A 144179-nucleotide genomic window follows, 5' to 3' on the forward strand; every position below is an offset into this window, starting at 1 on the left:
TAATTTTTACTAGTCTGACTACAAATGGGAATTAAGTCGTGTGTGGTTAAAAGCAACAGTGACAACTTGAGCCAAGTTAAAATGAATAACTTCCACAGAAAGCTTCTCCTTAGAAATATTTCTTGGGCTTATCCAGAATTCTAGGTAAAACCAATTTATTTTCTGGGAAGTTACTATATGAAGAATAGTTATCTGGTTCAGTGATTCCCAAACCCTAAATCCAGGATTAGCACAGGGTAGTTGACGTTTGAATCTCAAAAGGAGATTTTCACAAATTCCCAAACCCCACCCAGATCCATACTGATTTGATGTGTCTGGGGAGAGTCTGGAAGGCTGTATTTTGCAAAGCCCCAACTGATTTTGACGCAAAGCTGGGTCTGGGGTCCACCCTCACCCCCCCTTACCTTGCACAGATATAACTTAAGGTCGCACCTTCGTAATTCTTTAAGTGGCAGCTGTGTCATCGACCCAGAATGTGTGTGGCAATACCCTGCCTGTTGGGGTTCCATAGCAAGAGCCACAGACTCAATGAAAATGTGTTTGTCATTCAGAGAGCTGGAGTTTGGTGTTCATGGTTCAGTCAACAGCCTCTTCATATGTAAGTGATTTGTCACAGATTACTCTGGAGTTATTCTGTTGTGCAAGAGAACTGGAATGGCCAAAGTAAAACCACTCCTCAGCAGCCTCTGCTCTCACGGATCCTGAAGTTTTTCTCAGATCAGAGTGGGAAGGATCAAGGTTTTCAAGCTAGACTCTTCTCTTCATCTGGTACAGATCTGGCCCACGCATCTAAATGCAAGGGCCTATTCTACAAGGCCAGCAGAAACCAGAGACCTCAGCCCATTCTCCATGCTGCAGGACAGAGCCTGCCTGATGGATAAACTCACTTGGGAAGCTCCTCAGGGGTGAATGGGGGTACAGTTACTGTAGAACACCCAGTAAGGGCTGGACCCTTTTATACTGAAAGCTGGATGAAGCAGAAACATAGCAAGTTACTGGAGGATGGCTCAAGTCCAGGGCAGCAGGTGACCACTGGACATCAAATCATGTCCTTCACTATGAATCATGGAGCATTTTAGAAGTCCTTCTTTGTCATCAGATATGCATAACAGATTTTAAAGAATACTTTAAATATTTAAATTATCCACACAAAAAAAATGGAGAAAAAAATGGTTTTAAAAAAATCATTTTGACTGAATGTACTATTCCCATCTAGGCAGAGAAAGTAATCTAATTTTGGAAAAAGATAGCTTAATCTTTATCTTCATCTTTCTTTTAGAGATAAGTTGGAATGAGTAGACAGAGATTTGTATTTTTGCTTTGAAATTTTTTTAAATGTTTCTTTCTATTTGAGAGAGAAAGGAGCATGAGTGGGGGAGGGGCAGAGAGGGTGGGAGACACAGAATCCGAAGCAGGCTCCAGGCTCCAAGCTTCCAGCGCAGAGCCCGATGCGGGACTCGAACTCACATATTTGGAGATCATGACCTGAGCTGAAGTCAGAGGCTTGAGTGACTGAGCCCCCCAGGGGCCCCTATTACTACTTTTTAATAGCCCCTTGATTTCTTATTATGAAATGCATTTCTCCGGAGAAAAGACAATTATAGAACTTGAAGTAGCACGAATCCAAGTTTTCAGCAGACTTACTCTAGTAGCAGAGACCATTGCAAAACCTCAACAAATTTTACAAGCTTCACCCTTGACCCAGGTATTTATTATATCTAGAGTTGTTTAGAGACAATTCTGAGAAGCATTGGTCTTCAAGGTGAAATGAACCTCAGCAAGGCCCTTATCCAGTCTGAACCTCAGATGAGGTACCAGAGCCCCGAGTGGCTGTGTCCCGTCTCACGCCACAGGGGTGCTGGTGGCTGTCTGGCTCTGAAGTCTGGGATCAGGATAACGCGCTCATTGCATGGCCCTTCCTTTTCAACCGTGAACAGTTAACCCTGCAGTGACAGCTTAAGACCCTTCTACCAAAGGAAACGATTGTGCTGCTTACATGTGTTTCCTTAATGCTGACAATTAACTCTGTCGTTGTATAGTCTAGTTTCAGGATCTCCTGTTTCTGCCCAATCTCGAGAAATAGGCAATTTTTAAAAGAAGCCCTTTGGGGCGCCTGGGTGGTGCAGTCGGTTAAGCGTCCGACTTCAGCTCAGGTCACCATCTCGCAGTCGTGAGTTCGAGCCCCGCGTCGGGCTCTGGGCTGATGGCTCAGAGCCTGGAGCCTGCTTCCGATTCTGTGTCTCCCTCTCTCTCTGCCCCTCCCCATTCATGCTCTGTCTCTCTCTGTCTCAAAAATAAGTAAACATTAAAATAAATAAATAAATAAATAAATAAATAAATAAAAGAAGCCCTTTTCCTGTACCATGTTTAAGGCAAAGGAAGTATCTGAACGGCCAGCACATGCTCCATGTTTCTGTTTGGTAGATGTCAAGAACAGTGCCTGCGAGGGTTCACCCTCTTTATCTGGTCACCACCTTGTTCTCTGCTTGTCCTTCAGATCGGAGAACAGCTCAGAGTACTATCTTTTCACTCTGAGGAGACCCCATGGGCTCCCGCCCCGAGCAGCTGTCATGGATGGAGTGTAGGCAGTCACTGTCTTTCTTGTTTCCCTCTCCCTTCCTTCCTACTCTTTCCCTCTTTCTTTCTGAGAATTTGCCCCACCCCCACCCCCTGGGCCAGATATCTGCAGCCTAAGGTGTATTGAGTGAATCCCACACCATGTGTGGGCGGCTGGAGGCTCCCCTCACACTTCTCCCCACTTCACCTCATATTGGGGACATTTGCAGTACAGCCTGCCACCAACGGGTAGCTTTTGCCATCTGAGTTTCCTTTCGCTGCTGATTTGGTATGCATTCTGCTAACAGCGCATCTCCTGTTTTTTAAAGAACTTAGTCTCTTTCAGTGGCTGCATTAGTACAATTTTCCTCAAGGCTGGGGTACTATCTTCTTTCCCTTTCCTCCTTAGCAGTTTTTCTGTGACGGTGGCTCTGATGGGCCGATGCCCTGGCTCCGGGGTCCAAGCTGAGACAACCACCCCATCCCCAAAGGGAATTCACTTCACGAACAAGCTTTCGAAACAGTTCTTGTCGGTGGCACTCACTGGTTATTGTTACAAATGTGTCTGAGTTCTTTTTTAGGGTGGAGAATTTCAAAAACCTTTTTGCATACAAAGAGCTATTCCCTGACATCCACTGGCCTCACCAACAAGCCCCGAGTTAGGGGAGAGATGCTGAAAGTAAATCCCGTGTACCGATGCGATGCGTGTGCTCAACCACTGCTGGAGGCGCTCAGACGCTGCAAGAGGAATATATGTCCAAACACACTCTCCCATCCGCGTTTGAAATATGGTAGATCTGACCCAGAAACACAAAAATGCTCAGATGCTATTGTGAGAATCTGGTCGCCCAGAGTCCTCCAGGAGGCAGTGGGCTTCTGAGAGCTGGCTGCGTGGAGAGGTCAGGGCTCCATCTATCACCTTCACGGCCGCATCCTGAGCTGGGGTGCTTCCCGGGTGGGGGGTGGGCTCTGCTGGGCAAACAGGCATCCCATTTGCATTTCTTTGTTGCGCTGTTTGCATTTTGCACTTTACCACCTGTCTACCTAAAGGTAGAAGTTCATTAAAATGTTCTCCAGCCTGCGCAGTCCTCCTTCCCAGGAGATAGGGTTTCCCTTTTCCCACAGGAATCTCCCCCTGGGCTCAGTCCTTACTTCAGGGAAGCCCAGGCAGCTCTTTTTCTTCCAGAAAACAGAACTTTCCACTCAGAAGCTTCTCCTTTGTTTTCTGAGCCCCTTCTCCTTCTTCTCATTTATATCTGTAGTTTATGTCTCCCTGGACATGCCTATCCCCACTCTGAGAAGCCTCCCTTGATAAACTTTGTGGATTAGAGTTAAGCTCTCGGCTCTATTCATATAAACTCTTGGATGGACAGTGGGTCTGACTGGATGCACAGCCAACACATCTCTACATTTGAAAGCTGAGCATCTTTGTTTCCAGAGACTTCTACCTGGAGGCAATGCACACTAACTCCCATAGAGAGGAGTACTTTCTTCTGTGTCCTCTCCAGATGCTTCTGGACCTATCTACAGATGACACCCTGTGAAGGGGAGCCCCTCACATAGTTCACCCTGTGTCTGGATGAGCTTTTGAAACTTTTCTTAAAAGTTTACTTGGTGGTCTGTATCAAGTTATATCTATCTGCCACCCCAAACTAGTATAAAGGTGTAACAGTTAGAAACCATGATCACTGTTTCATAATGATACTTTGGACCTTTAATATATCTTGAGTGGAAACACTTTTTTATAGGAATGGTAACTGGGGTGCCTGGGTGGTTCAATCAGTTGAGCGTCCAACTTTGTCTCAGGTCATGATCTTATGGTTCGTGGGTTCAAGCCCTGCATCGGGCTCTGTGCCGACAGCTCAGAGCCTAGAACCTGCTTCTGATTCTGTGTCTCCCTCTCTCTCTGCCCCTCCCCCACTTGTGCTCTGTCTCTCTGTCTCTCCTTCATTCTCTCTCTCTCAAAAGTAAAAAACCATTAGAAAAAAGGAATGGTAACTATTTTTTGAAAAGCATCAGGACGCATACTCTGTCAATTAGTCAAGGTACTTGAAAATGGTTCTGCCAGAGAATATCCGAGATGTGTGCAGTTACCACACAAATGTATGTTCTCACAACAGATATTTTAACCTGTCTCTGTCCCAACTCCACAAAAACAAAAACAGCATTCCTAACTTTTTCATTGTTTTTGGGATGCCTGGATGGCCCACTTGGTTAAGTGTCTGGCTATTTGTTTTGGCTCAGGTCATGATCTCATGGTTTTGTGAGTTTGAGCCCCACACTGGGCTCTGCTTTAATACCACAGAGCCTGCTTGGGATTCTCTGTCTCCCTCTTTCTCTGCCCCTCTCCTGCTCACCCTATCTCTGTCTCTCTCAAAATAAATAAATAAACTCAAAAAATTTTTTTCTTTTTTTTTTTTGAAGTTAATTTTAAAGTTGCCATTTAATTTAGTAGAAAGTTAAGTCCTCTCTAAAACTCTCAGGCATACTACTTAAACTCTGAGTCTCAGCTTCTCCCTCTGTAATTTGGGGATAATGATGACACCTGCTTCACAGAGTCTTGGGGACTAAATAAGGTAATAAGTGAAAGTGCTCTGAAATGCAAATGTTGGTTGTGAGTGATTTATTTCCTTTCACTGGGAGCAAGAAGATCCCCATAATCACCATTTGCCTCTGCCCACAAGCAAAATATTCATGCCATGAGTCAAGCTTTTACTGGAGTTGTACTTTTCCTAAGGAAGTCTGGTGATATGTATGTAAAGAAAGAGACATTCACATTTTACAGGCACAGAAACGAGGCTGAGTCTGAGTGTTTTTATGCCTTGGAGAATTTGATTTTGTATTCTTAGAGCACTAAGTCTTGGGAACCAACGGAAAGCTCACTAACTGTGTTGCTTGGACAAGCCATTGAATCTCTCTGGTCTTAGTTTCCTTACCTGTAGAAAGACTTTGGGCTAAATGTGGACCTTCCCAACTCCACTATAGGTTGACTTTTGCTGACCCGTTATAGGAAGGAGAGTAATAACAGTAAAAGCTACGTTACTGACCCTTTCCGCATGCCATTCTGTCGGCTCATCTATCCGCACAACATCCTCACAATAACTACTATTACGTTTGTATCAAGGATAAGGACACTAAGGCAAGACAGGTTATATGACTTGGCTCAATCCATACCGAGAAAGCCATGGAGCCGGGGTATGTACCCAGGCTGTGTGCGTTTTCACCAGGAGTCTCAACCACATTCTATGCCGAGATAAATTTTATCTATGTTAAATTTGTATTCATTTAACTTACCCATTTAAACAAATCTATGGACACGTTCTTAAAAGAAATGAAAACTTTCCTGATAAAACTTGAGTGCCATTTGACAACCCACGCCTATGCCAACCTCTTCTCCATAGGTAACCAGTGATAGACATTTGGCGTGAGTCTACGTCTTTTTCTATACGTTTAACATGATGCGTGTGCACTAGGCACATATATGGCATGTTGGTGCGTGTGCCTTAATCTACATGGCATTGTGCTTCATGTATTGTTTTTGAATAGCTTTCTTCACTTAACATTATGTTTAAGAACATATTGTTTCCCCTCTTCCTGGTACATGGAAAGGAGTCAGTAGGTGTGGTTTATTCTCCGTAGAGCTACACAAATGTATATTTAACTAGTATTGATGGCATCATGTCATTGTGAGTCTGCACTGTCGTGATTACTAGTGAGAATGGGGATCTTTTCGTATACAGACTGAACTGGCCTTTTGTATTTATTCTTCTGCGAATTACTATTCATATTATTTGTCCAATTTTCTATTGGCTTGCTTTTTTCTTACTGAGTTCTAGGAGCTCTCTATATATTCTGGATGCTGATGCCTTGTCACATATATTGCAAATATTGTCTCCTAGTCTTCCGGATGAATATATTTTTTAAATTCCATCTATTCAAATGCTTACCATGTTCTAGGCTTTGACGTGCATTGACCATAATCCTTGTAATGCTGCAGATTATTTGTTACTCTCCCGCAGGTTCAGAGAACAACATGAGCTGCAAAAGATAAGCATCTTGCCACAAGTCACACATAAATGGCAACACCAGTATTTGAGGCCTGCCTGTCTGAGTCCAGACCCAGTCTTACTACCACTCTTGATTTTATCTATTCAAACAGTTTCATGTGGCCAAACACAAGGATCATTTTTTAATTTTTTTTTTTAACGTTTATTTTTTTTGAGATAGAGAGAGACAGAGCATGAATGGGGGAGGGTCAGAGAGAGGGAGACACAGAATCTGAAACAGGCTCCAGGCTCTGAGCTGTCAGCACAGAGCCCGACGCGGGGCTCGAACTCACGGACCGCGAGATCGTGACCCGAGCCGAAGTCGGCCGCTTAATCGACTGAGCCACCCAGGTGCCCCAAGGATCATTTTTTAAATATCAGGTCATTCTTAGAACACAACGAATTTAAACGTTTAAATTCAACTAGTAAGTTCCCCTATTTTCCGTTAAGGTCATTTGGTGTGGCAATATGCAAGCAGGCCCCGGAAGTATAAATGCAACCACGAAAGCTTTGTGGGTTGAAGCCAAGTCTTACTCATATGGTGCTATTGCTGCAGTGCCTGGCTTGCGGGGGCTCTCGATGAAATGAAAGGTTCTGACCACAGCAGGCAGAATTCTACTTGCCTGGTGTTGCTGCCATGGAGGGACTTGCGTTCTTCAGTGACCCTGGGAACGTGTTTCCACCCTGGATCCTGGGCTGAGATCTGTGGGTGGAGATCCACCTGCAGGGAGCTTCCTCTTCTGTTCACTCGCTGCTCCTCCTGCATTCCAGAAGAGCAGCTTGTGGCTTTCAGTCCACTCGCCAGCCTGGCACACTTGAGAAGCCTTCATCAAAACCAGTGTATCAGGGTCACAGAGCAAAGGACAAGTAGACTGTTGTACTGAGTTTCTCTTCAAGAGCCTCTCTCCCAAAACATGCCCCACCTTCCTCCTCACAAGGTCCATTAGCATTTCAGAGGAGAGTTGGGTAGCCATCATTTTTATTGGCTGTCGTCGATGCCTGGCCACCTTTCCGTGCTTTTCCAAATCAGTCTTCGAGGCTCTACAGGCACGTTCCGCTTTGCTTATATACACTTAGGATCTACCCTTGCCTGATGGACAGATGTTTTCCTCCTGAGGCTGATCCCGGGTACTCTGGGTTTTCTCTTCTTGCTTATATCTGCACTTTGTTTTTTTGTTTTTTTTTTCCCTAGAAGCTACTGTGCTAGAAGGAGTCTGTATGAGGCTAAGTAAGATTCTGGGCTCTGGACATACCTCTGAATGCTCTGTGAGCCATGCAGCAAGTAAAAAAAAAAAAAAAATGCCTGATATGTAGATGGCTACATAATAAAATCAGAATGTTCTCACTCTCTGGTCCCTGCCCTTTATTCACCCTTCTAAAATCCTCTGTGGAAGCAGGGAGGTATTTAAAAAACTCCAATGTCACCTACTCTATAAAATTCTCCCCACCGCCCTCCCCCCAAACTCATTCTAGCTCCTGCTCACCTATCAAAATTGACCACTTCCCTCCTCTGCCTTCTCACTGCAGTTTTTCTTCTTCCTGGTACGGCACTTATCCTATGACATTAGTGTGAGTGATTTATTTCTCTATCTTCCACCTTAGAAGGTGGGCTTCAGAGGACCAGCTCCTCCCACCCTCTAGGTGTTCCCAGAACCTAGTACAGCGCCTAGCTCTCAGGCAAGGAGCAGTCATCCTGCTGAAAGTATCAAGGAAGGACAGAAGGAAAAGGGAAGTCGGGGAAGCAGGGCTGAGTTCAGGCAGAGGGAGCAGGGGCCAGAGGAGCTAGGAACAATAGCCGTCGGGTCAGCCAGGGCTAGTGGAGGAGACAGTGGAGGGAGGACAGCGGTAATGGAGATGTGTGGCTGGGCAGAGGCCGGCAGGTGAGGGCCCCGACAGACACTCTACCTGCTCACCTGGAAGGAGACGGGTCCCCGGATCCTGTGCTGCCACTTGTGATTTCTTCTCCAATCTCAACGCCATCAACGAAACAGGGTTGGCCAAGCCCCTCATTCATAGTGGGTAGTGCTGGGACTGAAGTGGAGCGTTGCCGATGAGGAGGCTGGCCGGCTGAGGGCAGGGCGCCAGCACACGGCCGAGACCAGAGCCCGGGTGCCTGGCCTGCGAGTCAGGGCCCTCCAGCCTCAGGGGGCTGCCCCTCGGGCTCCAGAGCAGGAACCATGACCTCAGGACCTCAGAAGATTCCACGCATATGCTCGCACACAAAGCCGGACTCACGGCCAGCTACGAGGCAGGCCAACTGAATTGGATGCTGAGAAACAGGAAACAACCAAGCCATGAAGTAAGCTGATCCGAGTGTTGAAAAGATAATTTGTCCAGAAACAGACCCCTGGTGAAGCTTCCCTGTGTTATTTATTAGCTAAGGGCAGAAGGCTGTGGAAGTGACGGTTGCTGGGACCATTACTGGGAGATCTTTAAGGCCATTACTGACTCAAGTATCAGGAACGAAGACGCTTTCGTCTCTAGAATTTCCAGCTCCTTTTCTGGGACGGTTTTTCAGATCTGAAATCGGTCAGCTTTGGGAAAAACAATCCCTATGCGTAAATTTGGGGTGCCACAAAGGATGGGAAGAGGAGGGAAAGAGGCAGGACCCACAGCAGAGCTCGAGTCTTCCTGGGTGCTGGGGAGAGGCAGGTTTTACTTGTCAAGTTTCCCTCCGGGGAAGCGCTGGGATCCCCACAGTCTTCTCCCAGCACCCCTGAAGCCATGGCCGGGAGTTGGGCCTCTAGTGCAAGAGAAGCCCTTCCTGGCCTGGCTCCATGCTCGGGGAGAACTCAGCTCTCCTGTCTACCCAAGACGCACCAGAGCCCTCCCGTCCTGACAGCAGTGGCCGTGAGCAAGACAAGGACACCAGCAAAGGCCAAGCATGGAAGTAAGAGCACCGTGTACGAGAGCCTGTCATTGCCCTACTGCTCCGTGAGGCGTGATGTTTTGCTGTGTCTAAGCCTCAGTTCCCTCATCTGCAGGGTAAGGAGGCTCTGGAGTAGACCCCCGTCCCCCCAACGCCTGTCTCGAGACGAGCTGCGCCACAGTCACTTGGGCCACATGTTAACAATGTCCATGGCATCTTGGGAAAGATACCAAGAAACCGATAAGGGGTGTGCTTCTGGAAAGAGGGCTGGGGACTACCAGGACAAGGCTTTGGAAGGAAATCTTCCAATACACAAATCCTCTTTCTTTTTCGTGTGTGATTAACGTTTGAGCTTTAAACCGAACACATGCAAACAGCTGTTCAGTAATAACCTGAAGCGATTCACGTTTAAAGCAAGACAAACCACACATACAGATTTCCAGGCCAAACCTCAGTCCCACTGAATCAAAATAGCCACAGAGGAAATGGAGCAGTGTTTTTAACCAATTCTCCAAAGTGAGTCTGATGCCAGGTTCAAGGACCCCTGCCTCTCCCCACCCACGACCCGTAATTTACAGATAGAAAACTAAGCTCTGAGAGGGGCCAGGATGGGGCCAAGTCACACTGTTGCTCAGAAGCAGAAACAGCAAGAAAATCAGATCTCCACACCATGACACCCTCACCCTCACCCTGCTGCGGCCCCCGGCGTGTTTCCCTCTTCATTCTACTTCTCTATGCAAGAAAGACTTTCCTCATCTCAGCTCCCTCGCCCTTCAAACCCTGCTTTCTTTAAGCTGATCTGGGAAACTGAGTGATGATGTGTTTAGTGGGTACTAATGGGCTAATGTGTTCTATTAAAAAACTCTGCTTGAACCCTTCTGGAAACATTTGCAATTAATGGCTATGTTTTACTTCTGTAAAGTAAGATTGGGGATTCAGTATAACAAGTTTCCAAAAATTCTATCCCAGGTGGTAGAGGAGAAAAAGCATCGGACTGAAGTTCTGGGCTGAAAGGTTTATTTACCGTGTGGAAGTCATTTCTCTCTTTGGCTCATTTTCTACATCTGTCAAATGAAGGTATTAGACTGGATAATCTCAAAGGTCCCCTTTAACTCTTAAAATCCCATTACATAACCCTGTCTAAATCTTCCCTTTCTGGCTAAATCTGTATCTTCAACGATAGGCACTAGAAAATACAACTTCCCCTTTGGAAAACAGTTGCCGGTGACCAGATTTTAATGAGGGTGAGAGGACCATATGTGGCAGGTTGGGGCATTGAGGACCAACTGCAAACTTCAGGTTTTTTCACAGGCTTTCCTTGGATGAATCCTCTGCCCTCAGCCCTTCAGATCTGTTCACACCTTGGCATCCACCCACCAGTGAACCTTCCCTAGTGAGTAGCTGTGTCCAACACCCCCGGGCTCTCCTTCCTGACCATGGAGAGCCCTGGCCCTGCACAGTTTGGTGGCTGCGGGGACCTTCCTGTCTTCCTCAGCTGAGGACATGGATGTGTGACTCAAACTCACGTATAAGCACATCTTCCAAAGTCTTAACGACCTTCAAAATAGGAAAGAATTTAATTGGAGGGTATGGGAACTTCTCTCCTAGAGTAGGGCTTTAAAGGTTACCAAAACATTTCTGAACAATGTGTTGAATAGACAAGACTAAAACTGTGGTTTAGTTTCCTGAAAAGAATTCCTGACAAGCTAATTTGTTACAAAGTCCTTGATATCGCTGAGGGTAAGTGGAAAAACATAAAGGACAAGTGTTTCCAATATGTATGTGGCTTTGCGCATTAGTTTATCTTTGAGCGCGAAATGAAAAAAAAGAAAAAAAAAAGCCAAATCAGAATCCTGGGTCACCATGGCCCTTGGGATTGAGTGAATTTCCAGGGTGGTTTTATTTTCCTTAAGTTTTTTAAGGTTATCTATTCTTCTTGTGGGCAAGCCTTGTAACTAGTTGGGAAGAATAACAGTTTCTTGTGGGAATGAAACAGACAAACAGAAGAAAGTGTTCTGGGCAGTTTTCAGTTTTGTTTTCTGCGGTCCTTTAGGCTTAGCTGATTGTACCAAGGCCTCTGCTTGGGAGAGCGTTCTTGTTTTCAACATCTGGGCCAAAGCAGCCCCCGCTCCTCTCCTCCGAAAGGGCCTAGAATTTCAGAGTCACATTTTGTAGCTCTGGGGAGAGGTGAGGCCTTCCCACAGTTAATGACCTTCCAGGGGTGTTACCATCGCCTTCCTGAGAACCTGGGCTTCAGTTTAAGTGTTCAAACAGGCAGGTGACTCCCTCTAGCACACCTAGGCAAAACCCCTACCCCAATGTTATTGGAAGCAAGGATAACAACAACAATAATGTTGTAATAATAACCTCAACATAGCAAACACTTAGCACAAGGCAGCAAAAGCCTCTTCTGAGTTAGTAATTGCCTCCTTCACCAACACGGCCCCACTTGCTACCTGTTCTTTTAAACAAATGGGAACTGGAACATCTTCTGTGGGACACAATCTCTAGATCTTGGTGACAGGGCATGCAGAATAGAACTGACTGGTCACAGACATGTGATTTTAAATGATTCTATCCTGCCATCCTTCCAGCATTCACCAGAGTGGTTCCAATGCCACTATTTAAGGCCACCAGAGTACAGGTGTCCTCCTGCCTGGCTTCTGCATGGGAGCCCAAAGCCATGGATGTGCTAGACTGAACCTAAGGGACTGTGAAATTTATGACCTCTATGGGACTAGAGCTCTCCTGACTATGGATTTGTTTATTCATCTTTATTCATCGCTGCCATTTTTTTGAGCCCTTACAGTGGACCTAAGTAAGCATTTTACACACATCTCTTATTCCACTCTCATGACAACTGTGTGAGGTAGGTAATTTTATTACCCCCATTTTCCAGGTGAGGAAACTGAGAGCTTGGATAGTTAACAAATTTTCCAAAGCACACAGCTAGTGAGAGGTGGAACACTCTAGAATTTTGCTGCTTTGCCCGCTGGGAATCTCTTTATGTTACTAGCATAACTGTTACTAACAGTTACTAACTCCAATTCCTGGAATCAGAGTATGTCAGATCTGAACTTAAAAGAGTAGTCATGTGGTGGGTGGATATCATGTACACACACACACACACACACACACACACACACACACCCGTGGTCCCCAGCCTTTGTCTGACAAGCTCCTGTCCCCACCTCTCTTTGGCAAGGCACACACAATTAAGGGCTGGGAGTGGACATTGCAGCAGCCTCCGAGAGTGTTTGTGGCCATCACACCTCCCTCAGGGCCACTAGGGAACATGAGCTAATTGTATTCCCAAGTGGCATCTGGAATTTATCCAATTTTACTCGAATTCTGTGTTGCTTATGAATGAACCTAACTTGGGAAATGGAGACTGAGATCTCAGCTGTTTAACCAACAAAACTTCCCTTGGGTTTGCCAAACTCTGGCAAACTTAAGAAGCACGATGGGTGCTTGTTCATTGCTGCTTGGCTCTCATGGGAATCTCTGAAAGTTCTCCCTCTAGGTCACCAACCAAGAGGAACTGGGAAACGTTCTACATTATCCTTCCATAAATTGGATGTATCTGCTTGGAATTAGAAGAGGTCTTCTCAGAGCCCTGGAATCACTGTGTTTGGCTCCAGATGGGATGGCGCCTGGAGGAGTCTCTATTCTTTGCAGCTCACGAGTGCTTGGGCTTACAGTACTTTTTATCCTGCTCATAACATAAAATAGGAAGCCTATGGCACATCTCTGAAGCAGACTGGGGAAACCGCTTCATAAAATAAAAATAATAAATAATAAAATTCGGCAACTCGAGCCCACTTGATAATAACATCTATTTTGGGAGAAGGAGAGGAGGGACAGGGACCTGCTCTTGAGAAACAAACCAAAAAAGCAAGGCTCAAAGACCTTAAAACCATGAAGAGGCGCTCATGCTCCAGCAGGAAGGGGGCCCAGGCTGGGCTGGTTTCAGGTTCCTCCTTGCTACATAGATAAATGGCCAAAGGAAACATTATCTAAGCAGTTTCACATCAAAGGCTACATGGCAAGCTGATCTTCCTGTTAATCTGGCCAATAACCAAGTGAGAATTAGACCATGTACGTGTTTAGGAAGAGGGCTCATGCCGTTCTGGACTGGACTTTCCCATGCTCTCACTCCCAGCCAGCACCACTGAGGAGCAGTTGTTGTGTGACACATTCGGGGAGGCACCGGCAGTCCAGCCAGAGCCTGCAGGCCTCGTCATCACCCCACGCGGCGTCTGAACAATGTGTCGAATACACAGGACCGAAATCTGGGGAATGGCCGGAGCTACGTGCATCCCCCTCAGTCCTAGCTGGCTCGAGGGCTGCACGTGTGGCCCAACTCCAGGCAAGGCGGCCTCCCCGGAGACCCGAGGAATCCCACTCTAGAGAGTCAGGGTCTGGGTGGTGGCCTTAAAGCTGAGTGAGAAATGACAAATTCTGGTGTCCTACAGATTGGTCAGCAAAGCAACAGGGTCACTTTGTTATTACTTTTCGTAGCTTAGAGCTGTGTGTGTGCATGATGCTTCAGAGCAACCAAAGAAACTGGCCATTCATGATGTTTCATCCCCGCACAGCATGGGGCGAGGCCCACCTAAGTGAAGGGACTTCCCCAAAGACACACACAACTTCCTGTAAAGGGACTACAAAGGAGGGCTGCTGATCACTTTTCTGACCCTCTCATGCAACGTGCTTTCCCCCACACCGCGTTGCTAGTTGGCCGTCACTCTGGATTACCAACAAGACGATGTGAGAAAGGGTCTGTGTGATCCGTCCATAAACTGGATGTATGTGCCCGGCAAGGAGTTACAGTGAGAGAGCAAAGCAGATGTCCCACAGTTATGGTTATCCTGTTAGACTGGAAGCTTCACAAGGTAGGAGCTGTGCCTGGCTGGCTTTGCGCCCCAGCATCCATGCCAATGCCTGGCGTCATAAACATTTGTGGAGGGAAGGTGATGGAGGACAGGGGAGTGGTTTCTTAGGGTCAGTGGTCTGCAGTGTTAACTCTTTCCTGATCGGATTAACAGCGACCCCTACAAACAGTGAGTGCACCTTGTAGAATGTGTTATTTTCCAGCCTCATTCTGGCTGCACTTGTTTCCCACTGTTGTTTTCTTTTCATCCCATTTTTTAATTCATGTGATTTTGTAATTGTTTCTATTATTCCTAGTGTATTTCAAGCACTGTGATTGACTTTAAATATCTTGGGGATATTTGTCAACAGCCCTCTCCCAAAAAATACCCTAGAAAAACTAATAATTACATAAATACACGTAACTAGCAATGGACATTTGTTCTGCCCTCAGCTGCAGAGAATGCAGCCAGGATGGCACTAAAACTGTGAGGAGACTTTCCCCAACAGTCCCGCTATGCCTCCTCTCTAGGCCTTCCTCAGCTCTACCCACTTTTGGACACTTGTTCCAAGGCCATTCTCCCCCTCCTGACCTCAGCCAGCTAATCCAGCTCTAGTTTCTTCTAATCAAAGGGGGCAAGTATCGAATGGGAGCTCACATCCTCTGTTTCCAGGGGGCTCTAGGGCAGACAAGAGCGCGGAGCAGGATGGAGCAGAGCAGGGCAGGGCAGGCATAGACAGACACTGGCTGCTTGGTTACGAGCCCGCACCACGGCTCAGGAGAGGCGGGGGCTCTGCTGGCTGCTGAGCACCGTGGACCTCTGAGAGGCCTCCCGGCTCACGGCATGAAGCGTGTGCGTGGCAGTGGCTGCTTATCACATCTCTCAACTGACGGCCACCACCAGCCTCCACTTTGTAAATGAAGAGATAAATTCAGAATCCCTTAACGTGGGGCTCCTCAAACCATCAGGCTCTCAAGCTTTTGGCTGCCTGCCCTCCTTGAACTCTCTCTCCCCTGGGTTTCTGGGGACAACAAGGTTTCCTCCCAGTTCTCTGACTGCTGCCTCCATTTTTTTTCACTCGGCTCCTCCTTGGCCCTGGTTGTTTCTATTCTTGCATTCTCAGAACCATCGCTTTCATAGTCATGCCCCAGTTCAGTCTCCCGGGCCAGGTTCCAATCTCTTATCTCCACCTGCCTGCTCCTCTGGCTGGATATTCCTTCATCACCTTCAAAATTACATGTCCAAAGCCTGATGTCAAGATCTTTCCCTAAAACTTTGTTCCATGTTTCAACTTCTGCACTGATGGCACTGCCATTTCCTTGTCATCCGGGCTTGAAGATGTACTCATTTACTTTTCCCTCTTTCCTATTCATTCACTGAGTTCTTGTGACTTCTGCACTGATTTGTTTCCTCCCTTTCCATCCCCTGACCAAGCTGGGATAACACCACACTCATCCTGTAACCAGTCTGCTTCTCTGCCATCCTCTCTGTTCCAGACCAGCATGTTCTAACCACCGCTCTGTCATTCTCCAGCCCCCATACCACCAGGGACCCCATTTTCTACTACAGTACCTGGAGCTCTGGCTGACCCTCAGGGCCCTCCACAATCTCAATGACTCCCATCTCCTCACAATCACAAGAGCATACCTCTGCCTCACCTCTGCGCCTGTGCAGATTACTGCTTTTACCAAGGACTCCTTCTTCTCACTCCCCTGCCTACTGGAATTGCACTCCTTCCTCAAGCCCAGATCAAAGCCCACCTCTTCCGCTAGCTTCTCCTGGAGTGTCCTCTTTTCTTGGGCATCTTCTTGTTTTACTGTAGTCTAGTGTACTTACTCTTTCTGTTCTTTAGTCCCTACCTCATGATTTTCTTGCCCTTTAGGGTCTAAGTCATGAAAAAGAATGAGATCATCAATACGAAGGCGCTAAGAGTGTTTTGGAGGAAAAGGTATAATGGAAAGCTCAGGGATTAACAGTAAAAAAACATACAGTGGTGATGACAAGGATCGAGTGTCTCTGTATTAGTTTCATTACTGACATTTGTAATGCTGTCTTTATTTGCCTTTATATTGATACCATAAAGGGATGAGGTTTGAGGATCTTTATGCTTTGAAGAACCACCAAATTATGTCTATCTTATTCTGGATTCCCGTTATCTAGAAGCTCTACAGTGCCAGCTTCCAAAGGACTTTTCAATGATGACTCTATGCCCATCTGGTTCTCATTTTCTTCCTGGTGACTGAAAGTAATGAACATGAAGTAGATTCATAGGGAGCCTGCATCTTATATTTCCGAATACACCCCAGTGCCCTGGGGACTGTGCTCCCCAGGTTCAGTTTCCTCCTCTGAGGGACGAGATCTCAGCAGTCAGAGAGCAGCACGACTCTCCACCCAGTCTGATCCCCTTTGTGGCCAAGTCATCAGTTTTTGTTTTGTCTCACATGACTAGGGCTCAGGTGAAGATTCCAAGCATTGGAAGGAGGGGACGTGCAGGTCTGAAGAGTGGAAAGCACTCCCCCAAAGCTCAACTCTGAGAATGCAGAGCAAACAAACTCTAGCCGGTAACACAGTCACCATTCACAGCTTCCTTCTTACAGCTGCCAAAATACTGCGTCGGGTTGTCAGCTTTTGACTTCATTTCACCACAGTAAATAAAAATAAAACCACTGCCAAATACCATCAGCAACGCAAGCTCTGTCATGTAGCTGTGACGGCGAGGACGAGGCCCCGAGGCTCCTTTGCGTTTTAGCTTTCGTGGGGGCTCTTTTGAATGAAGTCATTTCCTAGGCTTCATAAATGATTATACTTGTTTGCCACACAGAACTGTATGTATACACCAATTCTGAATTGTGTCAGAAAACAAGGGTCTTGTTCACTTTACTGCATTCTGTAAAAATACTCGCCCAGACTTCTGGTCAGTAACCAGAGAAAACAGCCCAGCTGAAAGCCCCAGCCACTGAGAGAAGGACCCAAGTGTACTCAGTATGACACAAAGATTTATAAACACAGCCAAATAACCCCAAGGAGTACACAATATAAATGCTTTATTGCTAGCACAGAGGTTTCTTTTTAAGTAAATTAAAAGAAATAAATCTTCATTTTCACATTCTATACTGCAGTTGAAAGGTAACTAGCTGGTTAATGGATATGTTCACTTGGACACAAGCTATAAGGAGAGCATGACAGTCACATGGAAGGGCTCAGAGATGTGGCGTCTCTCAAGGCATCGGGCCACTGAATGCACTGCCGTTCGTAAATAACAGCGAGGAGGGATTTCTTTTAAACATCATGAATAGACAAGACTTATAAATAGAAACCCGGGATGGTTAGAAAGCAGAAACCCATTAAATACAGAAGGCTATATATGTGTTGGCCATATTCCATGTACTCTAGGCTATGTTTGGTACTTTTAAATAAGTGATCTCCATCTACGTTACAGACCGGACTGACTTCGGCAGCCAGGAAAGCGGAAGGAGGAAAGGAAGGTGATGCTGTCCATCAACCGGTGGATGCGGTGGATGCGTTGGAAAGCAGGAGAGGAGGGTGTGACTGGAGGGGAGGGAGGGGCACCGCTTGGTGCCTCCCCCTCGGGAGGCTCCTGGGGAGGCTGGGAGGGAAAATGCTGCGTGGACGTGGACGAGCCGCTGGATGAGTCGGCGGAGGTCTGGTGGAGCGTGGCAATCGTGGCACGCTGCAAGTCTGCGAGTGACACGGAATCTGCAGGCTTGCTCAGGTTCTCCAGGGTTACTGCCAGTGGATTTAGGGCACGATAGGCCAAAGTGACAGCCAGAGCACTGGGAGTAGCAGTGCTGGGGCAATGGGGGGCGGGGGACAGAGGCTGAAGAGTCCAACTGCAGAGATAATTCACTTAGTAAGAATTGTCAGCCAGTACTGAAAATGAAATTATTTCTGCAAGGCCCCCAGCATTACCTTTTACCAAATTCTTGAGCCCAGCCATTCGTTTCTGGGTTGTTAAGATAAGCTTTGGAAAAAGATCTTATCAATCTATGAAAAACAACCCCCCCTGCCCCCACCTTATTCCAGAATCACCCAGAAGGAAGTAAACACACGCGCACCCACACGCCCTAAAGCCAAGCAGCCAGATCAGAAGTTGTCAACTACATAGGATGATCTCCAGATCTCCATCTTCCTGCTCTTTTGCTCGTGTTATTTATGGATGTAAGAAAGCCAGATTGGGTCAGGAACGTCCCCAAGTTCTTGCTTCTTGGTACATCTGCAGTGTACCAGCTCCTGGCATTTTCAGTCTGGTCTGGCTCTAACTAAAACCATTTCATGTTTTGCTTTGAAGAAGTGGATAACATGAAATGGTAATTTGGCTGCAAAACCTTGGAAAATTGTTCCCGGCCCAAACATCTGCCCCAAATGAGCTCAGCTGAGATCTCCTTGGAGGGGTGGGTGAGCAGAGAGAGGCTGGAAAGGGGAAAATGAAGACAATGGAAAGACAACCTTTCCTCAGGAGGAAAGTTCTTTGTGACAAAAGGTGCCAGCCCATCCCTCTGGAGAGATCGAAGTCCCTGACAGCTACTCCTCTGCTCTCCGTCCCCTTTCCCCAGTATTTGGTATTATTCAGGTGAACCCTTACAGAGTGCCAGGAAATGGTGCCCACATGGTCTGCTTTCATTACCCACTGACTGGCCTGGCCTACGTGTCATTATTTCACTTTAAATAAGGACCAAGTATGGACTTTGGATTCCTGAGAGCCGGGCCCCCCAGGGAGAGCAGAGAGGGAGAGTCCTGCGGGATGGCCTCCACCTTCCCCCTTGGCCTTCTTAGGAGTTCTTCTGAGGGATCTTTACTGTCACCGTCTTCACCTCCGAGTACTCTCGCAAGCCAAACTCCCCCCTAAAAGGCAGAAATAGGCAGTATCAGACACCAGAGGGCTGGGCGGCCCGGCCTGAGGGACGGCAAGAGTCCCGAGAAGGGGAGGTTTATCACCTGCTAACAGCAGGCCCTGGGTTTCCATGTAGAAATGTCTGATGAGTGGACAGCCCAGCTCTCCTCTGAGGAGCACAGAGAACTGTCATATCCCGAGCAGTAACCGTTTCTTGAAGGCAAAGACTGATTGTCTCCACAACATTGCACAGAAGGGTGCAGCACTGCCACCTACTCAGAGAAACAGGCATGTGGATTAGCCTGGGTCAGCGGTCACACAGGCCCTGAACTGGGCCCCTGGGTGGGCACCGTGGACAGCAGCGGACCAGGCCCAGGTCTCTGCCGCCGCGTCTCTACCGCAGGCAGCAATGGCTCCTGGGGACGATGGTGTGCCTTCCTCCTCTAAAACCTGCTCTTGCCACTGGACACCCCCTCATATGTGTTTTCCAGTTGCTCCCCTATAGATCTAGTCTACTTTGGCTGAAAGAAAAGCATGAGATTTCCGGGCTGGGATCCCCTCTGTCTGATGTTCTAAATTCCTTTTCACTGGACCTTAGACTTAACAAATGGAAAGGAAGACCTAAAGGCTCACCAGGGAAGAGCACGGATCACCTGCAACGCTTAAAAACAATCCTGATACAAGCTGCCCACATGCCCACAGAGTAAGGGCAAAGAGGCAGGAAATCAAAATAACTGACAGAAAAGGAAGTGGTAGTCAGCTGGTCCCCCAAGACTCCGGGGAAACGTTTACTGACTGGGAACTGGGTCACCTGCCTCGGTGGGGACAGGAGATACAGCCCTTCCCAGCCCTCCAGTCACTCAACTTGGGTCTCCAACCACTGTCTTCAGGATGCTGGGGTGTGGCCACGTCTCCTGGCCACAACGTTCCTTTTTTCACCTGTCTGTATTCCCTTCTCATTTCACTTCATTGTCACTGCCCTTTCCCCGCTTTTCTCATTGTAAAATCAAGCACATTCTATTTTTTTTCCGTAAAAAAAGTTCAACTTTTTTTCTTCTATTCTTTTTAAAGTCACTTCTCTGTGATGCTTCTCCTGGCTCTCTCCTAAGAGCTCCTCCCTCCTCCGTGTTCACAGCCTCTACCACAGCCCCGTCACCTGCAACGGGGCTGCCTGAGCATCTGTCCCCTCCCATGGAGCTGTATCTTACTGATCCTGCTTTCTGCCCCCCCCCGCCCCCCCCCTCCACTGCCAAGCCTAGAGTACAGCCTACAGCTCAGGCTCAAATACAGCACTTGTGGAAGGAAGGAAGGGAGGAAGGGAGGAAGGCTTCTCCCCACCCCCTCTATCCTGGTGGAAAAAATAAAAGAACACTTAGAGATGTATTTGAATAAGAAAATATTAATAAAGGCTGTCTTTAAGAAACAGTCATGTGTACAAGATACATTACAGTAACTGGGCTTAACAACCAAGAAACGATTCATTCTGCTTCCTTCCAGGAATTCCCATGCCCTCACAAGGCTCCAATCGCTTTGCCAGCAGCAACTCCCAGCACCAAGGTCACCTGAGTTGTTACGGCCACCCCCTCCCCACCAGGACATCAGAGGCAGCCAAGGAGAGACCAGGACATGTGCGCTATTCTCTTATCTGCATTGGCCATCTTGCTTACAGGAATGAGAATAAATTTGGGACTGTCCCGTGCCATTCAGTATAAGATTCCCTCATTAGCTCTTTTCAGGCCCTGAGTCTTTATTACCAGCTCAGCTCTGGCTCTTTCTGGACTTTTTCCTGCCCTTGGGCAATTCCGAAAGTGTCTCTTCATCACAGACATCATCTGCCTCCTGTTTGAAGTGAGGTTACTCCCTTCTTGTTTTCTGACTTGTGCACGCACATGGGGCAGACCCTGAACCACTGTCCTCCCCCTCAGACCTCTAAGTAGGTTGTGACAAATGTAAGAAAGTCTAGAGTCAGAAGCGTGCTGGTATGGTCGCCTTCGAGTGTGGCTCTTGGGTCCCATAATCTTTGGGTGCGTGATGCCATGGAAAACCGTCCCGGACTGGAGGAGCTCTTCCCCTGGGTCCTGGGGCAGCCGTCTGCCACCATGGTCCACACACAGCCCACTCTGAGAATGAGGAGTGGGCTCGAATCTGCCAGAACACCTGGAGCTGGGGAATGCCAGCTCAGCTCTGCCATTAAGTGGCTGTATGACTCCAGGCGAGCCACCACTCCCACCCTTCTGGTGCCCTGTCACCTCACGGGCAGCAGTTCCCGAACCCCAGCAAACGTAAGGATCACCTTTGGAGCTTGCTTCGTTGTAGATTCCTGACCATCCCACCAAAGCTTCTGTCTCAGTAGGTCTGGGGAGGAACCCAAGAGATTGTGCTGCAGGTTATTATTTGAGCCTCCCTTTGAGAAACACTGCTGTAAAGTCTCTGAGAGCCCCCAAGCTTCTCAGAGCTATTTGACCACCTCATTCCAGGGTTTTTCTCTCAAATTTGCTTAATCCAGTTAAATTCTGTGGCACACAGGGTTCCAGGGTGAAGGAAGCTTCAACCACACAACAGGGCAAAGGCAGACACATTGTCATTGATCTCTCTGTGTGGTCGCCTTCATGGCTCCACAGTGTGTCGGGGCTCAGGCACACTGAGATGCCTGTATCCCTACTTCTGAGCCAGACTAGGCTATATTCCCTAACATGAACCAAACTTGGCCTACCTACAGGTAAGGTAAGATGTTACATTTTGGGGTCTCTCAGCCAGACATTTTAGAAAATCACTCCTAAAACAAAAAGGGATTTCTGTTTAGGATGTATCTTTCCCTGCTCTTTTCCCTCCTACAGCAGCATCGTTCAGAGCAGGGTCTCCAGATCGCCTGCATCAGAATCATTCCAGAAGCCTGTTAACACTGCAGCCCCTCAGCCCTCGCCCAGACTTACTAGAGAGGGGGTTCCCATATAGGCATGCCCAGCAAGCCCCTTCTCTGACTGCAGGTGACTTTTGGTGCACATGCATGCTGTGATGCAAACTTGGGAAGCCCCGATTTAGAATACCCTAATAATGCTTCTCATCTTCAAAGCTGTGTCCTTAGTTTTTAAAATGTTGAGGCTCACAGCTTTCCTTCCACCCCCTTAGTTTGTGACATGTATTTTATAGCTTGTCTCAGGGAAGCTTAAATGAGGAGTAAGGGAGAGGACAGGAAGAATGAAAGGGGGGGGAGGGGTAGCTGCAGGCCAGAATTGAGGTGAGCTCGGCCCTCTCTCCAGCCCTGGGAATCAGTGGCCAGCCTATCAGGTAACCTGTAGAGGGCAGTCCTCCACAGCTCTCTGTGTGGGGGGTGGTGGGAACCCTCAGGGGTTCCCACAGCTCTCCTTGGAGTTTGTCTCTAGAAGGTGCTACTTCTCTTCTCTGTGTCTCTTACAAGTGGGCAAGGAGGAGCCAGGAACCAGAGCCACATGAAGTTTGCAAGGCCATGAGATAAACACTACTGTCCAGAAGAAGGTAAGTGGAGTTTTAAGTGAGAAGCAAGAATGGGGGACCATGAGAGGCCGGGTTCGTTGACTTGAAACCTTTGTGACCACTCTACGTCATTTAAAGAAGGAAAAAAAACCCCATGTTTTGGGAGCAAGTAGGGACAAAGAATCATATAATTTAGACAAGATGAAGGGAGTCTCATCAAAGGGCACTGTTTCCTAATTATTTTTTAACTGCACTGGGAAGGCCAAATCATTATAGCACCAGGAAGACAAGTTGAGAAAGGCTGCTTTTCAGTCTCCTGGGCCACTGTCCTCTGTGTGGTTCTGACACAGCCAAACCATTCTCTGGACCATCTTTCCAGGGGAGGGGAAGGTTTCTAATGGGGACAGACTAGACCTGGACAATGTCACCAGCCTTCATCCTGCCCATGCTGAGGGCCAGGGCTAGCCTGGGACAGGCTCCATCAACCAGTGATTATTTATTATACTTTATGCTCATGATTCACTCTCTCAATGATCTGTAGCAAAACAGCGTGAGCAGCATTCCCAGAGCCAGTGACTGCCCCAACATTTCGGAGGCGTGGAAAGCACAAACACAGAAGCAGTACATGAAAGGACAGGCTGAATACATCTTGAGAAGTGGAAGCAGAACGTTAAGGCCATAAGCAAGTTAAGAAGAGATACCTGGAGCACATGAAGACTTTATAAAAGCTGAAAAAATACCAATAACTGAGCAAACAATTCTGGTTCTGGCTGTAAAGCAAGTGGGAAGTACTGAAGGCCAGAAGCAAGGTTCGGGCAGGAGCCACCTCTCCCTGGCATTTCCAGAGATAGAGCGTAAGCTGATGATACTAGCTGGAACTCAGGAAAAGTTCTGCCACACTTCCGAGCTAAGACATGTATTAAGAAAAAGAAGGATCGCCTCCATAGCACTCATCTACTTGACCAACAGTGATGACAGCAGCTAACATTTCAGAAGGTCTGGATGTCTGGGATACTCAGTCCTACCATTTAATCTTCACAGAAACCTTTTGGGGTAGGTGCGGTGATTACTCCCATTTTATAGATGAGGAAACAGAGGTTTAGTGAGATTAAGTGATTTGTCCAAGGTTGCACAGGTGTTAAGTGGTAGAGCCAGCATCCATCTCTGAAGCAATGTGATACCAGAAACTCTACTCTTCGTCTCAAAGCTATGCCTGACTTACAGTGGAATGGCCAAGGGCTAGAAATGACCAGCTAAAGTATGTGAAGCATGTAAATCCTCTGCACTGGTCTTATGGGTTCACTGTACTTGGTCGCAAAAACCACACTTCTTTCTCCCCCAATGCCTCTACTCACTCTTTCCCCACTGTACCTTGCTTGACCCCTTAACCCTGCAAACATACTTCCCTCTCTCTGTCTAGTCAAATGTTCCTCTCCTTTATAGGTCAATTCAAGTCTTCATATTTGATCATATCTAAAGGTTTTCCAGACTTCTACAGTTCACAAGGATCGCCCCCCATCCCTAAACTCCACTATAAATTTACAGTCTTTTCTGGAATTCTTTGGATTCTTTCAATATTGTAGATTAAATTTATCCAGCAAAATTTCTAGTGCCTTAATGAGCCACATCTTCCCCCACAGGTCAAGCACAACGCTTTGCACATGGTATATGGCTCAATACTTTTAGTAGACTGATTATGGACTAAGCATTTACTCACACAAGGATGCATTTAAGAGTGGCAGAGGGAAACGGACATGGAAGAGGTCTCCTCTTGTGAATCACAGGATTTTAAAAACATGGAACCAGCTGCTTTCAAAAGGAGGGAAAAATTTTTTTTGGATGGGGGGAGGGGGTGCATCAGCTTAGAACAACCCTGGCTATCATTTACCCTTGGAATGCTGCTCAAAAAATCCATTTATAAGGGCACCTGGGTGGTTTAGTCAGTTGAGTGTCCGACTTCAGATCAGGTCACCATCTCAGAGCTCGTGGGTTTGAGCTCCACATCAGGCTCACTGCTGTCAACACAGAGCCTGCTTTGGGGATCCTCTGTCCCCTTCCCACTCTGTCCCTCCCCTGCTCACTCTCTCAAAAATAAATAAATCTTAAGAAAATCCATTTATATATGAAGGCTGCAAATAAAATCCCCTTGAGTGTAGGTCTTCTTTGTTACAGTCCCATTTTTCAGGTCCTTTGCTTTTCAGGAGGACTCTTCCCCACTCTGATCTGATCCCTGAAGACTGTCTGTACTTGGCCTGCCTGCTTCCTTGGCTGGATATCATGGGAGCCACTTGAAACCTACGTTCAAACCTCATGTCTGCCACTTACTGGCTGGGTGAGCTGGACAAGCTGCTTAACTACTGTAAGCCTCAGTTCCCCGTCCAGACCATGTGGATGTGAGGGTTTAAGTGTATCACTTCCATTTCATCATCGTGAAAGTCGAATGAGACAATGTTAGGAAAGAAGCTAACATAAAACCAAATACAGAGCAGGCATTTAATTAATGATATCTATCATGGCTATTGTAAAATACTTGTAACCGGTCTTCCTCCTCTAGTCTTTGCCAGAACATCCTCTATATGCCAGAAATTTTGGCCTGAAGTCCTTTGATATCTCCTCAGCTCCCATAGAACACTTAAGCCCTCTGTGACTGGGTTCCAGCCACCCTTCCCACTTGTGTCTTCAGCAAGCCCCTTCTGGTCATCTTATGTCCAAACCTGTGGTCCCAGACTCAGAGAATCTACAGAGGCCAAGCAGGTGACATGAGCCAGTGGACTGGGTATGTGTAAAATGACTGACCACCAATATTCAGCCCCCAGAAGCCACAGGAGTGGTGGGGAAAGAAACAGATTCCAGAGCTCACAGCTGTAGTGATTTTGCTATGGGGGAATGAAAATAAGCAAGAAATCTAGATTTTATGGAGAGCCTCTTCATTTTTGAATGCCAGTTAAAGATTTTAAAATGTTGTGAGGCAAAACAAAACATTTCTGCAGGCCAGATTTGCCCTTGGCCTGCCAGTTGGTGACCTTTGTTTCAAACACACCAAACTCTGGGACGCTCTGAATTTGCTGTGTCTTCATGCCTGTGTTCCTGCTACTCCCTCTGCATGGGAGGACTGCCCCCCACCCTCCAAAACTGAAATGTTATTTGTTCTGTGAAAAAATTAATGGATTCTTTCCTCAGTACTTGCAAGATGTGTGACACGCTTCTATTAATAAAATAGACCTTATTATATGAAATAGATGGTGCATTAATTTTTCTCCATTGCCACTTAAGGTAAGGGAGCTGTGTTCTAGTCATCTTTGTAGCATGTAGTACAATGCTTAGCCTATAGAAGTATGTGTTCAACAAAATGTTTGTTTAATGAATGGATGAGGGTAAGAGAAATCAACAATTGTGTGACTACTCCTCTATGCTGGTATCTGCAATCCCTATTTCTCTGCAGGCACCAGCAACTTTGGACACTTACATTTCTCTCCCATTTCCAGACATCTTGAATCCCCCAAAGGGGCTCTGGGCATTTAAGGCATTGTAACAATTGATCCTAAGGGAAGAAAACATAGTACCGTTAGTGCTGAATTCCACTTGCACAGAAATAGTACCACTGGCATAGTATTTCCTTTAAAAGTTTTATTTTTTTTAATTCCTTTTTTTTTTTCTTTTTACATACGAAACATCTTTAATCTAAAATTTGCTTTGATTTCCCGATCTGGCCAGGAATGGGTGTATATCCATTCTCGGGGGGGGGGGGGGGGGGCTCTTTTCCTTTGTTATTCCCATCCCCCCAGAGAATGTGCTTACTTCACCCAGGTTCTGGAGATTATGAGGTCCCCACACAGCCACTGGCATGTGTTACGGCTAGAACAATGACGCTGACTCTGATCTTACCAAACAGTCCCCGCCTGCATTGCAGAAGACACCGTGAGGGCCTTGTTGATGTCATTAGTGAAGACAGCTGCCACAAGTCCAAAGTCTGAGTTATTGGCTCTTTCGATCACTTCATCCATTGTCTTAAACCTCAGAATCTCTTGAACAGGGCCAAAGATCTGCAACAAAATCATTTGACCCAACACAGGGCTGCTTTGCCAGCACCTTTACAACTGCTTTCCACATTGCAAAACAAGTTTGTTCTGCTTTCATTATTTAAACTTCATTTCAGCTTAGCAGCACAGAACTGTAAAATAACCTTTGGCAGAATAGGATTGTACACGTGTCTAACCTTAGAGTTTGTTCAGGACCCTGACTCCTCCACCCTCCCTGGAATCACTCGATTCTACTGTTAAAGCTGCCTTCTCCATGATTCTCCAGACACTGCTCCAGATCTCAGAACTGCTGGTCTGGACTGTTGGCTGATGTGCTCCTGGTTCCTCTCTCGCACGAACGTGAGGATACTTGGGTGTCTTCTCCTTCCTGGGGAACAGCTTAGTAACCTACATCTGAAGGAACAGACCTGTTGCAAGTGTATTACTAAGGCCAATGATTGGCTATGGTGACTGTCCTCTGGGCTAATAATAATTGCAATCATTTAGCAGGTCACCTGGCCTCCATCTAGCTTGCTTGCCTTTTGATTTAACATTTTCTTGAAAGTGAGATTTTACATAGTGATGTTTATAGCTGTTACAGAATATATATAAAATATAAAGAGCTAAAGCTAGAATATCATGTACTAGAAGTGCTCTGGAAACCATTCCAGAAAGATGTGGCTTTTGTCAGAACCCCATATTGGATACCTCCTCCTTGGCAATCCGCATATCATCGGTGACATTGGAAAACACCGTGGGCTCTATGAAGAATCCCTTTCGGCCCAGTCCTTTGCCTCCACATTCCAGCTTGGCACCCTCTGCCACACCACTCTGGATGAGTTCCAGGATCTTGTTGTACTGTTTCTTGTCAATCTACAAAAGAAATTTCCTAATGACTCCATGTAAAGTAAGTGGGTTCTCAAGAATCTCTCATCTGCGATTTTGTTTCAAAGCTCCATGATATCTAGTCATATCACATGGGACTGTTGTCACTTACCCATTCTTCACCAACAAAACATGTGGTTTTTTTATGGTTCCACCCAGCATGTTGGGAACTTCAGTACTGAACTTACTGCACTGATGACAGACAGTGTGAGAGTGCCAAATCAGAACTATCAGACATAGGCCATGTTTTCAGATGATAGAGAACTTGGCTAATTGATTAGTCATTGTTTACAAATGGGGGAAAACTGACCTCTACATCCAAATGAACAGTTCAGCAAGTTGTACTGATACTAAAAAGATGAAAACAATAGGTGAGCTATATGGCACCACACATCAAATCCTATTGGGAAATATTTTTAATTGGACCTCCTATTACACCCGTAGAGGAAAAGATCAAGTCCAAAGAATGAGGACTAACTTTCTATTCCATAAAATAAAGTCAACCTTGCTCCCCAAAAGTCATAAGTATCACTCAATTACTATGGTTTAAAACCTAAATTCACTTGGGTTTAACTGCTCATCAGTCATCTTTCAAATGGTCCCCCAACCTAGGTGATGTTGTTGCTTATCGGGAAGACCCACACGCTAGAGATCTAGATGCAATCTGGTCCAAATAGCCTTTACAAATTCTCGGGCTCTATCTACAGTTTAAAACCAGAATTCTATCTGGAAATATGCCTTCATGATTGTGGAGAACCTGCAGAGCCAAACAGTGTGGACTGCAGGGACTTTTGTGGCCCTCCCCACCCCATCCCACCACATGAAGCATTCAGGGTAAGAGAGAAACATAGAGCAGAGTGGGAAGGAGATAGCCCTCATTTCCTACACATTTACAAGCCACAAGGGACCTCCCCAAAGTAGGTCAGGTTGGTGGAGAGATTCCTCAGCCACTGAAGAAGGATAAGTGGCTTCCGGGAAAAAGAGATGTCCACTCTCCCTGACAAAGGCATTTGTAGACGGGTCTTGAAGGCCAGTGATTACCACTGGGTGTCAGTTCTCAAGGTCAACATCCATCTTGTCATGCACAGGTCTTTTTTAGAGCTGAGACACTCCAATTTACCCCCAAGGTTCAAAGTATCCTTAAGGCAACTCTAATCCCTTAGTGTTTCAGAGATAAAATTTAGAAAGGAAAAGAGAAGCATGAGAAATAAGAATGCCTCACCAGCTACATTTCTAGCCATGAAGACAAGGTGGAAGAGTAAGGAGGAAGCAGAAAAAAGAAGTTGTTTCTGGGGTCCCACTAGAGTGTCCAGTGTTCGCCAAGGATTAAGAAAGCGGATGTTTATTATTTCTCTACCTGGGGTCCCTGCTCAGTGGTGGGATCAAAGGGACTCCCCACTATGCGCCTCTTGGCCCGCTCCACACTTCTTCTCACAAACTCCTCATAGATGGACTCCTCCACAAAGATGCGAGACCCCGCGGTGCAGCACTGGCCTTGGTTGAAGAACACCCCCTGGTGAGCCTGCTCCACAGCATAGTCCACTGCAAGAGGAAAACAGCCACGTCCTCAGCACTAGTTCTCCTGCGGAGGGGTGTGTCTACAGAGTCACCTCCCATCCCTCTCCCCAGAGCCCTAGGTATAAATGCCACGCTCACCGCAGAGCGTATGGTGAGTAGGCAGCACCGGGGAGAGCACTGGATTGAGAACGCAGCTTAGGTGGAAGTTCTAACTAGACCCTGATGTTACTTGCTATGTGAACATGGACAACTTCACTTCTTTGAGCCTCTTTCTTCTTCTGTAAAAAGAAGGACTAGACCACGTCATCTAGAACAGGGGTCTCAAACTCCAGGATGCCAAGGGGCTAGGCAGATAATGTAATGGTAGGAATCTGTCAGCTACTGAAACAATCTGATGGAGGCTCAGAAGGAAAGACACTACATTTGGCTGTTGCTCTGCGTGAATGTAAACCAATGGCTGCCAGATGGCCAATTTTAAGAAAAAACAGAAGTCAGTATTTTTAATGTGCAGTTTTTCTTTTTTCAAGTGCTGTGTGACATTTAGACAGGTAAACATATGTATGCCTGCATCTTGTCTATGGACTGCCAACGTGCAACCTTACCCTACAGAACCTTGTAGCTGTATGCTCAATTTGTATTTTGTCGAATTAATAAGCTAGAACAGAAACTGATCTTCTTGAAAGTCACCAAGTTTCCTCTATATTTACATGGGATGGTGTAATGGCATAAAACTTTTTCATGTCGTAGCGTATCCTTCAAGATAGGACTAGTAAGTATGGTGTGTTAGTTGCTAAATGACTGACTCCCATCAGTCAACCAGTGGTGTGAGTGGAGGGCCTACTCCCCAAGAGAAATTTAGGTGTGAGAGTTCTGATCCCTCAGACAGCCAGCATGAAGCCGATGCTGAACTCTCTGCGGACTCCAAGCTGGGGCTGAGAGTCAGACAAACTGCTTTCTGCTTTCTGATCTCTCCAGTGATGAAAGGGAAAGCAGCTGCGCCTGGCAGGATGGGAAGAAGAAAAAGAAAGAATGAAAGAGACTTTGGAATTGCATTCCCTGGAAAGCTTTTCTAAACAGAAAGGCCACACCTAGGCAGGATGGACTGCATGGCATCCTGCCTGGAGACATGGGATTTCCTAGGTTTGCTGCTCCATGCTGCCACAGAATCCTACCTCCAAGGTGTAATCACCTGATTGAGGTCCATTCATACGGGACTTACCAAAGTAGGTTGTCATTCTGGCTGAAAGTCATGGAAGCAGCAGAGGATGGGGGCACTAAACAGAGAAGGGGTTGGGGGTTTGGGGAAATGTTGGCAGGCCTAGTGAACTAGTATTTTTTTAATGATCTACAAAGCCACCAGGCACAGTTGAGAAGTTTCAGATTTCTTGCATCTCGGCAGAGAGAGGGTATTTCAGCCGTTCGGAGGCTTAGGCCACACCCCTTTGCACTGCACAGCCCTGAGCAAGCCTTCATCTCTTCTACCCTGCTCTATAGCATCACAGAGTCAAAGAAGCTCATTAGTGTCCAGAAAACAAACTCTGTTCAGCTGTCCACTGACAAGCGTTCTTTCCCAACATTAGTCTATCTGCTCCTTAGAAGGAAAGGTCCACATTCTTCTACTTAAGTACCCCTTAGTCTCCCAGATCTTCTTCTTAGTGTCCTGTCAAAGTGGAGATACAAAGAGGGCACCGGAAGGCAGTGTGCTGGCACATGTATGAGATCTGTGGGTGACTTACAATCAGCATCGGCAAAAATAATATTGGGGCTCTTCCCTCCAAGTTCCAGAGTTACTCTCTTCAAGTTACTTCTTCCAGCTGCTTCTTGGATAAGCTTTCCAACCTGAAAGGAAAGGAAATGGAGGAAGGTTTTGCACACCTTGCAGCTGAGACAGTCAGTGGCCAAGCCAATTCTGGGCAACAGTAATTGATCCTGCAAGGCAAACTAACCCAGTGGAGGCGGGAGGAATAACTCCTGTGTCGGGTTGGGCGGACAAGATACAAGTCAGCTGGGATGCAGTTTAATGTCTGTGTGAAGTGAGTTGGAAGACTGCTTTAGTTTCATGATGGAAGGAGCATGGAAAGAGGGTTTAATCTGGAATCTTAATCACTGGTCTCCAAAAAAGCCAACTGGCTCCACATGAAAGACATGATACATGATGAATGTACAACAAAATCTTCATGTATTTAAAAAAAATGCCACATATGACTTTAATCACAGGGCTCAAAGAAAATATAGATGTTACACCTTTGCCTCTGCCTAGGTCTAGAGTAGAACGATTCCTGATGGCTGAAGAACTGTCTATACTGTGCAATGCCTATTTACCTAGAAGCCAAACAAACAATAGGCTGAGTTAGAGATAGCATTTACCATGGTGTAAACTCACACTTCCAATGGAACTGAAAGTGTCAAGATGGAAACAGAAGAACACACTGCCTCAGTGATAGAAATGCTGTCCACTCTTTCAGAGTCTGCCTCAGCTGAACAGTGTTTCCTTGCCCAAGGGAATACCCTCCCATGGGTGGCCTATCCACAGATGGCAGCAGGGGTGTAGAGGCCCTTGCTCTCAGCTCACCACAGGACAGCTCTGCAGGCCCATGGATGCTCCACCATGCTGCATGTGGTTGGCGGACGTTGTCAGGCCTGCACTGCAGTTCAGCTTCCCCTGTGCCCACTCCCCTTCAGCAGCGATCCCTAATACATAACCTGCCTGGCAAACTCCATCTCAGCAGCTGCTTCCGGAGAACCTGACTCATACCAGGGTGCTACTCTACTATCAGGGTAGAGGTCACATTATGGGAAATACCAAGTCCCCAAATCGCCCATATGGGCACTTTGCTCTTGTTGGGATCAAAAATGCTACTGAATTCTACTGAAAATAAAATATTTTAAAAGCCTGGAGAAAAGAAATGCTAATTTTTTTTTTTTTTAATTTTTTTTTTTCAACGTTTTTTATTTTTGGGACAGAGAGAGACAGAGCATGAACGGGGGAGGAGCAGAGAGAGAGGGAGACACAGAATCGGAAACAGGCTCCAGGCTCCGAGCCATCAGCCCAGAGCCTGACGTGGGGCTCGAACTCAGGGACCGCGAGATCGTGACCTGGCTGAAGTCGGACGCTTAACCGACTGCGCCACCCAGGCGCCCCAAGAAATGCTAAATTTGAGTCCCTCCAGCCTCTTGTTGAGATCTTCAAGTAGGACTAACAATTCCTCAGGCAGGGTAGTCATGGTTAAGAGAAAATGTTCTGGAACCTGGAAGTTTTCTACTGATTTTATTGCTTACCAACTGGTTGACCTTGGAAAATTTATTTTACTTCTTGGCGCCTCGGTTTCCTCCTCTGTACCTGGGGCTAAACATAGTATCTACCTCAGAATTCAGTTGTCCTGAGGATTAAGTGAAGATATTTCGTCCTTAAAACCCTCCTCGTACACAGTGTGCCCACTCATGGTAGCTACGTGAATGCGGGAGAAGCCAGGTCACTCTCTTTCCATGTTCAGTGCAGAGCAATGGAGGTGATCGTAAGAGGAGTTACTGATAAGACTTTCCAAAGCAGGGCTCCCCCCTCCCTGCCCCCACTTCCCCCAAACTGCTTACACTTATCAGTTGCTTCAGGAAAATACTGGGGAAACTCTCTGACTTCCTTCAGTTGCCAGTATTACTCATTCACTGGATTAAATGCTTTTATGTTTTTATTATTACTCTACCTTATGGCAAAAAATTTAGAAAATGTACTTTCACTCCGAGGAAACCTAACCATGGGGGAAAAATAGTGATGTCTCTGGAAGAGCCAGAAGTGGTGTTTCTTAGTTTACAGGACAATGCTAGTTTCCAAGAGGTTAAGAAATATTGACATCCAGCCCTAAGATTAACGGGCAGGCATCAGCCCACCAGCCAGATGGTGCCTCTCCTGCCGTGCCAGTTTGTCTGTCTTCTACCTCAAGGCAAACTCCCTAGAAGACAGACTAATAAAGGCCCTGTTCTCAGGAAAACATGCTTCCTCTTCTTCAGGAAGAAAATGTATGTACACAATGGAAAGGAGAATCTGGCGCTCTGTTCTGGCAAGAGGACAGAGGTCAGGTGAAAACTGTGACTGAAGCCTGAGATCCCTAGCTTGAGAGGGGAAGCCTTCAGAGGAGGACAGCTGGGACAAGAGCACCATGGGGAGTCCCTGACGGCTGTCCTCTGTGACTGATGCTTCTCCTGAGGAATTCTAGGGTTCTTGGCTCTCTCTGCCCTGAGGAATCCATATTGATGATGACTCATCTTTAAGTCCAGGAAGATAAACAGACGAGTGCTTTCTCAAAGAAGGCAATCACTGGAATTCCCGCACTTATTATTAATTGTATTAGAAAATGAACGTTTACTGAGCTGATCTATGTCAGACATTTACATGTAATTAGCTCATTTAAGTCGCTCAAACACCCTACATAGTAGATACTATCTCATTTTAAAGGTGACCAAACTTACGAGCTGGAAGTCAATGGATGGTACCATGTTACCCAGCAGGTGGGCTGGCAGAGCCTGTCAGACCCCAGGTAGACTGATGCCAGGGCACGAGCGCGGATCACTCCCTCTATGCGCCTCCCTCTCAACTTTCCGCCTTCCTTTCTGTATTCCCTGAGCACCTCATGTGTGCCACTCACCACCAAAACCTTGTCCCTGAACTCCTAATTGTATCCAGGTGAGTAGGAATATCACCTTTTATAGATACAAATGATGATCACAAACCATCAGTTGCAAAACTTACATTTTTGCCTTCAGAATGACATTAAAAAACAAGCAAAAGCAAGGGGAAATCATGGATTTCACACACAGTAAGATGCTGAATAAATGTTTGGGGTTGGTAAAGGGAGTGCGGGCCCAGCTGGCATTGCATTTCTGTTAGCCCTACTCATGACATTAATCAAAAAGTTCTAGGGGCTGGTATTTTTTGCCACTAGGAATGTTGTCCAGTGATTATTTTCATGGCTACGGTAACTATACAAAAACCTTGCTCAGTCTATGGTCATCAGAGAATACCTAAGAATAATTTTTCCTGTGTCAGTGCTTTGCCAGCCTTTCCTTAGAAACCAAATTTGTGCTAAACATTGTGAGGCAAATCTCAGATGAATAATGCCTTTCCTCTTCATCTTTGGAAGAAGGTCAAGTTGCAGCTCAGAGTCGAGAAACAACTGAATGTGTTAGGCCACGGGAGAACCATTCCCATCTGGAGGGGCCTCAGGAAAAGACACTTAGGAAATGCAGTTTTCACTGATCCCCTTCATTCAACACACATATTCCTGGTTCTCCAACTTCGTGCCGGGTGCAATGCTGTACCAGGAAGGACCTCACAGCTAAGAGGACTTCCACATAAACCTAGCAGCTGCTCACTAAGTGTAGCTTTACAGTCCACTGGGACAAAAATCTGGGTCAGATTTAATATTAGATAAGAGTGGACAGAATTATGGCTCTGAGGTACTTTGTTATAAGCCAGAGTCAGAGCTCTCCCTCCGGTCTTTGTCCACAGATTAGGGCTTTGGAGAACACATTATTACTCATGAATTCTCTCCGCGAGTGGACACAGGTTAAATGACCGCAAATGGGAGGCACTCCTCATTATCATTACCAAGAAGGGGAAAGAAGTGATGGAAAGGAAAACAGATGCAAGTCCAAAGCAAGAGATTTTTTTTTTAGCAAGATTTTCTTAATAGGGAAAAGTAATATTTAAAAATCAAGTGTTCAAGTGAGAATTGACTCCATGTCTGCTTATAAAATTTGACAGGTCCCGTGCAAACCGACCAAAAATACTACCTGTACAAAGCCCATACAAGGGTTCCCAAAATTAGAATCTACGGAGTTGGACAATGTCAGAAAGAACAAAATGCAGACACCACACAAGGGCCTGGGAGAGGCAGTGAGTAGTACTCCTTGGGAGTATGTGTGACCCCGGTCACGGCGAATCCCTGTATGCAGGATCAGAAGGCAGAAGTGCACAGAGAGGTAAATGGGGCCGCAAGACACACAGGTCTTGTGAGTGGTTAAAAGTCAAGTCAGTAGGGATAGATTTATAAAACCAAGTCCTATTCTGATCAAATAGGCAACACCTCCCGCCCCATCACTGACAAGCTGGCTAACTGCAACCATATTCAGGTTTATGGATTACCCACAGGTGTCAAGAGACCCAGGTACTACACACTGGCGTGGTGCCCAACTCCTCCTTCAATTTGGGAGTGACACTTTGGCTCCTTAAACCTCAGTTTCTTCCTGTGCAGAATGAAGGCAGAAGCCAAGTAGTTACTCTATTCTTAGTACTCGAGTTGGCTGGAAGGGTTTTAAAAGACACATAGGGCTCCCGGAGCCCCTGTCTGTATTTAGAATCTGTCCACTGTTCTTCTGCATTTTTCTTGCTTATGGAGCAGAAGTAGCTTTTCATCAAAGCATGCAGCTGCACAGAATGATAGAAAAACCTGATTTTTTTTTTTAAGTTTCCTGGACAGAGGTCATTATGAAAGAGTAAGTGATGGTGTTCCAGCCACGTGGTTTCTTAACTTTGCATTCCCTGTAGTCAGCTGTATCTGTGTACCCCAAACAGGCAAGAGCGGGAAGTGGGGGCTCCCCCACACATATTGGAACTGGGCTCATTCTCAGCAGGAATGTTGGCACAGATCGACTCTGACTCCCATCCATGTTTTGAAAGGCTTCAGGATTGATATGAGGAGTATCCCTGGAAGAGCCACAATGTACCAGAACACGTTCACGGCAATGTGGCAGGGTAGGGAAAAGCAATTTGGTGCTTTGCAAGGGAAAGGATTCCTCATACAGGACAAAAAAGAACACAAAAGGCCTTTCCATGCCCTCTTTTTTTTTTCCTTAACATTTATTTATTTTTGAGACAGAGAGAGACAGAGCATGAACGGGGGAGGGCCACAGAGAAGAGACACAGAATCTGAAACAGGCTCCAGGCTCTGAGCTGTCAGCACAGAGCCTGACGCGGGGCTCGAACCCACGGACCGTGAGATCATGACCTGAGCTGAGGTCGGACGCTTAACCGACTGAGCCACCCAGGCGCCCCCCATGCCCTCTTTATTTAATGCTGTTGCTCCCTGAACAGTGTTCCTGAAGCTGAGTAAACTTTTTATTAATTAGTGAATTACATCTATTAATAAGGGTGGATTCTTTCTCAGAGACATGCCTCCTTAAAACAAAACAAATATCTCTAGTACAGAGTTCAGTAAGCTGGCTGAAGGATGCCTGCTTTTTGGAATATATTTTCATTTCTTAAACCTCTAACAGATTGACTCTATGGCTTCTTCCCTCCCCTTATTTTTCACTGTTGTGTTTACTGGCTAACTATGATGGAGACAGGAATGACAAAAATATATGTCATTGGATATTTCTTGCCTTTCTGAAATACCTAGAAAGAACAGGCCAAATCAGTCTGTTCAGATTTCTACCTGAAAGTAAAAAGACCAAAACAGTTAAGCAGTTCCTTTAATTTCAGTGATAACAGCAATTTCAAAACTGTCAAATTCCAATTATGAAAACCAACATGGCCGCTAACAACCAGTCCTATCACACCTGTCCCTCCAGTCACATGAAACCATATGCCCTTCCTGGAACATGCCTCTATGTGTTTGTCCAGGCGGTTTCATCTGCTTAAAATGCCTTTCCTCCCCTTGCTTACTTGATAAAATCATTTTTCCTATTTCTGCCACTTCCTCTGTGAAGCTAGCTTTCCAGACCCACCCTCCCCACAGGTCTGGTCTCTGATCCAACAAAACTCTCACACTGTTCTTAATAGTTGTCTTCTAGCCTGAATTCGTGAACAGAGAGACTCTACTTTCCTACCTACCTACCGGACATACATATGGAAGATTTTCCTCATTTGTTGGGTCACTGCACCAGAATATGACACCTGTTCTAGGAGGTCTCTTGGAATCAGAGACCATGTTAGAGAAACAAGTGAGAGAATACAGGATGCTTGTGTCCAAGGTAGTCGTACTTTGCCATAACTAGCAGAATAATCTTGGGCTTCCCTTTCACTTATCTTTGGCTTAAATTTCCTCATTTTTAATGAAGGGAATGACTTCATCTAACATTGGCTGTACTGCTCCTGGAGCACTTAAACACTTTTTCTATGTCTGGGCTCTACCTCAAGAGATTCTGATTATTTTACTCTGGATTATTTGTAAAAGTTCCCAAGAACGTTCTAATTTGCTGCTAGGGTTAAGAACTATGAGATGAAAGAAACTTTAAAGGCACTGCTCCCATACTTGTCTCTAACCTTGCATCATTGGTTCTATTTTGCAATTGTACAACATTACTGTTTATTGAACACATACTCTGTGCTGCTTGTTCTCACAAACATTACTTAATCTTCATCCATTTCTGTGAGGCAAAATTACCCCCATTTTATAGCCGGGAAAAAAAAAATGTGACTCAGAGAGGTCAAGAAATGACTTGCTGACAGGCATCCACTGAGAGGCGGAGCCAGGACTGGACTCAGAGTGGCCGTACCAAGCCTAGGGTTCTTTCTGCTCCACTACGGCTTCTCTCTGTGGTTCTTACTTCTCTTCTCCGATGCTCTCCTGGGGATTAGGTCCCCTTTGCTCAGAGTAGAATTCTGACAGCTAAACACTCTATCCACAGCTAACAGATATTCCAGATCAACTGTCTGGGATACTTAGCCATCCTTCTGTTAACTACATAGGACTCTCCCTTTGTATTTCAGATAACTAAAAAAGTCAAGATTCTGGTTGTTTTGGTTTGCTTTGATAGGAAGAATCGTGGAGTACTCAAGTCCATGGTACTACATTTCCCACTAACCAGGTGAACTGAATGAAGGGATGGGCATCATAGGACCTGCTCATTATCACCCAGAGCTCCAAGGAGAGAAACCCCTTGCAGAATAAATAATCTCGGTGAGCAGGCAGAGGCCACAGCATACTTTTTCTTATTCTTCAGTACTCAAGTTTTGATTTAAGAATTAAGAAAAGGAAAAGAAGATACTTTAAAGCCTGTACATCCAGGTGCTTTTTGACACATTCAACTGGTATTTTTGATTCAAATGCTGGATGGTTTACTAGTGGACCCCTACAATCTTAGAAAGAGGCTCATGAGCTTTTTTTTAAAAAATAGACAAAACGATAGCAGGGCAACTCCCCCACCTACAAAGAGGGGTGAGGCTACAAGTGGAAAGAGCTGACCCAATTCATTACTCAAGCCACAGCGAGGGTGTCTACACCATGCATTATGACATTCATCTCACTTAGGAAGTGAAGGAGAACCCCGGCTGCGTAAATTAGAATCAGTGATAATACAGCTGTTAGCCACAAACATTTGTTTGGCACGAATCAATCTGGACTCTCCTGTAGTTTGCTTTGATGGTCTCTCTACTATCTTGTTGACTAATGATGAAATCATGGTTTGTTAATCTAACTGAACAAAGAAAACACCACACCAAGCAAAGTGCAAACTGCTTTCCTGTACTTTATTGAGGTTGTTTATTGACTCTGTGTTTATAAGAGCCCTTTTATATTCACTTATTAAATATTTACATGCATTGCTTATGTATTTAGCTGCATAAGGAGAAATTAATCCTATCTTCCATCTGAGTAACTCTGTTTGTTTTTCAAAGGCCTTTTGCTGAAGTAAAATGGCAAGCAGCCACCTCAAATAAGCTTCTTGTTACTGTTGCAGACATTCTGTGATGTACCAGTAAGTCACTTCTCCCTAGGGTAATCATACCAGGGGCCATGTTCAAATTCATATTTAAGTGACATGTTCCCTCTGGAATAATCTATACAATTTCCCAAGGAGCCTACGAAGTTAAAAGAGAATAGATGGATAAAGAAGTAAAAACTGATGAAAGCAAGCTGAAAATGATTTTGGGAATTATGTGATCACTTGATTTGCCTGTAAAAATTCTCTACCCACCACCATTAATATGGGGAATTATAAGTTGGCTTTCAAATTCTAGACAAATGCTTCTCTCTCAGGTCTTCTATTATCTATCTGTCAAAGGTACTACTCCAGAAAAGAAACTAGGAGATACTCCAGAGGCCACAGCAGTAGTTCCCCTCTAAGTGAATGCAAACGCCTTTCTAGAGAGAGAAATATCAAATATAGATTTTGTCAGAAAAACTTGGTGAAATGTGCTTTATGCACACTGCAATAGGCTACCTCATGTTGTGAGTATTCCTAAGAACAGAACACTTCACATGGCCACCTTCCACCTCATTCTCTTTCCCGAACTTTTCTTTTTCTGTCTGTCTGTGTGTGTGTCTCTCTCTCAGGTCCCTCCACTGAATATCGGCATCTTTGAAGATTACGTATTTAGTTTTTAATGCTTTTCCTGTTAAGATCTCCTATGTTATATTATATAAAGCTGCAGTGACCAAAAATAGTGTGGTATTGGTGAAGGGACAGACACACAGATCAGTGGAACAGAACAGAGTCTAGAAAGAGCCCCATACAAATATGCACAACTGCAGCCTGAGAAAGGCACAAAGTCATTTTAGTAGAAACAAAGACCATCTTTTCAAGAAACGGTACTGGAACTAGTATTATCTACAAAGAAGTTAGTTCCTCACTTTACAACATGCACAAAAATTAAATAAAAATACATCATAAACCTAAGTGTTAAACACAAAAACTATAAAATTTCTAGAAGGAAACATAAAAGAAAATCTCTGTCATGTTAAGTTAGGCAAAAGTTGCTTAGGCATGACACCAAAAGCCTGATCCAGAAAATAAAAAAATAACGAATCAATAAACTGGATGCCATTAAAATTAAGAACTTCTGCTCTGCAAAAGGCACTGCTGAGAGAATGAAAGGATAAACCACAGACTAGGAGAAAATATTTCCAGAGCACAATGGACTTGCATCCAGAATACACAAAGAATTTTTAAAATTCAACAATGAAACAAACAACAAAACAGTAAAAAAAAAAAAAGTGGGCAAAGATTAAAACACACTTCAACAAAGAAGACACACAGATGACCAACACACACATCAAAGAGATGCTCACCATCACTCATCATCAAGGAAATGCAAATCAAAACCACAACGAGATATTTCCTCACCTCTATTAGGATGGCTACTATAAAAAATACTGGAAATAACAAGTGATGGCAAGGATGTGGAGAAAAAGAGAACCCTTCGGCACTACTGGTGGGAATATAAATTGCTGCAACCATTATGAAAAATAGTACAGAGGCTCCTGAAAAACTTAAAGATAGAACTACCATATGATCCAACAACAATCCCACTTCTGGGTATTCTTCTGAAGAAAACAAAAACACTAACTAGAAAAGGGATCTGCACTGCCATGTTCACTGCAATATCATTTACAATAGCCAAGATATGGAAACAACCTGAGTCCACCAATGGATGATTAAAGAAACTGGTATATATTAACACTGGAATATATATTCAGCCATAAAAAGGACTAAAATCTTGCCATCTGTGACAACATGGATGAACCTCAACTGCATTGTTAAATGAGATAAATCAGACAGAGAAAGACAAATACTGTAGGAACTCTCTTATATATGCAATCTAAAATAAACATATTATATATTTATATGTATGTATGTGTGTGTGTGTGTGTGTGTGTGTGGACTCTTCCAGGACCATAACTGTCAATATGTATGCACTCAGTGTTTTAGCTACTGTGCTTTAGAAACTAACATTACAGTGAGGAGGGCCAGAATCCAAAAATTTTAAATGTGCAACGGAAACATCACATAAAACCAACTAACTCTATATACAAGCACACATATGCACAAGTGATGTGATCCTGAGAATGAGAAAAGCTCCCCCCAACGGATGCACCAAGATCACCTATAAAATCTGAGTGAATTCAATTTCAATTGTGCCACATGGTATGTTATGTCGATCTACCTCATGATAAGGTATGGGCTGATAATTACCTAATTTCAAATACTGTTAAGGATAATTAATATATACAATGTCTGATTTCATCCCCAGCCCAGAAGAATCATTTATTAGCCAGCAACAGGGTAACTGTATAACAGGATCTTACACAGATATTATCTAGTTTAATGCTCATAACTGCTTGGCAAAGTAGGTGTCAATCCCCCCTTTTTCTAGAAAACAGACTCAGAAAGCTAATGAATAATCAGGTGGAACTGGCATTAATTACATATCTGTGAAATAAATTTGTAGCAAAATTTTCAAATGGGCTTCTATAATTTTAAAAACCTTTAAATAAATGTGGTACGTAGTCAAAAGTTCCCAAGATATACATATATTTAAAAAAAAACCACTATGTTGAGATAACACTATTACATTTATTAGGATGGCTAAAAATAAAAATACTGACCATACCAAATGCTGGAGAAGAGGTAGGGGAGCTGGAAATCTTAGACACTGCTGGGAGGAATGTAAGGTGGTACCACCACTTTGGAAAATAGTTAACAATTTCTTAACCTACCATACAATCCAGCTATTCCATTCCTAGGTATTTATCCAAGAGTTAAGGAAATACACACACAAATACAGATGCACAAAGAGTTGTACATGAAATGTTCACAGGAACTCTTATTTGTAGCAGTCCCAAACCAGAAATAACCTAAATGTCCACCAACAGGTGAATGACAAACAAATTCTGGTATATCCACAAAATGGAATATGACTCAGGAACAAGAAGGGATGAATTACTGAGATACACAACAAAATGGATGGATTTCAAAATTACTGTGTGAATAAGAACAGCCAGACAGAAGAGTATATACAGTGTGTTACTATTTATATGAAATTCCAAAAAGTGCAAACAATCTATCATGGCAAAAAGCAGATCCACGCCTGAGAATGGGCAGGGGGTGGAGGGCAAAAAGAGGAGATCACAAAGGGCCAGCAGGAAACTTCTGAGGGAGATGGACGTATTTGCTATCTGAACTTTGGTGGTGGTCACACAGGTAGATACATATGTCAAAACATATCAAGTTGTACATTATGTGCAATTTATTATGTATCAATTATACCCCAATAAAGCTGTCAATAAATATACATTAAACAATGAAAGTGTTATTTTATTAGAGCAATTATGTCATACATCTATTTGTTGTCGTTTGGGAACTGTTGGGGGGAAAATTATATTGAATCTACCTGACTATTTAAAATATGAGTTAATGGTTTTAATTAAAGTCAAATGGCTTAGGAATAAATTAATTACATTTTAAAATAATTGGAGCTTGACAGGGAAAGAGAAGTGAAGAGAAAAAAAGAAACTTAAAGGAAAGCAAAAGGTGGTGAAAATAAAGAACATATCAGAGGACAAAAGAAGAGATTACAATTAGAACTAAAAAGAGGCAGGGCACTTGGGTGGCTCAGTCAGTTAAGCATCCAACTTTGGCTCAGTTCATGATCTCACAGTTCGTGAGTTCAAGCCCTGTATCAGGCTCTCTGCTTTAGATCTTCTGTCCCTCTCTCTTTCTCTGTCCCTACCTCCTGTGCACCCACTCTCTCCCTCCCTCTCAAAAATAAAACTTAAAAAAAAGAAAAGAAAAAGAGGCAACACTTGAGATAATAAGTCTCAATAAGAATGAAGCCACCATACTCACTACAGAGGTTGACCAGTTCTCATTTATCTGCACAGAAGGCAGGAAACAATCATGATGCTAAGGACTCACTGGCCAGATAAGGGAGAGGTGGGCACTCAGGCAGCAGAAACAGCACATACTCAGTCACAGAACTGAAAGGCACGGCCCGTCTAGGTGTCTGCAAGCAGTCTGGGAAGGCTAGAGAAAGGGGAAGTTGTGGGGCCAGGTCATGAACCAACTTGTCTGTTACCTGAAAGAATTTTGGATACCCAGGTAGAGATGTCTACTCTACAGATAGAAACAGAAGTCTCAAGCTCAAAAAAGCGGTTAATAATTACAGTGAGCTATTTCAAGGACATATTCTGACATACTGTGTTCACTCATAGGATTATTTCATATTGACAAATAAAAAATTAAATGGACCAATTAAAGTTAGTACAAATGAAAAACCTTTTGTACCGATGGTCTTATGGGGAAGGAAGAATTAGAGTGGGAAATGGTGGTTAAATTCCAAGTTCAGAAACCAACATTTATGACTGAAATGAAACTTGCACCTTCTCTTAGGAATAGTGCTTTTCTTTTAATGTTTATTTTTGAGAGAGAGAAAGAAAGAGAGAGTGTGTAAAGAAGTGGGGGAGAGGCAGAGAGAAGGGGGCAGAGGATCCAAAGAGGGCTCCATGCTGACAGCAGTGAGCCTGACGTGAGGCTAGAACTCACGAACTGCAAAATCATGACCTGAGCCGAAGTCGAAGTTTAATGCTCAACCGACTGAGCCACCCAGGTGCACCAGGAATAGTGCTTTTATGCAGTAAAAGCTAAGTCAACAAAAATTGCATATAAGAAGAAAATGTGACCAGCTAAGCCTGCAGTGTCAAATTTTCTATGAATTCATCAGCTGATTCTCTGGGTTCTCTTGAACAGCCACTGCAAGGGGCACATGATAATGCCATGGCCTTGGAGCTGGGCTGAACCTAGAAAACCCTCTGGGGAACAAGCCTGGAGCATAGAAGAACTAGCAAAAAGAGGGAGGAGTAAGCAATCTTGCCGATTGTCAGTTCTATGCCCTGTGTGCCAGGGAAACCCCAAGGTCATTTGTAAAATAAGGAGTGACTTAAGGGCATCTTTACTCCTGCAAGGAACACAGTAGAGGATCAAAATACTTAACGATGTAAGAGGACTTGGAGTTCTAAGATTATCAAAGTCCTCTCTTTCTGGCAGCTGGCAAGCCCATTTGCACCCTTCTGGGCTCCAGGGCTGCTCCAGCACATGGGGAGCAAGAAAGAGAGAAATGTTGCTACACACAGATTGAGCAGTGGCAGAGGAGTGCCTGGATTGCTACATACTTTCCTCTTATGACCACCTTTGCTGTGTCCCAGAGGTTTTGGGCTGTGGTGTTATCATTTTCATTGGCTTCCATGTACTTTTTAAATTTCCTCTTCAACTTCTTGGTTAGCCCATTCGTTCTTTGGTAGGATGTTCTTTAGTCTCCAAGTATTTGTTACCTTTCCAATTTTTTTCTGGTGGTTGTTTTCGAGTTACTCAGCATCGTGGTCTGAAAATATGCACGGTATGATCTCAGTCTTTTTGTACTTGTTGAGGGCTGATTTGTGTCCCAGTATGTGATCTATTCTGAAGAACATTCCACGTGCACTGGAGAAGACTATGTATTCTGCTGCCTTAGGATGAAATGTTCTGAATATACCTGTTAAGTCCATCCGGTCCAGTGTGTCATCCAAAGCCATTGTTTCCTTGTTGATTTTCTGATTAGATGATCTGTCCATTGTTGTAAGTGGGGTGTTGAAGTCCCCTACTATTATGGTAAAATTATCAGTGAGTTTGTGTTTGTGATCAATTGATGTATATATTTGGTTGCTTCATCTTGGGGGCATAAATGTTTATAATTGTTAGATCTTCTTGGTGGGTAGGCCCATTAATTATGATACAATGCCCTTCTTCATCTCTTATTACCGTCTTTATTTTAAAGTCTAGATTGTATGACATAAGTATGGCCACTCTGGCTTCCTTTTGGCGACCATTAGCATGACAGATGGTTCTCCAGTATGATTTGGTCACACTAGCCTTCTACCCCTTTTTTCTCTCTCTTCATCTTCTGTGATTCTTATGATTCAGATACTTTTCCTTTTTAATGAGTCACTGAGTTCTCTAATTCTTTATTTTAATTTTTTTAAATGTTTTTAAACATCTAAGAGTAAGAGAGACAGAGTGTGAGCTGGGGAGGGACAGAGACAGAGGGACACACAGAATCTGAAGCAGGCTCCTGGTTGTGAGCTGTCAGCATAGAGCCCGATGCGAGGCTAGAACTTGTGAACCGCAAGATCATGACCTGAGCTGAAGTCAGACACTTAACTGACTGAGCCACTCAGGCACCCCCCTGGCTTTCATTTCTTCCTGCTCTTTCTTTTGGGGTGAATTCCTTCATTTTGTCATTTTGGAAGATTAAAAGAACTAATAAAATAAAAAATTAAAATTAAAAAATTAAAACCAACACAAAACATCAAATAAAAAACAACAACAAAAGCAACAAAGACTACAAAGGACCAGAGAACACCACCAGAAACTCCAACTCTACAGGCAACACAAGGCAATAAATTCCTATCTTTCAGTACTCACTCTAAATGTCAATGGACTAAATGCTCCAATCAAAAGACATAGGGTAACATAAGAAAACAAGATTCATCTATATGCTGTTTACAAGAGATCACTTTAGACCTAAAGACTCTGTCAGATTGAAAGTAAGGGGATGGAGAACCATCTGTCATGCTAATGGTCACCAAAAGGAAGCCAGAGTGGCCATACTTATGTCATACAATCTAGACTTTAAAATAAAGACGGTAATAAGAGATGAAGAAGGGCATTGTATCATAATTAATGGGCCTACCCACCAAGAAGATCTAACAATTATAAACATTTATGCCCCCAAGATGAAGCAACCAAATATATACATCAATTGATCACAAACACAAACTCACTGATAATTTTACCATAATAGTAGGGGACTTCAACACCCCACTTACAACAATGGACAGATCATCTAATCAGAAAATCAACAAGGAAACAATGGCTTTGGATGACACACTGGACCGGATGGACTTAACAGGTATATTCAGAACATTTCATCCTAAGGCAGCAGAATACATAGTCTTCTCCAGTGCACGTGGAATGTTCTTCAGAATAGATCACATACTGGGACACAAATCAGCCCTCAACAAGTACAAAAAGACTGAGATCATACCGTGCATATTTTCAGACCACGATGCTGAGTAACTCGAAAACAACCACCAGAAAAAAATTGGAAAGGTAACAAATACTTGGAGACTAAAGAACATCCTACCAAAGAACGAATGGGCTAACCAAGAAGTTGAAGAGGAAATTTAAAAAGTACATGGAAGCCAATGAAAATGATAACACCACAGCCCAAAACCTCTGGGACACAGCAAAGGTGGTCATAAGAGGAAAGTATGTAGCAATCCAGGCCCTCCTAAAGAAGGAAGAAAGGTCTCAGATACACAACCTAACCCTACACCTAAAGAGCTGGAAAAAGAACAGCAAATAAAACCCAAAACCAGAAAAAAACAGGAAATAATAAAGATTAGAGCAGATATCAATGCTATAGAAACCAAAATAAAAGGAGAACAGATCATTGAAACCAGAAGCTAGTTCTTTGAAATAATTAACAAAACTGATAAAACCACTAGCCAGTTTGATCAAAAAGAAAAAGGAAAGGACCCAAATAAATAAAATCAAGAACAAAAGAGAAGAGACCACAACCAACACAGCAGAAATAAAAACAACAATAAGAAAATATTATGAGCAATTATATGCCACTAAAATGGGCAATCTGGAAGAAATGGACAAATTCCTAGAAACATATACACTACCAAAACTGAAACAGGAAGAAATAGAAAATTTGAACAGACCATAACCAGTAAAGAAATCAAATTAGTAATCAAAATCTGCCAAAAAACAAGAGTCCAGGGCCAGATGGCTTTCCAGGGGAATTCTACCAAACATTTAAGGAAGAGTTAACACCTATTCTCTTGAAGCTGTTCCAAAGAAGAAATGTAAGGAAAAGTTCCAAACTCTTTCTATGAAGCCAGCATTACCTTGATTCCAAAACCAGACAGCGACCCCACTAAAAAGGAGAACTATAGACCAATTTCCCTGATTAACATGGATGCAAAAATCTTCAACAAGATATTAGCCACCCGGATCCAACAATACATTAATAAAATTATTCACCACGACCAAGTGGGATTTATACCTGGGATGCAGGGCTGGTTCAATATCTGCAAAACAATCAGTGTGATTCATCACATCAATAAAAGAAAGGAAAAGAACCACACGATCCTCGGGACCCCTGAGTGGCTCAGTTGGTTAAATGTCTGACTTCAGCTCAGGTCATGATATCACAGTTCGTGAGTTCAAGCCCCGCATCAGGCTCTGTGCTGACAGCTTCGAAGCCTGAAGCCTGCTTCAAATTCTGTGTCTCCCTCTCTCTCTGTTCCTCCCCCACTCATGCTCTGTCTCTCTCTCTCTCTCCTTCAAAAACAAAAACATTAAAAAAAAAATCACACAATCCTCTCAACAGATGCAGAGAAAGCATTTGACAAAATACAGCCTCCTTTCTTGCTAAAAACCCTCAAGAAAGTAGGGATAGAAGCATCTACCTCAAGATCATAAGAGCCATGTATGAAAGACCCAACACTAATATCATCCTCAATGGGGAAAAACTGAAAGCTTTCCCCCTAAGGTCAGGAACACGACAGGGATGTCCACTCTTGCCACTGTTGTTCAACATAGTATTGGAAGTCTTAGCCTCAGCAGTCAGACAACGCAAAGGAATAAAAGGCATCCAAACCAGCCAGGAGGAGGTCAAACTTTCACTCTTCGCAGATGACATGATACTCTATATGGAAAACCCAAAAGATTCCACCAAAAAAACTGCTAGAACTGATCCATGAATTCAGCAAAGTGGCAGGATATAAAACCAATGCACAGAATCGGTTGCATTCCTATACACAAATAATGAAGCAACAGAAAAAGAAATCAAAGAATAGATCCCATTTACAATAGCACCAAAAACCATAAAATACCTAGGAATATCTAACCAAAGAGGTGAAAAATCTATACACAGAAAACTATAGAAAGCTTATCAAAGAAATTGAAGAAGACACAAAAAAATGGAAAAAGATTCCATGCTACTGGATAGGAAGAACAAAAACTGTTAAAATGTCAAAACTACCCAAAGTAATCTACATATTCAATGCAATCCCTATCAAAGTAAAACAAGCATTCTTCATAGAGCTAGAACAAACAATTCTAAAATTTGTATGGAACCAGAAAAGACCCTGAATAGCCAAATAATCTTAAGAAAGAAAACCAAAGCAGGAGGCATCACAATCCCAGACTTCAAGCTATACCACAAAGTGTAATCATCAAGACAGTACAGTACTGGCACAAGAACAGACATTCAGATCAGTGGAACAGAATAGAGAACACAGAAATGGACCCATAAACGTATGGCCACCTAATCTTTGACAAAGCAGGAAAGAATATACAATGGAATAAAGACAGTCTCTTCAGCAAGTGGTGCTGGAAAACTGGACAGTGACATGTAGAAGAATGAACCTGGATCACTTTCTTACACCATACACAAAAATAACCTCAAAATGGATGAAAGACCTCAATGTAAGACGGGAAGCCATCAAACTCCTCGAGGAGAAAGCAGGCAAAAACCTCTTTGACCTTGGCCACAGCAACTTCTTACTCAACACGTCTACGGAGGCAAGGGAAACAAAAGCAAAAGTGAACTACTGGGACCTCACCAAAATAAAAAGCTTCTGCACAGCAAAGGAAACACTCAGCAAAACTAAAAGGCAACCGACAGAATGGGAGAAGATATTTGCAAACAACGTATCAGATAAAGGGCTAGTATCCAATATCTATAAAGAACTTATCAAACTCAACACTCAAAAAACAAATAATCCAGTGAAGAAATGGGCAAAAGACATGAACAGACACTTCTCCAAAGAAGACATCCAGATGGCCAACCGACACATGAAAAAAGGCTCCACATCACTCATCATCAGGGAAGTACCACAAGAGATACCACCTCATACCTGTCAGAATGGCTAACATTAACAACTCAGGCAACAACAAATGTTGGCAAAGATGCGAAGGAAGAGGATCTCTTTTGCACTCCTGGTGGGAATGCAAACTGGTGCAGCCACTCTGGAAAACAGTATGAAGGTTCCTCAAAAGATTAAAAATAGAACTACCCTATGACCCAGCAATTGCACTAGTAAGTATTTATCCAAGGGATACAAGTGTGCTGTTTTGAAGGGGCACATGCACCCCAATGTTTATAGCAGCACTATCAACAATAGCCAAAGTATGGAGAGAGCCCAAATATCCATAGATGGATGAATGGATAAGGAAAATGTGGTATATATATACAGTGGAGTATTACTTGGCAATCAAAAAGAGTGAAATCTTGCCATTTGCAAGTACGTGGATGGAACTCGTGGGTATTATGCTAAGTGAAATTAGTCAGTCAGAGAAAGACAAATATCATATAACTTCATTCATATGAGGACTTTAAGAGACAAAACAGATGAAAATAAGGGAAGGGAAGCAAAAATAATATAAAAACAGGGAGCGGGACAAAACAGAAGAGACTCTTAAATATGGAGAACAAACACAGGTTTATTGGAGGGGTTGTGGGAGGAGGGATGGGTTAAATGGGTAAGAGGCATCAGGAAATCTACTCCTGAAATCATTGTTGCACTATATGCTAACTAACTTGGATGCAAATTTAAAGAAAGAAGTGGCAGAGGAGTCTCTACGGTTCTTGTCCATGAGATATAGCTTAAGGCGACAGGAAGAGTCTCAGCACTTCACGGGCGGACTATAGAAGTGACATATTCTTCTGAGAAATATAATCAAAGCATAACTCTGGCCCCCATGGTAATAGTACCCCTGCGTTCAGTGAGTGTTTTCCCCAATTACCAATACTGCACAGTTGTGTGGTAAGTATAAATTCTTGGGAAGTTTTGTAAACTTCTAAATAAAATAGAGGCACTTTTGTTGTTTATCTTTTGAGAAGTTCATGGGTGAAGGGAATGCTTTGGATGTCTTTGCTGTGCTAAACTGATTTTGAATTCATTTGTTTTCCCCCTTCAGGTGCTTAGAAGAGCTATCATCGTTGGAATGAAATTACAGACAGAGCAGACACTGGGAGTGGCGGCTGTCAGTTCGCACAAAGTCTTCCCTTGCACAGGTTAACAAACTCAGGGCTGTAGTTGTTTTCTTAAATGCATCTAGGAACATGTTTTGGAGTATGACCCAACTAGTCAAATTATGTATGAATCATAGTGATTCCTGAAAGCTAATGAACATAAGAACCACTAGAAAAGCTTATCAAAATAAGAATACCTAGACCTCATTTCCAAATAATCTAACTTAGAAGCTCTTGGGTGGTGCCCAGGAATCTACATTTAAACAAGCCTCTCGGCCCTCCCCCAATGCCCCCTCTGTGTCCCTGTAGGTGAGGTAGTCCTTGAAGAGCTACTGGAAAGCAATGGTAACCACATTACACTTCGCTGCGAAGAAATTCTCCCTGCACCAGATTTTTGTTCTGGCCAACACAGGCTGTGGGAGTGGCCCGTGCTCTAGACCAGTAGCAGAATCGGGAGTTCCTTAACAGGTACTAAGTGTCCTTTTCCGGCACTGCTCTCTAAATCAACTACACTGTTCCACTTAAAAAGAAAACAGGATTCAAAATCAGTTTATCCAAGCAAGCACTTGAGTGATCTTTCCAAAAAGTAAAATAGAACAGCAAAAACAAACAAACAAAAACCTCACATTTATTAGAAGACAAAAATATTCATAAACTATAAAAGCTTTAAAACAAACAAAAGGAAAGTAAAACTGCCAGAGGACAGTAGGAATTAGTTTTTGACAGATACATTCTTTGCAAATGGAAGTTTCGGATTCAGCTAATATTTACTGAGTTCTTACAATGTGCCAAGGAACAGGACTGGAACTTTCAAATGCGTTCTCTCAATTGGTCCACAAATAAATATGTAAGGAGTTATTATTCATAGCCTTTCTTAAAAGATGAAGAAATGAGAGGTCAGAAAGACTAAATAATTTGCTGAAGGTCACACAGCAGGAGATGTGGGATTGGATCCAAGGTTGGTTGAATCCAGCCCCCTTCTCTTCTACCCCACTTTCCCAAGAATAAACTGTTCTATAAATTTCATTTAAAAATAATAGAAAACAATGACAGCTAATATTTACTGATCCTTTACTAAGAACTACGCCTTGTCCTAAACACTTTACATATACTCGCTTATTCCATCCTCACGGTCCATGAATTAGATACCATCATCCCTTATCTTCAGACAGGAATGTGAGGGCTGGAAGGATAAAATACTAACACATACTGTGAACAAATCCACACCATCATTACAGAGGTTTAAATTATGTCCAGTGTTCTGATATAGATCTGACAGATCTTATTTAATCTTGATTACTTTTAGTATGACTTGAAGACCGTGCTTGGAATTTCTTGTTGTAAAAGGGATTTCCTCGGTTTTACTTTTAAGAGGCCAAGAATGGTGTTATGATGCAGTGTTCTTTCAAGCTTTCATTTAGCAAAAAAGGAGTACTTTATTTTCCTTTAAGAGGTTCTAAATAAAGGGCTGAAAGAAATTAACTCAAGCTGAACTACATACATTCAAGCTGAACTAAAGTTTCTAAACTAATGTAAGATTCTGGAAGGAGGTTTTTGTTATCATTAGACTGATTGGATTGATTACTAACTGTTTGGCTTAGTTATTAACTTTGCTTTTGATAAGCCACTGGATAGCTTTGCAGACAGAAATTAACCTGGCCTGAATACAGGTGAGAGTAACACAATCTAAGCAGTAGAAAGATGATTTATGAGAAATAGGTATAGGGGGAAACCTAATATTTTACCTAGCTTTTGCACACTTTTGTGTCCTTTAAATATTAAATACTTCCACTAGGACACTGGGATTATGGGTTTAGCAGTCACTGAACCTCTGGTGTCCAGTGTTGGCTCACTCTACCAAGTGTTTGGGGCACTAGGAAATCAAACACACACCACTTCTCAATGTGTCCCATCTGCCATGACGTAGGTTCTTAGGACTGTTTTTTTTACCCCCATCTCTAGCAGGCTTTTCACTTCCAGAAGAGACTGTTAAGGATACACACTGAATTAGTATAAAATCTACAGCTCTGGAGTTTAAATGCCTGTTAAAAGTCAAGCTGTCTGAAATGACAGAAAAATGAAAACTACATTTGCTTTTGAGGGAAACCGTGAAACCTAATCTCCCATTTTACACCATGCCAGCAAAACGTGGAGCGAGCTTTTTCAAAGTGCTGGTCCTTAATATCAGGCTCAGGAAATGACCCTGAGAACTGAATGGATACCAGTATTTGTTGATTATCTGCCAATAGCAAACAACACATTACTCACAAGGGTCCCCGCAGCTGGGGCTACTTTCCTCCAAGTCCTTCTTGTACGTTGGTCCCCGTATGACTATCATTTCATTTTCTTCAAAGAGAAAAGGCAGACAGACCTACATTTCTCTGGGCTGTGAATACTAACAGCACTGGAATGAAGATGTAGCATTATCTTTTTCTTAAATTATTATCAATCAATTATTGTTACCTTTGAATGAAGCTGCTTTTCATTTGAACTTAAATATCTTGAACTAATGATATCGTGATGGTGTTGTACGGCAAAAGATGGTAGCTACACTTGTGAGCACAGCATAATCGTAATCATCACCTTCTGGCTTGGAGAGTAAGCTTTTTTCTCCCCTCAAATTCAGTCTTTATTTTTGGGGCTAACAAATATTTATAATGCATGTTGACTACACATCAGATACTACTTGAGGTAGTGAGAAGAATGCCTAAGATCGACTCTAAAGAGACCTCCACCCCCAAAATCTGCATCTATGGCCAGAAAGTGTCATCTGAAACTAAAGTGAAAAAAAGTCAACACAAAAGTGATAAGCAAATATTTGAGGTCACCCCAAAAGATTAAAAAGGAGTTACCTATGGGACAAAAATAATATACAAATATTCTATACCAAACACACCAAGGGTTTTTCCTGAATCCAAACATCTTTAGGATTGTATTCTTTAGACTTTATAATTGTATCAGCTGAAGTAAAGAAATTGATAACCTCACTGATTAGAATATATTCAATTTGAGGCAATGAGGATGAAGATAAACTATGAGAATAAGTGATCTGCCTGAAATCTAAAAGAAATCAAATAATGGTATCAAATTAATCAAAAGATGTGACAGATGATTCTGCTTTTGGTTGTAATGGAGTAACTAGCACTGGACTTGTCCTGCTACTGAAAACAACTAGAAAAGTATGTGACACTGCTTTCTCCAAAGTGGACATGAGGCAGTATGGGACTATGATCCTAGAGATAAGAGAAACACGTAAGGGAAAACCTCTCTGCCAAGACTTTCTCGACTACAGCAGGGGGTGGGGAGACCAAAGGAGAACGTGGTGGTCTCACTAAGTTGATGATAAATATCAGAGTATACAGGGGCTGCAGTGGCTAAAATGTGAGGGGCTTAGTACCAGAGGGAGAGAATGAGGTCCAGAAATCTGAACAGGGGGGTCCCTTGAGTTCTGGCTGAATGCTAAGCTGGGAATACACAGGGTGAGACTCCATTAGACTGAATAAAGAAGGAAGACCAGGTCATCTGTATGCTGAATAATCCCCAGAGTTCATACAGGGCTGGGAGACATTGGAGTTCAGACCAGCTAGAGTGGAAAGACCTTGCTGAACACCAGGAGCATTTGGCAGAAGCTCCAGAAAGATCTCCATTTAGTAATCTTAGTAAATTTTAGTAGTTAGTAAAAGATAAAGTAGTCCCAAAACAGCTTAAAATTAAGTGTCAAAAAGGTCAAGCTGTCCAGCAAGTGACTTAACCGTTTGTCAAAAAACAAACAAACAAACAAACAAACAAACAAAAACCCCCAACGTTCTTTAAAGAAAGACAACAAACTTCACATGGTAACAATCCTTTCAAAAATTAACAGACATGCTCAACAAATGGTGTTGGGGAAACTGGCCGGTGACATGCAGGAGAAGGAAACTGGACCACTCTCTTACACCATACAGAAAAATAAATTGAAAATGGATGAAAGACCTAAATGTGAGACAGGAAACCATCAAAATCCTAGAGGAGAACACAGGTAGCAACCTCTTTGACCTCGGCTGGAGCAACTTCTTACTAGACATGTCACTTGAGGCAAGGGAAACAAAAGCAAACATGAATTACTGGGATTTGATCAAGATAAAAATCTTCTGCACAGTGAAGGAAACAATCAACAAAACAAAAAGGCAGCCTCCACAATGGGAGAAGATATTTGCAAATGACATATCTGATAAAGATTTAGTATCCAAAATCTATAAAGAACTTATCAAACTCAACATCCAAAAAACAAATAATCCAGTTAAGAAATGGGCAGAAGTCATGAACAGACACTTTTCCAAAGAAGATATCTGGATGGCTAACAGACACATGAAAAGATGTTCAACATCACTTATCATCAGGGAAATACAAATCAAAACCATGATGAGATACCATCTCACACCTGTCAGACAGGCTAAAATTAACACAAGAAACATCAAGTGTTGACGAGGAAGTAGAGAAAAAGGAACCCTCTTGCGTTATTGGTAGGACTGCAAACTGATGCAGCCACTCTGGAAAAGAGTATGGAGGTTTCTCAAAAAACTAAAAATAAAACTACCCTACTACCCAGCAATTGCATTATTATCTATATACCCAAAGGATATACAAAAATACAGATTCATAAGGGTACATGCACTTCAATGTTTACAACAGCATTATCAACAATAGCCAAGCTATGGAGAGAGCCCAAATTTCTATCAATTGATGAATGGATAAAGCAGATGTGGTATGTATGTATATATATATATATATATATATATATATATATATATATATAATGGAATATTACTCAGCCATCAAAAAGAATGGAATCTTACCATTTGCAACAATGTGGATGGAGCTAGAAGGTATCATGCTAAGTGAAGTAAGTCAGTTGGGGAAAGACAAATACCATATGATTTCCCTCATATAGGGAATTTAAGAAACAGATGAACATATAGGAAAGGGGGGTGGAAAAAAGAGGAAAGAAGGAAACAAACCACAAGAGACTCTCAATAATAGAGAACAAACTAAGGGTTGATGGAGGGAGATGGGTGGGAGATGAGCTAGATGGGTGATGGTTATCAAGGAAGGCACTTGTTGTGATGAGCACTGGGAGTTGTAAGTGATGAATCACTGAATTCTACCCCTGAAACCCATATTGCACTGGATGCTAACTAACTGAAATTTAAATTAAAAAATAACAAATAAAATGCTATGGCAATAAATAAATGAAGGGATCACATGTTTAAATATTAAAAAAATTAACACTCATGGGGCGCCTGGGTGGCTCAGTAGGTTAAGCGTCTGAATTCAGTTCAGGTCATGATTTCACAGTTTTAAAGTTCGAGCCCTGCATCGGGCTCTGCGCTGACAGCTCAGAGCCTAGAGCCTGCTTTGGATTCTGTATCCCTCTCTCTTCTACCTCTCCCCCACTTGTACTCTGTCTCTATCTGTATCTCTCAAAGATAAATAAACATTAAAAAAAAATTAACACTCATGAGAAAAAGCAATATATATATATATATATATATATTTAAAGAAAATAAAAATATATTTAAAAACATAATGGTTGGAAATTTCCAAATTTGATGTAAACTATAAACTTATAAAGCAATCTATAAACTCATAGATCCAAAATTTTTCAATGAGCCTCAACTAGGAAAAAGAGACAAAACTACACATAATAATCCAATTATTGAAAACTAATGAAAAGAAAATATCTTAAAAGCATCCAGAGAAAAACATTATGTACAGTAAAACTAAGATCATGACTGCTAACTTCTCATCAGAAAACGATGTCAGAAAAAAATGAGAATGATACCTTTAAAGCATTGATAGTAATAAAACAAAATAAAATTGTCAAATAAGAATTCTAGATTCAGGAAAAGTCATTAAAAAAATGAAAACAAAATGAAGACATTTGCAGACAAAAGCCAAGATAATTTGTCACTGACAGGGCTGCACTCTAAGAAATGTTTAAAGGAAGATGGTAACACGGAAGGAAAATGGTATTGGAAAGAAACCTGGGCCTACACCAAAAAAAGAAGAGGGCCAGAAATGGCAAGTTTGTGAGTAAATACAAAATAATTCTGTTTTCTTGCTTTGAATATTTTTTTAAAGACAGCTGTGTTATCAAAAAGTATATAACATATGTAGTAGTAAATTATAGGAAAACAGCATAAAAGGATGGTATGAGAAGTGGAAGAATTCTGTTTTACAGTCATTACATTATGTATGAAGTAACAATGCTATTTAATGGTAGGCTATGATTAAGACACATATTGTACTTACTAAAGCAATCACTTTAAAAAGAGGTATAGCTAATAATCCAATAGAAGATAAAATGGAGTATTCATTTCATCCAATAGAAGGCAAAAAAAGGAGGACCAAAGGAACAAAAAAACAGCTGGGACAAGTAGAAAACAAAAATCAGGATTGGAGACTTAACACCAAACCACATCAATAAATCTTTCATATTAAACAACAACAACAACAACAACAACAACAACAACAACAAAAACCCAACACAGGAGAGTACATATTGTATTACTCCATTTATATAAAATTCTAGAAAAATATAAAAAGGATCAGTGGGTTGCCTGGGGCCAAGGGTGATAACCACAAAGAGACATGCAAAATCTTTTTAGAGTATGGAAATGTTCTGTATTTTGATTTGGGCGATGATTATGATGAATTTTGTGTGCATCTGGTACTTAAATGGGTATATTTTATTGTGTATACATTATACTTCAGGGAAGTTTTTTAAAAAGTTGAAAAAAATCTTAAATGGCAATACAGAGATTTGAACTCAAGCGGCCCAGAAACAAGTGCTTACGTTCTTGCTGATATCACTAGGCCACTTCTTGTCCAGTCTGAAGGATTAGGTCATGCGTCAATTTAACTTTCTGATACATGATGTTGTGACTTTAAAAACCCTGCATGACTGACAGATAAATGAAGAGATTTGCCTGATGTCCCAGATGAGAAGTCAATCTCGCACAGAAAGCACATGCCCTCAATATTACACACAGATAATGCAATGTCAGTCAAAATTTCAATGAGAGTTTTTGGGAGGAAGGCAAAGTGTTTAGAAAATCGATTTGAGGGCGCCTGGATGGCTCAGTCAGCTAAGACTCTGACTTCGGCTCACGTCATGATTTCATAGTTTGTGAGTTCGAGCCCCATATCAGGCTCTGTGCTGACAGCTCAGAGCTGGAGCCTGCTTCAGATTCTGTATCTCTCTCTCTCTCTCTCTCTCTCTCTGCCCCTCCCCAGCTTGCTCTCTGTCTCTTGCTCAAAAAATAAATAAAAAACAATAAAAAATTTAATAAAAAGAAAATCAATTTGAAATTTTACCTGAAAGAATGAGAATAGCTAAAAGGTTTTGAAAAACCAAATCAGAGGGTATCTTGCCTACCATACTGCAACATCTTTCAAAACCCTGTAATTAAGAGAATCTGGTACTAGTGAAAAAATAGACAACATTTTGAGTCCTAAAACAGAAGCATGTATATAAGGAAATTTATCACATTAATGTTAATGTTGTATTCAAATTAGCTGCAAAGGGATAGAGTATTTAATAAGCGGTGTTGAAGTAACAAACACTCATTTATAAAAAAAAATAGTCAACATCACTGGTCATCATGGAAATACAAATTAAAAGTACAATGAGGTATCATCTCACTCCTGTAAAATAGCTAAAATAAACAACACAAGAAACAAGTATTGGTGAGGATGTGGAGAAAGGGGAACCTTCTTGCACTGTTGGTGGAAATGCAAACTGTGTGCACAGCCATTCGGGAAAACAGTATGGAGCTTCCTAAAAGAGTTAAAAATAGAACTACCCTAGGATCCAGCAATCACACTAGTAGGTATTTACCCAAAGAATACAAAAATACTAATTCAAGGGGATACCTGCACTCCTATGTTTATAAAATAGCAGTATTATCTACAATAGCCAAATTATGGAAACAGCCCAAGTATCCATCCACTGATGAACAGATAAAGAAGAGTAGGGGATGTGTATGCATGTATGTATGTATAGGTATATATATATAATGGAGTGTTACTCAGGCATAAAAAAGAATGAAATCTTGCCATTAGCAACAGCATAGATGGAGCTAGAGAGTATTATACTAAGCAAATTGAGTCAGTCAGAGAAAGACAAATACCATATGATTTCACTCATATATGGAATTTAAGAAACCAAACAAAGGAGCAAAGGGGAAGAAAAAAGAGAGAAAGAGAGGGAGAGGCAAATCAAGAAAGAGACTCTTGGAGCCTCCTGAGGGGCAGCTGGTTAAGTGTCCAACTTGTGGTTTCAGCTTAGGTAGGGATCTCAGGGTTAGGAGATCAAGCCCCACCTCAGGCTCTGTGCTGAATGTGGAGTCTGCCTGAGATTCTCTCTCTCCCTTTGTCTCTGCCCCTCCCCTGCTCATGTTCCTCCTCTCTAAAAAAACAAACAACAAAAAGAAATGGATTCTTAGAGAGAACAAACAAAGGGGACAGGTAGAGGGATGGGTTAAATAAGGGATGGGGATTAAAGAGGGCACTTGCTGTAATGAGCCGGGCATTGTATGGAAGTGTTGAATCACTAAATTGTAGAGCTTAAACTAATACTACACTGTATGGTAACGAACTGGAATTTAAATAAATACTTCAAAAAATAAAAAAATAAACAAACTTAAGTCTCATCTTTCATTACACGTGCAAATAAATTCCAACCAAGTTAAAGATTTAAACAAAAACAAAACTATAAAAGAAAATATTAAGGATCATTTGTATAATCTTAAAAGGGTTTCTTTAAAGACAGCCGGAAACCCAGAAGCCATGAAAAGAATGAAAGATATGACTAGAGACAAATTAAAAACTTGTGCAGAGCAAACACTTCTATTTAAAAAGAAAATAATAAAAGCAAAGAGAATATATGAGAATATTTGAGAATATTCGCAGAGTATTTGCAAATCCTACAAGGAACAAAAGATCAACATACTTAATATATGAGATCTTATAAATGAAACATCACTCTAATGCATTTTTGGTAATAAGCAAATTAAAACATAAACATCCTTTTATTTTATAATTTCACTTTTAAACTGTTATCTAGTAGAATGTCTAATATGTATATGAACAAAATTTCACTCAGATCTCCAAAGATTTTCATTTCAGTGGTCTGTATAATAGAGAAAAAAAAGTGAAAAAAAATCCAAAAAACTGAAATGTACATTAGCAAGGATTAATTAAACTATGATAAACTGATGCAAGAGTATTCTACTCAGCTATTAAAATGAATAAAAGAGATCTATGAGTACTGACATACAAGGTGCCATATCTCATTTTATATATTACAATCTCATTTTTATTAAAAAAAAATATTACAGGGGCGCCTGAGTGGCTCAGTCAGTTAAGTATCCAACTCTGGATTTCGGCTCAGGTCATGAACTCAGGGTTTGTGAGTTCAAGCCCTGATGGCGCAGAGTCTCCCTCTGCCCCTACCCCCTGTCTCAAAATAAATAAACTTACAAAAATACATTATACTAGTAAGCCCTTAACTGACTCAATCAGGACCACCGATTGGTTAATATAAAGAGGTTGAAGCAGGGAAAGATCCTTAAGTATTTCATTTTAATTCATTCTCTAGTTTTTGATATAGAACTAAGAACTTTAATTATAGGTTCACCTGTCCTTTCTGATGAAACCATACTCCTAAAATACTGTTTAAGGTTTCTGGTTTCAGTTTCCTTAAAGTGGAATGAAGACGGGGGTGCCTGGGTGGCTCAGTCAGTTAAGCGTCTGAGTTGGGCTCAGGTCACGACCTCACAGTTTGCGGGTTCGAGCCCCGTGTAGGGCTCTGTGCTGACAGCTCCGAGTCTAGAGCCGGTTTCAGATTCTCCCTCCCTCGCTCATGCTCTGTCTCTGTCTCTCTCAAAAATGAGTAACATTAAAAAATTAAAAAAGAAATTTGAGCAAAGACTTAAAAATATTTGCAAAACGATCTGGGTGCACATTCTATCTAGTGTTATATTTTCCCCCAATTTTTTTATTATTGCCTTGCCCAGTCCTAACTGACTGCAGTTTCTAAGGCATCTAGCTCTTAGCAAATCTTTTCAAGACACTAGACTTAGTTTAAATAGGAACTATATTTTCCTTTCACACTCACATTTTGGTTTACATATTTCATTAAAATTGCGAATTACTATAATTGAGTACAACTAGAATAAAAGGTTTGGAAACAAGATTAACTCTTTACAAACAGAAAACTCAAGATTCTCTAACTATAAGTTAATACTCAGGTTTATTAACCAATCTCTTATGGACATTTTTTTACATGAGTCAATTTAACCAAGTATCATTAAATGCACTGATATAATCAAGCCCCTAGGCCTGTGCCATCCAGCATGGTAGTCACTAGCCACATGTGGTGACAGGGCACTCACACAGTGGCTAGACTGAATTGAGATGTGCTGTAAATGTAAAATACATGCCAGATGTCAAGGACTTTGAACTGAAAAGAGCATGCAAAATACTGTGACAATGATGTTTTTATATTAACCATAAATTGAAATGAGTATTTTAGATATACTGGATTAAATAAAATAATTATTAAAATTAATTTCACTTGTTTCAAAAATTTTTAAATGTGGCTAATAGCAAATTTTTCATTACAAATGTTGCTCTCACTGTATTTCTGTTGGGTGGCACACCGTTCCTCGAGATCTACAAACATGGTTTATTCAAAGGTGATGTCATCTGTGAAGTTCTACTTGAAACAATGAATCAGACTCTCTTTTTTATTATCTCTATTACTTGAATCTAAGACACTGGTAGTAACATTTTATAAAAAAATTTTTCTAAGCAGACTTATGACTCTGTATCAGGGGTCAATAAACTATGGCCCATGAGCCCAACTTGGCCTCCTGCCTACTTTAGTAAAGCCTGCACACTAAAAACAGTTTTTGTGTTTTTAAATGGTTGGGAGAGGGAATCAAAAGAAGATTAATATTTTGGGATGTGTAAAAATTATATGAAATTCAAATTTCAGATCTATAAATAAAGTTTTATGAGCCCGTCACCATGCTCAGCTTCTACATTTCCTACAGCTGCTTCATGCTTTACAAGGCCAGAGTGGAGTAGTCGCAACAGAAACCGTACCACCTACAAGGTCTACAACATTTACTAGCTGGCCTTTTCCAAGAGAAGTTGTCTGACCCCCTGCTCTTTACCATCCCTATGTCTCGTGGACACAGTTACAGTTGCCAATGGCACCTACAGGATGTGGTGAAATAATGAGGAGAGAGAACTGTGTTCCCATTTTAATCTCAACTGGAGACTAGATTTCCAGCTTCTTAACCTGCTTCTGCCATTAATGCTCTTGACCCCAAAAAGTGTTTAGAACCCCAGCTTCTGGGACAGATTTTGTTTGTTTCTTTTTGCCTCTGATAAGTGTTCCTTTTATTTCAAAATATAATAGGGTTCCCCACCCCTCCCGGGACAGGTTTATAAAGATGGCATCACACAAAAAAACACTCAACAACCTGCAACATCAAAAGATCAACGCACAACTTTACTTTGACATTCGCGAGCATTCTAGCTATGATACCAATGCTGCCCCTTTGAGGGCTTGGGTACTCGCTGCTCTTTTGGTGTCCAGCCTGTAGATAACATACCCAGTTTTCTTTCAAACCCTCTACTCCTTTGCAGGACTGTTCCTTGACCCATGGTTTCTCAGGTACCTACCTCAGTTGACCCTGTGAATGCAATCTTGTCTATGCCAATGTGAGAAGCTATTGCCGCCCCAGCCGTTGGCCCGTATCCTGGCAAAATATTGATGACTCCCGGCGGAAAGCCAGCCTAACAAAACAGAATTGGAGGAAACGTGGCTTGTGAAAGCTGATGAAGCACATTAAATCGGCTATGCTCCAGTAGGCCCCAACTACAAGGGGAGTGGGAGCCACTCCCAAGGTTGGTTTCTCTTACCTCCTTGATGAGGGCTCCCATGTAGAGCGCACTGAGTGGTGTTTGTTCTGCTGGTTTAATAACTACTGTATTGCCACAGCAAAGAGCTGGAGCAATTTTCCAAGCAAACATCAGCAGGGGGAAGTTCCACTGAAAGGAAGAAACTCAAGGTTGATAAATGAAAAAATATTCCTTTACTGTTTTGTTTTCAAGCTGTGACTGCTCAGATTTCTCAGACGAGGCCTCAACATAAATCTTGTCCCACCACCAAGTATCGATGTTTGGATATTTTAATTACTTCATTAAGAAGAGAATAGGACCAACCTGGAAAAGCTCTCCTTTTCTATTGGGCAAATTATTATATCCCAACTGCCCAACTACCAAAAGAAATCTCCTGGCAAAAAGGGAGTCTGAATTTTTTCTTTGCTTTGTTTTGGCTTTTCATTGCTGTCATTTTATGTTTTTAAAATCGGATTTTGGTTCCAGTTAAGTACTTGTCTATGAAAACTCTCTCTTGCATTTGTGATTTTTTGCACCAGGAATTTCAGACTGGCTTGAGAGCTCTTCAGTGTGGAAGAGTGAGACGAGAAAACTCCAGGTGTGAATTATATTTAAGTTAACGTGTATTTCAAGGTAGTGCCTTTTCTTTACAGACATGTGGTGTCACAAAACATACACAAAAGAAAGCACACTTACTAATGAGGATGCAACAATTTTCACTTGTCTCCCTTCTATTGCAAAATAAAACTAACGGACACTGAAAACTGTATGTTGAGTATCTGAACTGGGGGCCTAAAATGGTTTAACGGGATTTTAAAAGCATATTAAGCTTGTATTGTCATAAGCACAGGGATGAACCTCAGTACTATCAGGTGTCACTGATAGTTTCATTAAGAAAGAAGACAGAAATCCTGGTCCCCTGCTTCAGCCCTTGACCACAGTGTGTTTCTGCCTGAAGCATCTCAGCTGCCACCCTTGAGAGATTCCCACTGGCCCTGGCAAGCTTGCAAAAATATACAAGTGTCTTGCCTTCACCAAACACCCAATTTCTTTTCCCCTTGGTTGTTTATAAACTTGGGAGTCCACAGTGATGTTTTAATTCCATCTACAGTATATAAATCTTGGAGTGTGGTAATTGAGCCTGAGCTGGCTGACAAGTGGCTCTTGTCCTGGCAGTGAAGGCTGGAGCCCCAAGAGTGTGGGGAAGGGCAAGGCGAGCAGGTTTGAGTTCCTGCAGTTGAGGTGACAGACCTCACCCCTGTTCTGATCCAAATGGGATTACCCTGGGTGGTACAGGAGCAGCAGAACTTACACCCACCTCTCATTTTCTCTTCCATTCTCTAATAAATTTCACAGAAACCCACAGCTTGCAGATCAGTTAAAAAAGTACTAATACCTCTCAAAGATCTTTGGCCCCCAAAGCCAAAGATTACCTTCTCCTATATTTTGAAAAGAGAAAATTTCTTGTCTATGCTTTAAGAGTTTAATTTGAGCCTCCCCTGAAATCCTTGCCAGAATGATTACTAGTACTGCTGGAAGATTCGGTGATGTTTTGTACAGTGCCAAGGCTGTGTATGAGAGAAAGGGGGAAAAAAAGACAATGTTTAATGTTCCAATCCAAACACTAAGCACTACATCTATTTCCCTTTACAAGACATACAACAGCCCGGCATGGTTTCAATTATGACCGTGACGTTAATTGTACTGCTGTGTCTTCTGTACAGTCTTCTATCTAGATTCTTGTGAAAAGAAACAGTGGGAAAGAATGGGATTAAAAGACCATATAAAACAATATGCCTGGAAAGATGGTGAGTCATAGTTCTAAAAAATAAACAAGCAAATATAACAAAGCATTAATTTTCCATAAGCAGAATGGACATCCATAACCAAGGGCAGGTTATTAATACACTGGGCTTTGCTTTGCTTATTTTAATCATGAGAATTCCACGGCTTGAGAACTCAACTCCTGGTAACGGAGCCGAAACCCTATTAACCTGTTCAAATAAGCATTTGCAGGGAGGCTGTTAAAGATATGTCAACAACATGAGCTCAGTTTTTTTCCCCCAGTAATGGAAAGCACACCTCCTGAGGTCCATGTTTTATGTATCTCTAAGAGAACTGGTTCAAACAAAAATAAATATGAGGCGTGAGGAGATACACTCACCGGGATGATCTGTCCACACACTCCTATGGGTTCATGTCTTGTAAAAGTAAAATAATCTCCATCTGAAAGAAATGGGCAAGATCACTACAAGAGAATTCAGATTAGGAAAAAAAAAAACCCGCAGAGGGAGAATTTGGGTGGCAACCACAAAACCAGAAATAAAGTTGAGAAAACATCCTACTCAACCATATAGGAAAGCTGGTAGAAGAGCTTATCACTTGGCCTGGGGTAGCTCCAGATATGGCTCCTGGACACCCAGGGTACTGATGAGGGAACCTTAAAGGCAAAATGAAAGACAAGTTTATGACACTAGAAGCAGTCTTCTGAGGAGGTGGGGGGAGGGGAGAGAAGATGGGAAGAGGGGGGCTGGGAAGTAGAAAACAGTAAGTTCTAAATTTTATGTTAAGTATTAAAATGATACTTAAATGGGGGTGCCTGGGTGGTTCAGATGGTTGAGCGTCTGTCCAACTGTTGGAATCGGCTCAGGTCATGACCTCACAGTTTCATGGATTCGAGCCCTGCGTCTGGCTCTGCACTGGCAGCACAGAGCGTACTTGGGATTCTCTCTCTCTCCCTCTCTCTCTGCCCCTCCCTTGCTTGCACTGTCTCTCTCTCAAAATAAATAAATAAAACTTTCTAAACAATTAAAAAAATTAAAATGACACTTAAATGTAAAACAGTTCTTTAAAAGCTGAGGTACCTTAACATTTTAAATAACTTTCTGCACTATTAAAAAAACAAAAACAAAACTAAGTAACATGTTACTGGGTAAATTTAAAATGGCAGGCAACTAGAAAAGGTGAGTAGTAAAAGTAAGGTCTTTTTTGTAACTCAATCCAGGTGTCAAAACAGACTTTCTGGGCCCTGGGGAAGCCAGACATCTTCAGGCATCTTTCAAGAAGTCAAAAGTCTGCTTCAAAGAAGATTCCATCAAAAACCCAAAGACTCTGCCCTCAAATTAGCCATGGAAATGAGGACAATTTAATAACCTTATTTTCCCTATAGGAGCAATAGGCAATTGGAATAATTACCCAGGAAATCCAAACCAAATTTTTCTTTAGAGAAATGCCATTATATTTATCTGAATTATTTTAAATGGTTAATTGAAATAACCAAAGAATGGCTTGCTTTTAGCATATGGCTCTTCAGTGCTGGTACTGGACAATGTCTTTGTTTTTCCCTCACCTGCCAACCCTGTGGCCACTTCCCTCATATTTGTTTTCTGTCTCAAAAGTTGTTCCCAGTAAAGCGAAGGCCCTCAGTTACTACTCGTGACGAACACTCCTATTAAGGATGAAGTAGGGACAGGAGTGCATGGGTTGGGGGAAGAGAAAGAATGTGATGGTTTATCATTGTCTCTCAACATAACTAAGCCACTCATAGTTCTCACACAGAATTGTTTTAATTAAATACGAAATTATGCATTTAAAAATAATTGAAGGTCTCTCTCCCCTAAACCTCATTTCCCAGAATCTGCAGCAATCTGTTGCTTCTGGGTCTTTTCACAGAACTTTTTTTCACATACAAGTATATATAGCATCCTTTTATTTCTGCCCCGCCTTTTTAAAAAATATAAATGTGATATTACCCACAATCTTCTGTATTTTTTCTCACGTGTTTTCATATATAGCTTACATATCTTTTCAACTGCTGAATGCTATTCCATTGGCACACTGCATAACCGTACTGCTGTGAACTGTCCTGAGGGGCACAGAAATTGCTTTCCCTTTAGGCTAATATAAATAATGCTTTAAACAGGCTCATTGTATATGATCTTTGCATATCTGGAGAACTGCATGATTAAAGTGAATATGCATTTTACATTTTGATAAATACTGCCAAATCACCCTTCAGAAAAGTCACACAATTTTTTAAGAAAATCTTTAAATGCTTATTCTTAGAGAGAGAGAACACACGAGCAGGGGAGGGGCAGAGAAAGAGAGAGACACAGAATCCGAAACAGGCTCCAGGCTCTGAGCTGTCAGCACAGAGCCTGACGTGGGGCTCGAACTCACTAACCACAAGATCATGACCTGAGCCGAAGCTGGACGCTTAACTGACTGAGCCACCCAGGTGCCCCTAAAAGTCACACAATTTGTAACTCCAACAACATGGTATTTTTCCCTATCCTTCAACATAGTGATTTTTCAAACATTTTAATTTCAGTGAACCTGACAGGTGCAAACTGGCGACCTGTGTTGATCTGTGACGAATGGTAGATATTTGGCTTGAAAAGCTTTTCATGTTTACTGGCCATTTTCAATTTTTTTCCTTCAGATTGATATCTTTTGCCATTTTTCTATTGGGTCATTCAACCTTTTAGTTATTTGAAGGACTCTACATATGTATATTAAGGAAATCAGGTCTCTGTCACATGTATACGTGAAGTTTTTTCCTAATCTGCTGCTTGTCCCTGAATTTTGCTTTACATATCTTGATTCAAATGGAAGAAACTAGGAAATATGCAAGCATTCAACAACTATAGAAATTACTTTAGAACATATCTCCATTAAAACAAACAATAGCCCAAATGTGGAAACTGCCATTGGATGACAATAAGTCTGAGTGATATCTTAAAAATCAAATCAAATATCTTAGCTTTGCATGCAGACAACTCAAGAAGTTTCAGATATCATTCTTTTTTTTTTAATTTTTCAATGTTTATTTATTTTTGAGAGGGAGGGAGAGGCAGAGAGAGAGAGGAAGACACAGAATCAGAAGCAGGCTCCAGGCTCTGAGCTGTCAGTACAGAGGCTGACATGGGGCTCAAACTCACAAACTGTGAGATAATGACCTGAGCTGAAGTCGAGCCACCCAGGCACCCCCTCATAGACATCATTCTTTACAAAAGTGCAAGTTACTACCCTTCTTCAACTTAAGATCTCTGAAAAGGTTCTTTTTTTTTTCTTTTAATATCAATACCTTTTATTGCTTCACTTCTCTGTGTGTATGGAAGATATAAATATGATGCCAGGCTCTTCCTCCTGGAAGCTTTTTCATGAAGAGCAATAACCCTTATCAAGAGGCTAGAGGGATTCATTCACATGGAAATCCTTCCCAACTGTAATTTGGCCAAGGTGATGGCTTCGGATGGATAATCACAGATGACAGAATCAGTGTCAGGTCAAGAAGGCATGCAAATGGGCTGAGAAGATGGGAACCTGAACTAAAGGACAACACAGGCGTTTCCGGGGGCAGCACATGTGGGAAACTGGAGCGGTTCAGATGGACCGTGTCCCCCTCTATATTCTAATGACTGGAGAATTTAGTTGTATTCCTTACATAATTTTGAAAGTTACTGAAAAAATGAAAGAAGAGAAAAAAAGTAGGCAAAATCTTACAAAGCTGGCCTCATAAGGAATTGAACTTGACTCTGTAAGTGTGTCCCAGGAGAAACTGAGTTATGGGGAGTGAACACTTCTGGGATGAACTGTCCACAGACTTGACATTTAGCTAAAGCCTGGCACAAAGAATGGACTAGAGAATCTTCTATCCCCACAGCTCCTCTAAGCAGGAAATAAAGAAATAAAGGGTATTTTGGTGCTTGAACTCTTCCTCAAAAAATCCTGAGTGAAAGACATAAAGGGGCCCTGGCCTTGAGCTTAGTCTGTATTCTCATCTGGTTAGTGGAAGATAATTCTGGACATCCCTAGTCTGACCTAGGATGCCTGGCAATCGTGAGAGCTATGCCTTCTACGTGGGCCCTTGGCTAGGGCTAGTGGCACCACAGGTCCTTCCGGCACTATGGCCCTGCCCTGAATCCCACCAAGCTCCTACACTGACGTTACCCAAAGGCCAATCACTTGAGAGACACCCTCATAATTTCTGTCGCATCCAAGTATCACTTACTCTATTACTTAAAGGTTTGTTAAATCAGCTTTTAAAAATATGTAAATAGCTACTTGTTAGACTCATCTTAAAAACATCTATGACGCAACAGGTTTCGTGAGCTAGCAATATTTGCTTCAAACCAAATAATTCAGATAAAAAATGTTCACTACTTTACTGTGTGGAATCACCTTGCATGCTCCAGTGCCAGGTGGGACAGGCCACTGTGCTTCTCAAATTTACATGTGTACATGAAGAACCTGGAGAGCTTGTTAAAATGCAGATTTTGAATCAGTAAGCCTGGGGCAGGACCTGAGAGTCTGCATTTCCACAAGCTCCCAGGTGATTATGGTGCTTCTGATCTACAGCCCAGGCTCCAGGTGTATCATGATGACTTATAGCTGCTTTATAGTTGCTGAGTTCATTTCTATTTACTCACTGTTTGCTTAGCTCTGGTAACTCTCCTCATTTGCCTGCAAGGAGTTTAAGTGAAGGAGAATCTGATCCACCTTTTTAATATTTAAAAAATACTAAAATAAGAACAAAACACATGTATTTCTATAAAGCTTTACAAACTATTTTCACATTCTTATCTCATTTCGTGCTCAAAACAACTCTATGGAAAAGGCAGGGCAACAGTTATTATCTATATTTTCTAAGTCGAGAAAAAAAATGGCACACAGTGGTAAGGTCTATAGTGATTTAACTGGCTAAACTGTGGCTTCTGGACTTGAATCTGGGTCATCAGACTTGCAGTTCACTGCCCTTAGAAACATTGTAAGACTTTCCTGTGAACAGAGTGTTGGATTTAGACGGGTATCACAAACCACAAAATCAAGAGTATGATGTGATGTCATGGAGTGCAAATGAGGGGGAAAAGACAATGCTTTTGTGAAGAGTGAAGAAGATTCTGTGGGGATTTGGTATGTGGACACAGAGAACTCACATAAACTCCAGGAGGTAAGATCTAAAGGGAACACTGCAGTGCAACACCATGTCCCCTGAGATGGGGCAGCCCAGGACTGAGTGCCTCTCTCCTCTTCATAGAAGCAGAGTCAACTCAAAGGGGTCACAGTGTTACTTCTCTCTCTCTCTCTCATATTCCTAAGAGGGTACACACCGAGAACTCTTCCCTAAGAGAAAGGAACAGCCCATTTTCCCACCTTTTATGTTAATAATGTCCTCTAAATCTGGCAAGATGACTTAAAAAGCTGTTCCCTTCACTTCTTTGGCTTTGTGCTATAAAGTGCTTCAGCTTGATAGAGAAAAAAAAATCGCCACCCAAACTCAGATACTCCGTTTTAAGGCTACGATGATCTTAGGTCTTCTTACCCATATGGGGTATTACAGAGAGAGCTCAGACTCAGCAAGAAAGGGCTGTATTTGATGAGAATACCAGAAAAACGTTCTGAGCCAACAAGTTAGAACATAACTATGGTGCAGAAAACTAAAGAAGTGATGAGATACCAAAATAGAAACACAAAATCACATGTATAGGAATTTTATCTCTCAGCCTCTTTTCTATTGCACTCAAAAAAGTAAAAAAAAAAAGACAGAGTAACAGGTACTTCTCTTAGAAGTTTATTTTAGGGGCGCCTGGGTGGCTCAGTTGGTTAAGCGTCCAACTTCAGCTCAGGTCATGATCTCACAGTTCATGAGTTCAAGCCCCACATTGAGCTCTGTGCTGACAGCTCAGAGCCTGGAGCCTGTGTCTCCCTCTCATGCTCTGTCTCTCTCGATCTTAAAAATAAATAAAACATTAAAAAAATGTTTTTTAAAAGTTTATTTTAAAACACACCAAGAGGCAACTTCTCTGACGTGTTTTTATATTTGAATGTTTACACCTCATGAAGAATATAAAAATCTTACAATTAAATACTTTATTATACCATTAATCTGGGTGAACTATGGATCACATTTTATTGACAATGTTTAGACTGAGCCATTTCTAGAACTGTATTAAGAAAAGTCTTTGACCTTAGAAATGAGGAACAGAATCAGCCTCTTCTGTATTTGGGAAAATATCATGCCACTGTTCTATGTTCTTTGATGGGAACTTGTCTAATTACACAGAAGAGACAGCAATTATTCAGTTACTTAGAACAACTTTATTATTTGTATTATTCCTTCAGAGTTATCATTACCTATGTTTTTATTTTTAAAAAATTTGTAATGTTTTTATTTATATTTGAGAGAGAGAGAGAGATAGAGCTTGAGCGGGGGAGGGGCAGAGAGAAGGAAACAGAATCTGAAGCAGGCTCCAAGCTCTGAGCTGCGAGTGTCAGCACAGAACCCGATGTGGGGCTCAAACCCACAAGCAGTGGGATCATGACCTGAGGTGAAGTCAGATGCCCAACTAAGCCACCCAAGTGCCCCTATCACTACTTCTTAGGGCAGATTTTGTCATTGCTTGAAATAATCTTTTTGTTTGTTTGTTTTTGTTTTTGTTTTACAGAATGTTTATTCTCATAGGAATATCTGCCACTGGCAGTCTCTACATGAACTACAGTATGTTTAGAAAATCTGTATTGTCAATAAAATCATAAAAATCTAAAATTTGCCAGAAATTGAGGAGAAATTTATCTAATAGAGACCTGAAGAACTAGATCCCAATTACAATACTAAGAGTATTTCAAGAACTGCAGCAAATTTTATATACCTGTTAACACTAAAAGTGAGTTTATTTAATAGCATAAAAATATGTAACACAATTCAGTGAATGGTAGGTCATCTTCCAATCTCTAATCTGGGTGCACAGTTACCTTTTGAAGAGCTGGTAACCCTTCTGATGATGCCAGTATTAAATGATTAGAGCAGGAACAATGAGCTATTCCATCATGTGCCCTAGCAGATACCTATGTATTCTGACACTGAAAAGACCTCACTGAACATTTACAACTATCATGATAAGCTCTATAAATGTCTACACAATCACTGAGACTTCATGCTAGTACACAGCAGTGTTAACGCTATTCTTCTGGGAATATGCTGGTAGCTTCTCAGGAGTTAGATGAAGCGTTCCTGAGTCTGTCGTGAAGATATCTTAACTCCACCACGACACTATTATGCAGTCTTGAAAAAAAGATGATTTCTCTGGACCTCAGTTTCTTTGTCTGAGAAATGAGTGGACTGGCCTTGGGGCCCAGGAGGTCTTTTGTAGTCAAACCTCCTCAAAGAGGCTACGTGTGAGGCCGACTTCACAACCTCCTGTCGCCAGCAATTCAGGTACCACTGAGGACCCCGCTTCTCCTCAAGCTCAGTGAGTGAACAAAAGATCTCACCATATGCATGCTTTGTATGTGCACACTAGAGTCAGCTGTTGAAGGCAACACCTTACGATTTGAGTCAGTGCCTTGCACATCTGTAGCCTTTCCTTTAGTTTAAAAGGTAAAACTGATGGGGGGGGTGTAGTGGACAAATAATTACATATGATCTGGGTGGAGTTTTTAGCTTGTTCTAATGTATCATTAAGGCCATTTTGATGTCAGGATTCAGCTTGAAGCACGGACTACATTTTCCCTGCTTACATATCACAAAATCAATAAAACCAACAATTGTTAAACAGAGAAAAATCGTACGTAGTGCAGATCAATTAATCTCCCCCAGTAAACTGGAAACATGCTTGGATCATTCCTCCATCACAAGGAGTCTGTGGACATGAGAAGAAGCAGAGGATTTTGATTTAGGTTAAAAATAACCAAAATGGGGAAAATAACATTTCCCCTGCAGGGCTGCTATGAGATTAGAGATGATATAATGGGCACAAAGTGATCAATAAATCACAGTAATGATTATTATTTATCAGCATAATTAGGAGCTGCCATAGTAAAAGGGTCAAAGCACAGGATTTATGGTCAGAAAGAAGAGCTCCGTTGAATACTACGGCAGGAAATAAAAGCCAGTGCTGTCAAGTGAACAACACTGAGACCCTTGTCAATCACACTGACACCGCACAGTTCTGTGGTAATGTCCGACCGTGGGCCTTGCATGAGAGGGAAGAGAGAGGGATGGGAGAATCTCTCGATTCAGAGGGAGAAAGAGCTGTCCAGGGGAGAGTTCAAAGTGCTAATGCCATAACCCACTTCTCTTCCCAAATATTCTAAGCTACCCTTCAGGGGGAGGGGAAAAAGCAGGTCCTTGTTCTAAGTACCCATTATATAATCAAAGTGCTCCTTGTAAAACACAATTTGGTTCAAGGCATTTGTCTATTTCAAATGATTCAGTGACTCACCATTGCTGTGATAAAACTTGCAGCATGGTTTACCAGGCCCCAGAGCCCCAGGGTCTTCTCAACCCGGCTATGCTTTCAGATCCACTACCGCACCGTACTCTCCTCCCTCCATGCTCTGTACAGGCTATTACCACCACCTGTGATAGCCTCCTCCATTTTCACTTACGTGCCCACTCATCTCGTACGTCCCGCTTCCCTCTCCAGGAAGCCTTACTACCAGCTGAACTGCCTCTCCAGTGGAGAACTTCATGCCTCCATAGCTGAATGAGCTACACTATATTGCAACTGTTGGTCCATTGGCTTGTTTTCTTTACTATTCTTTGAACATCTTACTTACTCACCTTTGTATCTCCAGTGCTTTATACAAGACATGAAACACAGCAGATGCTCCCAAACAAATAAAACACAACAAAACAAAAAAATGAATGACTGTATGAAGCAAAGAGTGAATGACTGAGAGGCTGAAGTTGTTATCTGATACAGGAGATGAAGGAAGAGCTCTTCCCATTAGCTGGCAGACTGTCCTGCCTTCCTAAATGGGAAGGAGTGAAAGAAACAATAGTGTAATTCCTCCTGCTCTTTTTGGTTCTCATGCTTTAGTGTCAGAGATACTAAACTGGATGAACCACAGAATATCCTTCAATGAAACTAAGTAATCTTATATTTTTGAGATTAAAAAAACACTTTCTGGGGCGCCCTGGTGGCTCAGTTGGCTAAGTGTCCGTGTCTTGATTTTGGCTCAGGTCATGACCTCAGGGTTATGAGATGGAACCCCGCACCGGGCTCCACGCTGGGCACGGAGCCTGCTTTGGATTCTCTCTCTCCCACTCTCTGCCCCTCCTCCACTCGTGGTCTCTCTCACCTGTGCAAGCGCTTTCTCAAAAAATAAAACAAAACAAAACAGTTTTCCAGTTTACTTTTTACAGGTGACCAGAAAGAACTGTGCTTTTCATTAAACTGTGCTTTTCATTCCCATATGTCCTCTAGAAGCAACGATTTGGTATTTGCTGATTCAGTGTGCAAGCCGACATTACATAACATAAATACCATGAATAACGAGAATAAAAAGCATATTGATCTAAAAACCTTCAGAGGGTTAAAGACTTCACCAGGGTGACTGGCCTCTTCATCATCCTGTCCTGCTGAACCAGTCTCCATAAGAAGAGGGCCTCCAGTAGAGACCTGGGTTTGAATCTCAGGCCTGCCACTTACTAGCCATGTAACCTTGTTCAAGACACTAAATCCTTGCTGTCTCATTTTCTTATCTGTAAAATGGAGTACCTTTTAAAACCCAAACTGTTTCACAGGGATCATACACAGAATCACACAGGTCCCGGGGGTGAAATAGTTTACACAATCAAGTACTGTACAAATATATATTATTCCTTCATGTTGTAATTCCAAATGTAAAATTAAGGTATTTCACAGAGAAATGTATGTAACACAATGAAGACCTCATGGTTAGAGACTAATAACCTTATGTTCTAGATTTCAGTGGAAAAGCCTGAGAAGGAACAAAACCAAGCTGATGATAAATTATGGAGTTACAAATGACAAACACAAAAGGACTGACTGAACATATCTGAGAATAAATAAGTGAATAATAATGACCCCTCCCCCTTTCCCTGATTTTCCCCTATGCTCTCCCACCTCGGGTTCAGTCCAGCTAGAATCCGTAAGTACTGAACTAGCCAGAGGGGCCTATGAGCAGAATTCTCAGTAGCCTACAACAGGCAAGCTCAAATGTACCTAAACCTGGAACAGAGAGGAAAGCTGCCAAGTTCATGTTTGCCTCGTCCTTCCCTCATCTGCTTGGAGCACCACAGCCAGAGCTCTTACATCTCAGATCCCCAGCCTCCTAGGGGTACTGCCTTCTCCTGACTCCCTTGAGAGTCACGTCACCTCTAAACACACTTTAAGAAAACACAGGGAAACTAAAAACTACTTAGCATATAAGAAAATTCCCCATTTTTTTCCTTCACAGGCTGAACACCAGTGTGTGAGTAAAAGTGAGAGGGACTTCTGTGAAAGCCTTTTCTGAGCCCTGTATTCCTAACTCCTAGGTCAACATCCTCAGGAACTCCAAAGAGCATCACATGAAAACAGTGAGGCTTATACATACACCACCTCTTGCCAGATAGAGTAAAATAAGGCATCAAACATCAGAGACTCAATAAATCTCTATCTTATCAAGGTCTTCTCTCCTAAGAAAGCAAAAGACAACCAAGACATTGTTAGGCCAAATAGAGATTTATGTGTACAGCCTTCTGTTTCACCTCATTTCTAAGATTATTTATAAGTCATTAAAAAAGATATTTAAATGCCCCAAACACATTTTGTTTTAATAGTGAAACGGCGAGGGGAGGGGATGCAAAAAAACACCAGGGCCTTTGGTCTTGTTAATTTACATTTCTGCCTTGAAACAGGAAAGGCCAGCTTAAAAAGGAAGACACATGTCCTGTTTTTAACAAAAATTGTAATTCTCAGGCCCTCCAACAGATATGCTCACACTACCTAGTAACCCTGCTCCACTCAGGCCATTCCCAAATCCTGCCAGCAATGCTAGAGAACAGGAATTCTGTAAAATCTTCACAGACAAAACTGAACCAAGAGTCTGACATTCCCTAAGAGCAATCTTCTCCATACTGAACAAAGAAAACCTATGGGTGGCAAGGAAGAGAGCCTGTAACTGCAAACCCATTTTCTAAAGGCTAACATTCCACATGTTGCTGTATATCATGGAGGTAATTTTAAAATAGACCTTTGAAGTCTCATCTCTGTCCTTTCTCCACTCTTACTGTGACTCCTCCTCTTGCCCCATGCCTAAATGAAGCATCCCAACAGCCACTTGGCTGGTGCCGGTCTCTGTACCCTCTCCTTGCTGCTCGAGGCAGAGAACCAGCCGCACAGGCATCACTTGGCAGCTGGTTAGGAATGCAGAACCTCAGGTCTCACCCCAAACCTAGTCCATCAGAAACTGCATTTGACAAAGACCCCAAATGATACGTATGTGTATCAAAGTTTGAGAAGAACTGCTCTAAGCCCACCGCACTATCTGCTGGCCACCCCCGTTCCAGGTAAACCAACCCCTTGGCCTGAGAAGGGCCTCAGGGGGCACTCCAAAGTGCCCAGCCTTGCTTTCCACACTTCCTAGGATGCACACGGAAAGCAGGCTGTTTTCCAGAAAACCTAGGTAGAGGCCTGGGCACGGTACTTAGCAGCCACCAGGAGCCCCTGGTGAAGATGTATTTCCTGTCCTTATGTCTGCTCACCACTACCAACACCCTCACATCTCCTGCAGTCATTCCCTTTCCTGTCCTACCTCTTCTTCCCAGTATTGAAAACGGATCAGCTAGTGAAGTGATTCACCAGGCTCTAATGTCAGAATTTCGGCTCTACAGCTTGCTTGCTGGTGAATTAAGAAAACTACTTAACTTCACTAGCCCTCAGTTACTTCCTCTGTCAGTGAGGATGCTATAATAGTGCCTTCACCTTGGGCTTGCTGTGAAAGCTCTCAATCTGGCATTCGGATGGCTGGCACCTCACGTGCAGATTGGGACCTGTCCACTGACTTAGTCTGCACATTCGCCCTCTCCTTTAAAGGACTACACCACTGACAGGCAAGGCCACACAACTCAGCACCTAACTGTAACTCTCCCATAGAGATCTCTGTGCCGCTGGTTTTCTCTCCTAACTTGGATCTTAAAAGAAAGGATGGCTGTTGTGTTTACAGATTGAAAAAGTAATTCATGCTTATTACAGAAAAATATAAAAGAGAGAAATAAGTTATCCACAATCTCTCCTCTAAGAGACAATTGTTAACATTTAGAGTGTCCTCTTCCAAATAAGTAGATCTCACGGTCAGGAAGGAAAGGACCAAGTCTTAACGTCCTTGATAACTTCCCCGACTTCCCCACATCCAATACCTCTCCACACTCCCAGCACCTAACGTAGCACAGTGCTGAGTACTTAGCAGCAGACAAACCCATACGTGTGCCTCAGCCGACTGCTGTAGTGACGTAAGTGGCTTGTCCCTGCACTTATATGTACACTGTCTACATACAAAAACAGGGACGTTGTCAGAGTTAGTGATGTAATATGTTTGGTTCATATGTAATGTGTCTGACACGAGTTGCTCCTATCTGCATTCTATGGGGCTACTGTTTGTGTTGGATGGTGAGTGTGTTTCTGGTTTCCCTTTCGATGTGCTCAGATTTCACTTACCTACAGGAATGGTCATCCCGTGAATTTTATCAGCCCAGCCTGCGTAGTACCGAAGAGTTTTGATGACCCCCTGCAAATCCACGTAAAAAGCTTGCAAGAACGGTTTGCCACCATTTAGGGATTCCATGGTCTGTACGAAAAGAAATGGAAAGAACTTTCCAGTAACACACAAAATAATCTCTAGAGCAGAGGAAAATGGAAGAGCGAGAATGTGAATGAATACGAATAGTGATTCATACCTGGTCAGTTCTGATTTCCCAAATGAAAAGATTTTTTAGTACTGCCAGTTTAGGTCAGTCTCTAGTAAAAACCACAATGAATATGTATGCACATGTTTTTGTGCCTGTGTGTCTCCAGTAACCACTATCCAAATGCATAAACACAACGTTTCTTCAACTAACGATAAAGAAATGTTCTGCCTGTCAAACCAGCTTCTGTTATATTAATGATCAGAGCTGCGTGGGGAAGTGTTGGAGTCTAGACCAGTAATCTGAATCCATAAAGAGGAGCAGGGACATGGGCCTTTATGCAACTGATGAGAATATAAAGCGTTTTCCACCGCTGCCAAGACCCCTGCTGAGAAATGGAATATCCACCGTGCACAGTGACTTTATTTATTACCATCAAATAAACAAGAGCTCCTCTAGGGAAGCTCATACTTTAACAACTTCAGGGCTGCTTTTTGGTAAATATTTATGTTAACAACCATTACCTATTAAAAGTGAAGTATCTGTTCCATTGAATAAAAATAGACATACTGAGCAGTTGTAGATTACAAATGTTACTATTTGAATGAGGTGTTCCTAAACTGCTTGAATTGTAGCAACAACCATAAAAAGCCACATGGACACACTGAAATGAGAAAGGAGTATTTAGACTTGAGAAATATTGAAGGTGTTACAAGTTTAATGAATTCAAAATAAGCAAAAACATATGTTTATAATCTCATGTCCTTCTCTGTGAGGACACTTTATTATTCATACTGGTGTGAAAATGATGTGAGTGCTGACAAAACTAAGATGGAAATATTCTCCATTCGATGACATAAAAATACAATCACTTACAGGGCAACATACCCACTCACGTGGGTAAGGATCTGATGCGACTCACGTGCATATAAGATAGGACTCATTTTAAAAGATCCCATCACTTATCACTGTACATTGGCTCACCTTTACCAACGGGAATCCAATTATTTCCCAGTACTTTTGAGAACACGTATATGTTCAGGAGATGGGCATTATGTTCTCCAGGCAGCCAGCACAGAGCCAAGCTCCACACAGTATAGAGTGAAGTGCAGTCAGTAACCAGAATCTGAGCCACCTACATGGTCCCAATGAGCTGTTGACAACAGCCAATTTCACCTGAGGGTTGCCAGCCCTATGTTTATTTTCGATTAATTATATTTACTTGGATGAGGTATTAACTTCATTTTCTGGTCAGAAGCTCCCATCTATTCCAGAGGCTATCTCTTATTAAAAATCACTCCTCCCATGGCCTGAGGAGTATTTAAAAACAGAAATCTCATTTAAGTGTAATGGCAAAAGGGAACTGATCACGGTGAGGCATATGTCCGAAAAAGAATGGCATATGAATTTTATGACATGAAAATATAACTGCAGTATGTGTGTGTGTGTGTATGTGTGTGTGTGTGTGTACACATATATGTATATATATATATGTGTCTGTATATATATATGTGTACACATATATATACACACACACTAGTCTAATGTTGTAAATATCGTATAGATTTCACTCAATTAAACAGACACTTACAGACAATCTATATGCCCTCTCTACCTGACCATTTATGTCCCAGGAACACAAAAGAAGTAAAATACAGTCCTCATGCTTGAAGAAATCATAATCCAGGGAAGACATAAGCCTGCAGACCAGCATTTCCCCCCAAGTGTTCCAAAGAATTCAGTTTTGCACGATACTGATAGATTAGCCAGAAAAATAGTGTTGAGGCTTAAATAAATCTGAGAAATAGTGACTAGGGCTTTTCCGAGTCTCTAACAGGTCAGTGTCTCGTGAACATCTGAGAAGGAGCTACTTTACCCGGAACAAACACCTTTATTGCAAAACACATAAACACCTCACTGGAACAGTCTTCCTTGAAGTACCAGATTAGATAATGTTTTTAAAGAGAAGTAAATGTTACAGGGGCCAGAGTTCCAAATAATCTCCATAAAGGATTCATTTTTGTTCCCATACTATGAACAGATCCTGGAAGGGGATGGCTGGAAGAATGATGACAGCAGTGACACTGAGGAAGGACATAAGGCTTCCCCCTCCCAGAGCAAGCCCAATTGTGCTCTGTTTTCCCACGTGAAGGGTAGGATACAGTGTTCACGGTTTGAACGCCTGACTGAACAAGGACGCCCTAAACGTTAACTGATCAACAGTGGGTTATCCAGGAGGAGATCCCTGGTGCACAAAACAGACATTCCCAAATGGTTCCAGTTTCCAGGCAGTTCGTATTCCCTAAGAAACTGACTTTTATTTTATAAATAGCAAAAACAAACAAATACAAAAACCACTAGGAGAGAGGATGCTCCTTATGTGAGAAAATGATTTAGCGAAAGACAGTTGCTGTCTCCTGCTATCTCTCCTATCCCCTGGTTCTAGAAAGTGGCAGAAGAACAAAGGGGGCAGAAGTGCCTGAGAGGCCCTCTGCTTCTGAAGGATTCTCTTTAGTCAAGAGAGGTTAACTCTGGGGAGGTAAAAAAACAGTCCTATTTGATCCTCAAATGAATCATTTGGTGTTGGTTTTCCCTAAGCTTCATGGTGACTCTCCTGCTGCTTAACTGTTTTTGTTTTGATTTGTCGGTTGAGGGTGGGCTAAGGTTGGAAAGGAAGGCAAGAATGTCCTTTCTAGTCATGGGAAGCGATGGTTTTGTTCTTCAAAATTCACTAAGAAGAGACCCTCAGCTAGTCTTGCACCTCCCCATCTGATCCCAAAAGCCAAACACCTCTCATTTTTCATGTGTATTATGTTCTCTTCAGCTTGTCCCCCAAGTTGACTTCACACCACATTTTCAGAAAGGCTGAGGAATCTACATTTCAGTGGAGTAGTAAATTTAGGGTAAAGACTTAATGTTTTTTTAGGCTACTTACTGCAAGAACTGCCCTGTCTCGCTCCACCAAGTCTGCAAGCTTATCCAACAGACGGCCTCTTTCTGAAGCGTCCATCCTTCTCCACACTGAACCAAGAGAGAAAGCCAGGCGGGCTGCCTGCACTGCTTTGTCTATATCTGCCTGTTAGAGAGGAAGAGGCACAACTGAGGAGAGAGAACACTCCAAATAAAGGAAGAACCACCTGCTTCGATGAAAAAGGTGATGAATGAACGTCAGTGCTGGTGTCTGGGGAGGATAAGCTTAGTGCTCTGTTGTCTGAAGGCAGTTATTTCATAGGGAATCTTTTTCTAAGAAGGACATACCTTGTCTGCTTCTTGAACTTCACACACCTGCTCTCCTGTGGCTGGATTATAGACAGGGAACACTCTCCCGCTCTCTGAGTTCTGCCACTCGTTGTTAATAAAAATCTATGGAAGTAGACAACAGAGGAGGATCGGTGAGACACGTGATAGGAAGCCAACCAATGGTGAAGGATTATGGAAGTGCCATGGTAGTGATATTTGTTCTATATGTTTGTTGGCACGTAAGTATAGAATTTGAAGCATTACAAGAGACCCTTAACAGTATGCAGTCCAGCCTCTCCCCAAATTCAGAAATTTCCTCTATGGTATTTTTATCTCAAGTTTATCCAAAGATTAAATATAGTTCTTACCTTTAGCGAACCTGCCAACCAGTGAGGGAGTCAAACAAAGATGGAAGCACAGAGTCTCACATACATACAAACAATACACAAAGCTGAGAAAATATTTACTGACTGTCCAAACTCTGGCCAATATCCAAAAGGAGTAAATACCATGGATCAAACTGAGTCACCACGCTTTAGATCCTAGTTTCTCTCTCAGAGGCATAAGTAACTTCACAGGGAACTTGAAGGGTGCTGAAATAAGTAAGCATTCACTTAATTTATAGTCAGATCCTGAACTGTGCAATGACTCTAACTGGTGAGTTAAACAAGTTATGTGTGTAAGTCCAAGTTAGATTTCTTCCCCTTTGCTGGGTACACTACACGACTCAGCAAAGGGAAAAGGCCTGTCTTTCAAACTGGTCTCTCAAGAATTTCTTAAGAGTCTTGGTTTCCTTATAAAGGAAATGGAGAAGGGCGCCTGGGTGGTGCAGTTGGTTAAGCGTCCGACTTCAGCCAGGTCATGATCTCGCGGTCTGTGAGTTCGAGCCCCGCGTCGGGCTCTGGGCTGATGGCTCGGAGCCTGGAGCTTGTTTCCGATTCTGTGTCTCCCTCTCTCTCTGCCCCTCCCCCGTTCATGCTCTGTCTCTCTCTGTCCCAAAAGTAAATAAAAAATGTTGAAAAAAAAATTTTTAAAGGAAATGGAGATATTAAAATGGCAAAGAGACTTATAGTTAAAAAAAATATTCAAGTTAGTATCTCAGAAGATTTGTAAGGACTGAGTTGAAGAAAAGGAGAAAATATAGGCAAAGAAATGTAAAAATTTTTATTGATATTAAAGAGAGAAACCCAAACAAAACGTTTGGACTATGACAGCTCAAAGAATACACAAAGATATTTTACTCTATAAAATTTATAGCATTACCATGAAAATTTCTGAAGTCAGAAGCCATCAGTCAATTTAGAACAAACACAAGGAAAAATTGATTTGTTATTGTCTGCCATTTTAGTAAATCACAGATGAGGCTAAATGAAGACAGATCTGCAATTTTAAATACTAAGTTCTAGATTATTCCAAAGCTTTATTTTGCCTTGATTTGTTAAAACAATGAAGCCTATGTTTCCCCTTTTTAAGACAAAAGAGAAAAAAGACCTTAAGTCTGCATAAGCACTTAATTCAAAAGTAACAAGCATAAACACAATGGCCTTGTAATTGTAGAAATTTTAAGTGTACGATTTATAAACATGCTTTATAATTTACAACAATTTATAAACAATTTCTAAATGTAATGTATTCATTTATTCAATAAGTACTTAGATACTCCTAGACCTAGGACAGGCAAAGAGGACTAGCAGTGCCAGCCCTCCAGGGTCTTAGAGTCTCTAGTAACTCATTAAATATTCACAACCTTAATGGCATGCTAAAAAAGAACAAAACAAAAAATTGTGGAACTGCCATAGAATGAATAAATAATTACAACTATTTCATCATCCTTCAGTTTTCATATGGTGTTGTCCAAACTAATGCATCATCTTTTGAAAGCACATAAAAGAAGTCTGGTGACACCATCTTTGTCATATTCTTTTTAGCTTTCATTGAATACATTTAGGAACTCAGAATTTTTCATTTCAGTCCATCATGAGTAAGAGAAGATTACAGAGAAAGATATTTCACAACCGTAAATGAGTCAGAAGATGAAGGCAAAGAGAGAGAAACACTGGAGACTCTACTGATGAGGGTGAAGTTGATGAAGCAAAAGTTTGGACTATTTTCTCAAACTCAGGAATTAAAGAGCAAACAAGATATTTATGAATACACCAAGAAAACATGATATTCTAACTCAGTCATTTAATAGGACAGAGTTAATTATTTAGTATTTTGCAACAAGAACCTGGACCACCTTGTTTTGCTAAAAGGATATGTGATAATTCTTTTATCTTTTATGATATCTGTGTGTAAAAATTTAGTTGATATGATTCATAAGTGGACAAATACTGAAGGTAGGTGTATACACAAAGGTGACTAGAGGACACATATTATGTAGAAATAAAATTTTTCATTGATCAATCTAATCTACGCTTAAATTAGAAATTTAAATTAGAAATTAAAAACGGGTATCGATTGAGCATCTGACTCTCGATTTTGGCTCAGGTCATGAACTCACGGGTTCATGGGATTGAGACCTGTGTTGGGCTCTGTACATTCAGCACAGAGCATGCTTCAGATTCTCTCCCCCTCTCTCTCTGCCCCTACCCCATGTACTCTCTCTCAAAATAAACAAACTTTAAAAAAAACCTAAAAATGGAAACATCCTGTAATTATGGAACACAAAGATAGCCATCCTTTTTAATACAAAATTATAAGCACTCAAACTTTTCAATAGCATTACACTGTGAAAATGCACATACAAGAACCAGAAGTAACAATAAGCTATAGCCTATGAGAGATATGTTTAAAATCTGGAATCAGTATTTATGACATGAATATTTCCTGTTTCATACATGATAGCTGATGAGCAGATAGTTAGATTCAAAGGCCCTTTACCCATTCCTGGCCAATACCTCTAAATATCCAGGAAAATATGGAAGAATAATTTGGTTTGCTATGTTTAAGTTCTAATTTTGTGGGTTTCACTATTACTACTGCTGTACATTTTTCATAAAATAACTTAAAATTTTAAGCATACAAAGGATCCAACAGACCCAGATGGTAAATGTGATGACTATTTTTCCTGGTATGCTGAAGGTTAAAATATTTGATTTTTACTAGGTTATTCTTTTTGTAGACCTAGCCTTATGACACCTAAAAAACCTGTACTGATAACTTTGTTGGTACACCGACTAGCAAATACCTCTAATACTTGAAGATTTTCAGCTTCTCTAGGCTATTTCAAAAATCTTGAATACTATATCAATAGTTCTTCCCTAACCAGGCTCCCAATGGCCAATACTGACATAATTTAAACAACAAAATAAATAATGATAGCAATGATTACTCATAGAATGAAAAAGGCACTCAAGAGCCCATAATGATACAAATTATTTTAATGAATATATAAATGGGGGGATAAGATGAAGTTCTGCTTCATAGGAGAATTCCAACTAACAGTTGTGAAGGAATGGTGGAATTAGATAATCACCATTTGTCAAACATCATAGTAGTAATTGCTGGAGGCAAAATCATCAGTGGATGATAAAATTGGTGGGTAAAAGTATAATGAAAAATTGGATGTTAATGTAGTCTCAAAGTATATTCCCACAAGATACTTCCTAATTACAAAGGGAAAAATAGAAACTTTATTAGAGAAACTTGACAGACAGCACCTTAATCAAGCAATCAAGGTTAACATCACCAGTAATGCAACAAATGAATTGTTATTAACATTTTATCTGCATGTCCTACCAATAATTAAAAAGCTGTGTTGAACTCTCTTGCTTTGGTTGTGGATTTGTCAGTATATCTCTTACAGTCTTCATTTATATCTTTATAAATTTTAGGCTATTTTATTAGTGAATATAAAATGATTTTTGTACATTATCCTTACATCCTATAATTGTTTATTAGTTCCAGAAGGGTTTTTTTTCTCTTTTTTGTGTGTTTGAATTCTTAGGGATTTTCTACCTAGACAATCATGTTATTTATGAACAGAGACAGTTTTATTTCTTCCTTCCCAGTCTATATACATGTTATTTCCTTTTCTGGTTTTACTATATTAGGTAGGACTTTCAGCACAATGTTCAACAGGAGTGGCAAAAAGGGGTTTCTTGTTCCTATTCATAGAAAGCATCTATATAATTTCTTGTCATTAAGCATGATGTCAGCAAGAGGTTTTATGTAGGTATTTATCATCCAGTTGAGGAAATTCCTTTATTTTTAGTTTGTGGAGAGGTTTTTTTTTTTTTTTTTTTTTTTTTTTTTTACCATGAATGGGTGTTGGATTTTGTCAAATGCTAATTCTAAATGTACAGATGCTATCGTATGAGTTTTTTTCATTAGCCTGTTGATGTGACAGATCATAATAAATGATTTTTGAATTCTGAACCAGTCTTGTATACCTGGAATAAATACCACTTTGTTGTGGTGTATAATATACTGTTGGATTTTATGTGTCAACATTTTCTACAGTATTTGCATTTATGTTAATAAGAGGTATTGGTCCGTAGTTTTCCTTTCCTGTATGTCTTTATCTGGTTTTAGTATTACAGTAATGCTGGCCATATTAGATGAGTTAGGGAGTGATCCTTTTGCTTCTATTTTCTGGAAAATACTACACAGAATTGGTATGTTTGCTAGAAATCACCACTAAAACCATCTGAACCAGGGGCATCTGGGTGGCTCAGGTGGGTGAACATCCAACTTCAACTCAGGTCATGATCTCAAGGTTCATGAGTTCAAGCCCCACATTGGGCTCGCTGCTGTCAGTGCAGAGTCCACTTCAGATCCTCTGTCCCCCTCTCTCCTTGCCCCTCCCCTGCTTGCTCTCTCTCTCAATAACAAACATTTTAAAAAATCTGGACCAGTGCTCTTTTATTTTTGGAAGGTTACTAATTACTAATTCGACTTCTTAAATTTATATGGGCCCATTTAGGGTTAGCCAATATGAGTTTCCATCCTTGGTTCCCACCACCAACTATTCCTTTTTTGTGCATCTCTTAGGTCAACCTCCTGAGAAGAGCACTTGGTTGGTTTCAGGACATTTTTTGAAGCACCTCCAGATGTAAATGAAATAACTACCCTTGGGTCCAAATATATGTAACCATAAAGAAGAAAGCCACGTATGTTTGAAGCCATTAAAGGGCCAAGTTTGGGTCAAGATAATTTCTTTTCAAAAGAACCATGGAGAGGCGGGCAACAAGTGATGAATATCTCAGGAGTGGGTGCCAAGTTGGTAGGTGTTAAGATTTTAAGAATTTCTGTATTTTTAAAATGTCTTTGGTATTGGTATCTGGGTAATTCTGGTCTCAAAGAGTAAGATGGAAAGTATTCTTCTCCTCTCTTCAATTTTCTGGAAGAGTTTTTGCAGAAGTAGCATTATTTTGTCCTTAAATATTTGATAGAATTTGCCGGTAAAAGTATCTGGGCTTGGAGTTTTCTCTGTCAAAAAGGTTTTTTAGCTATGTGTTCAATTTCTTCAATAAATACAGGGCTATTTATCTATTTCTCCTTGTGTGACTTTTGGTAAAATCTGTCTTTCAAGAAATTGACCCATTGGAGCATCTGGGTGGCTCAGTTGGTTAAGGGTTTGACTCTTGATTTTGGCTCAGGTCATAATCTCCTGGTCATGAGATCCAGCCCAGCACTGGGCTCCATGCTGAGCATGGAGCCTGCTTAAGATTCTCTCTCTCCCTCTCCCTCTCCCCTATGCTCTCTTTTTAAAATAAAAAAAAAAAAGATAGATAGATAATTTGCCCATTAGTTATCAAATTTGTGGGCACAGATTTGCTCACAATATTCCTTTATCATCCTTATAATGTCCATTGATGGTCCCTCTTTCATTTCCGGTATTCAAAATTTATGTCTTCTCGCTTTTTCTCTTTGTTAGACAAGCTAGATATTTATCAATTTTATTGACCTTTTCAAAGAACCAGTCCATGGTTTTAGTGATATTCTCTATTGTTTTCTGTTTTCAATTTCACTGATTTCTGCTATAATTTTTTATTATTTTTCTTCTGCTTGCTTTAGATTTATATAGCTCTTCTTCTTCTAGTTTTCTAAGGTAGAAACTTGGATTATTTCTTATTTTCTAGTATATGCAACTCAATGCTGTAAATTTTCCTCTACCATTTTCACTGCATCCCACAAATTTTGGTAAGTTGTATTTTCATTTAGTTTAAAACATTTTAAATTTCTCTTGAGACTTATTCTTTGATTCATGTGTTATTTAGAAATATGTTCTTTAATCTCCAAACATTTTGGGATTTTCCAGTTTTCTGCTATTAATTTATAGTTTTACTCTATTGTGGTCTGGGAGTATTTTTTATATGATTTCTACTCTTTTAAATTTGTTGAAGTGTGTTTTATGGTCTAGAATATGGTCTATCTTAGTGAATGCTCCATATGAACTTGAGAAGAATGTGTATTCTGCTGCTGTTTGATGGAGGCTTACTTTACTACTCTTAGAACTAATAGCAGCATTTGCTTTTATAGAAAACCCAGATTTTGCATTTTCCTTCTGTTCCCAACTCATTTTAATATCACTGTTCTTTCAATTAATCAATATATTAAAATTAATGTATGCATGGATAGCGTTTCAATTACATATTGTAATAATATTTCATGTCACACCGTATAATTAAGCAGAAAAAATGAAAGGCAAAAAGGTTGAAAATAAAGTGATACTGTCTTTTTTTCTTCAGACATGATTGCCTGTCTGGAAATTCCTAAGAAATCTACAAAAAAACGCTGAAAGTATAATTTAGCAAAGTCCCAGGATACGAGATCAATATACTATCAATAAATCATTGGGAAATGAAATTTAAACGCATATATTTATACACACACATTAGTTCATGCAAGATCTGGTTGCACTGCGACAGAAGGGTCCTTTACAGTATATTGCTTACCTTACAGCCAGAAGTGGAAATCCTGGGCAGCAACTTCTGGCAGCAACTATTAACCCGTTAAATTATGTGACTTTAAAAATTATACTCTAAGAAAGAGTCTCAAGAAGAGTTATGGCTCTTAGTTGTAATGTAACCTCTTCACAAAATTGAGGGACCTGCAAAACTCTCTCCCAATCCTCCCCTGTAGAAAAAGATTCGATAGAAAACAAAACAAAACAAAAAAGGTGGAACTAACAGAAAAAGGAAGAGCTGAGCAGAAATTTGATTTTGCAGGAAAAAAACGGCCAAATGTTCATTGAAAGCCTATTTTAAGGGCACCTCACTGGCTCAGTTGGTGAAACATGTGATTCTTGATCTCAGGGTTGTGGGTTCAAGCCCCACACTGGGTATGGAGATTGCTTAAAAATAAAATCTAAAAAAAAAAAAAACAAAAACAAAAAACCAAAAAAACAAAAGGCCTACTCTAAACACCGAGTTGTTTTAGATTCTACTGAAAACCCACAGAAGACATGTACTCTGCTCTCTGCTGTCCTGGAACTTATAATTATGTTTCAGAGACAAGATTACTTTCAGGAAAGTTAAATAATGTAAGGCACTCTATGATTTAGTGCCAAGATGAATGGTAGAGATAACCACTGCAGGAGTGTACCTCAGAGAAGGGAGATAGCAGTGTGGGCTGACATGTTAGAAGAACACTTCAGGAAAACAAGAAATAATGAGGGAGTATGACCCAGGGTAGGGAAAGGATAAGGTAAAGGAAAGAAATTCTATCCCTAATAAGATGATTCAGCTGGCCCGATCTACCCCTCCTCCTCGACTTCAGCTCCTCTCTGAAGATTATCTGATACACTGGTTTAGGAAGTGTGACAGAAAAGGAAGAAATCCAAGTTTAGCTGCTCTCCTTCCCTCCAGGAGTCGCCAGACCCTAGCAGCAGCTCCAGGGATTGAGCGCCCTGGAAACCCAGCCCCAGCCTCTACCGCGGCACTGGCTTCAGAGTAAGCAGGGTGCCTTCCAGCACGCAGGTCCTCCAAACCACGAAAATCCAGAAAGGACATAGGTCAGAAAGCCGGTCACACTCACAGAAAGAAGGGAGACATGAGAAAAGATTCTTCCCAATGTTGTAAATTGATACATTTAGAGAGAGCTGTGCCTAAAAGGAGTGAAAAAGACGGCAGAGCATACAGGAAGAAGAAGCTTTGAAAAGATATGGAAAATAAATACTGAAAAAAGTAGTGTTAGAGAACAAATATTTTTTAAAAAATGTAGTTGTTAGAATTGAAGAGTCTGAGAAAAATAAGCCTTACAGATTTCCCAATGAGAAACAATGAATCGACAAGGGAACCATGATGAAGAGAAATGGGGGTAGTGGGAAAAGAAAACGTTGAGATAGGGAAAATAGAAAGAGCTGGAACTCCTCTCCTATGAACATTCAAGTGTTCAATATTTTGAACTGTTCGAGACTGGATAACTAGATTTCTTTCCTTTTTTCACATGAAAATACAGTTAGAAAAAGCATTAAAGCAAGACCAGCCAGAACACATACAGAGCCTGTGGCGGAGAACAATTTGAGACCCAGCCATCGACTTGTGTCATCACAATCCTGCTATTTGCAGACACGTCTTGTGTTCGTGGTTTTGGTCAATACCTGAATTTCGCTAGTAGCCCACGGAGTGGAGAAGGGATTACACTGTAGGGGAATCGTGGTATTCTTGGGTAGCATAATCCGGAATGCTAAGTATGTGTACTTGGGCCAAAAGGTTCTCAAAAGCCAAGCAAACGATTGCAGAGATAAAGACAAGGAGTCCCAGGCAATCAGTAAGGACAATTTTGTTATAAAAAGTCTAGTCTAAACACAGCTGAACTCAAGAGGATGAGTCTCTTAAGGTGCAGGTTTCCATGGACTCTTCCTGTTAACACCCTCCCATCCCATCTTCCCTTCCCTTATCTTCCTCAAAAGTTTGTACTAAGTAGGTGCTTAGTGCCTGCTAGTGTCTCCTTAGATTTCTGGATTTTCTTTCTTTTCCAGGATGAGCAAATTACGTCTTTCAGGTTAAATATACCTGTCTGTCTCCAGTATATGATCCCAAGAGTACAAGAGGGCTAAAGGGGTACTTGCGCCAGACGTCCCAAAAGACAAAGGCCACTGCTTCCATGTAGCGTGTCAACCACCAAATAATTCTTTAAAGAGAAAATAAATCATTCCAATGACTGACTCACTTGTAGAGAACAGACCTGGCTAAAACAAACTCAATTATATATCATCAATCCTACCTACCCCACTGCCCCATGATCCCCATATCTGAGAATGCTCTTGACATCTGTTTTAAGAAAAGAGTAAGAAACAGCCAACTGGTCTGAGCCGCCTTATCAAAGTCACATTGAATTACAGCATTTGTTACTCTGTTGAAGCAACATGGCATTAAAGCCAAGTACACACCAATGTCAGTTGTGACATATTCCCAAATCGGAAGAAACTATACTTGCCATCAGTGTTGTGGTAGAAGGCAATGGGAATTGCTACTGGTAATGGTTAATGTTCATTTCTTCCTGTTCCACTTTCTATAAACAAGGTAATGCCTATACAAGCTCATTACTGTAAACTGAGCACATTTAAATTGGCAGTAAAACCAGAGTATTTACTCTAGTGCACATATAAAGTGCCTCATCCAATGTTTTGGAAATGTTTCAAGTTTTGAAACCAAGCAGCTGGCAGCTTTACAAGCCAAACCTTACACTTAAATCACTCACTCTGGAAAGTTTTTTGGTGTCCCGTGTCAGGTAGTACCATTCAGCAGACGTTCATTCCCCCACCCCTTGAATTCTTTTGCAATAAATTTGCATTCACAGGGCTCTTATAACTCTTCCAGCACCACAGACTCCAATGGCTGTTGATTAAATGTATATATCCTGTGCATTTAATCTGACTTACATTATGGCCACTTCGTAAAAATGCCACAGACTGGACAAGCGATGACACATAGCAAGAACCTGGAATCCCTGCAAAGCCTCAGATTAGGGTTTTTTCTCCTTCTTTATTAATAGTGACCATTTTGTGGCCCGGCTCTAAATCAGCAAAAGTATTTGACAGCAAATGCTCCTATCTATGGATTATATATAACCCGTCCTACACACCAGATGAAAAAGGGATAACCCTGGGAAAGGAAGGGCTTGTTCCATGTAAATCATGTTACAAATTGGACAACACCCAGAGAGTTCATTGTTCAGCCTCAATTGTGAAGGCCGTTCCCATTTACTATTCTCCTAGAATCGATGTTAATTAAGGTGGACTGAGACCATAAATCAGCCTGGGAGTTTTACAATGTAATTCAGCATTAAGCATATATATTTAAATTAAAAGTAACTGATTAACCATTAGAGTTTTTCCAGAAGTGGCTGGGGCCATTTCTTTATAATAAAGACACGTCACCTTTCATTTTTGTAAAGGGGAGAGCATGAAAAAAATACTGTATTATCTTCTAAAATGGTGAATAAGGCTGGTAAGTGACTCACAACACTGGTTATTGGGAGGAGGAGCTGGCAAGAGAGAGAGAAAAGAAGAACAGGAAGGAGAGCTGCATGGTGCAGGGCAGCTGGCATCTTTTCTCTACCTCCCTTGAAGTCGTGGGCTCTCCCTTTAGTCACAATCATCCATTACCCACCTACCATTCATCAGGCTCTGTGCTAGGCACTGGGGGTGACAGAAATAAGTAAGAACCAGCGCCCGCCCTTCAAGTGAGCGTTCAGCATGGCAGAGGGCAGGACTGTCACAGCAATGGCTCTAATAATAGGACATGACAACAACATTCAAAAGGATTTATGGAACAACCACTAGGAATATGCTTCAAAGATACTATACTTTATCTTCCAACTTTATAAAACAGTAGCCCGGTAATTTGTGTGCCTCCAGGAAACCCAACCAAAGAGCTACACCTGCCTGACAGAAGCCAGGAGAACATCCTTCTGAGAATAGGACTTGGGCTTCATCAAAAAAAAAAAAAAAAAAAAAAAAAAGCAGAAGAAACAAAGCAATGGCTCTGTAAACCCACAGCTGAAAAGACAGGATTGTCTGATAAGTAAGTCCTTCAAGAGCTGTGCTAACACAGCCCATCTACACATGCCTCCCCACACAGTAAATATGAAAACCACGTGCAGAGAGTGAGCCTGGGAGAGGAATTTGTTTTAACCCAAAGTACATGGATAACACACATTCGATGAGTAATTCAGATTTATTAACATTATTAGATGACCACTGTATACCAAGCATTTTTACTATTTCATTTAATCTGTGTAACATAACCGTGATGTAGGTATTTTCCTTCTAGATGTGTAAATGAAGGATCATGTTACAAATGCAAGTTTATACTGCAAATAATGTACAAGGCAAAAACTTGAACGTAGGTCTCTAAATGCTAAGTACAGAGCTTTTCCATTCCTCGTAACATTACCGGTTCCCACCTCCCACCATCCACAACTCTACTAGACTACAACTTTAAGTGAAAGATCTATGTTCAGTTAGGCCAAAAGCAGCAAAAAGAATATAATTAGGACTTTTCCTGTAAAGTCAGAATTGAAAACCCAACCAATCAAGCGAATAATAACAAAAGTTAACATATAAGGCTTACTATGTTCCCAGCACTGTTCTAGACACTTTACATATATTAACTCATTTAATACTCAACATTATCATCTGAGGTCAATACTATTATTATCCCTGTTTTACAGATGACGAAGCTGAAGCTCAGAGATATAGAGGAGCTCACCCAGAGCCAGGCATGTGGCAGAACTGGGACTCAAAACCCACACAGTCTGGCACCTTCACCCCTCAGCCCTGGACACTGGTATCTATAACAGACTGGCACTCTGATGTCACTTCCTGCATTGCTACATAACCTTCAAGCGGCCATCTGCACTGTCCCAAAAGAAATAAACATGCTTCTTCCCCAAGGTGTAGGTTTCTTCATAATCTGGTCCCAACCAACACTTCTGGTCTCCTCTCCGGCCATCCCTCACCATGTATCTAAGCAGGAATAACATCTATAGGACAGTATCATTCATGAGAAACAAGCAGTGACAAAATAACACCACATTTCCCATCAAGGATATGTCCCTATCTAAATATAGAATGGAGTGTGTGCCTGTGGAGAAAACCAGACTGGTCTTACATAGACCAGTGTCTTATAGTGTGCCATAAACTGAGGAGCACAAGCATTCAAAATCTGTGGATCTAAGTTCCTCCCTTTGCCCCCCTATACTTAAATCACACCAAAAATGCTACGAATTGTTATGAATGAGGATCTCTGAGCCTGCTGTTTCCTCCCTTCCTTACCTGACACAACATTAGAATTTTAGTCATCTTTCAAAACTCAGTTCGAGGGGCGCCTGGGTGGCTCAGTTGGTTAAGTGCCCGACTTGGGCTCAGGTCGTGATCTCACAGTTCATGGGTTCGAGCCCCGTGTTGGGCTCTGTGCCGACAGCTCAGAGCCTGGAGCCTGCTTCGGATTCTGTCTCTCCCTTTCTCTCCGCCCCTTCCCCGACTCGTGCTCTGTCTCTCTCCCTCTCTCTCTCAAAAATAAATAAATATTCTAAAAATCACAAAAAACCCCTCGGTTCAAATACTTGATAAAGCTGTCCCAAACTCTTCAGAGTTGTCTGATCATTCTCTGACTTCTGCCTGTGTATCACATCGATCTGTAATACTTTACGCATGTCCCCCACTTAGATTGTGGGCTCCTTAAGGATAAACACCATGTCACTATGTCATCTTTGTTTTTTGATCTCCAGGACCTAGTAAAAGAATAGTGAAATGGTAGATGCTCAGTAAATATTTATATGCATTTGTATTACCCAAGAAGCAAATTCTTTTTGTCAACAAAAACCAAATCAATGTATGTTTTAATTCCAGATCCTTGGAATTCTAGAACCGTTTCTATCTATCCAGAGAAGCAGGTCCCCAGTCAACACTGAATACTACCTAATATTGGATGCTTCCTACTTTTTCTTGTCTGGATTGAGGCTACGCAACAATCGGTTTTCCTCTAGAACATGGCTTTGGATAGACACTGTGACACCAAGATAATGGAGTTATTTACTCACCTAAGAAGATTGCAGAACCATGCACCTTGCTAAAACTCTTTAGGATAAAGGTGGTTCAGAAGGAACCCTTTTTCTCTGGGGGCACTAGATAATGACACCGGAGTTCTCAGGAGGAACCTGAAACCCAGAACTGCAGTCCCTTCATCTCACCACTGCCAGTAGTGTGGTTCATTATTTAACTCTGCTTAGGGGCTTGTTTATAAACGGACATCACTTTCGTGGTCTTATTTTCTATCACAGCAAAAGGAGGAGGGGGAGGAAGAGTGCTTGCGTTCTGTTCTTGGTTTCAAACTAAATGTTCAGCTAGTCTCCTAGCTTCCCCAACCCTCAGTTTCTTTATGATAAAGAATGATGATTTATCTATAATAAGTGAAACTTGGTAACTGAAGATAGGCTAATCTATGGCACTTGTGATAAAACTTCTGTCCAGCCCCTTGACAGATATTGATAATCAATCACAATATCTTCCAGTTGAATTTCTGAAAACTTTTCAACATGGCATTTTAGAAAGCTACTGCCAACTGAATGGAAGATGTCCCTGAGGACGTAAAAGTTCTAACTCTGTGAATCTGACGTACTGGCTATAGAACACATATGGCCACCAGTGGGCGCTCAACAGGAAAGTTTATCAGAAGTTCTGGGACACCGTAGGTTTGTCTTTCTTCTCCAAGTGCATGTTGACATTTCTCTAACCATTTCAACAACACCTCTCTATGTCCAGAGCAGAGTCCATCCTCTGGGTTCAAAAGTGGCGGTCTCCTTTTCCAATTACGTCTAGCACTTGAACATGTAACTGATGAACTAGAAAGATACCATTTTGAAAAAGCACAATTTGGGTGGAAAAAAACCCTGCAACAAACATTTTAAAACTTAGGCAAGCTCATCACCAAGCACAATTGGTAACTGCCCACCTTCCCCCCAAACGGTCTTACTGCTTGTTGTGAAACTATGAGGTTCGACACGATCATACTTTACCAGCCCAATCGTACTAAAGGATCACTTTAAAAGACACTAATGGGGGGCACATGGGTAGCTCAGTTGGTTAAGCATCCCACTCTTGGTTTCAGTTCAGGTCAGGATCTCGCGGTTTGTGAGTCTGAGCCCCGCATCAGGCTCTGTGCTGACAGCACACAGCCTGCTTCAGATTCTGCGTCCCCCTCTCTCTCTGTCCCTCCCCTGCCTGCGCTCTCTTTTATCTCTCTCCCAAAAATAAACATTAAAATTTTTTTTTAAAAAGGAACTAACAAGTGAGTATCTTTTTCTTGCTCTAAATATAGTTAGTGGAGGCTGCTTGGGTTAGGAAGAGAGAGATTCACAATGCTGGAAGGGGCCCTAGATATAATGTATGCAAATGAAAAATGTTACTAAATAAATTTCTCAAAAGAAGCCAATGACTTGCACAAGGCCACATACCCCACTAGTGGTAGAATAATAGGGACTGGAACCCCCATGTCCTGATTCCCATTCTAGTGTTTTTTCTAAATTTAATCTTTGCTAATGTTTCTTTGGAAAGCAAATTTGATGGTTGACCAGGGAATCAGAGCAACCCTCACTGCATTTCTTCCACAAGGTCTCTTAAACATTACTCTGCACAAGGAATTTTGCTCAAGTCCCTTTTTTCTTCAATACAATCAATGCAGATGATAGCGAAATAATTTTTAATTTCCTTTCTTGAAAGCAAAATGTGTTAGGGAAACAGTGGTGATTTACATTCCTAATGTGATTCTGCTTAGAGATGAGGTCCTGGGATATTTTCTGCAGCCTCCTGAGGTGCAGAAGCAGGAACTTCTGGCAGAGAACAGACAGCAACCTGACTATTGTGATCTTCAGATAATAAATTATTTCTTGGGCTTATTAAAGAACAGCTTTGTGCTCTTACAACAACAGGGCTATATTTGAGGGTGCAGGAAGGATACTTCAAAATCATCCTAATGACTTCCCACAGGCCAGTAGGTCTTGGATAAGAAAAGAAAGGGAATGGCCAGCCTTGACTGATTTAGGAGCTGGTTACAATTTCACTGCATCAAAGTGATTCCTTTTTCATACTTTCCTTTCTCCATGGAATCTAGGTATCCACGGCTGAATAAGAAAAGGGCATCAAATGCCAAAATCTTTATAAAATGGTCACAGCTGTTTGATTCACAGTCACTTCTCCTAGCTAAGGGAATTAAAGTAAAAATTCATGATGGCACTTTGTTAGGGACACTACACACAAGCATTTGGGGAAAAAGAATCTCTAAGTGTAATTCCCTCCTGTAAATATTTCATAACATCCTAGATTCTGGGCAAGAAATGTCATTTATTTCCCCACCTCAGAAATTTTATCCCCTTCCTGAAGGAATGTGTTTAAGAACTCTAACAAGTACAATACTACAACAAAGTCTTCTGCCAAACATTAGTGTCCTTTTCCAGGGCACTGGGTGGCTCGGTTAAGCTTCTGACTCTTGATTTCTGCTCAGGTCATGATCTCATGGTTTGTGAGTTCAAACCCTGCATCTGGTTCTGCACTGACAGTACTGAGCCTGCTTGAGATTCTCTCTCCCACCCCTCTCTCTCTGCCCGTCCCCAGCGCATGCACGCTCTCTCAAAAGAAATAAACCTTAAAAAAAAAAAAAGTGTTCTTTCCCAAATCTGAAAGGAACAGGTATCTCAGTGTCCAAGAAGGGAGGTCTGAAATATGAGTGGAGTATATGGTTGTGTCTCTGGATTAAGACAGTAAGGACCATAACGACAGGCTTTCTGAAAGCCAATTCAATGTGACTGGGCTGGTTTATACTTTCTGTTGTTTGTTGTTGTTGTTGTTGTTGTTGTTGTTGTTGTTTTCCAAATAAGACCATCAGGATAGCAACATGCAAGTCTTTTCTCTCCTCAAGACAGGTATAGAGACTGAAGTTGCTTAACATATTCAATCATAATGATTAAATGTCATGAAGGTTGTGTCTATATGCAAAATGAAATAGAGATATGAGGAAATTCACTGAGGACTGAGGTGGTTAATCTTGCACATATTCCTTTATTTTCCTTATAGAACAACCAGAGTGGAGGTGCTAAGAGCCAAAAGATCTCCATGTAAATACCACTCTGCCTTTTACCACTTATGCAATCCTGAGCCATCTTTAAATAGACTCTCAAACTCTTTGAGCTTTGTTTCCTTCTCTGTAGGAACAGAAATAAGGCTCGTCCACCTTGCAGGGTTGTTGTACAATTAAGTGAGATAAAATGTAACTGTGCCTGAGGCTTAACTGGCTAGGATGAACTTTCTTCCCTCTCGAAGATCCTTGAAAAGAGCTCTCTTGGCTTCATTTGATTTTCTCCGTACTCTAATAGAGCACTTAACATGCAGTCAGTGTTCAAAAGACATAATAGATCATACTCCTGGGACAGAAGTGAAGACGGACTTCAGATTGGCTGTCCACAGGGATCCGACCCATCTAACAGTGGCTTTACGTGGTTTTCTAAATCTCAGTAGTTACGTGGAGAAAGACCCAAAACAGGGAACTTAACCACACAAGCCAAGCCACATCACTTGGCCACTTTTGCACCAGGAAGGTAACAGAAGACAAATCAGGCTTGCCACACTTTGCAGCCCACAGCAAAGTGGCTGTGACAATACAGAGATGCTGCCATGAATTTTCTAATTGGGGAATCTGACCCCCTGAGGAATTCTGAAGCAGCAGGCTTTAATAGGAGTTAGGTGTAAATAATTTCCTATCCTCGATGAATCTTTGACATAAAGCTGTCATGTTTTATTTCAGTAATAAAATGTTTTGTTTTTTTAATAGTAAATGCTTCAAATGATTTGTATTTAAACCCTGCAGTAGATGGTGCCTTGGAGAGTTGAATTTTACTCGGCTTGCCACTAAACTGCTTTTGGTTCATCAAAGGAGAATACCAGATAACAAATCAATAACCAGAATGATGTATCTATAGAAAAAAGTTCAATTACTTTTAATTGAGCAGCATAAGGAAGTAGTTTAAGGACTTGTCATATGTTGGTTATCTCCTTTTACATGACTATTCCATTGTTTCTACGGATATACTGTACTTTAAAGCGATTTGTGGACGACAGAACACACAGCATGATCATTTAACTGTACAAAATTAAATTTCTATTGTAATGAAAAACTGTACTGATGACCACTTCAGTATGCTACTCTACAAAGCTAGTAGGCTTTTGAACATTATAATCAAAGGTAAAAAGGTTATTTTTAACTTCAATGAAAAACATCCCCATCTTCTTTTACTTCTAATTAAGAGGCTACCTATATAAAGTAAAATAATGAAGCAAATATTCAGAACCTTCCTGTTGAAACATTTAGGTAGGTAGAGCAAAAGTGGTTCTGTTGACTTCCACTTTTTGCTCTGCTTCACGCCAAAACATCTGGCTAAAAAGTGAAAAAACATCCAAATGGCACTGTATAGGAAAACACCTAGATGACTGATTGCATTTTGCACTTTAAAGTCAGTGTTTTGATATTATAGAGACATGGCCTTGGTTCAATAGGTGTAATCTCTTACAGGTAAAAGCATGGTTTCATAAAGCTTTGACAAGGACTAATTTACCAGTTCTAATTTTAAAGTAATTAACTGTTTTTTAATAACTGACCCAATTTGTATTCTCTGAACCCCACTTACCCTGAGTCCCAGGCTGAAAGGCAGGAAAAAGGAAAAGTCTTCACTAGGAAAAACTGCAATCTTGACTTTCAAAGTATGCAGACAGCACAAGGTCAAAAGAAATGAGAAATGAGAGGCAACATTTTAAAACAGCTTTAAAATATTAATCTAAAGCGATTGTGCCAGAGTATTTTAAAATGAAGGTTGTATGCCCAACACATTACACTAATGTGCAATAATTACATGAATTGTGTTAATCCTGGAAACAAATAAATTACAACATGAGCAGTGAGGTAGCAAAGATCCACCCAGCTTTTCAAATATCCATCTAATCTCAAGGTCTGTTTCTGAAAGTGAAAGGACACTGATGAGAGCCCAGAGACAAAAGGTCATTCATTAGTCATGTTCCCCAGAGGACAGTTCAGTTTGGGGCAGCCTTCCAGGAACAAGGCTAGATCTGAATGAACTGGAACGTGAGGGAAGAGGTGGGGAAGGAGGCTGGCCTCTTTCTCCAAAGGAGGCTGATTGGATCATTCAGATTAAAGGGCTCTGGAGTTACCTGTGATACAGATTAGGGAAGACACAGGGTTCCATTTAACTCAGGATTCCAAGGGTCATATTCCAAGGGCAGGATATTTCTACCACAGACTAAATTGTGGTAGATAACAAACTGTTATCATATGACTGGTTTGACTAGCACCCAGGTTGAATCTCATGAAGGTCCTTTTTAGTCTTCTTTAATCACAAAAATGGGCAAAGGTATCCTAAAATCACGTTCTGCCTCCTCATTTCTCTCCTGCCATTTCATAATGGGTATAATTCCCATGTGTATAAAGATTCCTAGATGGCGTGACTTGGGTATGGCATTTAAATTTTCTGTGGCTCAATTTTCTCATCTGTAAAATAGATAATAAAACCACCTTGGGATACCTGGCTGGTTCAGTGGGTAGAGCATGCTATTCTTGATCTCTGGGTTGTGAGTTCAAATTCCACATTAGGCGTGGAGCCTACTCAAAAAATTAAAATAAAATAAAATAAAATAAAATAAAACCTCTTCATCCAGTGGATGTAAGAATTAACTAGATTACTGAAAAGTCTGGAATAGTGTGTACTCAGAACTTCTAACTGATTCAGATTCTGAATGTAAACAACCAATTCAAGACAATTTATTAGTGCTCTTAAAAAGCTAGTCACTGATTGTTCTGTGTTTACTCATTCGTTTACTCTTCTCTCCATTGCTAGTAACTAAGACCTCTTCGAGAAACCATCAGAGACAAACAGGGCGAAACGATAGGTGGAAGAAGGTAACGATGGTGAAGGCCATCCGACATATTAACTGGTCTCCCGTAATTTCTGATTGCTACTCTCCTGACTACCATAAAGACAGGTCAGTGCAGACTGGTTCACACATCCCAGGGTTTCCTGGGCGGGAGAGGGTCTGAGCGGTGGTGTGGGAATGTTCTTTCAGAAGAGGAAACTCAGCAAAGGGCTTTCATGCTGTCCTGTCAGTCTTGAGAAAGCAGGAATGTAACATGATTTCTTTTGTCTTGTGCTTGGAAACAAATGTTCCTTTGCCTATCTTCTCTAGGTTTAATTAGTCTTCTGTCTTTCTCAGAAATCAGCCTGTTCATTTGCAAATGGCAGACATCAGAAAGGCTAGTGACTATGAGTGTAGGTGTTGGGGGGGAAGGAGGCTGAAGTGTTTATTTTCAAAGCCACAGGGGTCCCCATTTGAAAAAGCACCCAGCTTATCTCAATGTTTTTGTTTGTATGATTTTGAATTAAAAGGTTGGAGCAATTCATTTAGGAGATTAAGCTGTCTTTACAACGAGCCTAGCTGCCCTATTTATTCACTAGTATCGTTACGGTTTTTAAAAAAGGTTTTCTACTACACTCTTCATTAGTGCAACAATTTTTAAAGATTCCTTGAGTCTGATTTTTAATGCCAATTAATTTTACATTAACATGATGCTCATTGCTGGTCGCCAGTAAAAATCACAAACCATATGTATAATAACAGTTTAGGGTTGACAGTTTTAGCAAATGAAATACAGGATGCCCAGTAAAATATCAATTTCAGAAAAACCAATTAAATTTCAGTATAAGTATGTCCCCAAATCACAGGGAAATCATGGTGCATTCTTATATTTTAAAAGTATTTGTTATTTACCTAAAATTCAAATTTAACTAGACGCTGTATATTTTATCTGGCAACCCTATGAGGTTTTCATGGAAATCGTACAAGCTCCACAAATGCCAAGTGGAAACTAGGAGAAACTCCATTTCATTACTTTATTATTATACTTAAACTCGCTTCTTGCAGGGCTCAACTTCATCAGTCAGAATAATACTCCCCAGTATATGAACAAATAAACGGATACCTTGGGAAATCAAGTGAATTGTGACTACAGGATGGGACTAAGTTCTAACCACCAAAGGCCATTCATTTATGGTAATTTTCTCATTGTGAAAAAGTGAACCACAAAAAGGACAACTGGTATCTTTAGCTGAATTAGAACTTAATGTCATGAACTACTACATTTAAATGCCAATGTCATCTTTCATTTATGTTACAAAGCAAACATCCTATGCAGAGAGAGGCTGAAACACCCCAGCGCCCATCCTAAAGTTGAAGAGGCCTTTGAAACAATAAATGAGTGATTTCTCCACACTAAACATTTGCTTGTGACAGTAAACAAAAAGCAAGCTGAATTTTATATAGCACAATCATTTTCGTGTATCTGTTGATGCAGTTAAAAGAAGAGAGCAATTACTGAATTTTTTCTTTCAATTAGAATTATAATTATTGCCCTTGACTCAAATCTTAGCAAATACTCTCAAATATAATTATATCTATGCTGTATATGATTAAATTCTTCCTTATTGCTCTCCACCCTTACAAATATGCGAAAAGATCTGTGTGACACCTTCCTCTACCCCAGGAATTTAATTGTAATATTTACAGTAATTAATTCCTAAAACCCGAGTTAATAAAATGTGATAATGAACTAATAAACCTAACTGTGCATAGCTTATAGAGTCAATTTCATTACCCTAAAGCCACATCTAATATTTAGGAAGACAGATTTTTTTTTGCAGACCTCAAATCGCCTTAATTTTTCTTTCCTTTTTGTCTTTCTTTTTAAAATAGGCACCTTCTTGACAAAGGAAAAAAGGAAAGGAGATGTCAAATGAAAAGCTCAAATTAACCTTCAAATATCTAATCAAGAAATCCCTATTTGCCACTTAAACAAGATATTAGAAAAATCTTGCTAGGACTTAATTTTGAAATAAGCTCACGTTGGAGGTAAGTCTTGCTAACACTTGAAATTGCTAAGAAATGCCACCAAAAGCCGCCACTTGACCCAGAATTCCTCTCCAAGAAAAACTAGCCATAACTACATGTGGGACCTTGTATGAGAAACTGCCAGAATGTCAACTTCATTTGCAGTGGCCCCATATGGCCTGATCGCTCTCCCTGGCATGATAAATCACTGGCAGAATCCTTACCTTCCTACGTTTGATCTCTGCTCAGCAAGATGTGGTTTTGATGTGAAGAACTCCAGATCTCTTAGGTCAGAGACAAATAGCAGTGGCACTGACCTGCAAAGTGCTAAGTCTCTATTAGACTCAAGTGAAAAGCCATAGGCTTCTGACAAGCTCCCTCGCCACAGACTTTACTCGACCCACCGTGGTTTTCAAGAGCTCAGCCTGACAGAAGAGCTGCTGAGATGGCTGGGAGGAAATGCCAACAAACCTTTTCTTTCTACCACTATTACCCAGTATTAAAATCAATCTTCTCTAAGATTTGAAGAAGGAATTCTCTTGGGAGTCACTGGTCTGATTTCTAGTACTCTAAGTCTTTAACGAACACAATGTTTTTTTTTAATTTCCGGTGGCTCTTTATGACACTGAGAAATCATTCATATATGAAGAATCATGAACAGATTTCTGTGGACTGCTTTCTGGTAATTATAAGGAAATCGTTGGGAAAATATTTTAAACATTGCTTCGAGTGAAAATTTGGGGTCCAAGAATAGGGGTTTGCAAATAGACGGACAAACAAATTCAGATTTTCCTTCTGATCCTCATAATCCCAGGTTCGGGCCCAGGAAATGAAAGAATTCTGAAGGGTCAGGGTGGGGTAAGGAACTCATATAGCTCTTTTCCTCCAGTTCTTTTCATAAGTAGGTGGATTAATAATACACATCTCATTCTACCCTATGATTTTATAAGTAATAAAACGGATGTCCAAGGAATTTAAGTAACTAACCCAGTATCACAAAGCATTTTCCTATTCCCAGAGCCTAATATAGAAGAGAGTACTCAATAAGCTATCCAGTAACGTTATTTGTTAATTCCATGAATCTTTATCATGTGCCTACGTATACAAGGAACTGTTAAAAAGCATACATTAATGGCAGAATTGGGCTCATTCTGCTTCCTTGTTCATTACTCCACAATGCACCCTAAAGATCTTCTGTTTCAAAGAAAGGGGTAGGTGAGTGGGACTGAAGGAGGGAAGTTTTTCAACCTAAAGAGTGTGTGTGTGTGTGTGTGTGTGTGCGTGCGTGTATATATATGTATGTTGCTCTCACTAGAAAGTTATTCATTTCAAAACACTTTACCTGGAATTCACTTTCTAGCTGTGGTATTTTGTCTATTAGTCACCATGCAAATGAAATCACAATTTTATTTTCTAGTGCTCATTCTCTTATTAATTCACTCAAACACAAAAATATGTGGACCACACTTTGTGTCAAGACCACCATGATAACCGGCTTTTATGAAGATTCAAATCCAGGAAGGAAACTAGTCTACACATCAAGCAAAAACTGGATCCCTTACGTTGGCATTGTCAAACACACAAGTTATTTAACAGTAATAATAAAAATGAAGATCTGAAACAAGCCTTAAAAAACCACATTTGAAAGACTTCTTGCAACAAGTTCAGAAGCTATTTGTTATTGTAAAAATAACTACACAGTCATTCCAAGAACAGTAAGACTAAAATTAGTATAAAACTTTAGTTGGCTGAAGTGATGAAGAACGCTGAGAAAGCAGTGCGCTATCACTTTAACAGCTGCATTATCTCAATAGCCGCCCCCTTTACACCACTCACAATTAGAGACACTCATAAATAAGCCCCTCATTAGCTCTCTGGAGAACGAAGTTGGTGACTCTGCAAGTGTTCATTCAAAGCAGAATGTTTGGTTTATTTTCTAGCTAAATGTAGTTTATGTACCCGTGTTTGTACGTACACGTCTACACCAAGTGTTGAGCAGTAATCTCTCTCCTTAAGTCAGATCATCAAGAGTTCCAAAAATCACTGTTTAGTGTACTTCTTTTCCAAGCCTTCTCTTTTTCTCTGTTGGAATTCCTGGTAACGATACCAGAATGTGGGCAAACCTCATTAGTCTCCCTGCTGTTTACAAGACAGGATTTATGCTCAATGTGCTGAACACAAGGACACACATCACTAAATGGCTCCAACTACCACCCAGGCTCTAATCTGAGAAATTTTTCACTCAGTACAAATACCTATCGGCACGGAGGAACACGGAAGAGCAATTACGGCCAACACATGTAGTCTTTTAAGAGTACACCAATAAATACCCATTTGTGAAGGTTAATTTAATGCAACCCAGGCTGTTATCTGGAATAGTGTGTGTCACCAATTCAATCCATTAAGTAATTACTAAATTCTCAGGAGGGCTCACAGAAGTCAAATGTGGTTATTCCAGGTTCATTGCTTCTGGTGTCCCCGAGGACCATCCGGGCCAACAGCTGGAAGAGCTGACTACAAAGGTTCCCAGGCATAACTAGACATGTTACGAAAACAGGTAAATGAATCTGACCAAGGAATGAGGGTCATCAAAGGCCTGCCTGACAGAAATACTTAGGGAGGCAGAAGAGAAGCAGAAGAAAAGAGAAAAAGATGGAAAAGGTGAGAAGGGATAACTCTGAGAAGTAGAGGAGAAAGGGAAATGCGTTCTCTCTAAAAGTGAAGACAGAGAAATCGGAAGACTACTGGGTTTGGCTTAAAGGAGACAACTTGTCAGGAGATTCTTTAGATGGGATTTTTGAGCCATTTACGATAAAACATTAATCGTGCATTCCAACCACCACCCTCTGGGCACTTAAGTTCTGTTACAGTATAAACACTGCATGAATTTCTGGGGTCTACTGTCTATTTCTCTATTCTGCATCCCCGCTGAGGCTACATACAATTGACAAATCTAATCGGAGTAGGATTCCAGTTGGAAGCTTTAAGTGGAAATGACTGCCCATAAAAGGCAAGGTGGAACACATCCACCTAAGTCGTTCTGGCAAGTGTCTCTACCACATAGGTTATAGTCAAGTTACACAAAATGATGGCCCATGGAAAGACAGAAAGCATTTGGAGCGCCTGAGTGGCTTAGTCGGATAAGCATCCAACTTCGGCTCAGGTCATGATCTCACGGTTCATGCGTTTGAACCCCACGTCGGGCTCTGTGCTGACAGCTCAGAGCCTGGAGCCTGGCTTCAAATTCTGTATCTCTGTCTCTGTCTGCCCCTCCCCCACTTGCATACCGCTCTCTCTCAAAAAATAAACATTAAAAAAATAAAATAAAGAGGAAGCATTAGAAAGAATATGAAATATATTCGTTTTCAACAGTCTCATCCGTACTCACTGCCAAGTAAATCTGAAGAACCATAACAAAGAAAAGCACTTTTTGAACTGAAAAAAAAAAAAATACAAACAAGCAGATGTTATTAAGGGCAGTACATAACTGCCCAACCAGTGGGAATCCAAAAACACAGTTCTTTACCACAGCCTGAAGAATCACACCTAAGTATTGATTATATCAATTCTCTGTTTTTCTTTTTTTTTAATGAACACTTTCACTTTTATGTCAAGTTGAAATTGTTGCTAATGGTAGCTCCCATACCTACTGTGACTAAGTTGGGGATCCACAGTCATAGAACTGGGCTTGGGATTATCCTATACAACACTCAGCAGAGCATTAGGCTGAGTTCAAATTTTACTGTCTTTGTCGTCGTGGTTCTTAAGCTTGTTACTGTTGTTATGAGCAGAGAAGGAAGAGAACCAAGTCTTGGAATTGAAACCTACTAACTCTTGAGCCTGAAAAATTTAACTTTAATATGCTTGACTTTCTCAGTTACATAGTGGGAATATTAATATAGTATCGGTATCATAGGTTGTTGCAATTATTAAAGGTAATCATATGGGAAAAGCACTCTGGAAATTATAGTATTAATAATAAAAGGAACTATCAGTAGCCAGTAATGATAATAAAATCTAACAAGTATTCATTCAACAAACATTTCCTAAGCATTTCACTATAAGGCAGTGAGCTAGATGCTTCAGAAATACTAAGATGAATAAGAGTTTATAATCTAGTACAGTGTACGAACAGGGAGTTACACCAAAAAATATAAGCATACAAGGCTAAAACTGTACCATTCAGAAGTAGTGTAAACAAGTAATATGGGCATTCAGAGAATGTAGGCTCATCCCCTCAAAATAAGTGTGGGACCAACAATGTCAGGTACTATGTAAGCAATAGGCACAAGAGGGCTAGCTCCAGTTTTAAGATTGGAGAATTTCATTCCTCCTCAGGTAGCTTCTTTAGAGTTAGAGATCAATAACTTAGAAATCCAAACACAAAAGTGAATGTGTAACACCAGCTTTGAGTTTAAAACACAATGAGTTAAAACATTAACGAAATATAAAGCGATGTTATTTTCAAGCCTGGTGCTAAGGAATGACTGAAATTCTCTAAGCTAACACAATGAAACACAGTATGGAATTAGTCATTCAAGGGAAAGGTCCATCAGAAATTCTTTTTCACATTATGTTAGCTGTCATCCCTCCAGTTTTCTCCAGTCCTATAAATAAATAGCACACAGTGAACCTGGTAATGCCCCTTCAAAAAATGAGTGGTGTGTGTGTAAGTGTGTGTGTGAGGGGAGGAGAACAACAATAACCAACATTTGAGCACTTCTTCTGTTCTAGGGAGTATAAGAAAGGTAGGGAAGTAACTCTTGACATGGAAAACTTACAATGATCATATCTCATTTTATACAATGACTCCTTAAAGGTAGATTTACAGAATGCCCTACTGTTGTTAGTTTAGGGAAACCAACAAGTACTAAAATCATCCACCAAAGTAGGACTAATTTCTGATATTTTCCCATTACAGAGAAGATCAGGCTTAGAGAAAAACCACACATTCTGAACCTCCTAATATTATTCCAGAATTGCACAGAATATAATTCTGAAAAATTCTTTACACATTAATATCATTTGCTTTTCTTATATGTTACATCATTTGTCCTTAAGATTTACCTGTGTCCTTATACATAAACAAATACAAATGGGATTAATTACAGGTAGATTAAGGCACAAATGAGAAAGGTAAATTTTTTAATAATAAAAGTAAACTTCAAAAGACTATGTAAAAGAATACCTTGAAGGGGCGCCTGGATGGCGCAGTCGGTTAAGCGTCCGACTTCAGCCAGGTCACGATCTCGCGGTCCGTGAGTTCGAGCCCCGCGTCAGGCTCTGGGCTGATGGCTCAGAGCCTGGAGCCTGTTTCCGATTCTGTGTCTCCCTCTCTCTCTGCCCCTCCCCCGTTCATACTCTGTCTCTCTCTGTCCCAAAAATAAATAAAAAACATTGAAAAAAAAAAATTAAAAAAAAAAAAAAAAAGAATACCTTGAAAAACTTGGAATAAGAACGGATTTCTTTAAAAAGACACCAAAAGCACTAACCATAAAGAAAAGATACAAATATTCCTCAGGGTTCCTGGGTGCCTCAGTCGGTTACATGTCCGACTTCGGCTCAGGTCATGATCTCACAGTTCGTGAGTTCGAGCCTCCTGTTGGGGCTGCACTAACAGTGCAGAGCCTGCTTGGGATTCTCTCTCTCTCTCTCTCTCTCTCTCTCTCTCTCTCTGCCCCTCCCCTGTGTGTGTGTGTGTGTGTGTGTGTGTGTGTAGGTGTGCGCTCTCTCTCTCTCAAGTTAAAGAAATAAACTAAAAAAAAAAAGAAATATTCCTATTTGCATTTAAAACTACATGACAATTACACTAAAAAAGAAGAAGAAAAAGCACAAGGGGGCAGAAATTTTTCACACTGTATATAACTGTCAAAGAATTATAATCCCAAGTACATAAAAAAAGGCTACAAATCATTAAAAAAACATACATATGCAAACAGAAATGAGCAAATGACATACTAGCCAACTCACAAAGGAGGACAGCCAAATGGCCAATACACATATGAAAAGATACTCAACCTCACAAGAAATCAATGCAATGCAAATTCAAATAGCAATGAGATACCATTTCACACAGACTGGCAAAATTTCAGAAGTATGAGAACTCCGTATTTCTGAATGGAAGTGAGGTGACGATAGAGAGTAGCAGGTACTTTGATACCTGCTGGGGGTAGTGGCAACCAGTGTAACTGTGTTGGACAGAAATTTGGCAATCCCTAATTAAGATGCAGATCCACATACCCCTTAAGCCAGCAATAATATCACTTCTAAGCATACATCCTAGAAAAGTCTCTCACCCAGGCAAGTAAGGAGATATGCTTAGGAACATTTAGTGCAACATCACTGTAATAGCAAAATGCTGGAAGTATCTTAAATGTCAATTAGTAGAATGAATGAAAAATTGTAATATATTCAAGGAATGGAATACTCTGACAATGAACGAATGACAATGTAAGCATTGCAAGTACATCCAGTTACACGGAGGAATCTTGAAAATAGCATGCTATGAAAACAAAGCAAACTGCAGCACAGTACCCTTTGTGTAAAAAAATTTAGCATGCAAAACAACAGTACATATTGTTTATGAGTACATGCAGGTGCACAGATATGAACACCTATGAACACCTATGAGGAAGATACATGCCTCTGAGGAAGGAACGGGGAAGTAAAGAAGGGAATGGAGGAAAGCCACAGGTGGAGTTTCAATGCAGTATTTCTTTAAAAAAGAACAGAAGCAAATACTGCCAAATGTTAAGAGCTAACAAATCTGGGTATAGTTATACATGTTTGTGATATTATTGTCTGTAATCTTCTACAGGCTGAAACATTTCATTGTCTGTCAAGTATGTCCTACAAAACAGCACTATTGGTCTGCAGAACCTGAAACATCTCTTTACCTTCTGAATACTCATGGTGCCTTCAGGACATTCATCTCAAGCATTTGCACCTTCTATTATGCACCATGTGTGTATGTTCTCACCCCATACCCAAGTGGGAATCCTCTCCAGCCTCTTCAGGGCAGGCCCCACAATCTATGTGGTGTTTCACGCCAGACAGTGACTAACAATGCTTTGTACACAAGCAGTCCTAAATAAATGTCAAATGAATGAACAAATTAATAAATTCAGACAAGCAAAAGGGTAGCTCTAGCTGTAGTTAAAAATGACCTCGAAATAATAGAGCTAGATACCCTTCCCTGTGAAAATCAAGTTACATTGGTATGTTGGGGATCAGACTGTAAAATATAGATGAGCATTGCAAGTCACTAGTTTCAGATTTTGCTAGGGAATTTAACCAGTCATACTGATTCCTGATCTCCCAAAAAAGGATTCAGTGTAAAAGTAAATTTCTACACCTAGGGAAGTAAGACTTTAAGTTATCCTCTGTAGATTTCTATAGATATTTCCTAATTTTATCTTATCAGGCAAGTTCTTATTTCCCCTTTCCCTTCCCACCCTCAACACTCCATCAATACACACACATCAGCGCAGAGATCTGGTGTGTGTATTGTTTGTGGGCACTGGGGAAAGAGGGAACCAGGTTACATTTGCCTGTTACTAGGTTTACTTAAAACCACAATATTTTGCAAGATCCACTTACCCAGAGGTAGGTTCCATCATACGTGTGGGAAGAGCCACCCACTTATACCACTTTTTGTTTGACTAAGTTTAAGAAGTCCCTAAAAATGACCTGGGGCAAAAAAACAATCCCTAAGAGTCAGTGGACTTGAAATCAGAAGACATAGGCTAGAGGAATGAAAAGTATGTACAAGAAAATGTATAAAAATATAATCTTTAATTATTTGGAAATTTCCTCCTTATATTTTATAATCAATGAAGATTGGAAAGTGTTTGGGTACTCATGATATCCTAAATTCTTTGTAAATAAGAGACAGGTATGTCTAGTTTTTAACTGGACAAGAGGTTTCATCTTTCCAGAGATCTAGGAGTAAAGCAACTGTGACTCTGGCTCTCCAAAGGTCAGATTGTGACGAGGAAAGGAAATAGAGCAGATAACTGCTTCTGGAGGTACCAGGGCTGAGCTGAAGTGAAAAGAAAGGTTCTTTCTACAATAAAAATTAAAATGTTCACTCACAGACATTCTAATTTTTAACCACATTCTACAGAGGTCAATAACCCCCCGTGTTTAGCCCCAGGGAAATTTTGTTGAGAGCCTAGCAAAAGTCTAGGTGGTGAAGCACCCAATTATTATTCCAACTGGAATTTTCAAAGGCTGGAAGTATTTCCAAATCATGTGACACAACAGAGCTGTGCTGTAAATAAACTCACCGAGAGTTAAGATTTTGAAGGGAAACAATGTAAACCTGGCTTCATCTTTTTTATTTTTTTTAATGTTTACTTTTGAGAGAGAGACAGAGACAGAGTGCAAGTGGGGGAGGGGCAGAGAGAGAGGGAGACACAGAATCTGAAGCAGGCTCCAGGTTCTGAGCTGTCAGCACAGAGCCTGACGTGGGGCTAGAATTCACAAACTATGAGATCATGACCTGAGCTGAAGTCAGACCCCTACTCAACTGAGCCACCCAGGTGCCCCTTTAATTTTTTTTTAATGTTTATTTTGAGAGAGAGAGAGAGGGAGAGAGCGCGCGCACGTGCCCACATGAGTGCGGGGGGGTGGGGGGGCAGAGAAAGAGGGGGACACAGAGTCTGAAGCAGGCTCCAGGCTCTAAGCTGTCAGCACAGAGCCTCACTCAGGGCTCAAACCCTCGAACCATGAGATCATGACCGGAGCTGAAGATGGACACTTAACCCACTGGGTCACACAGGTGCCCCAAACATAGCTTCATCTTAAAGGCCAACAAACAAGCAATGGAGAAATGCCAGAGGTAAGAAATTCCCAATTTGGATAATCTCATATATCTGAAAGGTAAAATGGAATGGAGCTCAAAGATAGATCTGAAAAAGCAATTAAAAATTATCCAAAGTGACATTATGGCAATCACTTCTATATGCATCAGATTTGGTGTTTGAGGGGAAATGACTGGTTTTGAAATGATTTGTTGCAGCAAATAAAGAAATTAATGAAATTCTAGAAGGGCTTTCAAAATAGTCACTGCATTTTACTTTCTGGAAGCTGCCAAACTGGGCAGTCAGAAGCAATGAAAAGTCTCTTTAGCTTTAAATTATAGGAACTAAGATACCTTCCCATTTCTAAAAGGTATATATACCATCTGAGAATGTACTCAAATGCTGCCATACCTCCCAGATTTATGTGCCAAAGACTTGGCAACACCTTTGCCCAAACAACTTAAAATGCCAGAAACGGTTGTCTGCCATCTGACAATTAGGGCAAGCCACCTGGGTGTACTGAGGCATATTAATGCCAGATTTCGCCACAGTGTCAGGTATCTAATTTGATTCTTTAAAAACTGGCTGGGAAATTGTTTGATTTAGTGACTTTTTAGTAAAGAGAAGACCTTAGTAGAGAAACTGCCAAGGGATCTCATTTGATGGAAATGTAGGGAAAACATATAAGGGACCCATAGCTACCCAGAATATTAAACTCTCATGGCTAATTAAAATAGTAAACAATGGCCTGTCTTGTAAAACCTTACTGACCATACAATTCTGATCTTTCTTAAAGTGGGCTTGCATTAATTCGTAACTACAAATGTAAAAATGAAATGGAATTAGCCCTTGGCTAACTATCATTATATGTACTTTCACACAGTTTTTCATTTAGCCCTCACAACAACCCCTAGTAAGTACATATATGACCAAGGTTTGAACAAAGACCTACTTTAACTCAGAGCCTTTCTTTTTCCAAATCAAGAACTTACAAACTTTTTCTAAAATATAGGCCATATAGTCTCTGTTGCAACTGCTAGACTCTAGCATTGCAGTCTAAAAGTAGCTCCAGACAATATATAACTAAATGGGTTTGTCTGTGTTCCAATAAAGTTTTATTTACAACATCACGCAGATAGTCTGTAGTTTGTTGACTACCACAAGCTGTCACTGAGATAATTAAAGCAGACAAAAATATACACAAGTATTTCTATTTCATTATCCGACTGCGAAAGACTAGAGACAGAAGTGCATATGTTGGTATTTGAGATGTTTTTGGTCTGCTCATATTTGAGATGTATTTGATCACTGTGCTTGTGTAATGCAACAGAGAACTTATATTATACATGCCTGGCTTCTCTTAAGCCTTGCTGCAAGGGAATCAGACCTCACACACAGAACAGGCTCCTCAGAGTATCTTCTACCCTCAAATAGAAAATCTATTATTCCTCATTTTATAGAAACAGACGACAGAATTGCCTCAGCAAATGATGATTCCATATGGTAGCAGAATCCTGTACAGAAGGCATCAGGGCAGGACTCCAAGAGAATTATCTATTTCAAGCCCTACAATAAAGTTGTTTAGCAATAAAGTTCTTTTGCAAATCTGAGGTTCCTATAAACATGAGGTGTTATTCATAATTTATGATAAAAACAATCTTGATTAGAGATTTGGGAACAATTAGACCCACACCATGTTTTAAGAAATAATCTCTGCAAGGCACCTGGGTGGCTCAGTTGTTAAGCATCCAATGGCTCAGGTCACGATCTCACAGTTCATAGGTTCGAGCCTCAAGTCTGAGCTGTCAGCTCAGAGCCTGGAGCCTGCTTCAGATTCTGTCTCCCAGTCTCTCTCTGCCCCTGCCCTGCTGGAGTGCTTGCCTGCTCTCTCTGATTAAAAAAAAAAAAAAAAAAAAAAAAAAAAAAAAAAAAAAAAAAAAAAGAATCTCTGAAATAGGCAAGAATCTGATTTTTTAAAAAAGTAGAACATAAAAAGTAGTTAATTTAAAGTCAGGAACTCAAAAGCCACATGATGTAGCTTCTTCCTAAGAAGAGTAGACCAGCACATATTCTCCCCATGTTTGCAACAGAAAGAACACACAAAAAATAAAGATGTAAACTCTCTCTCTCTCTCTCTCAAAAAAAAAAAAAAAGTATGTTACTGTTAGGAAAAGCGAAGTGTATTATGGTCAGGAAAGATCCATCACTTTTTTAAAAGTCAAGGCCAAGGTCTTTCTTATCAAGTATTTCTACTTCTTCCTATTCGCTCTCCTTCAAAAGGTTTTGCAAGGATCAGATATGGTACACATTAAAGTGCTAGGTAAACTATTAGACCCTATAACCAATGTAAGTGGCATTATGTATTTTTTATCATTATTTGTTACTACAATGATCAACTGAACTACTGCCATGCTGACAATTTTTGGCGATCAATCTTTCTAATAAGATCCTAAGCTCCTGGAAGGGAGATGCCCAATTAGCTTAACAGGGAACACTGTTGTTAGGAATACTAACAACACTCAGTGGTCACCCAAACATCCTTTGGACAGAATTGAAATTGACAGCAGAAAATAGAAAATGTTCAATAATAAGATTTTAAACAAACAAATAAGTAGAAGTTACCCAATGCACATTTGCTCTGATTTTCAGTTGTCTTTTATTTTTTCTCTTCTAGTTTAGTAGTTTAGTAGGTTAGTACTCCATTAATGTTCCTTTCTTCCCTCTGTTCTAGCTCCTCACAGAATCAGATGCTGGAAGAAAACACAACCCTTTATGTTACTGTCAATTATAGGCATAAACTGTCACTGAAAAAATGCTCAACACAGAGACAGCACAATGCCTCTGCGTGTGTGCACGTGTGTATAATGGGGATGTGGCAGTAGAAAGAAACTAGTAAAGACAGAAGAGACGACAGAGACAACAGACAAGGTAGGGGTGGGATAAAGACAGAAAGATTCCAAAGACCTTCTGGGAATCTGGAAGAAATCTCCCCTGCAGTTAAGGGCAGTCGGTAAAGTGCTAGCCTTAATTTTACAACGTGTGAACTCTGATAATATATTCAGCCATACAAAGTTTGAAAAACCAGACTGATGAAACAGAAACAACTCAGAAAAGTTTTAATTCATAGAAACACACCTAAAACCAATCAGATTCCTGCAATAGCTGGCAAGCAGTCTTCTGAGGATCAAAGCAGGGGAGTACACGCTGTCTTGGCCTTCAAGTGGTCACCTCGCTACTTGTTGTTGGTAAACTTAACGCTTTCTTGACTAATGCAGTCTTTTCTTTAAAACAACAACAACAACAACAAAAACACCCATATTCCTTAATAAGGAATCATTTTTAAAACCTGGGATCTAGACTGCTTCATTAAGGAAATAAAACTAGATCTATACCAATGATGGTATTGCCACTGATCATTAGTCTAAATTGGGTACTGGAACTTCAGACAGGTAGGCTTATTTTAAGAACTAAATGTAAAATCACTACAAGAGCACAAGTTAAGCCCTTTCAGTATCTATGGGGACTGGACTGTAATTCTGGAGTATTTTCACTGGACCTTTGACAGACAAAGATGTAAGTTTTATTTCTAATAATCTCTCCCACTTCCCCCTTCATAAAAAATGAAAAATACATCAGATCATAGATCTTAAATGCAAGATCATAAATGCAAAGTTTTCTAAATGCATGCAACTTGAAATTCTCATAATCTGACATTTACACATAGGCAGTGGCTTTATGTTGGTCCCCAAATCACATTTACAAATCTTATCGTGATACCCTTAAAGATGCATTCGTTCAACAAGACAAAAATGATGAAGGATCCATCTTGTTTATCCTGCACGGCTTTATGACACAAACATGGGATTTGTTTCCTATGTGTTCTTCAACAAGCCCTCCAGCATAGTAGTTCTTTAACCATTACTCTTTCAAAAATCCCTCTCATGAATGTGGTACTACTGTTCTAAAGGACGAACTGTCATTCTACCTTGTTCATTCTTCTGCTTGAAATTACCAAGATAATATCCCTCACTTCTGATCATAAGTGCGTTTTTAAAAACCTTTCCATGGATCTTATTTTTCCTTTTAAGTAAAAAAACCATTAGCCTCAGCTACCAAAAGAGCAGATTCTGCTCTTCACATTAAAAAAGCTGCTCACCAAAGACGCTTGTGTCAGAAAATTTAGAAGTCTCACTAAAAAGCTGGGGGGTGGGGAGTAAGCTGCTGGGAATCTTCACAGATACCTGATTTAACAAGGTTTTGTGAAAAGAGCTTGCCTTTAGATTAGCATTACTCAGTGTTTATGAGGGTTGTTTGTCAAGCCAAAAATAAGGCGCCTCCTCCCCACAAATTAAAAGAGTCAAGTTTCGATCCATTATTTCATTTCTGATTGTTTTTCTTTGCAATAAGTGGGAAAGTGGATACTGGATAAAAGTCTCCTCCGAGCTAAAAGACTCCACATTAAAGGCTTCATTTAGCTATAAATCAGTTGTCTTTCCTACTGGGGGAGAACAAGAGAAAAAGGGAGCGGGGGTAGCTGGAGAAAAAAGAGAACTGGAAGAGCTTCCAAATTAAATTCCGAAATACCTACTGCATACCTAAAAGTCCTTTCCGGGGCTGTGAGGAAAATCCCAATGAAAAGCTAAGACTAAAATAGAACCTTCCAAAGTATGAGAGTAGGGTCCCGTCTCACCGGGAGATCCTGAATCTTAAGATCTTTAAAGAGGGGCTGGAGAGGTTAGCGACCCTCATAAAACAAAGCGTTTATGCTGTGTATTTCCCTGCTCGTTCCCAAACCCAGAGATGTGCCACGCACTGGCACTATTGTTATGCAAACAATGCCTAAATGGCTGTAACCACTAACGACCTCCCATTAAAATGGCTTTCAAAAATTTGTCACACCATCTAAAAAAGCTAACAGGTACATCAAATCCATCATGAATCGGGCACTTAGAACACGAATCACCTTGATTTGCATCCTAAAACTCAATGCAAGTAAAATTTCAAAATTCGGATATTTAAAAAATTTCTCTTTCAACCATTAAGCCAGAACCAAACAATACACTTCTCAACAAATTTAGTTTATCCTGTAGTAAGAATGAAGGAAAACAACTTTAACCGTATTGTGTGTCTGGGAAACGCGCTTTGGTTTATCGGGAACAATTTGGGGTAGAAATCAATTGAAAGTAATAGAAAAACAAGAGAACTGTAAAATGAGCTCCAAGGAACATGACATTAAATCCCATCTTTCTCCCCCCACCATGTTATAACTTTATAATCACCCCGTGTATCTAATCAATATATTTTTTTCCATGTGGAATTCGTAGAAAGTGAATTCAACTCCCATTAATGAAGGTAGCGCATGCATATCCTTTTTTATATGGCCCAGCAACAAATCCTGCTTGGCAAACCCAAAATGTCAGGGTTCGTTATAAAAAATGATTTCTTTTCAGTCCGAGAGCGAGCCCGTTAATGCAGAGCAATTTCGAGAGTTTCTGCGTTGTCCAGCAGAACTGCCACTGCCTACAAATGCCGAACGAAATGCCCAAGCCGGAGGCGCCGGGAGGCAGCGTACAGGTTTCGGCGCGATGCGTTAAGGGCGGCCCGAGCTTCGTGCGCCCTGTCGGCCCCTCCCGAAAAGCCGCTCCGCACCGCGGGCTTCCGAGGACCGAGGGGGGACTAGCAGCCCAGCGGCCCCTGAAGGCGCAGGGCCGCTGGGAAAAGCGGCCGGGCTGCGTGGCCCACCTGGCGGGAACCCTTCTAACCCCCATGAGTCGAAGCGGTGCCGACGCCTCCCCTGCGACAGTCCGGACCCCGCGAATCGGATCAGGAGGCAGCGGCAGACGCGGCATGGGTGAAGAGCCGTTGACCGCGACCCCCAGCGCCGCGTTCAGGTTGGGGCGAGTCCCCGAGGCTTCCCGAGTCCCCGACAGGCCTTCGGAAGCCCTAATCCCGAGGACGGGGCGTCCCTCTGCTGCGAGGGGATGAGAGGCTGGCCCCGGGCGCCCCGGCCCCCGACCCGTCACGCCGCCCTACTCCCCTAACAGATCAGGGACAGGAAGGAAGGTTCTAGAAAGCCTCGGTGGACGGCAGGTCCTCGCCGGGCGCTTACCTTGGTGTACTTGATTTCGAGGTTGGGCGTGGGCGACGGCAAGAGGTGCAGGGACGCCATGAGGGCGGCGGGGTCGGCCTTCACCTCGCCGGGCATCTCGATCTTACTGGAAGTCATGGTGGCGGGCCGAGGTCTCGCTCGCCCGCGGCGTGGGCTGTGCGGGCTGTGCGCGCGGTCGGCGGGCCGGGGGCGCGCTCGCCTGTATATAGGCAGGTGTCAAGCTGGGGCTCTTCTTATTGGACGTGAGGGCCGAGGCGCGGGGGGCTGGTCCATCCTACCTAGGACGCCCGGGCGCAGCCCCGATTTACATAAAGCCCGCCGCCCGCGTCGCGCGATCCGTTCGCTCCGCGCCCACGGTCAAGTGCGCCTGGCGACTACCTCGGCCGCGGGGACAGGCCCAAGCCGCCTCCACCGCCGGCCTCGACGGCCAGAGCCCGAACCGCGCTGCGGCCGCTCAGGGCTCCGAGAGCGGGACCGGCCTCGCTCCCGTCCGGGCGGCGGCGGTGGGGGGCGCACCTTAGCGGATGTCGGGCGTGGGTCGTAACCCCAGAAGCCGCACCGGCGGGGGCTGACGCGGTGCGTTGGAGTTAGCTCTCGGAGCTCAAAGGGCGGCTCTTGGGGCGCCAAGCGGGCTCGGCAGAGGAGGGGGTGCGTCAGGGGCCCCTCCCTCTCGCGTCCCGGGGCCCTTCTCTCCCGGAGACCCGGGGGGCGCCCTCCGCTTTCTTTCTTCGGGCAGGCGGCCTAGCACACACCCACTCCCCTCAACGGAGCCGGAGGTGCACCGCGGCCGCAGGGTCCTGGTCAGGGAGTGATGAGTGCGAGTTCCTCGCCCCACACTTAAAATTAAGTATCCCCGCCAGGCAGTCGACTCCGCGCGGCCCTCGCCCAGCTTTTTCCGCCCAGCTGCTGCCCTCTGCCGGCCGGGACGGCCCCGGGCGGTCCGCGCTGCGCCCCAGGATGAGGGCGTCGGTCCTCTGAGGGAGTTGGCGTGTTTCCTTGGCCCCTCTGTCTTTCTTCTAGGATGCCTCCTTCTAGCCCTCGTTCTCCTCGCCCCCAAATAACTCAAGGATATACTTGTTTTGTTTTTCTGTTGTTTTTCACGCCAACAGGTGAATGTCCCTCCAGACATTGGGTTCCTCGCTTTACTGCCCCTTTGGGTTTGAGCTTCTGTATTTATACCCCTTTAATGTAGATGTTTACCTAGCTCCAACAGGCCTTCTTTTAGTTTGTGGGATCCTAGAGGTCAGCATATAGGTGTACGTCAAGAATCTAGAGATTCCATCCCAGAATGGGCTTTGGGCTACAAAATCTGGGCTTCAGATAAAAAGACCTTTATAGGTCATGTCTGCTCCTCGCTCCCAGTGCAAGCTTGACAGAGGCCTACTGATTCTTATCTTAAATGCCATTTTCAAAGCCCTTAGAACCTCATTTCTTTGGCTGTTAAGGGTGAGCCTGAAGAAATTTCCCCTTGGATACTTTTCCTAATTAAAAGTGCCTAACACTCAGTGCCTGAATGCTAACCAACAGTAGAAAATAGACAGAAATATTTCATTTTAGTATTAGGTCTATAGAAATAAATTCCAGCCTCTCAGAACCCAAAGTATCTACCCAAGTTTACATGAGTGAATTACCTCAGCCTAAGCAATAGGTAGATCTCAATTCACAGAGGATCGCTATGGCCAAAAATTGTATTTTAGTTGACAGTATATCTTCATGAGCTATAGTTTTGTTTTGTTTTGTTTTTTTAAGGCTTGGAGAGTTGGAGATACAATTGAGGAAATAAATAAATAAATAAATACATAAATACATAAATACATAAATACATAAATACATAAATAAATAAACGAAGTCCAGGAGTTAGTTGGGGAGAGGGGGAGAAGATAGTAGCAAGGGGAATCAATGGTGCTTGTGGAACAATTCTGCAAACATGTTTTGCAAGGTGCCTTACTAGAGTTTGGGTTACAAACAAAATGGATAGCCTTTGCCATCAGTGAGCAGGAACCCTTCCCCACAGGGAGGTAGATCACTATGAGGGACTGTGGGAAAAAGTTACAACCGTATGCTCTGGGACTCTACTAAAGAAGAGGTCAGCTCTCTGGGAATGCTGACCTTTGAGCTGGGCCTTAAAGGAAGAGGTGGAGAGCGCCTGGCTGGCTCAGTCAGTTGAGCATCCCACTCTTGATTTTGGTTCAGGTCATGATGTCACTGTTTGAAAGTTCAAGGCCCACTTCAGGCTCTGTGCTGACAGCATGGAGCCTGCTTGGGATTCTCTCTCTCCTCTGTCTGTCCCTCCCCTACTCATGCTCTCTCTCTCTCATAAATAAATACATACATACATACATACATACATACATACATACATACATACATGAGGTGGAGCTTCCTTCCACAGGGGAGAAGAGTACAGAATAGGTAGGAGGGTCCACAAGAGCAAAGGCATAAAAATTGGAGAATGCTTTGGTGGGAGGTGGAGAGAGAGGCATCAATGTGGCTGGAGCAGCAGCAGATGAGGCTGGCAAGGCAGTTGACTCAAGGTTGTAAGGACCTTAATTCTTGAGATGCTAAGAAACCATCAAAAGAGGGGCACCTGGGTGGCTCAGTCAGTTGAGTGTCCGTCTTTGGCTCAGGTCATGATCTTGAGGTTCGTGGGTTCAAGCCCTGCATCAGGCTCTGTGCTGACAGCTCAGAGCCTGGAGCCTACTTTGGATACTGTGTATCCCTCTCTCTCTGCCTCTCACCTGCTCGAGTGCGCTCGCGCTCTCTCTCTCTCTCTCTCTCTCAAAAACAAATACACATTTAAAAAAACCTGAAAAGATGTTGAGCATGAGAAAAGGGGAATCTGTATAATTTAAACAGATAAATGAATACTGTCAGGAAAGACTCACAAAGTAGAAATAGTTGAGGTATATTCTTCTCAAAGCATGAGACAGACTTGTTCATCCTTGAGGCATCTCTTGCTTGTGGACTCTAGTTCTAGCACTGTGGCTGGAAAAGCTCTCCCAGGGAAGAAACAGTATGATGGAATTATTAGCATTCATTACACAGTGAGGTAGAGCAAGTAAATAGATCCCACTTCCTGGAAATACAAATCAAAACCACAATGAGATATCACCTTACAACTGTCAGAATGGCTAACATTAACAACTCAGGAAACAACAACAGATGTTGGTGAGGATGCAGAGAAAGAGATCTCTTTTGCGTTGTTGGTGGGAATGCAAGCTGGTGCAGCCACTCTGGAAAACAGTATGGAGGTTCCTCAAAAACTAAAAATAGAACTACCCTACCACCCAGCAATTGCACTACTAGGTATTTATCCAAAGGATACAGGTGTGCTGTTTTGAAGGGGCTCATACACCCCAATGTTTATAGCAGCACTATCAACAATAGCCAAAGTATGGAGAGAGCCCAAATGTCCACTGACAGATGAATGGATAAAGAAGATGTGGTATATATATACAATGGAGTATTACTTGGCAGTCAAAAAGAATAAAATCTTGCCATTTGCAACTGTGTGGCTGGAACTGGAGGGTATTATGCTTAGTGAAATTAGTCAAAGAAAGACAAATATCATATGACTTCACTCATATGAGGACTTTAAGAGACAAAACAGATGAACATAAGGGAAGGGAAACAAAAATAATATAAAAACAGGGAGGGGGACAAAACAGAAGAGACTCTTAAATATGGAGAACAAACAGAGGGTTACTGGAGGGGGTGTGGGAGGGTGGATGGACTAAATGGGTAAGGGGCATTAAGGAATCTTCTGAAATCAGTGTTGCACTAATTTGGATGTAAATTTTAAAAAATAAAATTAAAAAAATAAAAAAGAGATCCCTCTTCTCCAGGCAGGAAAGGGATCTCTAAGCTTTTCCTCATAAACAGTTCCAAAAGGTCTAGTGCATTTTTATCCAGTTCAAGATGGGGGACAAGATTCAGCAGAAAAGAACAGTGAATTATAATTACTTTTTCAGCATACGTTTTCTTTGTTCCTGTTTGTAGGACTTACTCTGCTTTAACTCCCTTGTAAGGCTGCTTTAACCTCTCTTCTCACATTCTTAGTCTTCCCTTTTCTTCTCTTTCCTTCACTATCTTATTACTTTCTCATTTTCTCTTTGGATTTCACAATGGTTAAAGTGGCGATCTTCCCCACCACTACCTTTTGATATCTAGCATTTTGAATTTCAGTCTTTTCCATGATTTGGTTAAGAAACATTTTTTCCCACCCTTATAATGTTTCCTTCTCCCACCCTCTCCCATCTGTAATTATTTATTGTTTAGGATACATGTTGTTTATAAAACCCCTTGCACAACGGAACACAGGCTACAGCATGATCTATTTCCTTGTGAAAACAATTTATTAGGCCTGGTGGAGCCAATATCCTGGAGTTGTAGAGGAGAAAAATAAATTCTTGCCTCATATTTCCTCACCTAAATAATAGAATGCAAAGTTGTAATTTTAAGGTATTTGCCTTATGTGAGGTTTGATTTTTTTTTTTTTTAAGGTATGAAACCAGAGCAATTTAGGATTTTTTTTTTTTTTTGCAGTTATGCAGGAACAAATTGAGAAACATGCTTTAGAAAATCAGTGAAGGAAACCAAATGGAGCACAAAGATTTCTCCCAACCAAGGAACACTTTTGGTTTTGACAGTAACAATGTCCAGCTTGAACTTCGAGCTTCCACATTCAGGGGCTATCGCAGCCTCAGGTGGCCCTGCTTAATTGCCTTCCTGTTCCCATTACTAACCATGATGACAGCCTACCTTTTCTAACAGATATACTCGCATTTTAATTTATCTGCAAAAATAAATCACACATTATAGCATTTCTCTCTTCTGGGTTAATTGAATCAGTTCCTTAAATGTCTCTAAGTCTAATGATTTAAAAGGAGCACATTGTTTGAAATATTTAAAAAATTAGGGGCCTTGGGTTGTACGCAGAATGATCTCAGTGCTTATTTCAGATATAAGTGTTTCCTAATGATCTCATTCATCTCAAACGGGATATATGCTCAGCTACTTTATTTAAAATGTTTCCTGAAAACTCTAACAGGAAAGCTTAATGCAAAGTATATTTATAGAGAAATGGTATTTAATATATTTTAAAAAATCTTCTAAAGAACTTTACATGTTTTTATCCAGAAATGCTTAATGAAGTATTTTAGACCCATTATAAATACTTCTGTAAAACAAATTCACTTATATTTTTATTTAACGTGAATATTAACTTTTTATTTAGGATCTAAACACTCATTTAATTATCCTGTTCCTTCCAACATTTAGAAGAAAAGAGGCTGAGATTGTGGCATTTATTAACCATAAAAATTCTCTACATATTAAGTCCTTCATACCCCAGTGTGGCCTCTGGTCACTGTATTCTATGAAAAGGGGTATTTATGGTTGCAGGGATTAGATTCCTAATTGGTTATGACTCCAAAAATAATATTTTGATACAAAACACACTTCTTTCCCTTTAAAATATATCCTCCACCTTTTGGGAGACTCGAGAGACTATTTTAAAAGTGGAAACTAGATTCGTCTTTGTTGTAAAGCCCAGTTCTACCTCATATATGTTTTAGAGACTTCAATCTAGGGGCAGGGATGAGCTCAGCACTTTATCAATAATCAAACTTAACAGGCACAGGGAGAAATTAAAATCCCAGCTATGCAGCCTTCTCTGCAGGGCCGGAGGAAAAGGGCATTAGCGCCCTCTGCAGTTGATGGCATGTATGTGCAAATGAATGTGAAATGTCAAAAAGCAATAGTTTGGCTTTAGTGTATTTTATCTGCTACTGATGAGATATGTTTGGAGATGTTACAGTTTTAATTTGAATTAGGTTGGAGGGGGATGAATCTCAGAATGCAGAAAAATTTCAAGCTGCAGTTAACTTAGGAGAGGGACTTTCATTAAAAAAGCTTTTGACTTTTAGGAAAAGAATGGTAGTGTTTATTAACCAAGTTTACCACAGAAAGTGAAGTACTTAGACCCCTACCGTCTTGCTCACGGAGTAGTTCAGAGCATGCAGTATACCACAGCAAGTCATATGGGTGTGTCTCAGATTGGAAGCAGCTATTTTATCATGGGGAATGAGAAAGGGTTGCTCAGGGTTGCACGCTCCAGAATTTTTTTTTCTTGCCCACATTAAGTGCTTACTTTGTAATTAAGTTAAGTTGGCTTTTCTGTTTTCCTTTCATGTTCCGTAATTTGCGGTTTTGCTTTTACTTTTAAAATTCCTCACATCTACGTATAACTCTTAACTGCTATGACTTCCTAGCCCTTCCTAGGGCTCTCCCATTCTTAAACATAAGCTCTTTCCCCAAGTCCTTCTGCCTTTATGCGGTCATTCATCCAAAGGGTCTTTGTTCATATGAAATTGTCATATGAACATTGATGATATCTGGGACAGGGATCCATATTCATGTTCACTAGAAGATGAGGTAACTGAACAGTCATTGTCTCTCTCTTTCACATGCTAGAACAAACCATTGAAAAGACAATGAGGAACACTTTAGATGTCTTGACCACAGAGGGGGAATGCCACTTCTTTCTTCCCTATCACCCAGTTCAATCTGTGAAAACACAGGGCAAAAATGGGAGGCATTCAGAGCCAAGACACTGACATCCAATTTGGATATCCAGCCCCAAACCAAGAGGACAGATCTCTTGCTTCAGGCATACATATTCCCCCTTTCAGGGCATCTGGGACTCCTTGGTTGCTGGTGCTAAACATAGATTTTTCCTCCCTCTGTCAGTCAGATAGCTCCAATTGAACAAATATTTACTGACAATACATTATGAGCCAAGCATTGACATGGAATCTATGAAGAACAAAAAAGAAGTGTGTGGAATGATGGGGAGGCTGCATCATTCAAGGGCCAGATGAGACAGGAAAGAAGTCAGACGATACAGTGTAGAATAAGAGGGAAAGGTGGTGGCAGACAGGCAACAACCTATTCACAAATACTTTTATCAGCCTTTTCATGGACCTCACGCTCTTCTAGGTGCTATGGGGGTTATAAGACACAAGTGGGAAAGATAGTAGCTTCCAAAACATGGACCCAAAAGGAATTCCTTTGGCATCTTTTAGTGTTAAGCCAGCTAATGGGTTGTTGTTGGTTTTTTTTTTTTTTTAGTTTTATTTATTTTGAGAGAGAGAGAGAGAGAGAGAGAGAGAATGTGCACATGTGAACGGGGTGGGGGCGTGGGGACTGACAGGGGACAGAGAAAGAGGAGAGAGAGAATCCCAAGCAGGATCCACACTGTCAGCGTACAGTTTGATGTGGGGTTTGAACTTAGGAACTGTGAGATCAAGACCTGAGTCAAAATCAAGAGTCAGACGCTTAATAACTGAGACCCCAGGCACCACCATCCCCCCAGCTAGTGTTATTGGAGAGGTTAAAATAGCTATTTGTAAAATTGTAATTCCCAAAAGCAAATACTCAGAGCTGAGATTCCTCCCACTTCCCAAATCCAAGTTAAACGTCCTCAAGTGTAAAGCCTTTTGGAACAGACCTAGCCAGAAGAGAAAGTAGAGGGACCAAGGGCAGTTGATCTTTCTCCCTCACTTAGGAAGAAAAGAAAGTGTGTGTGACATTAGGTCATGTATCTAATGCTTCCATACCTACTGTGGATTGATGTTGTCACCTCACTTCTGCTTGGTGGGGGGGGGGGGAGTGGGGGGGGTCAGATATTCATGGAATAGTCCAATGGTTTTCAACCCAGCTTCCAATTATAATCATTTATGGTGCTTTACGAAAATATGGGGGCTGGGTCCCACATCCAAAGATTTCAGCGAGTCTAAGGTAGGGCCCAAGGCACTGCTATTTTTAACAAAGCTTCTAGGTGTCTATTAAGGCACAGCCTATTTTAAGAACCACCGGTTAACCCACAGAAGGTTAATTCATAGGAGTTACTTGAGTCCACTCTGCCACCTCTGGATTGGAAAAGTGGATTCCATGCCTCCTACTCTGTAGTGTTCTTTGATTTGCTATTTTTAATTTACTATTTGAAAAACACATCAAGCCTCAAATGGATTGACCTTTCTGCTAATGTATTTCACCTAAATTAACAGAGGCAATTAACTAATTTATATTGGGATTGTGCACTTTCCAGTTCACATTTATCAACTCTTAAATGCTCGATCTGGTGTTGCAGTTTAAATTTTTTATTATTACCCTTTAAATCTGAAGGAATGTCTTACATCTAATTAGCCAAACTTACATATTCAATTAATAGATTCATTACAGGCTAATGAATATGGAGGCTGCACTAGGGTAACATCTGCCTGCCAGTTGAAAGGACTCAAACTTTGCTGCTGCTATGAAAAAAGGAAAGTCTGCTATAGAAGTGAAACAACTTGAACTTGCAGTTTTAACATTTCTGTGCGCTATAATACCTGCAAGGAGTTTTAGGGGCCGGCTGACGTAGAAAATGCAATATGCGGTCCAGAGATAACTGCCTGTCCAGAAACATGGGAATCAGAATTGCAAAAGAAATACACCTCCACAGACCCTTCTCAGGATGAAAACTGTGCAGCTCTAGATTTTCATCTCAGGTCATCTAGTTTTTCTAACCTGAGTTTTTCATGAAAAATGCTTAAGAAAATAAACTCTGAGAAAATTAATACCACAAATTAAACAGAATTTTAACTTACTGTAATATACTTTAGGATCATTTTAAAATCATGGGATTTTATAGATTTGAAAATATAAGCAGACATTATTTTGGGAACTGGGTATTCCAGTAATATTTGAATTCTAGGTAAATCCAGAGATCTAAAATGAACTTCCACAATATTTTCAGTTATTAAAATTCTGGTATGTTATTTCTCTGGGTAGGAAAAAAATTGATATTTTTAGTAATTATGAAAAAGCCACGAGTTTCAGGAAAGGTGGCTGAGAGCTAGAATTCATTTGAAAAACTCTTTTTAGAGATGGCAAGATTGTGGGGAAAATAATCAGAACTCCCTTCCCAAGCATGTGATAGGTCCAACATTGGCAAGAATTGAACAAGTGACTTTGGACTCATGTCTGTGACGTGACAGTAGGAGTGTTTCAGGACATGTGCATGCTACCGTATTGGGGCATCATAAGTCTTTTTTTTCTTTTTTCACTTCATACTCCTTACATTCAAGCTGCCACTTGACTTATGAGAAGGACCACATTTCTTACTTTCAATTACAGGAGTGCGTAGTCCCAATGTCCTTGCTATAGAATCAAGTACACATTTGTCAAATATTCTTAAAGTGAATTACTGCGATATTCATTATGTCTACTACTGAAGAAAGTTTCTAATGTGCCTAGCAAGGGCCAGACTCCCTGGGCCATGACAAAGAAAACCTTAAGGTCTGGTCACACCTCAAGGAATTCATAATTTGATCCTCAAAAGGAAAATCTCTATGATTGACAACACATATACCCAGGCCCACAAGATTCACCGTGTTTCAAGGATGGCTTATTCTCTTCAGTATCTGAAAAACAGTGCCTGTGTGAGTAAATCTTCCCCGTGTTGCTCCCAGTAGAAGAAACACAGAGGGGGAAAAAGGCACCAGGTCTGCTCAGGGGGCCTGGAAGGAGAAAACATAAGCAATTCCTGGGTAGGAGGGATGTCTGTCTTGGTACCCTTGCTATTGAGGGCCCTGATGTTACAAATACAGAAAGAGCAAATATAATAAAAATACCCAGGCACCTAGATCATTCAGGATCTAGCTTTCAGTGCCGGTGAACCCTAGACATCCACTGTCCCCACTAACACAGTTCAGGGCCCAAGGAAATGCTCTTCCTCATCCCTTGTCCTGTGTCCTGAAAACAAAAGAAAACATTTGAATGCTGGAAGGTTAGTGTGTTAAGCATCGTCATCATTAACACACAGGCAGGGTCTGAGCAGTGCAAATGTGGAGATGAGGAAAAGGACAATTAGCTAACTTGCCAAGTCCTTTTTCTCAGAGAGTATGAATATAACAGGCTTCCAAAGTAGAAGTATTTCCCAAGAGGGCCGAGTGTCCGTGTTCTTGCTTCTCTTTGTATTCCACTGGGTGGCTTTTCAGGTAGTCACAAATTAACATGGTATTCTTATCAGTTGTGTGTGTTAACTGGGATATTTTGCAATATTAAATAATTTATAATACTATAAAACTTGTATATATGAAGGTCTAGAAATAACATAAAGTATGATATTCTTTATCTTGGCAGCTAGACGGACATTAAACTCTAGAATTTCTAATAGTTACGTTTTTTAAATTAAAAAAAATTTTTAACGTTTATTTTTTGAGAGACAGGGAGAGACAGAGCACAAGAGGGGGAGGGGCAGAGAGAGAGGGAGACGGAAAATCTGAAGCAGGCTCCAGACTCTGAGCTGTCAGCACAGAGCCCGACACAGGGCAAGAACTCACAAACTACCAGATCATGACCTGAGCTGAAGTCAGACCCCTGACTGAGCCACACAGGTGCCCCTATTTCTTTAATTTTTAATTCCAGTATAGGTAGCATAAGAGTTATATATTAGTTTCAGGTGTACAATATAGTGATTCAACAATTCCATGCATCACCCAGTGCTCATCATGACAAGTATACTCTTTAATCTCCATCACCAATTTTACCCATTCCCTTACTCACCTCCCCTCTGGTAATCATCTGTTTGTTCTCTATAGTAAGAGTCTGTTTCTTGGTTTGTCTCTTTCTCTTTTTTCCCCTTTGCTCATTGGTTTTGTTTCCTAAATTCCACACAGGATGAAATCATGGTATTTGTCTTTCTTTGACTTATATCGCTTAGCATTATACTCTCCAGCTCCATCCATGTTGTTGCAAATGGCAAGGTTTCATTCTTTTGGAATCATTATTTTTGGAATAATATTCCATTGTATATATATATATACCACATCTTTATTCATCTATCCATGGACACTTGTGCTGCTTCCATAATTTGGTTATTGTAAATAATGCTGTTATAAACATAGAGGTGCATGTATCCCTTTCAGTTAGTGGTTTTGTATTTTAGGGGTAAATACCCAGTAGCATGATTACTGGCTCATTTTAACTTTCTGAGGGATCGCCATACTGTTTTCCACAGTGGCTGTACCAGTTTGCAATCCCACCAACAATGCAAGAGGGTTCCTTTTTCTCTACAACCTCGCCAACTTTGTTGTTCTTCTGTTGTTGATTTTAGCCATTCTGACAGGTGTGAGGTGATAGCTCATTGTAGTTTTAATTTGCATTTCCCTAATGATAAGTAATGATGCGTGTATTTTCATGTGTCTGTTGGCCATCTGGATGTCTTCTTTGGAGAAGTGTCTGTTCATTTCTTCTGCCCACTTTTTAAATTGGATTATTTGGTTTGGGGGTGTTGATTTGTATAAATTCTTTCTACATTTTGGATATTAACCCTTTATCAGATATGTCATTTGCAAATAACTTCTCCCATTCTGTAGGTTGCCTTTTTGTTTTATGATTGTTTCCTTCGTTGTGCAGAAGCTTTTTATTTTGATGTTGTCAATAGTTTATTTTTGCTTTCCTTTCCCTTGCCTCAGGAGACATATCTAGAAAAATGTTGCTGTGGCCAATGTCAGAGACATTATTGCCTGTGCTGTCTTCTAGGATTTCTATGGCTTCAAGTGTCACATTCAGGTCTTTAATCAATTTTGAATTTATTTTTGTGTATGGTGTAAAAAGTGGTCCCATTTCATTATTTTTTAGGTAGCATTATTTTTTAACTTCATTCTTTGCATGTAACTGTCCAGTTTTCCCAACACCATTTGTTGAAGAGACTGCCTTTTTCCCTTTGGATTTTCTTTCAGCAAAACAGGGGTTTTCTGTTGTGTTCCTGACCTAGGTGTCCCTGTTTGTGTCGGTACCATACTGTGTTGATCACTACAGCTTTGTAATAAAACCTCAAGTCTGGAATGGTGATACCTCTAGTTTTACTTTTCTTTATCGAAATTGCTTCAGCAATTCAGGGTCTTTTGTGGTTACATACAAATTTTAGAATATTTTATTCTACTTTTGTGAAAAATGGTGTTAGTATTTTGATAGGGATTGAATTAAATCTCTGGATTGCTTTGGGTAATATACACATTTTAACAATATTTGTTATTCCTATCCACAAGCATGGGATGTCTTTCATTTCTTTGAGCTGTTCTCAATTTCTTTCATCAATGTTTTATAGTTTTAAGAGGATAGGTCTTTCACCTCTTTGGTTAGGTTTATTCCTAGGTATCTTATTATTTTTGGTGCAGTTGTAAATGGGATTGTTTTCTTGATTTTTCTTTCTGCTGTTTCCTTATTAGTGTATAGAATGCAGCAGATTTCTGCACATTAATTTTTGTATACTGTGACCTTACTGAATTCATTTATCAGTTCTAGTAGTTTTTGGTGGAGTCTTTAGGGTTTTCTATATAGAGTATCATGTCATCTGCAAATAGTGAAAGTTTTACTTCTCCCTTACCAATTTGGGTGCCTTTTATTTCTTTTCATTGTCTGATTGCTATGACTAGGACTTCCAGTACTATGTTGAACAAGAGTGGTGAAAGTGGACATCCTTGTCTTGTTCTTGACCTTAGGGGAAAACCTCTCCGTTTTTCCCCATTGAGTATGATGTTAACTGTGGGATTTTTGCATGTGGACTTTATTATGTTGAGTCTAATAGTTTCATTTTTACAAAAATATTTCGTGAGATGTAATTATATTTAAAAAAAAATTTTTTAATGTTTATTTATTTTTGAGAGAGGGAAAGAGAGAGAGGGGGAGAGAGAGAGAGAGAGAGAGAGAGAGAGAGATGGAGCGTGAGTGGGGGAGGGGCAGAGAGAGAGGGAGACACAGAATCCGAAGCAGGCTCCAGGCTCTGAGCTGTCAGCACAGAGCCCAACACGGGGCTCGAACTCACGAGCTGTAAGATCATGACCTGAGCCGAAGTTGGACGCTCAACTGACTGAACCACCCAGGCACCCCTGTAATTATATTTTTTTAACTGGATAATTTTATTCATAAGTTTGATACTCATTAATTTTAATTTCTATTTTGTCTAATTTTTTTTTTTAATTTTTTTTTTCAAAGTTTTTAATTTATTTTTGGGACAGAGAGAGACAGAGCATGAACGGGGGAGGGGCAGAGAGAGAGGGAGACACAGAACCGGAAACAGGCTCCAGGCTCCGAGCCATCAGCCCAGAGCCTGACGCGGGGCTCGAACTCACGGACCGCGAGATCGTGACCTGGCTGAAGTCGGACGCTTAACGACTGCGCCACCCAGGCGCCCCTCTATTTTGTCTTTTTAATAGAAAATTTTAAATAGCTTAGAGAAAACTTCTGAAAACATCTATGAGAAATATTTTACTATTTCTATTTTTATTTAATTCACATTTCTGATTAAATATAGTAAAATTTGTATACTTTAAATATAATTCCTTCTTAAAAGAAACTTTAAATCACTGCTGGCAATATCATCAAATTATGTGAAATCTTGGTTATGACAATATAGTGATTTTGATTAAATAAAGGCAAAAGCTGCATTTTGCATTTTGTGGAATATATAATATATATAATTTATGAACCAGGCAAGTCTTTATTTTATTAGTTACCCACACAATGCTACACATCAACAGAACACTTAGACGTACACAATGATCATGAAATTCAGTAGTCTTGATATTTTGCTGGCTTTCAGCCAAATAAAAAGTATAGCTTTCTATATTTAAAAATTTTGCCATCATGAAGTTCTATTTGTTAAATCAGAAGAGAACACTATATTTAATAAGTGGTAACATTAGATAAAAATTGTAAAATATTTAAATGTATGGTACTTGGGTCTCCATTTGTCCTCTTTATCTGGACTCAATGCTGTTAGGGGTGGGCCCAGATATAAGGAGTTGTTTTTCTCTGTGGGCTTAAGAGACTGATGTTTCTTTGTGTCCTGATTCCATTTGACTTCTCAGAGACTCTTGGCTAGTTGGCAACTGTTTTCTTTTGTTAACTATCCTGTGATATTCCCCTTGTGTATTTTTAAACTTTTCTCTGAAAAGGTGTGTCAAGTATTCCTAGAAACACAATTTGATTTTGAACTTAATATGTTAATTGACTTTTTTTTTCAGTGGTTTTCATCAACTGTTAACAGATTGAATCAACCTTGTAGAGATTTTCTCTACCTTGTGATCATTGTTTTCCTTTTTTCTATGTTCCCTATGCTGTACTTCTCATCTCCATTACTTACTTATTTTATAACTGGAAGTTTTTACCTCTTAATCCCCGTCCCTATTTCACCTGTCATCCCCACCAACTTCCCGTACAGCAACCACCAGTTTGTTGGTTGTATTTGAATCTGTTTGTTACTGTTATTACTTGTTTATTCTTTTGTTTTTTAGATTCCACATGTAAGTGAAATTATGTGGTATTTGTCTCTCTCTGCATGATTTATTTCACTTAGATTTTTACTCTCTAGATTCATCCATGTCATTGAAAATGGCAAGATTTCGTTCTTTTTGATGGCTGAGTAATATTCCAGTGTGTGTGTGTGTGTGTGTGTGTGTGTGTGTGTGTGTGTACCATATATTCTTTCTCCATTCATCTTTCTATATTTGGGCTCTTTCTACAATTTGGCTATTGTTGATAATGCTGCCATAAACATCGGGGTGCATGTACCCCTTTAAGTCAGTATTTTTATATCTTTGGGTAAATACCTAGTAGTGCAATTGCTGGGTCATAGGGTAGTTCTGTGTTTGTTTGTTTTAACGTTTATTCATCTTTGAGAGACAGAAAAAGACAAAGCATGAGTGGGGAAGGGGTAGAGAGGGGGAGACACAGAATCCGAAGCAGGCTCCAGGCTCCGAGCTGTCAGCACAGAGCTTGACGCGGGGCTCTAACTCACGAACTGCAAGATCATGACCTGAGCCGAAGTCGGACGCTCAACCGACTGAGCCGTCCAGGAGCCCCAGGGTAGTTCTATTTTTACTTTTTGAGGCACCTCCATACTGTTTTCCAGAGTGACTATACCAGTTTGCATTCCCATCAACAGTGCACAAGGGTTCCTTTTTCTTTATGTCTTTGTCAATATTTTTTATGTCTTTCCCTTTTTTTTTTTTTTTTTAACGTTTATTTATTTTTGAGACAGAGAGAGACAGAGCATGAACAGGGGAGGGTCAGAGAGAGGGAGACACAGAATCTGAAACAGGCTCCAGGCTCTGAGCTGTCAGCACAGAGCCCGATGCAGGGCTTGAACTCACTGACCGCGAGTTCATGACCTGAGCCGAAGTCGGCCGCTTAACCGACTGAGCCACCCAGGCGCCCCTATGTCTTTCCCTTTTAATATTAATCATTCTGACAGGTGGGAGATGATATGCCATTGTGGTTTTGATTTACATTTCCTTGAAGACCGGTTGTGTTGATCATCTTTACATTTGTCTGTTGGCCAACTGTATGTCTTCTTTGGAAAAAGTTCTATTTAAGTCCTCTGCCCATTTTTAAATCAGATTATCTGGGGGTTTTTTGGTGTTGAATTTTATAAATTCTTTATGTGTTCTGGATAGTAACCCCTTTTTTGATATATCATTTGCAAATATCTTCTCCCATTGGTTAGGCTGCATTGTCATTTCATTGATGGTTTCCTTTGTTGTGCAAAAGCTTTTGATTTTGCTGTTTATTTTCATAAGTTTTTGTTTTTGTTTGGAAAAGGCACTGGATCAGGATTCAGGAAACCCAAATTCTATTCCTGAATATTCCTTTGCTCACTATGTTTTAGCCATTGAAATGTCCCCTGCTTCCCCCACTAGAAAATGTTTACGCTAGAGAGACACTTGGGTGGCTCAGTCAGTTAGGCTCTTGGTTTTGCTCAGGTTATGATCTCATGGTTCATGGGATCGAGCCCCGCATTCTGGCATAGCGCTGGCAGCCAGACCCTAGTCTGCTTGGGATTCTCTCTCTCCATCTCTTCCCCTGCCCTATAAGCTCATGCTCTCTCTCTCTCTCTCTCTCTCTCTCTCTCTTTCTCCAAATAAATAAATATTTAAAACAAGAAAATGTTTATGCCAATGTGAGTATAGCCTCATGAGAAAGTGTCAAAGTTTGTATTAGGAGATCTGCATTTTTTTTTAAATACAAAGGAAAACAATACCAATTTTCTATGCTACAAAGTCATTCTTAAAACTGTGGAATAAAGAATTAGGGTACAGTTGAACTAAACAAGTTGTGGTATATGTGAAATATGTAACTACATTCCATCTTCATAATGCAACAAAAACAACTGCAGCACTATCGGGAGCTGAGGGCTATAAAGAAACATAAAGCATTGCCTCACATGCAAGAGCTCTGTGTTCAAGCCAGCAGGGAGCGCAGTGGTGCCCTACCAGGTGTGCAGTGCTACAGAGATCAGAAGAGAAAGTAGTTATGTCTCTCCAGATGGCCAACAGGCACATGAAAAGATGCTCAACGTCGCTCCTCATCAGGGAAATACAAATCAAAACCACACTCAGATATCACCTCACGCCAGTCAGAGTGGCCAAAATGAACAAATCAGGAGACTGTAGATGCTGGAGAGGATGTGGAGAAACGGGAACCCTCTTGCACTGTTGGTGGGAATGCAAATTGGTACAGCCACTCTGGAAAACAGTGTGGAGGTTCCTCAAAAAATTAAAAATAGACCTACCCTATGACCCAGCAGTAGCACTGCTAGGAATTTACCCAAGGGATACAGGAGTGCTGATGCATAGGGGCACTTGTACCCCAATGTTTATAGCAGCGCTTTCAGCAACAGCCAAATTATGGAAAGAGCTAAATGTACATCAACTGATGAAGGGATAAAGAAATTGTGGTTTATATACACAATGGAATACTACGTGGCAATGAGAAAGAATGAAATATGGCCTTTTGTAGCAATGTGGATGGAACTGGAGAGTGTGATGCTAAGTGAAATAAGCCATACAGAGAAAGACAGATACCATATGGTTTCACTCTTATGTGGATCCTGAGAAACTTGACAGAAACCCATGGGGGAGGGGAAGGAAAAAAAAATGAGGTTAGAGTGGGAGAGAGCCAAAGCATAAGAGACTCTTAAAAACTGAGAACAAACTGAGGGTTGATGGGGGGTGGGAGGGAGGGGAGGGTGGGTGATGGGTATTGAGGAGGGCACCTTTTGGGATGAGCACTGGGTGTTGTATGGAAACCAATTTGACAATAAATCTCATATATTAAAAGAAAAGAAAAGAAAGTAGTTATGTCTCTATGGGAACCAGAAGAAGGATGGCATTTGAACTGTATCTACATGGTAGGGCACATAGGCAGGACTAGTATGGTGGCAGGAATACTGAAACAAATTTTGGAAAAGTATAACATAACTGTAGACCAATGGTAAAGACAGAGCCTAGATGATAAGCTAAGAAATTGATTTAGTAGAACAGGGAGCTAGAGTAACCCCCCCCCCCCACCTCCTCACACACCTCTTTCATGAAGATATTACCTGGGTTATATGGTAGCAAATCCTAGAGAAGAGTGATGTGTATGTTATTGCCATTCAACATTGTAAATAGCCAGGCAAAAGCAGAAAAAGGTCCAAAAGGTCTACCCATGAATCAGAGGATTCCCAGGTATAAGGCAAATTCCTTGGACCATAGGAGGGGGAAGCAAGGTGATGAAGAGGAAAGGCCTGGAGCTGTTGCTAAGAAGGAAGTAGGGGTCACTTACACTTCACTGGCTACAAAACCTTGCAAGGTGCAGACTGGTCTCTGTGTTAACCCTCTCCTCACCAAGTTTTGTATCTTCTAGCTCACTACCATTCTCTCTGTCCTGCCCTTTTTCTCCACCTCTAATGTTACTGCTTTTGTCCTGTTCCTCTTTATCTCTTGAATAGCATAGGTTCTACACTGCAAACTTCTACACTGACAAGAATGAATTTCAGGTAAAATTAAGCAAGTGATACCATGTCAGTTCCTGTGGGATGTGGGAAGGAGGAATGCTCTGAGCTACTGATAGGAGAAATGGATGTCTGGACTATTGTAATAATTTTGTCCTTCCTGCTTCTGGTCTTATACCACCCTTCATGCAGCTGATAGAGTGATCTTTCAACACACCAACCATGATTAGGCTACTCATTTCCATAGGGGCTTCCCAGTGCCTGTAGGAGGAAGCCCAAACTCCTTGATGTGGCAGTAGCCACTCAGAGCTGTGACTTTGGAGGATTAATTGTATAACCATGTGTAAGAGAAGTAGACTATTCATTCAAGACCAACAAGAGAACTCGAGGTCATCTAGTCTGGGCTTTCCTAAACTTCTCTCATCACTCATGAATGTAATAGACTCCTGCTGCATCAGTCTTCCAAGGAAGGTCCCAGGAGTGTGTGTTTAATGACTGGAGCTCTCCCAGAGCATTCTTATGATCAGGTAGTTTGGGGAAACAGTGATACTGCCCATCACCTTTTACACCAGAAGCCATATTCCAGAAAGGAGGGACCAAAAGGAGGAGAGTTGTGAATGAGACTGTAGACCTCATGATAATGTCACCAGAGTATACATGCCAGAGCCTAATCTAAGGTCCACCTGGGGGCTCCTGTGAATGTATGATCTTGGCATGTAGAGACTTTTCTCCCACTCCTGTCAGTCCTGTGGGGCCACAACAGTAGCAACTCTTTGGCAGCAGTGACTGGGGAAAGTAGTGGACGAGCAGGAGAAAAAGAAAAATCCTAGACTGCATTCCCATTGAGGAACAAGAATCAGGTAGATTTTTGCCCCCAGCTTCTAGTTGTTCAGAAGCAGCTGAAAGTAAGCAAGATTTGACTGAGTACAGCAGAATTTGTTGCTGGTATTTATATACTTAGCTTTTTGCTTTTTTCCCCTGCCTGTCAGTGCTCTCACCTCCTCATCCCCCCAGTGAGTCCTTGTTCTCAAACCTTTCTTCTCTAGATACATCGAAATGGCTTTGTTGTCATCAGCCGTACTTTGAGGCAGTGTTTGCTTTGACCAGGCATTTGTACTACCCATCGTTCTCTCTCTCTGTCTCTGTCTCAGTTTAAAAATATAAATTATTTCAGGCAGCAGTAGAAGCCGAAAAAAATAATTGCAATAGAAGGTCAAGAAAGCCACCTTGCCCCTGAAATGATAATTTTCCACAGGTTGTCTCACAGTTTTCTTCAGCCACTCAACTCACATTTAATGGATGGGACATTGTGCTAAGCACTGTGTGGAATATTTGGCAACCAGAAGAGAACAGGGAAATATGAAAATAATCATAATAAGTAACAGGGCTTTGTCTTTTTCTTTGACTTGCTCACAGTCTGATGAGGATAAAAACTCAACCAGATAGAGGCATCTGGATGGTTCTGTCAGTTAAGCATCTGACTCTTGATTTCAGCTCAGGTCATAATCTCAGGGGTCATGAGATCGAGCCCCGCATCAGGCGCGGAGCCTGCTTGGGATTTTCTCTCTCCCCCTCTCTCTGCCCCTCCCTTATTCTCTCTCTTTCCCTCTCAAAATAAATAAATAAACATTAAAAAAAAAAAACTCAACCAGATAATACTGTAAGACACAGATATGTATAACATACATAGGATCCTAGGGAACAGAATAGTTAACCTTTTAGGGGCATGGGACAAGAAGGCTTTACAGAGATACATTTTAATTTGGACTTAAATCATCAGAAGGTTTTTACTATGAAGGTAACAGGGAGAAGGAAGGACATTCCAAGTGTAAGGAGTGGCATATACAAGGGTACAGAGGCAGGAAAATTTTGTCACGTTCAAAGAAAAAAACTAAGCAAAACAGAAGGTCTGTATGGAAAGTGTAGAGTGAGTGGCAAGGAGTAGAAGGAAATGATGCTGAAAGGGTAGGTGGGAAGTGAAGGGTCTACCATGTGGCAGACTGTATTTTTCAAGTGATATACTTTTTCAAAATGACTTCACCAATATATATTCCATCCCACAGTATTTACGTTCCTCCATCCAGAGGTGAGGGCTCTGTTCCCTCTCGTTGAACCTGGGACACCTTTATAACCTTTCTGACCAATAAGATGTGGCAGAAGTGATGCTGCATGACTTCTAAGGCTTCTTCTAAGGCTCGTTTATAGAAAACACTATGACTTCCACCCACTGTGCTTCCACCCTACCGCCTACCCTCCCTCCTCCTATCCTTCTCCTCCTGCCTCCCTCCCTCTGTTTCTGGACCCTTGTCTTTGGAAGTCAGCATGTTGTGAGGAAGGCCAGGCCAAGTGGAGAAGCTAAGTGTGGGTGTTCTGGCTCCTGGCCCCAGCTAGGGCTCAGATGTAGAATGAACAGGCCTCTAGATGACTTTGGCCGGTGAGTCTTCGTGCAAGGCCCTGGACCTTGCAAAGCAGTCATAAACCAGGCCTCCTATATTCCACCTGAATGTCTACCCACAGTGACCCTGAGAGATAATAAATGATTATTATTGTTTGAAGCCAATTGGTTTTGGAGTAATTTTTTATGCAGCAATGGATAACAAATACAGTCATGCCAAAGAGTTGCATGACTTCATCTTAAAAACACTGATGAGAGCATAAGAATTGCAGATTAGAGAGATAGCCCTGGTGCGATATGGAAATAGGATGGTGGTGGAAGGGTGGTTTAGAGGCTGGGAAGACAGGAAGCTATTACAGTTATCCAGATCAGAGAGAATGGTAGGGCAGGAAAGCATTTCTGATTTTTTAGGCAAACTTTCTTAATTTTAGTTTGGTTTAGGAACTCTCTCACTTTTATGTACCCAAATGGTGACAGTCAGTAAAGAGAGCAAAACACTTGAGCTGACTCTCTTTCACTCTCCCCTATCTCAGCTTTTTTTTCCCACTTTCTTATATCCAGATCCTAGACTTTTCGAGTCTGTTTTCATGGTGCCCTCATTCCTCCCTAATGATGTCTAGTGCCCAACAGCACACTCCTCCTAGCTGGTGTCTTCCTGCCTTCTAAGTGTGAAGGTCATGGTGCCAATCTTCTCATCTAGAGTTTCTGTTGTCTCTAGCTCATCGGCATCTGGGTTCAGAGGAAAGCATAGTCCTGGAGTTTTGTAGGGGGTATAGGAGGACATGTTTGAGGGAAAGGGGATCTCAACTGTTGGGGGAGTAGATCCTAGCTTTTTTAATACAGATGAGTTAAATAATGATAATCCTGAGACCTATATGATTTATAGTATTGAGTACTATTTTTGATGATTGTAAATACTGAAGGAGTAATGATGTGTTTCTTAACATACATTATTTGGTCATATAGTGTTAACAGTACAATATCATTCACCACTTAGAGCAAGACTCTTTAACTGTTGCCTGTTGTCATGTATATATAGTAGAATGTATAAGTCTAAGAGGTATTTAGAAAAGCAATGCAGGCCAAAAATAAAATGAATTAAAATTTTTCCTTCATTTCCCTTGTGCTTCATTCTTCCTGCTAAGTATTAGACTCATCTCTAAATTTATCTAGGAGTACTTGGCAATAATATCTTACATGCACTATCATGCAATTTTATTCATTTTGGTTACATTTGTGATTCAACTTCCAGAACTACCATATTGAGCAATTTCTTTCTGTCAGGATCTTTCATATTCATGACCTTACTCAATCCTTACATTAAGTTCACAAGGTAGTATTTTATCTCTATTTTATAGTTAGGAAAGCTTTCCTGATTCTAAGTTAAGCAACATGCTGAAGGCTAAATTGTTGCAGGATTTTTTATCACAATACCTGGGATTTGTTGTCTCGCCGCTTCGATGAATGAAGAGGTGGACACAAAATGAGCAGCAGGCAAAAGTCTATTAGAGTATAAAATAGAAAGGAAGAATAGAAGGAAAGCTCTCTACAGAGAGGGGGACATTCAAAAGTGAACGCCAGAGGACTATAGGCGAGAGTCCTTGTTTTATGAGGTTCTGGTCAGCCCTCCCTCTTCCGTTCTCCCTTGTTCCTTCTCAGATTCTACTCTCACTGACTTGATAGCTCTAGGTGCTGGGTTGTCCATTCCTGATTGGCTCATTTCCATTGTCTGAGGGGTGGTCTATGGCCATACTTAGGTCTTTTGTCAAATTCCTGAGGGGAAACCTGAGAGGGAGTAGGTGGGGTCTGTTACATTCTTAAGAGGAACCTTATGCCTGAGGATGTTTGCTGTGGTCTGACACTCCCGGCATTGTTCCAAAATAGATGTTTCCCCACCCCCCCCCACCCCACCCAGGGACCTCTGGCCCTAATCTTTCCCTCTCTGCCTACTGAATCCTGTCTTCTCCTATCATAAAATGATTCTCAGTAATAAAGCAGGGCCTTGATGTTACATATTTTAGCTTTTAAATTCAGAATTCTTTTCACTGTGTACCAGAAAGCATGATGGACTTAGGCCATATTTTTTTCAATAGCTGTAATTGAAGGCAACCTGCTTTCATTTGTTTTTACTCACACAGTGACAAACTGACAGGTTTTACTCAACTGGTTGGTTGGATATTCAGATCTGGCCTGCTAAGCCTTTTAATATGTGGACGGTTTCAGCTCTCCCTGTGTCAGCATCTGCCCTGGCACTCAGTCATTTTCCAACACACTGTGAGAATTTGCACATAGTTCTGGTGCCTAACAACTCACACTCTGGAGCCAACTATTTGGATTCAGATCTTAACTCTGCTGCTTGTTAGTTCTGTGATCTTGAGGTAGTACTTTACCACCCTGTGCCTTAGTTACTTCACCTTTGAAATGTAGATGATAACAGTGTGCCTATCTTGTGAGTTTGTTGTTAGGATTAAATGAGTTAAATATTAGATGAAGTTTGTAGAACATTGCCTAGAACATAGTAAATGCTATTTAAGCATTATTATTATTATTATTCCAGGAACCTAAGGAATCAGTATGAAATCAGCTTGGCAATTTAATAGCACACATTTATGTGTAGTTATGTGTGGATATGTATACAGCTGTTTTTTCTCTTCCTTCCTTCCTTCCTTCCTTCCTTCCTTCCTTCCTTCCTTCCTTTCACAGCCTAATTTCCAACCAAAATGTAAGAATCCCATTGTCTGGAACTTGAAAAATCTCTCTCCCTTCAGTCATCATGGTATCCAGACAAAATAAATGATGACATATTAGTTTGCTAGGGCTGCCATAGCAAAATGCCATTGACTGGATGGCTTGCACAGAGAAATGTATTTTCTCACTGCTCTAGTGGCTGAAAGTCCAAGATCAAGGTGTCCTTAGGTTTGGTTTTTCCTGAGGTCTCTCTCCCTGGCTTGAAGATAGCTGCCCTCTGGCTACCTTTTCATGTTCCTCTTTACTCTGTGTGAGCACATCCCTGGTATCTCTTTGTGTGTACAAATTTCCTCTTCTTCTAAGGACACTGGTCAGATAGGATTACTTTCTTATCACCTCTTAAAAGGCCTTATCTCCAAATATGGGTTACAGTCTGAAGAGGGGGGTATTATGAATGGGGCAGGAATGGGAGGGCAGACTATCTAAATTATTTTATGTTACCATGTCTACTGGGTAGGAGCTATGGTCCCTTACTGTTGTTATGTAAATCCCCACAATTTCCCAAGGTTACTGTCCCTGGGAGTTGGAGACCTGCACAGGTTGCTGGTTGAAGTATGATGGCTTGTTAAATCCTCCTGGGCACTCAGCTGGATTCTGAGTTCTGAGGGAAGGTGAGAAGTAAAGACACCCCTCAGAGCCCCCTGGGCTACTTGCCAGGTGCCACTATGCTTATGTGACATAGAACCAGGAGGGACCCAGAAAGTGGATCTGCTAGAAAATGCTAAGATTGATCAGAGTATTTTCTCTAGGTTTACTTCAAAAGTTTTTGATCATTTAACTTGAAAATAGCTATAACTTGGCTTTTTCAAGGCAGTCAGCAGAAAGAAAGGAGGGAGACTGGAGCCAGCAGCTAAGCCTGTGCGGGCAGGGCAAGAAAACACTAGGTTCACATCCCGTTTATCAGTCAGCCCTGGAGGCATCAAAAGGTTTACTGAAGGGATGTGCTGCTGCATGGGTGGGCTTAATCAAACCACTCTCTCTAATCATCTTGTCTCTCATTTGCAAGTGGTTTTCCTCACTAAAATACCATTAACATGAGGAGAGGGAAGTGTAACCAGGGCAATGGGGAGTGGAATCAGTGCAGTTCGGTATCGGCGATCTTCAAAATTATCTTGTCTGATTTCCCATTTTCCCAGAAGGCACTGATGTCACACGTTCTTGTTCTCCATCTCCTAAAGTTGATTTCCCCTCTGATCAATAACACTCAACACTTCCTGGCCTTCTTTTTAAGATTTTATCTCCTTATAGAAAGAAATGAACTTCTGAATTTTTTCATACCCTTCTCTTCTGCTCTTGTCTTCCCATCATCAATAACATAAAAAGGAATGATCAGTTTAATTTATATGGCTAAAAATTGTTAAAATTATTGATAAGATTATGAAATAGCTGTGCTATAGCTATGAGAGAGTTTTGGATTTAAAGTCATAGGATTTGGATTTACATTCTAATTCCACTGTTTACCAACCCCGCAAGGCCAAGTCACTCTTTACTCTCTCTGCACCTCTGCTTCCTCACGTACAAGATGGAATACCTCTCTCAGGAATATATTGAGAGTTACATAGGGTATAGTTTATAAAAAAAAAGTGTTACACCTAGCACTGGGTCTTATCTATAGAAGGTACATGGCATATCTTCATTAAATCCAAATCTGTTTTACTAGCAATCAAAAAAAAAAAAATCTTTGTGTTATGTAAATTTTCAAACATAGACAGAAGGAAAAGGAGAATTCTAACAACCCCCAATGTACCCCTTACCCGCTGTTCAACATATGTCAACAGGTTGTCAAACTCATTTTACTTACCAACACTTGGTGTTTCTGGAATATTTTAAAGCAAATCTTAGCCACTGTGTTACGTCGCATGTAAATACTTGAGCATGCATCTGTAACTTACCACCATAGCATTTTTACACCTAACAGAATTAAGAGTGATTCCTTAATATCATCTGTAACCTGGTTGATATGCAAATATTCTTGATTATCTTAAAGAGATTTGTTTTAGTCAATTTGTTGCAATAAGGATTCAGACAAGGCCCACAGAGTGCATTTATTGTGCTTAAGTCTCTTGTTTAAAAATAGTCCCCAATTTCTTATATTTTTTAACTTTATGACATCAATTCGTTAGAAACAAACATGTTATTTGTGTTATAGAATTATTTACTTTCTGTATTTAGCTGTTGTTCTGGATTTATGATGTTACTCAACTTTTTCTCTTATCTCCTGAACTTCCTGTAAACTGATGGTTGGATCTAGAGGCCTGATTATGTTCGTTTCCAAATTTTACAGACAAGAATGCTTCATAAACGGTACAGAGTTAGCAATCTTTTGAGAATGACTTATGATGTATTTCTCACTATTTTGCCATCAGTCTCAGAAATCTTTCTCTGCCACAAACCCAGGCATATAATGACCATGGTGGCAGTTCCATTCAGTTGACTATAAAACTCTTATCTTACATTGCCACTGAATGTGGCTGTCTGTATTCTTCTATTGTTGTTGTTTTATTTTGTTTATTTTTTTAGGTAAAAGTCTAGAATTCAGTACTGTTTTAGAAACTATATGCCCCTAACTCTAGTGAATCACCACTTTTGTAAGTCACTCACCATTCACTTCATATACATAGATATTTAGTTAGAATGCATGTTGAGTCACAGTATATTTAAAACAATGAGTCATTGTCTCAAATTGAATGTGATAGGAATTATTCAGAAGACAATAGTCACCTTCTCTATAGTCATTCCTTAAATTAAAAATAAGAAGTTTTAGATTCTGGATAATTCAGAATTCCAAAATAATTCTCCCTCAATTGTGTAGATACTCTCTTGAAATAGTGAGTCAATTCACATGATTCCCCTCAAGTAGTTTCACAAATAAATATTTATCAAGCCCTACTTTGAATAACTCAAGTTTGCAAGAAACTACAAGGTAAGACTTAGTTTCTGCCCTCAGGGACTAAGTTTGTTAGGGAAGATAGTGAGTACGTCAATAGTTATAGTGTGAAGTATGTTTTGTAAGAGTGACAAAAGCAAAGCATGCAAAAATTTACTTTAGAAGCACATGGGATAGTTTTTGGTAGTATTTGAGATGAACTTTGAAGATTTAGAAGGTTTTGTTTGGTCCTTGGAAGATGAGAAATTGTGGCTTTGGCAGGAATGGAACATACAAAAAAGCCTAAAAACCAGGCTTGAAATCAATGGATATGGTTTGCCTCCACTTAGAGAGATGAACAGAGGGACGCCTGGGTGGCTCAGTCAGTTAGGCATCCAACTTTGGCTCAGGTCATGATCTCACGGTTCTTGGTTTGCAGCCCCACATCAGGCTCTGTGCTGACAGCTCAGAGCCTGGAACCTGCTTCAGATTCTGTGTCTGCCTCTCTCTCTCCTCCCCACCCCCACTTGTGTTCTCTCTCTCTCTCTCTCTCTCTCTCTCTCTCAAAAACAAATAAATAAACATTAAACAAAATTTAAAAAAAGAGAGAGAGATGAGCAGGGATAGAGAGAGAAAAGCAAGTCTATCCCTCCTTTCCTTCCTTCCTTTTTCCCTCCGTCTCTCTCTCTCTCTCCCTTTCTTTCCTTCTTCCTTCCTTCTTTCCTTCTTCCTTTCTTTCTTTCTTTCCCTTTCTTTCTTTCTCTCTTCCTTCCTCCCTCCCTCCCTCCCATTCTTCCTCCCTTCCTCCCTTCCTTAATTCAGAAGGTAACATAAAAACATTAAAGTAAGATGACATAAAGTGGTGTCAAAACCAGAAGAAGGAAGAGTTTTAAGATGAAAGGAAGCACCATTATTCACAATAGCAAAAAAATGGAAACAACTCAAATGTTCATCAATTAATGGATGTATAAACACATGTGGTATATCTGTACAATGGAATACTGTTCAACCATAAAAACGAATGAAGGACTGTTATACATTACTATATGGACGAACCTTGAAAACATACTAAGTGAAAGAAGCCAGTCAACAAGGGACTATATATGAGATTCTATTTATATAAATTGTGTAAAAGAGACAAATCCATAGAGAGAGAAAGCAGATTAGTGGTTACCTAGGCCTGGGGGGCGGGGGGTGGGGGGGGCAGTGGGCAGGTGGAAGAATTGGAGGGTGATGACTAAGGAGAGTGGGATTTCTTTTTGGGGTAATGAAATGTTCTAAAACGGATTGTAATGATCACTGCACAACTCTGTGAATATATTAAAAGTCATTGGATTTTATACTTTATTGGAATGAATTGTATGATATGTGAATTATATCTCAGTCTAGTTGTTTAAGAAAAAAAATAATGAAGGGAGTGGTCCACTGTATCACTTTTACCAGGAAGTTCAAGAAGAATGAATTAAAAGTTCATTGGTGACCTTTAAAAGGGGAACTTATTCTCTAGAATGGTGGGAGCTGAAGTGAGTGGGTGAAGAGGAAGTAGAAGTAGATTTGCCTTTTAAGATATTTGGCCATAAGGGGTGAGACCATAGGATATGAGCACTTCACTGTACCCCTACACAGCCTCAACATTTATTTTTCAAAATCATCTCATTAATATTAATTATTTCTAAAGAAAACCATTCTTTTGGGCTAGGGCTTACCTTTCTTAGTTCTTGAGCTTATTTTCCACTCTCAGTCCAAGACTCTTGCCTGATTTACTGTGTTCTTTCTCATTTTAATAATAAAGAAGCCTCATACAAATCCAAGTTATGGCACATTGTACAAAATAATTGGTCTGTAATGATTAAAAGTGTCAAGATCAAGACAGTCCAGAAAAACTGAGGAACCCTTCCTCACTGAAGGACACTGAAGAATTAGTGTGATAACTAAATGTAACACATGATTCTAGACTGCCTTCTTCTATTATAAAAGACATAATTGGGGCAACTGTTGAGACATGATGGGGTCTGAGGATTAGGTAATAGTAATATATCAATGGTTGCCTCCTGATTTTGATAGTTTTATCATTCTATGTGAGAGAATGTCCGTGTGTATAGTGGGCAACACTAAGGTGAATGGATGTGATCAGCATCATTTGGCAACTTACTTTCAAATAGTTCAGGAATACAGTTCTTTGTATAATTCCTGCAACTTTCTATAAATCTGAGATTGTTTCAAAAACATAAATGCAAGTATCATCATGCAAGAAGTAAAAATAAAATGTGCCTAGAAAGATAATCCTCCCAGCAACCTGAATAAGTTAGCACAAATCCTTCTTGAAGGAACAAAAAAGTTCATCCTGAATCTCAAAGAATTCCCACTTATGAATTCATAGTTAAAATCATAGAACACAAGAAAATAAGTTATGAGGAAGAGTTGAAGCAATACATAGCAGAATTAGAACCATAAAGACTTCAGATAATGAAATTAGCAAAAAATATAAAATTCATGCTTAACATGTATTAAAATATGTTTAACATGCTTTATGAGGTAAAAAGGAGTCTTGAACATATACAGAAGACTATAAAAACAACCAAAAAGGCTTGGAAAAAAAAGAATCAAATAGAAATTCTAGAAAAGAAAAATATGATTGAAAGTAAACATATTAAATTTGCTATTAAAGAAAAGATTAGACATAGTTCAAGAAAGAATGAGTGAACTTGAAGATAGAGTCAAAGACAAATTCCAGAGTGTAGTTCAAAGAGCTAAAAGGATAGAAAATATGAAAGAGGTAAAGAGGCACAGAGGCTAGATTGTGAAGGACTAATGAATGTGTGCTTGGAATTTTGG

At 41.2% G+C, this 144179-nt stretch overlaps 1 protein-coding gene across 6 annotated transcripts; it reads right to left on the reverse strand.

The window, feature by feature from the left end:
• Positions 1 to 16263: 16263 nt before the first annotated feature.
• Positions 16264 to 116501, reverse strand: ALDH1A2 (aldehyde dehydrogenase 1 family member A2). 6 transcript variants are annotated; one of them, XM_049613695.1, is made up of 15 exons: positions 115512 to 115601; positions 112025 to 112152; positions 79721 to 79825; positions 79398 to 79538; positions 76275 to 76404; positions 63992 to 64053; positions 61849 to 61977; positions 61609 to 61722; positions 30809 to 30911; positions 28912 to 29096; positions 27378 to 27542; positions 26536 to 26693; positions 26117 to 26191; positions 19302 to 19469; positions 17373 to 19208 (listed from the first exon to the last, which is right to left on the reverse strand). In XM_049613695.1, exons 4-15 carry the CDS (start codon positions 79470 to 79472, stop codon positions 19136 to 19138), a joined length of 1437 nt encoding a protein of 478 aa, XP_049469652.1. In that variant the 5' UTR covers positions 79473 to 79538; positions 79721 to 79825; positions 112025 to 112152; positions 115512 to 115601; the 3' UTR covers positions 17373 to 19135. The 6 variants fall into 6 exon arrangements, with proteins under 6 accessions (XP_049469649.1, XP_049469652.1, XP_049469653.1 ...); XM_049613696.1 differs by lacking the exon at positions 115512 to 115601 and adding an exon at positions 113998 to 115482; XM_049613691.1 differs by lacking the exon at positions 112025 to 112152 and having other exon boundaries at positions 115512 to 116501.
• Between the last annotated feature and the right edge of the window lie 27678 nt (positions 116502 to 144179).

The sequence above is a fragment of the Panthera uncia genome (genome assembly GCF_023721935.1).
Source record: "Panthera uncia isolate 11264 chromosome B3 unlocalized genomic scaffold, Puncia_PCG_1.0 HiC_scaffold_1, whole genome shotgun sequence".
Lineage (NCBI taxonomy): Eukaryota > Metazoa > Chordata > Mammalia > Carnivora > Felidae > Panthera > Panthera uncia.

Excerpts from the sequence above, each read along its gene's own strand:
- ALDH1A2 (XM_049613691.1), bottom strand. The coding sequence starts at position 115,628 with ATGACTTCCAGTAAGATCGAGATGCCCGGCGAGGTGAAGGCCGACCCC. Across the intron at positions 30,912-61,608 it reads CATTCACAGGGTCAACTGAG|GTTGGAAAGCTTATCCAAGA; the intron begins GTAGGTACCTGA and ends CTTTCCTTTCAG. Across the intron at positions 29,097-30,808 it reads TATTTTTGCCGATGCTGATT|TGGACTATGCTGTGGAGCAG; the intron begins GTAAGTCACCCA and ends TTCCTCTTGCAG.